This window comes from Salmo salar, chromosome 04, assembly GCF_965601325.2.
Source record: "Salmo salar chromosome 04, fSalSal1, whole genome shotgun sequence".
Lineage (NCBI taxonomy): Eukaryota > Metazoa > Chordata > Actinopteri > Salmoniformes > Salmonidae > Salmo > Salmo salar.
In genome coordinates, this window is record NC_138294.1 from 52656518 (window position 1) to 52800673 (window position 144156).

Genomic DNA, 144156 nt, shown 5'->3' on the forward strand with positions numbered 1-144156 from the left:
GGGAGACTAGTCAGGATCGAGGCAAAGATGAACGGAGCAATGTACAGAGAGATCCTTGATGAAAACCTGCTCCAGAGCACTCAGGACCTCAGACTGGGATGAAGTTTCACCTTCCAACAGGACAACAACACTAAGCACACAGCCAAGACAACTCAGAAGTGGCTTCAGGACAAATCTCTGAATTACCTTGTGTGGCCCAGCCAAAGCCCGGACTTGAACCTGATCAAACATCTCTGGAGAGACCTGAAAATAGCTATGCAGCGACGCTCCCCATCCAACATGACGGAGCTTGAGAGGATCTGCAGAGAAGAATGAGAGAAACTCCCCAAATACAGATGTGCCAAGCTTGTAGCGTTATACCCAAGAATACTTGAGGCTGTAATCGCTGCCAAAGGTGATTCAACAAAGTACTGAGTAAAGGGTCTGAATACTTAATGTATGTAAATGTGATATCAGTTTTTTATTTTTAATATATTTGCAGAAATATCTAAAAACCTGTTTTTGCTTTGTCATTTTGGTGAATTGTGTGTAGATTGAGGGTAAAAACATTTATCCATTTTAGAATAAGGCTGTAACGTAACAATGTGGACAAAGTGAAGGGGTCTGAATATTTTCCGAATGCACTGTAAATATGGATCTAACACCAAATCAAAGTTTAAAAAGCAAAGTATTCATCCTTATGAATGTTGCGAATAGGGAGACCGACAGGGCAGGCGAGCATAGAAACCAGCGGCAATATTTAGAATTGTAATGAGCTTGGTGCTTTTGGGAAGCTGTGAAAGTGTCAAACGATTTTTCTACAGCTTCTCACTGTCAGAGGCCCATGAGGGAGGGTTCTCTCTCACTCTCTCCAATCCCTAAGACAGAGCAAGCTGCTCTAGGAAACATCCTGGGCCCTCATCACAGAGGCACAGCACTTCCACTTTGGCAGGGACACAGAGCTTGGCAGGAGTGTTTTGGCCACCTGCATGCTAGTAGTTGAAGATGGAGAGAGAACTCCAGTGCTGAATTTGGTTGGAGACATAAAAGCTTTAGCTTTTTTTCCACTCCAAAATGTTTCAGTAATTCTGTTTCTGGCTCCCAGTCAGCTTGAATATGGCTGTGTGGTAAGAAAACATGAAATCAAATATTTCTCCTCCACGATATCATTGAATCACTTTCATGCTAAGTTCCACACACAGAGGGAAAACGGTTGTGTTGTTCCTCAGGCCCTGTAAAGACCTATGTAAAATGTAAATATTGTTTGAGCTTACCTCTGAGCCCCCTGACAAAGGCCCACTACTGTGCAGTGTTCATTAGAGTGGAAATGATATGTGCAAACAAAGAAAAGCGCCCAAAGCAGCACCCTCCGCTGACTCTTTTCCTCTCAGAGTTGCAAATGAATGCAGCTTCCTCACCTGGTCCCTGCAGGCGGTATCCCAGCGCCTCCAATCATCCTGTTATTGACAGAAGGCTGCCTGTGGAAAACTGTGTGCACTAATCACAGAGGATGAGGCCTGAGTTCAGACACATCCCCTCCTCCGCCTGCCTGGACCCTGACAGGCCGTATTGCCTGAGAGAGGGTGCTCCATCCAAGGGAAAAATGTGGAAATGTCCCCTGATCAAATGGAATGCAACACGTCAACACCTGCTAGGTGAGAAACTAATCCCCTATCATTCAGTGGCATCACACTTTAGAATGAGTGAACCCAATCTCCTGGGTGAACTTGGACAGAAGAGTCTAGACAGCAGAGTCAACAGCAGTGTCAAATGCAAGGTCACTGAATACTTCAAGTGTGGCCCATGTAACATGGTGTGGCAGCATATCGACTCATTGCAATAGAGAGCTACGGGGGGCCACGACAGCGAGTGAAACTCGAATAACAGTTGTTGTAGAACTAAGGATCTCTGGGGGGGGGGGGGCGGGGGGGGCATACTGCCCCCTTCTCAGGTAGCCTTGAGAATGTCGCCAATGGAGATGGCTGCCGTTTTACGATCCAGTAACCAATTGTGCTATTGTGTACGTTTTTTCGCGTTATTTGTAACTTATTTTGTACATAATGTTTATGCCACTGTTTCTTATGACCGAAAATAACTTCTAGATATCAGGACAGCGATTACTCAAACCATACTGGAGGAATAATTTTTCTTGAACGAGTTGGATGGGAAGGAATTACTTCAGACGACCGACAAGGCCCTCATCCCTGTCATTGGCAATAGAAAGAGATGGAGGTATGGAGGACGAAGGTCCGGGTGTCTTGTTAGGATGCGTCGCCGAGAGGGTAATCTACCTTTACCATCGGTCCTATTAGCCAACGTACAATCAATCAGTAATAAAATAGATGAACTACGATCAGGTATATCTTACCAACGGGACATTGAAAAGTGTATTAACTTATGTTTCACCGAGTTGTGGCTGAACGACGACATGAATAACATACAGCTGGCATGTTTAAAGCTTTTTCGGCAGGATAGAACAGCGGCCTCTGGTAAGACAAGGAGTGGCATTCTATATATTTTGTAAACAACAGCTGGTGCACGAAATCTAAGGAAATCTCGAGGTTTTGCTCGCCTGAGGTAGAGTATCTCAAGATAAGCTGTAGACCACACTATTTACCAAGAGAGTTTTCATCTGTATTTTTCGTAGCTGTCTATTTACCACCACAAACTGATACTGGCACTAAGACCGCAGTCAATGAGCTGTATAAGGCCATAAGCGAACAGGAAAACGCTCATCCAGAAGCGGCTCTCCTAGAGTCTGGGGACTTTAATGCAGGGAAATTTAAATCCATTTTACTTCATTTTTACCAGCATGTTAAATGTGCAACCAGAGGGAAAAAAAACTATAGACCACCTTTACTCCACACACATGTACAAAGCTCTCCCTCTCCCTCCATTTGGCAAATCTGACCATAACTCTATCCTCCTGATTCCTGCTTACAAGCAAAAACTAAAGCAGGAAGCACCAGTGACTCGGTCAATAAGAAAGTGGTCAGATGAAGCAGAAGCTAAGCTACAGGATTGTTTTGCTAGCACAGACTGGAATATGTTCTGGGATTCTTCCAATGGCATTGAGCAGTACACCACATCACTGGCTTCATCAATAAGTGCCTCGACGACGTCGTCCCCACAGTGACTGTACGTACATACCCCAACCAGAAGCCATGGATTACAGGCAACTATCTCACTGAGCTAAAGGGTAGAGCTTCTGCTTTCAAGGAGCGGGACTCACACCTGGAAGCTTATAAGAAATCACACTTTGCCCTCCGACGACCCATCAAACAGGCAAAGCATCAATACAGGACTAAGATTGAATTGTACTACACCGGCTCCGACGCTCATTGGATGTGGCAGGGCTTGCAAACTATTACAGACTACATAGGGAAGCACAGCTGCGAGCTGCCCAGTGACACGAGCCGACCAGACGAGCTAAATTACTTCTATGCTCGCTTCAAGGCAAGTAACACTGAAGCATGCATGAAAGCATCAGCTGTTCCGGACGACTGTGTGATTCCGCTCTCCATAGCCGATGTGAGTAAGACCTTTAAAGAAGTCGACATTCACAAGGCCGCAGGGCCAGACGGATTACCAGGATGTTTACTCCGAGCATGCGCTGACCATCTGGCAAGTGTCATCACTGACATTTCAACAACACATCCGCCACACTGATCCTCAACATGGAGGCCCCTAAGGAGTGCGTGCTCAGTCCCCTCCTGTACTCCCTCTTCACTCATGACTGCATGGCCAGGCACGACTCCAACACCATCATCAAGTTTACAGATGACACAACAGTGGTAGGCCTGATCCCCAACAACGATGAGACAGCCTATAGGGAGGAGGTCAGAGACCTGGCCGTGTGGTGCTAGGACAACAACCTCTCCCTCAACATGATCAAGACAAAGGAGATGATTATGGACTACAGCAAAAGGAGAACCGAGCACGCCCCCATTCTCATCGATGGGGCTGTAGGGGAGCAGGTTGAGAGCTTCAAGTTCCTTGTTGTCCACATCACCAACACTCTATCATGGTCCTAATACACTAAGACAGTCGAAGAGGGCATAACAAAGCTTATTTCCCCTCAGGAGACTGAAAAGATTTGACATGGGTCCTCAGATACTCAAAAGGTTCTACAGCTGCACCATCGAGAAGCATCCTGACTGGTTGCATCACTGCCTGGTATGGCAACTGCTCGGCCTCCGACCGTAAGGCACTACAGAGGGTAGTGCGTACGGCCCAGTACATCACTGGGGCCAAGCTTCCTGCCATCCAGGACCTCTATACCAGGCGGTGTCAGAGGAAGGCCCAAAAATTGTCAAAGACTCCAGCCACCCTACCCATGGACTGCTCTCTCTGCTACAGCACGGCAAGCGGTACCAGAGCGCCAAGTCTAGGTCCAAAAGGCTTCTTAACAGCTTCTACCCCCAAGCCATAAGACTCCTGAACAGCTAATCAAAGGGCTACCCAGACCCTTATTTTATGCTGCTGCTACTCTGTTTATTATCTATGCATAGTCAATTTAATTCTACCTACATGTACATATTGCACATTGACCCTGTACCCCCTGTATTTTGCCTCGCTGTTGTTATTTTAATGCTGCCGTTTAATTATTTACTTTTATTTTCTATTTTTTACTTAACACTTTTTTTCTTAACTTCTTAAAGCATTGTTGGTTAAGGGCTTGTAAGTAAGCATTTCACTGTAAGGTTGTATTGTATACCTGTTGTATTTGGCGCATGTGACAAACCCCCACTGGGTTGTGTATCAACTTTAATGCCGAGGAACTGAAACCAGGAGAATTTCATCTGCCACTCAGTGGAAAGGATTTAAGTAAAGACAGACACGCATCCACTCAGACTCACACTAGTCAGATTATGGGGAAAACTCCCCTTCATAGGGGGCAGCACAGAACGGTTAGAGGAATACAGATTGGGTGGATGGGGGATTCTAGATACTAAACAGGGGATTCGTCTGAACATCAAAGTTAGTCTGAATGTCACCAAATGTACTGAGCTATACTCATCAGTTACTTAGCATCTATGTAAGCCTCACTTCTCTAACACAATGCCTGATTTTCAAGTTTGTTTCTTATTGATTGCTTTTGTTGATGGAACTGTATCACGTTTAGGCCTAGATTCAATCAGATCAAGCGTTAACTGGCGATAGCCGACACCCACATAGCTGATGTTTTGGTGGTGTCGGAGATGTAACTGCTTTGGAGCTGTCAAATTGGTGAGCAGCAGCTCTTGATCATTGTCACAAAGCCACACCCGTCCCACTAACATTAGAAGTTCAGAACATGTGTAGGCTTTATAGAAATAATGACGCTCAAATTGAAAATCATTCAACAAAATAATGAGGGTTTCTATCAGCGTAATCAAGGTGTGGGCTAGATTAGCTTACATCTCACATTCCAGTGTTTGAATTTGTAAACAAGGCTGCATGGGATTTCCAATGGAAATGTCCGCTTTAGGTAAAATGCCAAAAGCCGCTTGTGGATTTGACAGCTCTAATGCAGTTCAACCTCTGACACCTCCGATAGCGCCAAAACAACCGCTATGCAGATGTCAGCTAATGCGGATCTGATTGAATAGAGCCCTTATAGCTTATACCGGTAAGCAAAATGTAAGATTATCTAGTTGCATAGTTAACAACAGTGTCACGACAGTGAGTGTGAGCAGTGTTCATACATTTGCTGCTGTTGTGTCTGGTTGTCATTATTCATTTCAATAGTGTTTGTTTACCCTCTCCTCTACAGGGGGATGATGGTATGGGGGATGATGGTATGATCAAGTGATGCACTTGAGGAGATGAGGAAAAAAAACTTCAGTCAAGCACATCAGTAAAATGTTCCTGCTGTTTTCAATAAATAACTCCTGCTCATTTCCAAACATTTCCGTATGATGATTAATTCAGCTCCAAACTATAACCATATTACCATTCCACCACGCAATAAGACACAATGTTACTGTAAACAAACCCCTGCATTTATTTACATAAAAATTAATGCCAAAAAAAAGCATTCCTATCACAAGTGGTCAATATAATGAAAATAAACAAACCTGTTTGAAAAGCTATGATGAATATACAATCATTTCAAATGTTTTATATATTAATATTGTGGAAAGCCAACAATGCCTATTCAGATGCAAAAACATACAAACATTTAACACTCATATTTTTATTTAACAAATCCCAACTCAGAAGCATTGACAAAGTGTCCAGTGTTCCATATTATAGTTGTATCTAATGCATAAAAAAAACTAGAAGTGTGAAAACAAGAAAATATATGCAAATAGTCTGTCCCACAGACTGGAGCAATGGAAACATGGACACACACACACGGATATACACTTGTGTACATACGCAAACACACACACAGACACACCTTTCCCCACACTATTCTACATAGAGATACAACATTTGCATATTTATTAATGAAAATGAATAAGGTCACGTTAATCTAAAGGATATCATTGTCACTCAGTAAGGCCAAATACAGATACAGTGTATCCTACATGAGACAATTCTTCCAGGGATCTCAGAGGATTTTATACCGAACAAAAATATAAAAACGCAACATGCAACAATTTCACTGAGTTACAGTTCATATAAGGAAATCAGTCAATTGAAATAAGTTGTCCCTCACATGACTGGGTAAGGGCACAACCACGGGTGGGCCTATGGGAGATTGGTCCACCCACTGGGGAGCAAGGCACAGCCAATTAGAATGATTTTTTCTACACAAAAGGGTTTTATTACAGACAGAAATACTCCTCAGCTGTCCGGGTGGCTGGTCTCAGACGATCCAGCAGGTGAAGAGGCCAGATGTGGAGGTCCTGGGCTGGCGCGGCTACACGTGGTCTGTTGGACATACTACCAAATTCTCTAAAACAACATTGGTGGCAGCTTATGGTAGAGAAATCAACATTCAATTATCTGGCAACAGCTCTGGTGGATATTCCTACAGTCAGCATGCCAATTGCACGCTCCCTCAAAACTTTGTGTTGTGCACATTTTAGAGCCTTTTATTATGCGCAGCACAAGGTGCACCTGTGTAATGATCATGCTGTTTAATCAGCTTCTTGATATGCCACATCTGTCAGGTGGATGGATTATCTTGGCCGAGGAGAAATGCTCACTAACAGGGATGTAAACAAATTTTGGGAGAAATCTCAAGATTTGAGAGAAATAAGCTTTCTGTGCATTTGGTCAAATTCTGGGATCTTTTATTTCAGCTCATGAAATCATGAGACTAACACTTCACATGTTGCGTTTATATTTTCGTTCAGTATACATTAGAACTTTTGTCGCATACATGTTTTTCCCCATAAGGGAGGGGGGCTTATAGCACTTAGGCCATTTGTCTCAAATAAAAACAGATTTAAAAAAAATAATGATATATATCCAGCACGTGTATCTTGAAAGATGAAGATCCCTAGAAAGCCCCCCCATCATAACAGATAGTAAATATATTCCCTTTGAAAACCAACAGACATGACACGAGGAGACAAAAGCACGGCTGAGCTTTAAACGATCCAGACCAAAAACATTCCAGCATGAACTACTGTACGCAAATGTAGCAGATCCAATCGTTTTCCCTCAAAGCAGCTCCCCTCCCGTTCAATAAGAACCATACTTTCCCACATTGATAGAAAAACAAAACAGTCTCAAAACAAGATAAGTCTTTCTTCTAGTTACTGATATTGGCTAAATATTGTTTGAAGCGCATGACCAGAGACAGTCCAAACACATGTAGAGGAGACAATGGCATATCTAAGTGCAAAGGAGGATATACTGGACTGTCAGGCATATAGGCCTGCAGTGAGAAGTCACATTGTAAGGGAGACTTAAACCGAGCCTGCTACAGTCATTTGAATAAACCACAAGCTCTCCAGTCCTCAAACAACAGATGACAGCGGGACCATAAGTTAGCCTATGAAAAGCAGTTCTCTTAAATAAGCCAGTGGTGATAAGCTCTACAGACATATCTTAAAATATGCCATTGGTGCTAAGCTCTATACTTATATTGCTTCAAAGCTGCAGAGCTGAGGTGGACACTATGCTGTAAGATTCTATGATGGAATTTCACTTTTCCAAATCACCCTGTAAAGAATTCTTCAAAGCTCTTAGTAGCAACGGGAAATGCCTATGCCACATTCCATTTAGATTGAACCATGGTGAGTTCTACAGTATGTGCACTTTGACCTTCCCCTGTTCTTGCATGTGGTTCTAGCTAGCATTGCTCACCGATGTTCAAATGAGGATGGTATGGGGGAGGTGTATTTTGATTAAATAAAGCATTATATCTGTCTCTGGTGTGTTCGTGTAGGATGGTGGGGGTAGTGAGAGATGTGACAGTCTCTGTTACGCTGTGGACTCTGCCAGCTTGCTATCACTGTCACTTTCCTTCAAGGAGTGTCTGCTCGAACCCCTCTCCTCTTTGTCCTCTTCACTGAGGTGTCTCCGGTACAGAGGAGGGCTGTGGGAGGAGAGAGGAGAAGAGAGATTTTTATATAGGAGAAACGCTGCTGAATTGAACCCTGCCTGAAAACTATGGGTGCTTGATATTTGCAGAGGTCACAGGTCACATATCAAGCCTACTGACTCCATCTTCCTCCACGGGTCAGGGCCATGGTCAGCAGTATAAGCTGCTTGAATAGAAATGCACCGCATTACCTCTTTCAAAGTAATAATCAATGCTGGAGCAAAGATCATGCATGGCTGCCAATAGCCAAACAAACCAAAACACTTCCAACATTACTAGATCCACACCACTAGTTTCATGCACAAAAAAACAGTAAAGGTTTTCAAAGTCAGAATGTGGACCTGTGTTTTTTCTAACTCAGTTTTTTCCAGTGTTATATTCATTTCTCTTGAAGCTTTCATAATAGCCATATGGTGAGATGGAAGGACAGACTGAAAATAGAAAAGGTTGAAGGTAGGAAAGTTTAGCGTTCTGGTTTACGCTTTCATTACCCTTCGGGGGCTAAAGCAGAGCTTCAAAGTTGATGAAACAAGGACAAAGCAGTCATACAGTGAATATACACTAGATGACCAAAAGTATGTGGACACCTGCTCATCAAACATCTCATTCCAAAATCATGGCCATTAATATGGAGTTGGTCCCCTCCACTCTTTTGGGAAGGCTTTCCACTAGATGTTGGAACATTGCTGCAGGGACTTGCTTGCATTCAGCCACAAGAGCATTAGGTGTTCAATGGGGTTCAGGTCAGAGCTCTGTGCAGGCCAGTCAAGTTCTTCCACAATGATCTCGGCAAACCATTTCTGTGTGGACCTTGCTTTGCGCACGGGGGCATCGTGATGCTGAAACAGGAAAGGGCCATGCCCAAACTGTCGGCACAAAGTTGGAAGCACAGAATCTTCTAGAATGTCATTGTATGCTGTAGCGTTAAGATTTCCCTTCACTCGAACTAAGGGGCCTAACCCGAACCATGAAAAACAGCCCCAATCCAAAAATCCTCCTCCACCAAACTTTACAGTTGGCACTATGCATTCGGGCAGGTAGCGTTCTCCTGGCATCCGCCAAGCCCAGATTAGGACAGTCAGAGGGTGAAGTGTGATTCATCACTTCAGAGAACGCGTTTACACTGCTCCAAAGTCCAATAGTGGCGAGCTTTACACCACTCCAGCCAACGCTTGGCATTGTGTATGGTAATCTTAGGCTTGTGTGCGGCTGCTCGGCCATGGAAACCCATTTCATGAAGCTCCTGACGAACAGTTATTGTACTGACGTTGCTTCCAGGGGCAGTTTGGAACTCGGTAGTGAGTGTTGCAACCGAGGACAGACAATTTTTACGCACCACACGCTTCAGTACTCGGCAGTCCTGTTCTGTGTGCTTGTGTGCCCTACCACTTCGCGGCTGAGCTGTTGTTGCTCCTAGACAATTTCACTTCACAATAACAGCACTTACAGTTGACCAGGGCAGCTCTAGCAGGGCAGACATTTCAGGAATTGACTTGTTGGAAAGGTGGCATCCTATGACGGTGCCATGTTGAAAGTCACTGAGCTCTTCTGTACGGGCCAATGTTTGTCAATATAGATTGGATGGCTGTGTGCTCGATTTTATACACCTGTCAGCAACGGGTGTTGCTGAAATAGCCAAATCCACTAATTTGAAGGGGTGTCCATCTACTTTTGGCCATGTAGTGTAGCATGCAGACTCTGCAGGGAAGCTGAGTAACACCACCTCTTCAGACCAAGTGACTCTGCCCACTTGTTTCTATTATTATTGTCATGCTGTTGAAGTAACTGACCTACCGTATGTAAATGGTTCCCCTCAATCCAGAATATTAAATACATGGTGGATATATGCTAATGCAGTAATCAGTGTTCATGTTCAATCAGGTCTACAGTTATGTCTTGTTGAGGCCCGGAGGGAGCACATTTAAAGTGGCCGTGCTTGACCGATGGTTGTCTATTAATATGTGCACCAACATGCAGTTAGCTTCCTCACCCTCACCAAGCACCATGTCCAGGGAAGAAATCTCTATTGACCCTTTGCACTCGTACCCGTATACGGGTTGAAAATTGAAGATTTAGGCACAGATAAACGCCTAAATTGGAACGCAGTGGCCGTACAGTAACATGCAATACTGTACATGACGTTAAAGCTCTGGCTCTTCGCATCACAGCGCTGTATGGGTTGTGACTGACAGCCGTTTGAAAGTTGAGCACCTCGCGCAAAAAGACGTTGCCCCCATCCCTGCTGCTAATTTGGCAACTTTTTGGGGGGCACATGTTTTGTTGTCAGAGTGCGGGAAATGCTATAAATTAACATGACTGTGTGTTTTGAAAGATTAGAAGTTGTGGATTATAATAAATACTGCTTTGATGTCATAAAAGGAAGCCTAACACCTGTGAATCCAAATGTGCACTTCACATTTCCAAATCCTAAAACTCATGTCATATACAGTGTCAACGTTTATGATCACCATGTTTAATGTACAGGTACCATATGACATGGTGTCATACCCTGGGTTGTTCTGAACAGAATGAGCCCGTTTGTCTATTGTGAAGAAAATATGCAGCAGCACACGCACTATCATCCGTTTCTCTGAATTGCACTGTGAAAGCCTAACACTGTAATATCGTATTTTATAACTTAGCTAGTCATGTTGGCAATAGAACAGGCTTTCAAATGATGCCCACCTGACCCAGATTGCGATTTTTGGTTTGCGTAAACAACAGTAATTGTGTAATTGCGGGATGCAGGGTTGTGTTCCAAACAAAACAACTACAAGTGTGCTTGCTCTAGTTCCTCAACGGCACAGCTAGGAGAGCTAAAAAAAACACCTCATAGTTGAAGACTCTTCTTTGAGTCATAAAAGTGCATTGAAATGACTTAGGAACTGTGCACACTTTGGAGAGGAGTGTAGTCACTTGGAGACACCAGTTAGTCCTCTCACGCAAACCCTTGTCATTGTTTCTGTCTTATGTCGCATCTACCTCACATTTTCCAGGAATATTCTTATCGTGTTAATAATTTGTCTAGACTATCTTCAGATTTCCTAACCAACAAATGCAGCAAAAAGTACAGTAAATGTAAAATGCACATGTAATCAACAGTGTAATGTTTGGATTCAGTCTTGTGTCAGATGAAGTGTGGTGTCCTCGCCTTTGGGCTAATCATTTTCCCATTCAACTGTTCCTTTCAAATGTTACCATTTTTATGCTTTTCATATTTTCTTCTGTAAGAAATATCTCCATTTAGCCTCATCTATATAGGCCAACTCCCACGAGTGTGAAGGGTTAACATGCAGAGACAATTATGTGTCCTGTTTTATTTGCACACTGTGTTCACATCCCAAAACATACACATTTCATTAAATAAGAACGAGATGGGTACATGTAATGGTTCCAGAACATAATACATATTTACAAAATGAAGTGGGTAACCTGGAAGGCAAGACAAATCAAAGTTAAGTGACATTCAGGTAAGAAATGGTCTGACATCAAACTCTTGATTCAGACCTCTAGGAGACATGGTACACAAACGGTGAATCCAATACAACTCTCTTCTCAATATTAGATTATCAGTATCTCCGCTCCTCCTAGGAGTCTTGACATGTTCGATGCCAATGTATCTCAAAGAGCTCATGTTGTGACAATATTTATTATGTTCTGGAACCATTACATGTACCCATCTCATTCTTATTTAATATTTAGAGATATGCAAATGTTTTTTGCACCCACCATGTGTCATGTCCGCAATGGTCATGTGAGGTGAAATGTGTATGTTTTTGGATGTGAACACTCAGTGTGTTTGACCTGACGAAGATCCATTTTGGATCGAAGCCTTGTCAATAAAGTGGTGAATTGGGAGCTTTAACAGTGTGCGGGCCTTCTTGTTCTATACTAGTAATGCTATAAAGTCAACATGTTTGGTTAGTCACACCATGCTTTCACTCCATTCCCAGGCATCACCTACTGCTGGCCAGGGGCTTTAGTCACTATCAGGCTTGTAGAGATATTTCATCACCATGCTGTCCATCTTCTTCTTCTTTTTCTTCTCATCCTTCTTACTTGGGGGTCTCTGTTCAGTGACCTCTTCCTCATCTGAGGCAGGGCGAGCTGGACCTCTCTTCACACTGTTGGAGCTGCGGTAGGAGCCAGTGGAGGCCGAGCTGGAGGAAGAGGAGGACTCTGAAGAGGAAGATTCAGACTCGCTCTCTTTCTTCCTGGAGCCCTTCCTGGACTTCTTTCCCTTCTTCTTGGAGCTCTTCCTGCTGTGGCGGTCGTCTGAGTCTGAGGAGCTGTCTGAGGAGATCTTCTTCTTGGCCTTGCCTCTGCGGGAGCTGGAGCTGCTGGTGCTGAAGCTGCTGGAGGACCTGGTGCTGTAGTCCACTGCCGAGCCAGACGCTGAGCGACGCACGCTGGATGCACTACGGCCCAGACCCTTGTCATCCCCCTTCACACTGTTCCGGTCATCCTCATTTTTCTTTTCCTCATTCTCTTCCTCGTCGTCAGACTCGTCCAGTTTGCTGCGTTTGAACTTGATGGGCTTGAAGCTGAGGACCTCGTTGATGGCCTTCTCCAGGTCAGGGTCAAGGTAGTTGCGGTGGGTGACAGCCTTAATGTCAGAGGTGTCTGGGGGTTTGTCGTCAGAGGAGCGAGGCTGGGCCGGGGTGGAGAAGCTGCGGCCTAGGGAGTGGGGGCTGTAGGCAGAGGTTCCCTGACTGAAGGCCATGCTCAGAGCATCATCATCGTCGTCCATGCGCAGGCCGAACTCACTGAGCCGGCTGCTGCGGGCCACAGATATACGTGAGTCAGCCTTGCTCACGCTGCCTGGGCTGCGACCCCCAGTGCGCCTGCTCATGTTGGGGCTGACCGAGGTCCCGTATGAATCGCTACGCCCATCATCCTTCCAGGAGGTGCTACGTCGCAGGCCACGAGGGCTGGTACGACTAACACTGGTGATGCTGCTAATGGTGGACATATTGTCATCATCCATGTTTGGCATGGCTCTACGGCTGGACCTGCTAGGGGCCAGGGAGGACACCATGGAGTCTTTGTCAAAGTCAGGGCTGTGTGGGGCCCAGCGGCGCTCCAGACCCTTCCTGGCCCTGCTGGTGGCCTCAGAGTAGGCCTGGGAGATAACCGAACCACGGTCATCATCATCATCTTGTGACTTCTTCCTGTCATCCTGGTCTGTGGACTTAGACTTGGCCTTGCGTAGGGAGGAGCGATCCGGGGTGTCGGACTGTTCCTTTAGCGTACTGAAGAGGGAGCTCTCGTCCCCCTGGCCTCCGATAGAGTCTTTCATGTTGGAACGCTTCCTGTAGCTAAGGGAACTCATCACAGACACCGATCTGCTGTCTACTTCTTTGCTCTCTTTGCCTTCCTTGCTACCTTCTTTAATCTCCTTAACCTCTTTGCCTTCCTTGGCATCTACATTCACTGCATATCTGAGATGCCATGAAGAGGAGGGTGTAGGAACAAGAACACCATGGAAACAATCAACAGAGACAGAGAAACATAGAGAGAGAAAATATGAGAATTTACAGACTTAATGAAATTATGAAATTAAAAGTTCAGAAGGATGAAATACATATGATTGAATCCCTGAAGTGTAGAATGCTTGTCAACATTCCCCAAATATTCCAGCAGCAGCTAACTGAAGTTCCTGATGACACTTTGTCCTCTGAAGTGAGTGTAATAAGGAAAGTTAGTCGATCTGCTAAAGTTCGTCAAAAAGAGCAGGTATATATTTGGGGCTATCCTGTGCTGTCTGCCAGGGGGGAGGAAATGCATTCATCTCAGGCAGAGCAGAGAGAGGGGCCATTTAGCAGGTATGCCAGCTGGCCTTGGGCCACTTCAATAAATCTGACAGACAGCACAGCGCCCGTATCCCTCTTCCCTGTGCTGTGCCGCCTGCTGTCATTAGAGGGATGACAGGGAGGCAGAGAGAGATGACACCTAATCTCATGAAATACTCACCCTTCCATTCCACCCTGCCTCAGCTAATCCTGGGCTCTTTAGCTCTCAGCAGGGTAAACTCATATAGGAATGGGATGGGATTGAGGAAGCCATCACTGCTTTATCAGGGCCCAGCCAGAAGGAAGGGGGATGATAACATAACGTAGAGGCTGTCGACTGAGGAGGCTGATAGACAGACAGACAGACAGACAAGTCGAGACTGACCTGGAGCTCTTCAGACTGCCCTCGTCTGACAGAGTCTTGGTGGAGCCCTTATTCTTGGACAGCCAGGACTTGACCCCGTCCACACGGTCCTCCACCTCTGAGTCTGTGTCCGACTCGTCACCACTGTGAGGAAGACAGAAGGAGAGCAAACAGTGTTGTTATGGTGCTGTCGTTGTTGGCAGGAGGCAGAGCTGTTTAAAAAGAGTCATCTGGGAGGGTTGGTGAGGATCCACCATAGAGGAAAACTGTTGCTTTGGACAGGAAGTACAACACAGACAAATCATGTTTTGAATGTCATAAGATAACAGCTTTCTGATTTAGTTAGTCAGACAGCAGCTGTATTCCATTCATTGTGACAGTAACCTGGGGTTGAGCAATGCAATGGCAGGCAGTCACAACAAGCTTTAGGGAGACAACAGTCGTCTGTTAACGTAGAGCGATGACAGACCTAGAATTTTGCACCCAGTCCCAAACTAGTTTACCAGTCAAAATCTCGTGTTGGACTCTGCTACTTCCTGAATATTGATACAAAAAAATATCAGCCACAAAGCTAAAGTTAGGCCAAAATAAGTTCGATGAAAAACCAAGAAGGCTCGTTTGAAAGAGAGAAAAATTGATATCAGATATTGGTGCATCCATAAATATGAATGTGTATAGTCCTGAGTGCTTTCTCTTCCCCTGTTAAATGTATAATCGCTTATGATGGGGGCGGTCGAGCGAAACGAGTCATGGTGCCTCCGAGCGGAGCGGAATGCAAATGAATGGAGCTCATGAAGGCGTAATTAACTCTGTGGCCATAGCGAGGCTTTTAGGATGTCTGCGGCGAGTGGCTGAGCGTGGCCTGTTGATGTAGATTGTTATTGGGGCTGAGCCGATGTGATGGCCCTCTAGCCCCGGCCTTGACAATAACAAGCAGTAAACAGATACTGGAGGGAACCCGAGGAGAAATGATATTAGATCACGCTTGGGAAAGGTCGGCGGGAGCATTTCCATCCTGATTCATCTGTTCCTCAATCCTGCAGAGGTGAAGCTTCTCTAACACGGTATTATGCATCTGTTGTTTGATGGATGGGGGGGGACGGACAGGGGAGTAGGAGAGGTGAGGGGAGAGGGGAAGGGGGCCACCCACAGGGGCTAAAGTCATAGGTAATGGACAAACGTGTCTGGGAAAAATTAAGCCTAGCAGTGTTGATTCGTTTCTAGTACCAGAATGAACTATACATGAACATTGACAGAAAAGAGCAACAAATTGGATCATAACCAACAACATTCAGTCTCTGCATCAATCCAAACAACAATTTCCAGTGTCTGTTGTGACGTGACATCAATCAAAATGACACTATTTTGAGACGAGTGATAAACACCAAAAGCAAAGGACAGGTTTCCTTTCTTCTTTGACCAGCTTATCTGGCAAGGCTGTGGGACAGGATGCAAAGTGCTTATCATGAGCCAACATAGTGCATCTTATTCAAAGTGGTCTCAGATGATGGCTTTCTTTAATGGTATAGACCGCTGGGCTGTACCGCCCTGCTCACATTTACATGCCTGCCATTAAAGCTTCCCACTGCAGAGAGCAATACGGCGGTATATCACCCATTCAATCAAGTCTCCATGAACAAAGTGTTTGTGTTGCCTCCTCTCTCTGCATGTGCAGAACCAGAGTTCCATTTGCCTGCATAGAGACAGAGACGTGCTCTCAGAATGGATGGAGGCATACAGTACACAGCGGCAGGAAGTAGGGGTGCTGAGGGTGCTGCAGCACACCCTGATAAATCACTACAAATTGTGGCCGTCTGTGGACATCGACATTTGCTACCTTATTAGACTCAGTCATTTAGGGTCTCTTTCATTTTCAATGTATGAAACACAGCTTTCTGGGAAAGATAGTTTAAGGACTGACTCCCACATGCAAGGCAAAACTATTCTCTTTTTCCCACAGACCGAAACACACAAACACCTGCACTGGAGCAGCTGTGGGACAGAGGCGCCTTGTAATCGAGTGCTTTGCAAATCGTGTCACACACAATTTATGTCCTTGGCCTCACACCGCTGGCTAAGCAGCGCTGAGGCTCCAGGGAGAAAACAAGCACAGAGAATTTAGAGCCCTACATTAATCGCTTATGACAATCGGCCTCCACTGGTTGTATATCTCTGTTCCACATACCTACAGTATATCCTCATGAAGCTCCATATGGATGGTTCCTGTCTACAGTATTCTACACTTGCATCCTCTTGGTCCCAGCAGTTCATATCATGGTCAAACTGTTCACTGATTATGGCAGAGACAGGTGCACTAAATCCATGTTATTTGAGCACTGTGCTGCAGTACACTGTGTACACACAGTCAGACTCACATACTCTACAGTCTTCAAAGACCTGTACTGTTCAGAATATGTTTTGTGTGATCTTCTTATGACCATGAAAGGGTACATTGGATAAAGAACTGCCTGAAAATGAAGAGTGCACTGGAAAAGGTCACACCCTTCCTTCCCTCTTAATGTTTCAAAGTACATCTCAGAAACCTGGAAAGAGATGTCCAAAGGTTTCATACCTATTCATTATGCTTTATCCCCTTCACACGCACACAAACACCATTGTCACCTTTTATTGGTGCAATTACTCAAATCCAGATCAAAAATAAGTACTAATCCTGCTGAACATTCCCGTCACAATTCGATGTCAAATCAACTCTTCCATTAATGTTTATCTCGCTGCTATTACGTACAGATCAAAGGGAGAACAAATTTGCTCCTAAGTAACCATGGTGATTCACTTTCTTTTCTCTTGAGCACAGCTAAGTGAGGAACCCACAAGCTTGATGCTGATGTACAGACAGACACCGTGCACTGTGCTGATTCACATGAGCTGCCTGTCTGATGGCAAATGAATGAATAACAATGAGAGAAATTGAATTACAGGGCAGCGAAGTGTTCTCTCTTGGAACAAGCAATTAGAGGGTTAATACTGACACAAATAAAACATGCAGTGAAAATGAACTGCCGACACTAACTACAAATCACATACAAAGCACCCCCTTTCTTTCAGAATTGTGACGCACGTTTGCATTCTTCCATCAAGACATGAGGAGCTACACTGGAATTGGAATGTTAACTTTAATTATGGGGCTTTAGAATAAATTATTTTATGTCTAAGTCCAAAGTGATTAAGACAGCACGGTGACTTGAGTAGAGCAAGCTTGGCGCTGCGAAACAAGCAGCTCAACCACACTCTACAGAGAGAAAACCTACCGTCCATCACAGAGAGATGGAAACAAGTAAACAAAGACAACCTTTTGTTATTAATAGGTTCTACTGTATAGAACTCTATCAATGCTCTTGAACACAATGAAATGAGTTAGTGGGTCCTCAAAAGCATAAATGTAGAATGGCATGTCACATAACAGAGAGTGAAGGTCCATGGTTGTTGCCTAAAATGGGACAATGGCTCATGATATTTAATGGGAGAGTGATGCAGTATCTACAGGTATTCCACGACCGTGTTTTATTTTAAAAAATGATATTGAATTTTTCCACAGCGGTGAGCATCCCTCAAACAGTAGGTTTGTAGAGATGCTAATCTTAAAGTAGTTTGAACTAAGTTCCTTCTGCTCAAAATGTCATCCTAAACAGCAAAAGTGCAATGTCTCCCTAATACAGCATCATTCTCTCGAGGGACGATGATTTTAAAACCTTGAAACCAAACAATAATGGGAAAAGAAAGGATGCATTGTCTGTTCTTACGTTTTGTTCTTTCGTTTCTGATACTTTGTCACCATGTCTTGTAAACTGGGCGACGAGTGGGAGAGGAAACAAAAGAGAAAGAGAAAAAGAGAGGAACAGAAAAGGAGAAACACAGTTAACAGTTTGAGACCTCCCCAACTGGGGATGTAGTGTGCCTCAGGATAGATAGAGCTTCATTGTGTGTGAAAAGAAGACAAGGCGGCTCCAAATAATTGCTGCAGAAAATCTGATGAACACCTCTCCATACTGCATGGTTTTGGGCAGTGATTCAGAATACCAGCTCACTCATCCTCTCTCTGACCTCACTGTTTAAAAGGGAGTCTAAACTCACTCTCAGAGGCCCTGTATGGCAACAGTGTTTACTACAGTGGGCCTCAGAGGTAATTGTAACCCTGAACATGCCAATAAAAGAGTCCTCAGCAGGCAGCTAAACAAGAGGACAAACCAACAAAGAATCAGGCACAGGGGATTAAAGCAGGACATACATTAAATAATGGGCAGTTGTTTTCTGACAACTTTATTACAAAGAGAATCTGTCCTCCGGCTGAAGAAGAGGGGGGGCACCTACTTATTTACGAGGTCATCGTCGCCGTCACTGTCGACCATCTCGTCCTCTATGGCGGCCTGCAAGTCTCCAATCCTCTTGAAGGCCAGCTTGAGGTCTGCCTGCAGACTCTGATTGGCTGCCTCCAGACTCTCTATGTCCATTTCCTGATGGATCATGATGCAGAGTAAGTGACTGTCACCCCAAACCCCTGTAAACCAAGACATCCCCACCCTAAATTTGGATATTACCCCTGTATGACCTAACAAGGAGAGTCCAGTCCATACTTTAGTACTCTGCTGACTGGGCCCTCTTCCTTACCAGCTCGTGCTTCTTGCGGCTGGCCTCGGCCTCCTTCTTGGACAGCTCAGCCATCTCCTCTTTGATGTCCCTCATCTGTCTCTGTATGCGTTTGTTCTGCTCCTTCTCCCTGTTCTCTCCATTAGCGCGGTGGTCTCTCTCCTCCGTCATCTTCTCCAGGTTCTCCTTCAGACGACCTGTCAGGCTCTGGAGACGAGGAGATGGAACTAAGTCAGAACCGCATAGAACACAGCTGAGACATCCAGCATAGGTGCCTGAGCAGTGAGCACATTTCACTTTGAGGTTTGTGGTGTGGTTAATGTAGTTGGAGAAGGGTCAAATTGAGGTCACAAAGAATTTCCAATTGAGCTCAGGTGTGCAGAAATCACAGCTGGCCAGAGAAAGATAGTATGGCTGTCGTAAAATATATTTCCCTCACAGCATTTGTTCAATGACCCAAAATGTGGCCTCACAGCTTGCCCTCTACCTCCCACATACAAGCCCCTCTCTCTTGCTCTCACACACTCATTCCCTCCCCCACCATCCCTCCCTCTCCCCCTCCATCTCTCCCTCCGTCCCACTTTCTCCCCCTCCCACTCACTCCCTCCTTCACTCCCTCCCTCCCTCTCCACCTCCCACCCTTCCCTCCCTCTTTCTTCCCCCACCCACCCTCCCTCTTCCCCTCCCTCCCTCCCTCCCTCTCCCCCTCCATCTCTCCCTCCCTCCCACTCTCTCCCTCTTTCTCCCCCTCACTCACTCCCTCCTTCACTCCCTCCCTCCCTACCTCCCTCCCTCCCTCTCCACCTCCCTCCCTCCCTCTTTCTTCCCCTCCCTCCCTCCCCCCCTCCCTCTCCCACCCTCTCCCTCTCCCGTCTCACCTCCAGGCGTTTGATCTGGGTCCTCTCGTACTCCAGCTTGGTCTCGAGCTCGCGGATCTTGGCCTCCTGCCTGCTGACCAGGGACTTCTCCACCATGGACTGCTCCTGGAACTCCAGCTGGCTCTGCAGGGACTGCAACTGGAGGGGGGAAACACACACACAGTGACATACTTAAGTACTGATTACACCACACTGAACACCTCCACTCTGCCCTATGCAACCCTCCCTCTACTTCTTCTATAAGCAGTACTAGGCCTGCATTCAACAGATATGTGTTTATGCCCAAAATAAATACATTCACCTCTTCCCTTCATCTGCATTGTGAATAGCATCCACCCTGGCTGAAATGTTGGGAATCTAGCCAGCATTTTTGTTGCCTCTAATGCTAGTATTATCTGATGTGAATAGCCAATAAGCCGAGGATAGGATAACCCCAGTAGCCTCTACAGACCTAAATAACGATCACAGATCCCACTGCACAGCTTTGTGGAGGGGAAGAAGATCAATGCTTTGCAAACTTGTTTCGTCTTAAGACTTTTCTCATATCTGATAAGAGGATGAAAAACATACACTAACTAAAAGTACCCAAAATGCACCAGGGCTCCTAATGAGGAGCTTTGCATCTGAGAGAAGGAGGATTTAGAGCTGGCCTTTCATGTCATTGAAGAACACAGTGTTCCTCTCATTGTGGATCTGTTAATCACTGCAGGGCTACAGGATTTAGATAGATACAATAGATAGATAGATAGCCATCTAACGCTGCCTTTGGTGGCAGCTCTTAAAACTACCTTACAGCAAGCAGAGTGAGCGGTAAGATCGGGCTCTAAGCAGACAGACAGAGCTCTGATCCTCTCCAGGTGAAGGTAACGGTGTAGGACAACCTCTATGATTGCGCTGAGGGCATGACATCCTCTGAGTGGCTGGTGAATGTGTGAGTAGATGGGGATGGTGGGGGCAGGCAAGGGGATTGGGCTCCCATGGCAGTGTCTAGTTACCTTGTCCTGGATCTCCTGCTTCTCCTTCATGGCTTCCTCCAGCTGGGCCTGCAGGTCACTGATCTGGGCCAGGTCTCTGGCAGACTGTCACATCACAAACACACAGAGATAGTTACAGTATTTGAAGAGTTTACTTCCAAAACACTATATCCACCAATTTTTTACATTTGTGTTTTTTCATCAGAAATGATTGGTTATGGGTACCTTCAGGTGTGTGTAAAATATTACTGTTGTCACATTTTTAATTCCTACATTTCAGATGTGTCTGAAATGTTTTGTTTATTTTTTGCAAAATGCTATATACACACACATCGTTTAGCTCAAATGGAATGTTCATATTTTTTACCATTTTATTTGTCATTTAGCAGACACTCTTATTCAGAGCGACTTACAGGAGCTTAATTGCTCAAGGGCACAAACAGATTTTTCACCTACTTGGCTCGGGGATTTGCCCAACGCTCTTAATCGCTAGCCTACTTGCTGCTCATATCCTGTATATTTTACTGTGATATGTGGTTGTTTCACCTAGCCATCTTAAGATGAATACCCTTACTGTAAGTCATTCTGAATAAGAGCAAAAATGTCAAATGTAAATGTTTTACATACAGATTTCATATTACTGTATTGAGTTATTTTTTTTTTAATGAAATATTGATGTCACGTATAATTTGTACATTTCTTTAAAAAAGTGTTATTTGTTACATTTGACTATGTAAAACCTAGCAGCACCACTTGTTTCTCTGACAGTGAGGCGGATATGTAGCATTTAGAAAAAAAACATGATTATTTGTCTCTCTGAAAAGATAACCATCAATTGATAGATTTTAAACATATACATGTCTGTCATTGAACAACCCAATGCCATGATTAGATAGTGAAAAAACACGCCAATCTCGTTCAGAATTTCATTAAACAATAAAAGCTATTACCAACATTTCTGAAAATGGATATAGTGTATAGCGTTTTGGAATGAAACTCTGGATATTCTTATGTGGGATGCTTCCATTTAACATAGGTATTTTAACTTAGGAGGTAGATTAATATCCAACAGTCAAGTATTCAGGACAATATATTATAATTCATGTAACCTCCTGTGTAACAGATTGCACATCTCTGAATGCAACATTTGGTTTGTTTATCTCTAGCTTCTCAAATGTTCCGCCTACACATAGGAAAATACATTAAGGGCTTTTTAAAGCATACGGATACTGGTGCCCAGTGCAGGTCTACAGACCAGAAACGGTGTAGCTGAGAGGGATGTACAGTATGTGTCATAGTTATAGTGCAGGTCTACAGACCAGAAACTGTGTAGCTGAGAGGGATGTACAGTATGTGTCATAGTTATAGTGCAGGTCTACAGACCAGAAACTGTGTAGCTGAGAGGGATGTACAGTATGTGTCATAGTTATAGTGCAGGTCTACAGACCAGAAGCTGTGTAGCTGAGAGGGATGTACAGTATGTGTCATAGTTATAGTGCAGGTCTACAGACCAGAAGCTGTGTAGCTGAGAGGGATGTAGAGTATGTGTCATAGTTATAGTGCAGGTCTATAGACCAGAAGCTGTGTAGCTGAGAGGGATGTACAGTATGTGTCATAGTTATAGTGCAGGTCTACAGACTAGAAGCTGTGTAGCTGAGAGGGATGTACAGTATGTGTCATAGTTATAGTGCAGGTCTACAGACCAGAAGCTGTGTAGCTGAGAGGGATGTACAGTATGTGTCATAGTTATAGTGCAGGTCTATAGACCAGAAGCTGTGTAGCTGAGAGGGATGTACAGTATGTGTCATAGTTATAGTGCAGGTCTATAGACCAGAAGCTGTGTAGCTGAGAGGGATGTACAGTATGTGTCATAGTTATAGTGCAGGTCTATAGACCAGAAGCTGTGTAGCTGAGAGGGATGTACAGTATGTGTCATAGTTATAGTGCAGGTCTATAGACCAGAAGCTGTGTAGCTGAGAGGGATGTACAGTATGTGTCATAGTTATAGTGCAGGTCTATAGACCAGAAGCTGTGTAGCTGAGAGGGATGTACAGTATGTGTCATAGTTATAGTGCAGGTCTACAGACCAGAAGCTGTGTAGCTGAGAGGGATGTACAGTATGTGTCATAGTTATAGTGCAGGTCTACAGACCAGAAGCTGTGTAGCTGAGAGGGATGTACAGTATGTGTCATAGTTATAGTGCAGGTCTACAGACCAGAAGCTGTGTAGCTGAGAGGGATGTACAGTATGTGTCATAGTTATAGTGCAGGTCTATAGACCAGAAGCTGTGTAGCTGAGAGGGATGTACAGTATGTGTCATAGTTATAGTGCAGGTCTATAGACCAGAAGCTGTTCAGGGGCAGGGTTTACCTGGGAGACGGCAGCCTTGTGTTTCTTCATCAGCTCGTTCATATCCTCCTGGTCCTCCTCCATACGAGACTGCAGGTCGTTCTTCTCCCTTTGCAGACGGGACACCTGCTCCTCAAGCTGAGAGAGAGGAAGAGGGGAAGAAAGAGAAAGACAAACGTTAACGGCTAAGCTGTTTTTCAACCAGAGCCAGTGAAAGTAATCAATGGTGAACAGCTGGCCAGTCATCTAATGGATATCTACCCGTGGCCTGACCCTGATGGTGGATTAGTGCGATTTACTATAATCACACCTGATTGGGTCATTTAGGCCTGCAGACAGACCTTTGTGGCCAATGCACCATGTATTAGCTTGGAACTAGTGTCCTAAGGCAGATCATCATATCTACTCTGGAGGGAAAGACACCCAGCCTCTTAGTATGCCATCCCAAACTGGAGACATTTAAAATACCTTTCATAGCCATAAACACACCAATTAGCAGCTCTACAGGGTCACTCTCTGTCCTCTCTCTGTCCCCAGAGGACCACAAGTGTCACTCTCTTCCCGCAATTTCCTCTAAAACACAGAAAGCACTCTCATGGGAAGCGATTATGGAACGCATTAATGAGGACAAAAAAAATATCAACAATGCTAATTAATCCATTAGCACATAATCGAGAAATGGGCCATTTCCAGAAAGAAAAAAATGTCGGGAGATGCATGATGGGGGATTTGTGTATATTCGTGGCAGTGTTTTAACACACACTAAAAGAGTCGACCCTGTGTGAAAGGGAGAGTAAAAGAAACGACAGGCTCTCCTACTGTTTTTAATGACACTGTTTGGTTTGTTGTGTAGTAAAAAATGTGGTAAATAAAGCTGTAATTACACAAATACGGAATTGTTTCCTTAACAAAAAGATGTCGATTGTGTATCACTACAATAAACAAGGTCATCAAGCAAGCAGTCTCATTACAATAGACCAATCTGCATTTCTGTTCAATTAAATGAAAATTGCACGGACAGAAATTGTTTATGTCACATCTACACGGAGTATAAAAAAACATTAAGAACACCTGCTCTTCCATGACATACACTGACCAGGAGAATCCAGGTGAAAGCTATGATCCCTTATTGACGTCACTTGTTAAATCCACTTCAATCAGTGTAGATAAGTTCCCAAACTGGGGTACGCGCAATGCTGTCGGGGGTACGCCAAATAAAAATGTGGCCCACATTTAATTTTTAAACAGTACATTTATATTTCCAGCTATACATTTGGGTGAGGTTTTTTTCCTCGCCTGAGTAGCCCAATTTCACTGCCAAAAATAAAATTGAACCAACTAGTGTTCAGCGAAATAAAAACACAATGTCAAATACAGGTAGCCTAGTCAAATAATTAACATCCAATCATATTAAACGTCACTCTCTTGTGGGAAATCTTCACTCTTGCGCAGAAATTTTGAAACGAAACATGACATTTAGAGAAATAAGCCACTTGAGTTTTTTGAGCGAGAATAAAGATGACTTCAAGTATTAAGACACGTATAAAAGCAACAGATACTATTAATAAGAAGGGGATAGAAGCATCTTATATGGTGAGCTACCGAGTGGCTAGGACAGGCAAGCCCCATACTATTGTGGAGGACTTAATTATTCCTGCTGCCGCGGACATGGCTGGGACAATGCTGGGGGAAAATGCCAAAAAAACTTTACAGACAATGCCTTCATCAAACAACACTGTTTCACGACACATCAGAGACATGGCAGGAGATGTTTTGAAACAATTACTGCTTCGCATACAAGCCAGTGAATTATTGGCGTTACAGCTGGATGTGTCAACAGACATGGAGGGCCTGGTACAGCTCCTGCTATATGTCCATGATGTTTATGCAAACCACTGGAAACCAGGACAACATGAGAGGATATTTTTAAAGTACTGGACAGCTTTGTGACATCAAATGGACTTTGGTGGTCAAGATGTGTTGGTATCTGTACTGATGGCACAAAAGCCATGACAGGGAGACATAGTGGAATGGTAAAGTGCATGCAAGCAGTTGCTCCTGACGCCACATGGGTACACTGCAGCATCCTCCGAGAGGCTCTTGCTGCCAAGGGAATGCCTGACAGCTTGAAAGACGTTTTGGACACCACAGTGAAAATTATTAACTTTGCTAAAGCAAGGCCCCTGAACTCTTGTGTATTTCCTGCACAAAGTAATGATATGGGCAGCGACTATGTAACGCTTTTACAACATACAGAGGTGCGCTGGTTATCAAGGGGCAAAGTATAGACACGTTTTTCTTAATTGAGCGACAAGCTTAAAGTTTTCTTTACTGACCATAATTTTCACTTGTCTGACCGCTTGCATGATGATGAATTTCTCACACGACTGGCCTATCTGGGTGACGTTTTTTCTCACCTGAATAATGTTAATCTCGTATTATAGGGACTCTCCATAACTATATTCAATGTGTGGGACAAAATTGAGGCCATGGTTAAGAAGTTGGAGCTCTTCTCTGTCTGCATTAACAAGGACAACACACAGGTCTTTCCATCATTGTATGATTTTTTTTTTGTGCAAATGAACTCAGACTTAAGGACAATATAGCGAAGCACCTGAGTGAGCTGGGTGCGCAATTACACAGAAACTTTCCCGAAAAACAGACGACACAAACAACTGGATTCGTTATCCCTTCATGCCCTGCCTCCAGTCCATTTATCGATATCTGAACAAGAGAGCCTCATCGAAATTGCAACAAGCGGTTCTGTGAAAATTGAAATTAATCAGAAGCCACTGACAGATTTCTGGATTGGGCTGCGCTCAGAGTTTCTTGCCTTGGCAAATCGCACTGTTAAGACACTGATGCCCTTTGCAACCACGTAGCTATGTGAGAGTGGATTCTCGGCCCTCACTAGCATGAAAACTAAATACAGGCACAGACTGTGTGGGAAATGATTTAAGACTCTCTCCATTACAACCCAACATTGCAGAGTTATGTGCATCCTTTCAAGCACACCCTTCTCATTAACCTGTGGTGAGTTATTCACCATTTTTTTATGAACAAATAAGGTATTATATGTAAGATGGCCAAATAAAGACCAAATTATCGATTATTATAATAATTTTTGTCCTGGTCCTGTAACAGCTCTTTGTCACTTCCCGGCCGGGTTGTGACAAAAACTCACACTCATTCTTATGTTTAATAAATGTATTGTATAGTGTGTGTGGCAGGCTTACAATGATGGCAAAAAACAACATTTGAGAGTGCGCTGACCCAGGTGCTAGAGGGGGTACGCAGCTGGAGGTTGAATGTTTGAAGTGGTACGGGACTATAAAAAGTTTGGGAACCACTGGTATAGATGAAGGGGAGGAGACAGGTTAAAGAAGGATGTTTAAGCTTCGAGACAACTGAGACACACACAAAAGTACAGACAGATGCATACGCACACATTGTGATATTGAACATTTTGTGTTGTGGATATGTGGTGGTGTAGGGATGTTATATGATGTACTGTTATCTTTAGCTCATTCAGTACAAACATAGTTCACTGTTTTATCTGTTGTTTTATATGCAATGTGGGTGCATTGGTGTGTTTGGACCCCAGGAAGAGTAGCTGCTGCCTTGGCAGGAACTAATGGGGATCCATAATAAATACAAATACGTGGAGTGTGAATATGTGTGCCATTCAGAGGGTGAATGGGCAAGATAAATGGTTTAAGTGCCTTTGAACGGGTTATAGTAGTAGGTGCCAGGCGCACCGGTTTGTGTCAAACTGCAACGCTGCTGGGTTTTTCATGCTCAACAGTTTTCCGTGTGTATCAAGTATGGTCCACCACCCAAAGGACATCCAGACAACTTGACACAACTGTGGGAAGAATTGGAGTCAACATTGGCCAGCATCCCTGTGGAACACTTTTGACACCTTGTAGAGTCCATGCCCCGACTAATTGAGGCTGTTCTGAGGGCAAAATGGGGGGTGCAACTCAATATTAGGAAGGTGTTCCTAATGTTTGGTATACTCAGCCATTTTATCTAGGTAAAATATACACTAGCTTGACTGATTTAACTAGGCTGTAAGCCCTTTTAAAAGGAAATTGAAATACAGCACACTGATGTGGACGTACTCCGTACTCTGTGTGCAGTTCACACTAGGCAGCTATAATGGTAGGGAATCCTCTCATATTGAGACAGGACAGCTGAGGGAGCTCTCACTCACCGACATCTTGACTTTGACCACGTCCTCCATCTGGATGTGCAGGTCCTCGATCTCTATCTCCATGCCCTTACGAGACTTCACCGCCGCCGCACATGTGAACTCTGACTCCTCCAGCTGTGAATGGATATATAACAGGAGGAGGAAGAGGAGGTGGAAGAAGAGAGGGGGAGAGAGGATTAGAAGGTCAAGGTCAGGGAAACTAAGAAATCTTCAGAAATCACAAAATGTAACACCCTGTCCTTGATTGGAAGAGCAAGTGCAATACATTTTGACAGGACTATGTGTAGTAAAAGAGCTGTCAGAATGTCACTGAAGCACCTGATTGACCTGATGTTAATAAGATGGACCATGTAGTGTCGTGTACCTGGTTTTTGAGCTGGGCGGTCTCTCTCTTGCTGGGGGCGTTGTTCTTCATGTGATCCAGCATGATCTGGGCGTCAGCCAGCAGCACTTTGGTGCGTTTCAGGTCCTTCCTCAGCCTCTTCTCTGTCTCCACGTCCCTGCAGCCCACCTAGAAGTGAACAGTCAAACAGTCTCTGGGTCATTCCACCAATTCGGTGCCTTTTGAGAAGTGTAACAGGGTCACATATTTTTTAAACATTCTGTCATAAAAAGTACATGTTCAACTTCATAAAAAAATCTCAATAAACAAATTACTATAGAAGTGCCAAATAAAGTGACATATTTGACTGACAGGGTTGACTGTAACAGAGTTGACGATTTCATCTTAAATGAGCCATAAATCCCCTCGTGACAGGGGGAATGGAAGCTTGTTTTGTGCAACAGGGAGAGGCAATTGAATGCAAGCGTCACAAACAAAATGAAATAGCTAAAACATGTTTACTTGTCTATCTATGGGTGACAGGGTTGACCTTTTATGTTCGACCCGCTCTGTTTTGCACCACAAAATACCAGAAAATGACCAAAAACAGTAGAACCAGCTCATCTGTATTTACACTTTGATTTGACTATTAGATGTTCAAATGTTTCTTTTGATTTTATTTTTGTTAAAAGGAATAATTTCACCATATTAAAATGAGAGTTCAATTCACATAACAGGGTTGACCTTAAAATTAGGGACAGACGTAAATGAATCACTAATCACATGAAATAAATTATAATCTTCAGAAATGAATGTCATAGCAACAAAATCACTAGGGCTTTACAATGACGGTGAAGCTTGGAGAAATGTTTAGATTAAGTGGGTTGATATCTTCCTAGAAGTGACACAGGGTTGACAGAGGGTCATGTCAAAATGCTGAATTTTGACACATTAAAAATCTGTTTTATTGAATTATCCATGTGGTCTATATTAAAGGGCACTTTAATATAACAGGCTTAAAATATCAAAGGGAAGAAAATGTCCCTCTTCTTAGAACGACTCCACTATTTGTGACACAGATCGCGCTGCAAGTCCTGCCTCTCCCATCTCTTCATTGGTTTATAGAAGCAGATACCCACGTGCCATCTCCTCATTGGTTACACCCACGTGGGTGACTGAAAGACGAACGAGGTCAGTGGCGGTAATGCACCTAATTTATAAAAGTGGCCAATTGCAATATAAAGTTAAGAGAAGAAAAAGCCTGGAAGGAGGAGAGATGACTAGAAACGATTCAGTTGACCGTTTTATGTGTGGATTAATTTGCGGAGTAGAGGACCTTGTGCATTTCAGGTAAAGTAACAACTCAATGTTTATATCCCAGGACAAATTAGCTAGCAACAGCAAGCTAGCTAAATAGGACAAATTAGCTAGCAAGTGCAAGCTAGCTAGCTAAATTGCCATAAATGTTTAATGCTTTTTGACCTGTCCCCAAATTAATATAATTGGTTCAGAGTTTGTTTTGATATTTTAACCTGCGTGTCGTGATCGCGTTTGGTGTGGGGGGACAAAATACATTTATGCACGATGACGCATGCGCGCATCCGGTTTGGGTTCCGTGTTAGCCCTTGGCAACGCAGACGCTCGTTGGCACGCGCGAGCAGTGTGGGTGCAATAATTGAATAATATACATTTCTAAATGTATTTTGCAACGCTCTGTAGTCAGCCTGTCAGAGTGATTTATTTCTTTTTTATTTAACTAGGAAAGTCAGTTAAGAACAAATTCTTATTTACAATGACGGGGTGATGAGCACCCAGTTGTGTTCACACGCATGCACACACACACATCAGTAACAGTGTGATGGAGTACCTGATCCTGGGCAGACAGCAGTTTGGTCTCCAGCTCTCTCCTCTCACGCAGGACTTTCTGCTTGTCATCATACTCCTCCTCCAGCTGTACCTCCATCTGCTTCAGCTGTAGAATGGACAGACAGACAGCGACAGACAGGATGAAGATCAGTAGACTAAGTAGACTTTGTCTCTGTGGATGGTTTGTCCTCTGACAAATCAACTGTAAATTTCAGTGTTCCTCAAGGCTCCATTTTAGGACCACTGTTGTTTTCACTACATATTTTACCTCTTGGTGATGTCATTCGGAAACATAATGTTAACTTTTACTGCTATGCGGACGACACACAACTGTACATTTCGATGAAACATGGTGAAGCCCCAAAATTGCCCTCCCTGGAAGCCTGTGTTTCAGACATAAGGAAGTGGATGGTGGCAAATGTTCTACTTTTAAACTCAGACAAAACAGAGATGCTAGTTCTAGGTCCCAAGAAACAAAGAGATCTTCTATTGAATCTGACAATTAATCTTGATGGTTGTACAGTCTTCTCAAATAAAACTGTGAAGGACCTCGGCGTTACTCTGGACCCTGATCTCTCTTTTGACGAACATATCAAGACTGTTTCAAGGACAGCTTTTTTCCCCATCTATGTAACATTGCAAAAATCAGAAACTTTCTGTCCAAAAATTATGCAGAACAATTAATCCATGCTTTTGTCACTTCTAGGTTAGAGTACTGCAATGCTCTACTTTCCGGCTACCCGGATAAAGCACTAAATAAACCTCAGTTAGTGCTAAACACAGCTGCTAGAATTTTGACTAGAACCCCAAAAATGTATCATATTACTCCAGTGCTAGCCTCTCTACACTGGCTTCCTGTTAAGGCAAGGGCCGATTTCAAGGTTTTACCACCAACCTACAAAGCATTACATGGGCTTGCTCCTACCCATCTTTCCGATTTGGTCCTGCTGTACATACCTACACGTACGTTACAGTCACAAGACGCATTCCTCCTTATTGTCCCTATAATTTCTAAGCAAACAGCTGGAGGCAGGACTTTCTCCTATAGAGCTCCATTTTTATGGAATGGTCTGCTTATCCATGTGAGAGACGCAGACTTGGTCTCAACCTTCAAGTCTTTATTGAAGACTCATCTCTTCAGTAGGTCCTATGATTGAGTGTAGTCTGGCCCAGGAGTGTGAAGGTGAACGGAAAGGCACTGAAGCAACGAACCGCTCTTGTTGTCTCTGCCTGGCCCGGTTCCCCTCTCTCCACTGGGATTCTCTGCCTCTAACCCTATTACAGGGGCTGAGTCACTGGCTTACTGGTGCTCTTCCATGCCATCCCTAGGAGGGGTGCGTCACTTGAGTGGGTTGAGTCACTGACGTGGTCTTCCTGTTTGGGTTGGCGCCCCTCCTTGGGTTGTGCCGTGGGGGAGATCTTCGTGGGCTATACTTGGCCTTGTCTCAGGATGGTAAGTTGGTGGTTGAAGATATCCCTCTAGTGGTGTGGGGGCTGTGCTTTGGCAAAGTGGGTGGGGTTATATCCTGCCTGTTTGGCCCTGTCCGGGGGTATAGTCGGACAGGGCCACAGTGTCTCCCGACCCCTCCTGTCTCAGCCACCATTATTTAAGATGAAATAGTTTGTGTTGGGGGGCTAGGGTCAGTCTGTTTTATCTGGAGTATGTCTCCAGTCTATCCGGTGTCCTGTGTGAATTTTAAGTATGCTCTCTCTAATTCTCTCTCCCTCTCAGAAGACCTGAGCCCTAGGACCATGCCTCAGGACTACCTGGCCTGATGACTCCTTGCTCTCCCCAGTCCACCTGGTCGTGCTGCTGCTCCAGTTTTAACTGTTCTGCCTGTGGCTATGGAACCCTGACCAGTTCACCGGACCTGTCCCAGACCTGCTGTTTTCAACTCTCTAGAGACAGCAGGAGCGGTAGAGATACTCTGAATGATCGGCTATGAAAAGCCAACTGACATTTACTCCTGAGGTGCTGACCTGTTGCACCCTCTACAACCACTGTGATTATTATTATTTGACCCTGCTGGTCATCTATGAACATCTTGGCCATGTTCTGTTATAATCTCCACCCGGCACACTCATAGCCTGGTTTCTCTCTAGGTTTCTTCCTAGGTTCTGGCCTTTCTAGGGAGTTTTTCCTAGCCACCGAGCTTCTACACCGGCATTGCTTGCTATTTGGGGTTTTAGGCTGGGTTTCTGTATAGCACTTTGTGACATCGGCTGATGTAAAAAGGGCTTTACAAATACATTTGATTGATTGATTGATTTATTGATTGATTGATAACATTAACTACACAGTCATTGGGACAGGCTGACAGATGACCATCACTGCAGTGTCAGTATCATCTATCACGCCACATGTCGTCCCCATAGGGCTAAAGGTTGAGGGCCAGATCAATGTCATACTCTATGCGGCACTATATGCCTGACTGTCAATGTGAAATTACTGTGGGTAAAAATGTATTAAAATTATACAAGTACGTAATCAAAACATTCCAAATGACAACAAATCACATCAACAGTCATTTCCAGATATGGTTGCCATGACTTGTTGCTATTGGGGAAATTAAGGCAGTCAAGATAGGAATTCAGAGTGCAGCGTAATTTGCCACGATTGCCTACACATTATTGTGTGTGTTAGTTAAAGTGCCTGTCAAAGCTGTTGTATACTTGACATGGGTCGGCATGTTGTTTTCTAAAGTAGGGAGGTTATGCATAGCTGATAAAAATCACAAATAGGACTGCTGTGGAAAATACAGTCGTGTGTTGAGTGTGAGCAGGCCTCCATACCTTCTTACTGCAGGACTGCCTGATCTCCTCCACCTCCTCATCCTTGCTCTCGATGTCTTTGGAGTGGGTCTGCCGCAGACTCACCATCTCCATCTCCAGACGCAGCTTGGCCTGAAGGACACACACAAATAGACTGTTATAGACCAGCAACTCCTATAAGGGCTCTGTATTGTTCCCCTCTTCACCTCCTCCCCTCCTCCTCTACCTGCTCCAGCATCTGGATGGTCCCGGCCTGCTCGTCCAACTCCTCTTCCTGGTCTTTGACCTTGGCCTCCAGGTCACGGAGGGTCTTCTTGGTCTTGGACAGTGACGCCTCGTCCTTGGACTCCTGGGAGGACAGGTCCTGTAGCTCTGCATCCAGCTGCTCCACCTTCAGCTGGACGGCACACAGCTCCATGTCTTTGTCCTGCAGGCAAGCAGGCAGGCAGGGGGCAGTAAAGAGACTGGGATACTCAGAGGACTCCTGGACCAGGCCAGAAGACATACAGAGGACATGGAGAACATGGTCTTCCCAGGGGCAACGATAACATTATGATCTATCATCCATGTCCAGCTGGTACCTGCAGCTGCTGGCGCAGACTGAACAGCTCCCCAGTCATCATGTCTCTCTCCCGGCCCAGCTTCTCTCTCAGGTTCTTCTCCCTCAGCACCTCGTCCTGGGCCTGGCTCTGCTCCAAGTCAAACCTGCAACACACAACACTCATGTTACACTACTGACAGGACGTCATACATCCTCAAGACCTCTCCTAAGATCAAATATTTAACCAGGGCCATTTGTTGAGTTAAATCATTTACAACTGAATTCATTGCAATAAAAAACTATTTCACTTCCTCTCATTCCACTGAGGACTATTGCTAGTAGTATAGCCTCCATTTTAACCTCATTATCAGCACTCACCTTTAAATGTTAATAGTGGGCTGTTAATTTACAATAACATTCTCATCATGAGGATAATGTTCTATTCAATTGTCTGGGCCAGCTATACCTAGGAGTGTTCAACTGAATTGTGAAGTGTTCTGAACTGTCAGGTCTCTTAATTCTCTTTTTCTTCTCTAAGAGGAGCCGTCCTCGGCTTTGCACAGCTGAAAATGATTACTCCCACAGAGCATCTTCAATTAGCCCCAGGGGAGAGATCACATTCTGTCACAGCACAAACCTCTCAAGTTCTAAAAGTCTGACTCATTCCCTTGGCTAATGCAATTCCACAGATTACAGCCAGTCTCTATTCTCTGTTCAAATGAAGAAATGTGTAGTAGTATCCTAGGTAGGTCAGCTAGTGAGAGTGAGGACACAAGATGGCTTACCTCTTTGGATGGTAAGCCATCTTGTGCAATATGTGACCAAACGAAGGTTACTTATATCTATAGTCAGTGTTAAATAACCAGAGCTGGTGAATGAAGGCTTTACCACTGTGTATTAGTGCGTGTGCCTGCGAGTGTGCCTGCGTGTACATACTTCCTCTGTTTCTTCTCCAGGTCGTGGTTGCGGCTCTGCTGGCCCTCCAGGTGCAGCTTGGTGTCCTGCAGCTCAGCCGTCAATCTGCTACACTTCTTCTTCAGCTGCTGCACAGAGCGCTGCACCTCATCACTGTCCGCCTGCAAGTCAGTCAGCTACACACACACCCACACAGTATGAGTACTCTACTATCATACAGTATGAGATATCACTACAGTACACCAGGGGACAATATGGAATTAAGCATTAGTGTAAGACCAGGGCTGTACCCTTCTCTCCAGGTGTCTTTTACTCTGCTGCTCAGTCTCCAGCTTGTCTTCAAACTCCTGCTGAAGTCTCTTCTTGGTGAACTCCGTCTCCCGGATGGCTCGGTCGTACTTCAGCCGCCACTCTCCTCCTGTGAGACAGACCAAGGACAGTACATATGGCCAGGGAGTGACGGAGACAGACTATGGGACATTTGGAGTGACCAATCTTTTAATGCTAGATTGGCTGACTGAACGAAGATGGAGGCTCAATGTGACTGAGCCAGTGGATGCTGCTGAGGATCATTAGGTTAGAGAAGATTTTCTGTGTCTCACATTCAAGCGTTGCCAACAACAGACATGGAAACTTCTACCAAACTTTTCATCATAACTTGATAATACAAAGAAAAACCTTCAAGAAACTCAAGGGAACAAAGCATCCCTCAAGATATCGTCTCTACTGAGGGAAGATGACATTGAAAGTTCATCAACTACAAGGAGATTTGTTTAAAAATGGACTTGACACCATTGAAAAAAGGGTTTATGGTGGAAGGGCAGAACCTAACAGCATAGCTACAGTTGTAAATGTCCATAAATTAGTATTATTATTATTATTAATATCATTCACTTCATTCACTCCTGTACTGTTGGGAGCTCGAAGAATACGAATTTTACTGTACCCTGCGATTACATCTGCGACCCTGTGCATGTGACTAATAAACTAATCTAAATCGATCTAATCTAGAGCTTTAACTTGGCCCAGAGCTGTGGCTGTCAGAGACTATCTACACCAAAGCAGCAGAGACTAGAGGCGGGTCCAGGTTCATTTCTCAGACTTATCGTTTGAGAGGCTGTCCATTCCCCCTTCACACAGGAACACTGGGGATTTTCATTACGAACAGACATTTGCATATATATAGTATAATGACAGCTTCCAGGGGCCACCGGCTCTGATCCACAAGATTATTTTCTCATTTATCTGAAACCTCCCCACTCTGGCTTTATGGAGGCCGGGTATTCGAGCTCCTTGACTCACGGGCACAGAGAGACTCAAGGACAATACACTCACAGCATGACACCTCACTCAATGCAGAAGATCAGAGGAGAGAGAGGACTAAGGCCTGACAATGGGCATCTTAATTCCATACCTGTAAATCCATAGAAGATAGGTTAATTCATGGGCCAGTTATATTATAATGCAACTTTTGACCCAATTTCCTACTGTATGGAGTCTCAAATATTGTACTAAGGATGAGTCACACAATACCCTCATATTACCAGTTTGGAACTATTAAAGATGCACTATGCAGAAATCGCCCCAGGTTGCAAAAATACTAATAGTTTGCCTAATTTCAGTTTATTTGACAAAACAAGCAAGTATAGCGTAGAGATTCATTGTACCATCTAAACCGCTGTGAAATATAGTTTCCATAACCACAAATATTGTACGAAACTTAAGGAAAAGCATAGAAATTATGCACATAGAACAGATCTACCGCTTCTTAGACTTGCTTTCAATGAGAATGATAGATCTATAACGCGCATTTCTAGTGAATTTGGTCGGGTCGCCCAAAAAGTTACATATTGCAGCTTTACATACCATTGGCCCCTTTCTAAGCTGTGTCTGTTAGCCTCTGAAAAACAAAGGTGATCATAATGCAACCCACTCTTTCCGATGTCATTTGTGAGTATCCTCTTATACCAGTAGTCTTATACCAGTAGACAGTGCTATGGAGCGGGTTGAGAGCTTCAAGTTCTTTGGCGTCCACGTCACTAAGGACTTAACATGGTCCACACACACCCACACAGTAGTGAAGAGGGCAAGACAGCGCCTCTTCCCCCTCAGGAGGCTGAAAAGATTTGGCATGGGTCCTCAAAAAGTTCTACAGCTGCACCATCGAGAGGATCTTGACTGGCTGCATCATCGCTTGGTATGATAATGCACTGCCCTCGACCGCAAAGTGCTACAGAGAGCGGTGCAGACAGCCCAGTACATCACTGGGGCCGAACTCCCTGCCATCCAGGACCTCTATATCAGGCGGTGTCTGAGTTCACTCTGTTATCGTCCTGCTAACGGTACCGGAGCATCGGCACGAAGACCAACAGGCTCGGAGACAGCTTCTACCCCCAAGCCATAAGACTGTTAAATAGCCATAAGACTGCTAAATAGTTAATTAAATGGTTACACCTCTTATCATTATCTATCCTGATGCCTAGTCACTTTACCCTGCCTTCATGTACATATATACCTTAAGTACCTCATACCGCTGCACATTGATCTGGCACTGGTATTCCCTGTATATACAGTAGCTCCATTCTCGTGTATTTTATTCCTCGTGTTATGCAAGCATTTCATGAGTATCAAGCCCCTTTTTTCCCAATTTTCACCTAAAATGACATACCCAAATCTAACTGCCTGTAGCTCAGTTCCTGAAGCATTCATGTGCATATTCTTGATACCATTTGAAAGGAAACACTTTAAAGTTTGTGGAAATGTGAAATTAATGTAGGATAATATAACACATTAGATCTGGTATAAGATAACACAAAGAAAAAAAACATGCATTTTTTTGTATTTGTTTTTGTACCATCATCTTTGAAATGCAAGAGAAAGGCCATAATGTATTATTCCAGCCCAGGTGCAATTTAGATTTTGGTCACTGGATGGCAACAGTGTATGTGCAAAGTGTTAGACTGATCCAATGAACCATTGAATTTCTGTAAAAAAAATTTAATCGAGACTGCCCAAATGTGCCTAATTGGTTTATTAATACATTTTCAAGTTCATAACTGTTCACTCTCCTCAAACAATAACATGACATTCTTTCACTGTAATAGCTACTGTAAATTGGACAGTGCAGTTAGATTAACAATAATGTAAGTTTTCTGCCAATATCACATATGTCTATGTCCTGGGAAATGTTCTTGTTACTTACAACCTCATGCTAATCACATTAGCCTACGTTAGCTCAACCGTCTCGCGGGGGACCCACCAATCCTGTAGAGGTTTTAAAGTCTACACCCGTTGTATTCTTCACGTGACAAATACAATTTCATTCGATTTTTTATATTTATAATGCCTTTCCTTCACTCAGCCATTATGACAACAGAATAGTGACCAGGCATTCAGTGGGTTTGTGTGGATAAGAGACTTTAGGCAGCAGAAGAACTCACCTGCATCATCATCGTCATCGTCCATGTCCCCGTTGAGCTCTGCCGTTCTGATGAGACGAGCCTCCATCACCTCCATCTCCATACACTCCATCTGCTTCTTCATCAAGTCAAACTTAGCCTGAGGTAGACAGAGGTAGACAGAAAATTCAATATTCCCCCTACTAAATGTTACGTTCGTGCTCCATCTTCCCTGTCCTATTACTTAGGCTCACAACAGTAGTGTAAGTACAGACACTCAGGAGTGAGTGAGTCTGTCTGTACCTGTAGGTCCTTCATGTCTTTCTCCAGTCTCAGTCTCTCAGACGTCTCGGTCTCCAGCAGCTGGGAGGCCGACTCTCCAGTGTTCCTCTCATCCGCAAGCTCCGCTGACAACTCTGTGATCTGGAGGAACACACACACAGTATTTAATGTGCATGCCCCATGGCATGGCCTATCTTCGGTCACAGTGCACTACAAACACACCATCAAAAGGCTATCTATGAAGTCCGAGAGTCATATCCTCAGCCTACTTTTCTTATCACAGACGGAGTCAAACATTGAACAAAGGCGGACTGTTTGAGTTGATAACCTGACACAGCTTCTGGTGAATGAAGACAGTATGACTGAGTTACTTTATAGTACTTCTGCAGCAAACGCTGTCTCCCAGAATGCAGTGCATAGAAGAAAGGCCCCAGGAGACTCACCCTGCTCTCCAGTCGATCACTGTTCAGTCTCAGTTCGTTCCTCTCTTTCTCAGTCTTCTCCAGCTTGCCCTTCAGATGCTGGATCTCCTCCTGGAAGAGAACATACAGTACAAGGACAATTATAAGAACGGGAAAGAGACAGTAGAAAATAGCTACAGCAGAGGTAGCCATGTTGGAATCCTGTGCAACACTATGGAGATATTCACCACTCCCACCTGACATCACATAGCAACTCTGGAGATTTGACTCATGGTCGTGGGTGTGCAATCACACATTTCCAAGTATGCAAACCCTTACTTTAGTCATGTGGAGCAGATTTGCAGTGGGTGAGGTTGGATGGCTAAACAGGCTAACAGTCAGAAAGAGAGACAGAGATACTCACATCTTTTCCTCGAATCTGTTCCTCTGTGAGCTGCACCTCGATAAGCGGCCGTACGGTGGTGAACAGCTTCCACCAGGGCCAGCCCTTCACTCCCTTGTTCTTCTTGATGTTCTTCTGGATGCAGCGGATGGCCAGGTCGTGGGTCTGCTCAGCACACAGAGAAACACAGCCCACAGAGAAAGAGAGTGGGTGCGACGGTACTGGACTGTACTGTATGGGGCTGAGAGTGTGTGAATGCAGAGGAGAGGGTGGAAGCATAGTGCAGTACAGTGCAGAGGAGGTACAGTGCAGCAGAGCTAGCTTTGCTACAGAAATAGAGTATGGAGAGCCACTCAACGCACTAACTACAGAGAATGAATATCTCATCAGATTAGTATTATCAGCCTAAACTTCACTGTGATTTACTCTTTACTATTGAATAACGTGCCGTTTTTGATCTTGAGAAACCCTAGCCCTAGTCTCCATGTTATTGACATACAGGATGGCTGGACATGTACACATCCAATAATCATGTGTTGCAGCATCGACTAACCAGCCAGGCCTCATCAGTCAGCCTTCTCTGGAGGGTTGCTGCAGACCGTTTTCCAAGGCTGAAAGCCCTTTTGATGAATTAAATCAAACATCAATACATCTTGGAAGCCTATTCCAAGTGTTACACGATTTCCATGCAGCTTGTGCATGAGCATCTGTAGTGGCGGCAGATTATGGCAAAACCCAATTAGACAACACAATATTGCCAGCGTCAAGTAGATTCCGCCCCGAAGTCAGCCTCTATGGCCAATTAGGATTTGTTACGCCATGAAAGCCGTAACACAGTGGCACATTCAGCAAATCTCAGACAGACATATTCAACAGGACTCATTTGTGATGTTTAGACCTTAATGAATGAGGCAAACAGAAGATAAATAAACAAAGGGCTATTCATATTGAGAGGGTGTCTGACTGTATGTCAGTCTGTTGAGAGGATGTGAATCGTGGGCCAAGATTCTGACAATCTACACTCTTAGAAAAAACTGTGTTATCCAGGGGACAGCCAAAGAACCCTTTTGGAACCCTTTTTTGTAAGAGTGTAGGGCTAGATGTCATTTCCTGGGTAATAGCTTTGGTTCGGTGTCTCTCTCCCCTACCTGTGCGTGAATGTGTGTTGTCTGCATGCATGTGTGCGTGTGCTGTGTTTGTGAAGACTGAGCTCTACTTGACGATGTAGGAGAAGCACCCGCCCACACCACCTGCTTCCACTCAGCACCGCACTCCCCGACTTAAAACAAGCGCTTAATTAGGAAGCCCATCGGCTGCTCTGTTCAATTCCCCCCGGCTCCCAGAGGTATACATGAGGAAAGAAAACACAGCGGAACACTGGGCTGTGTTTCAAAAGAAAACATCCTGTCTTCCATATGCCCCCTCCACTACTGTACGAGAGAGAGAGAGAGAGGAGAGAGACACAGGCACACTTTCAAAAGGGAAATTGTTGCTTCTCGAAAGGGAGATATATATTCCTGATGAAGTCATGCTGGGACGACTTCAAAAAGCTCTGGAAACCATGATGAATCAATCAAAAGTTACAGGACATTCTATGACACAGCCAGCCGCTTATCAAGCACCATGGGCTTTTAGTATGTTTGCCGCTGCCATAGAACTTATTCCTAACACTCTCAGGGTGTATTTCCATCTAGCCATGGCACATCTGTTGAAAACGGATACATCATACAGTGACATTATAGAAGCCTAATCAAATTTCATGAACGGGGAAGACCGAGTGAGAGCCCTAGTGGGTTTCATTATACAATCATTATTATAAGACAGGCCTCTGGATAGAGACACACTCCGTTAATCTTCCTGCTAGAGAGGGAGGGAGGAAAGAGGGAGGAGGGAACTCGATTCGCACAGTAATATACCACTTCACCGCACTCCTCCAATTACAATTTTCTATTTCTTGGGCTGGTGCATTTGGAATAACTACTTTTTTACCTCCTGCATATATTTGTGAAATTTTAGATATTTTCAGGGCAGACAGAGAAACGCACATGGCCTGGTCTATCATCATTATTATACTGACTAAACCAGACAGACTCAAGAGGTTTGCAATGAAAAACTCATTGTTTTATAGTTAATCTACGGCGGCTAAGGTTCTGTGGTTTTTATCTGGTTAGGAGTGGTTGTTTCATATCAGTGTATGGAAACGGTTATTTCTGTTCCAGTAGAAAAATAGAAGTCTAAAGAGTTATTTGAGTAAATCTTGGTTTGGTGGTTCATTGTTCGCTGGAAATAATATCCGGTTTTTGACCTGATTGAACATTATATTAACATCAGTCATCAAGTCATGACTTCATATGTGTATGACTTTATACGATGTTACAGACAAACATATTATCTAAAAAGTTAATATAATGTTAAATCAAGTCAAAGACCTGATATTATTTCCAGCGAACAATGAACCACCAAACCAAGAATTACACAAACAGACTTAGACTTCTATTTTTCTACTGGAACAGAAACAACCGTTTCCATACACTGATATGATACAACCACTCCTAACCAGATAAAAACCACAGAACCATAGCCGTCACCCATAATTGAGTACTACATCTTACCTCACAAAAAACTGAACTTTAGTTCAGAGGCAAAGATTTTACAATAAAAAAATCAATTGAATCTTATCTTTCTATTAAAGATAAATGTACGGGAAGAAACAGAGGAGAAAGCATTCCGAAAAAAAATAGGCGGCCCGAATAATGGATTTAGTAATGGTACAGTTAGCCTTCCCACAGTTCCTCAGTGGTGATTTCCTGCCCTTTCCAGTGGATTATAAAGCGCTCCTCACCCTCAGTCTCTGAACGATGCCCTTTGAACTTAATAAGAGAAAACCTTGGCCTTTCCCGGGTTCCTATTTCCACCACATGCCCATTACTCAAAAGCTGCTTATTTTGTCATGATGGCAAAAAGAGAAGCACAAATCTTTAATAGAAGCAGAGATAAAAAAAAATGTCTAAAAGCTAAAAACTTCAGATTTTGCTCAACTAGCTAAAAAACGAATCCCATAGGCCACCTTGGGAAGATACTGCAGCGTATGTCCGTTTCTCAGAAAGCTTAAAGCCACATGGATGCTTCCTGGAAACAAAGAGAGTGCAAAGACATGGCTGAAATGGAGATAGTGTACAGCATGTGTGGAGGTGAAGGAAAATTCCAGCCAGTGAGTGTAGTGATGTCCTGTGGGTGGTGGTGAACCAGCCAGTGAGTGTAGTGATGTCCTGTGGGTGGTGGTGAACCAGCCAGTGAGTGTAGTGATGTCCTGTGGGTGGTGGTGAACCAGCCAGTGAGTGTAGTGATGTCCTGTGGGTGGTGGTGAACCAGCCAGTGAGTGTAGTGATGTCCTGTGGGTGGTGGTGAACCAGCCAGTGAGTGTAGTGATGTCCTGTGGGTGGTGGTGAACCAGCCAGTGAGTGTAGTGATGTCCTGTGGGTGGTGGTGAACCAGCCAGTGAGTGTAGTGATGTCCTGTGGGTGGTGGTGTACCAGCCAGTGAGTGTAGTGATGTCCTGTGGGTGGTGGTGAACCAGCCAGTGAGTGTAGTGATGTCCTGTGGGTGGTGGTGAACCAGCCAGTGAGTGTAGTGATGTCCTGTGGGTGGTGGTGTACCAACCAGTGAGTGCAGTGATGTCCTGTGGGTGGTGGTGTACCAGGCAATGAGTGTAGTGATGTCCTGTGGGTGGTGGTGAACCAGCAAGTGAGTGTAGTGATGTCCTGTGGGTGGTGGTGAACCAGCCAGTGAGTGTAGTGATGTCCTGTGGGTGGTGGTGAACCAGCCAGTGAGTGTAGTGATGTCCTGTGGGTGGTTGTGTACCAGCCAGTGAGTGTAGTGATGTCCTGTGGGTGGTTGTGTACCAGCCAGTGAGTGTAGTGATGTCCTGTGGGTGGTGGTGAACCAGCCAGTGAGTGTAGTGATGTCCTGTGGGTGGTGGTGAACCAGCCAGTGAGTGTAGTGATGTCCTGTGGGTGGTGGTGAACCAGCCAGTGAGTGTAGTGATGTCCTGTGGGTGGTGGTGTACCAGCCAGTGAGTGTAGTGATGTCCTGTGGGTGGTGGTGAACCAGCCAGTGAGTTTAGTGATGTCCTGTGGGTGGTGGTGTACCAGCCAGTGAGTGTAGTGATGTCCTGTGGGTGGTGGTGAACCAGCCAGTGAGTGTAGTGATGTCCTGTGGGTGGTGGTGAACCAGCCAGTGAGTTTAGTGATGTCCTGTGGGTGGTGGTGAACCAGCCAGTGAGTTTAGTGATGTCCTGTGGGTGGTGGTGTACCAGCCAGTGAGTGTAGTGATGTCCTGTGGGTGGTGGTGAACCAGCCAGTGAGTGTAGTGATGTCCTGTGGGTGGTGGTGAACCAGCCAGTGAGTTTAGTGATGTCCTGTGGGTGGTGGTGAACCAGCCAGTGAGTGTAGTGATGTCCTGTGCGTGGTGTACCAGCCAGTGAGTGTAGTGATGTCCTGTGGGTGGTGGTGAACCAGCCAGTGAGTGTAGTGATGTCCTGTGGGTGGTGGTGAACCAGCCAGTGAGTGTAGTGATGTCCTGTGGGTGGTGGTGAACCAGCCAGTGAGTGTAGTGATGTCCTGTGGGTGGTGGTGAACCAGCCAGTGAGTGTAGTGATGTCCTGTGGGTGGTGGTGAACCAGCCAGTGAGTGTAGTGATGTCCTGTGGGTGGTGGTGTACCAGCCAGTGAGTGTAGTGATGTCCTGTGGGTGGTGGTGTACCAGGCAATGAGTGTAGTGATGTCCTGTGGGTGGTGGTGAACCAGGCAGTGAGTGTAGTGATGTCCTGTGGGTGGTGGTGAACCAGCAAGTGAGTGTAGTGATGTCCTGTGGGTGGTGGTGAACCAACCAGTGAGTGTAGTGATGTCCTGTGGGTGGTTGTGTACCAGCCAGTGAGTGTAGTGATGTCCTGTGGGTGGTGGTGAACCAGCCAGTGAGTGTAGTGATGTCCTGTGGGTGGTGGTGTACCAGCCAGTGAGTGTAGTGATGTCCTGTGGGTGGTGGTGAACCAGCCAGTGAGTGTAGTGATGTCCTGTGGGTGGTGTACCAGCCAGTGAGTGTAGTGATGTCCTGTGGGTGGTGGTGTACCAGCCAGTGAGTGTAGTGATGTCCTGTGGGTGGTGGTGAACCAGCCAGTGAGTGTAGTGATGTCCTGTGGGTGGTGGTGAACCAGCCAGTGAGTGTAGTGATGTCCTGTGGGTGGTGGTGAACCAGCCAGTGAGTGTAGTGATGTCCTGTGGGTGGTGGTGTACCAGGCAGTGAGTGTAGTGATGTCCTGTGGGTGGTGGTAAACCAGCCAGTGAGTGTAGTGATGTCCTGTGGGTGGTGGTGTACCAGCCAGTGAGTGTAGTGATGTCCTGTGGGTGGTGGTGAACCAGCCAGTGAGTGTAGTGATGTCCTGTGGGTGGTGGTGAACCAGCCAGTGAGTGTAGTGATGTCCTGTGGGTGGTGGTGAACCAGCCAGTGAGTGTAGTGATGTCCTGTGGGTGGTGGTGAACCAGCCAGTGGGTGTAGTGATGTCCTGTGGGTGGTGAACCAGCCAGTGAACTCAGTTGAAGGCAGCCTGCTCACTCAGAGCGTAATCACACAGTGAAGGAGAGGAGTGCTGGTTTCCATACATCAACTGCAAAAATGCTATCAGCGCCAGAGAGACGGCCCCATATCATGTGGAGAGAGATTAATGGAGGGACAAGGAGAGATAGAACTGAGGAGAAGGAGATGCTGGCACGTATAATAGGGCTGCTTTTAAAAAGAGCTGATCAATAAGAGTGTGTTTAAGGGGGACATGCCACCCCCCTGTCCCTGGTGCAGATAGTGACAGGGTGAATCAGGTGGGATGGGGAGGGGTTAGGCCAATAGATTTACTAAGTCCTGTTGTGATTAGTTTGAGATTTACAGCAGAGCTAGCTGTAGTCCTATGGCAGAGCAATCAACCTTTAAAATGTGACCTGGAACAGCCTCCTTCACTCCAGACTCCGAGGCAACCACATCTCTCTATTATAGATCACATGAAAGTTTTATTCTCTGTCTCTAAATCAATAGTAAAATATTGTTCTGTAGAGTTTACTGTAGAGCTTGCCGTAGTCTAAAAAAAGACTTCAGGAACAGGGGGAATATACAGTAGGAAGACTGAACTGTTCTCTACAAAAAAATGATCAATGTAAATCCTGGAAAATAAATCCTGGATTTCAAACTATAAAACAGATTCTGATCATATTGGACAGTCCCAGTCATAGCCTTGACATACACAGTACATCTTTGTCTCCTTCCCTGCTGCTATCTTTAAATCCTGCCTTTCTTCTCTGACAGCTAGCTGGATGACGTGAAGCCGTGGTGGAGTCATGCCTACCTTCCTCTTCTTGAAGGCCTGTCTGGCCAGGTATCCACTGCAGGCTGCTTGGAACAGGGTGATGTTGTGTCTGGTCTGCTCATCCCGCTGCTCCTCCAGTTTAGCCAAGGTCCCTGCTCTGAAGAACAACTGGGGACGAAAGTACACACCTTTTAGTTCAGCATCAAACAAAATAGATATAGTCACGTTTGTTCAAGTCTGGAGCTGATTTAAATCAAACAAAATGGTCACATAATTGACTTGAAATTGACTTCAAGAAAGTATAGCTTTTTAGCACCTATTACACAAATAAATTACATTAACAAGAAAACGGTAGATCCATCCACTGTAGTCTAAAGACAACGGCCCTTTAATCCGAGAAGATTGGGTAGTAAAGTAATTGAGCGTGTTTGAGTGGTAAGGTGAAAGCAACCGACTGTAGACGAAAGTCGAGGAGGGAAGTTGGGGAGGTATATCTGTGACAGCCGAAAGTCGGAAACTAAAGTTGTTTATGAAAGTTTGTATTGATAATGTTGAAATATACATGTCTCCAACCCCCATACCACACACACTCACAAACTGAAATCAAGTGTGTGTAGGCTACATTGTACAATCAATCAGTGAGAGAGCCTCAAATATCACATTCATTTGTATCACTCCACTGTATACATGAATCGCGCAAAAGCTCCTGCTTCAGTCATTCTTCCCCATAATGCAACAGACTTTGAAAGGCGGTGAAAAACGATGGTCACCGACTTGACAAAAGTGATCCGCTTTAACTCGCCCACTATCTCTGCCAGAGAGTGTCAGCATTGTGTCCTTATTGGCCGGGTCAAAGATGAAACAGAGTTAAAGGGCCAGTAGAAGTGCCGTCACATGACATTCTCCTATCATTCACATACACTCAGAGACATCATCAGGCCAGGGTCAGGCACAGTGTGAAGACTGGTGGCAGTCAGTCAGCTTAAGGCGAAGGATGGATGGTGATGGGAGAGTTGACAGGCTCCAGTGCTTTATAAAAGATCAAACCTCCCTGGCATACATGAAAGAACCAGTAGGTGGAAGAGACAAACACTTAAGCAGGATATACTGTATTACCAATACAAAGAGGGGTTCCGAAAACACACTGTACTTCAATGTTAGAGGGAGAATGTCATGAATTTGGCTTCAAAATAAAACAGTAAAGTCATGTTTGTCATATGCATTTTGTCCATAATGTAACTACATCAGAAAACCACAAGTAAGGAGATCTCTGGGTGTCAGCATCATATTATGATCAGAATGGGTAAATCAAAGCGGACATGAGGCGTGACTTCCTGTTGTGGCAGTGTTTACCACAGTGAGAGTTGTGTGGTGGACCCAGTGTCATGAGAAGATTTGGTGCTGCTGTTAATTGGCATTCTACTGAGGCCACTGCTGTTGCTAGGACACCGTTGGACTGCTTTGTGAACCACCATCTTGGTGCTAATCTACTCCAAAGGCCATTTCAATCTCCAAACCCCGAAGGCAACAACATCTGTCTCCCAAGAAATTACCATTTTTAATTACAATAGTTTCTTGTTGGCTATGGGCCACTTCTCAGCTGATGGGATTAAACAGAAGTGTGCCAAGCAGTGTTTACTGTGATTAGTCTACAAGTGCCAGGGCGAAAGACAACACCGAAGACCATCACCTGCCAGAAATTACTCTATAACGACATGAATACAAAGGAGACATGATTGTGCGTCTCACGGTGAGGCTGGAAGGCAGGCATGCCTCTCAGACCCATCCTCCCCAGCCAAGAGATTTTCAGGGCAGGCAACACTTGCCAGACAGTTCACCCAGAGTCACAAACACATCCCAGCTAACAACAAACGTTCCTACAATTTGGAGAATATTCCCTTACGGGTCTCATTAGGTCATTAACCTCTCTTGGGTAGGGGGCAGCATTTTGACAGCCGGATGAAAAGCGTGCCCAAAGTAAACGGCCTACTACTCGGGCCCAGGAACTAGAACATGCATATTATTAGTAGATTTGGATAGAAAACACTCTGAAGTTTCTAAAACTGCTTGAATGGTAGGCAAAAACCTGAGAAAAATCTAACCAGGAAGTGGGAAGTCTGGTGCTTGTAGTCCTTTCAAGTCATTGCCTATCGAACACACAGTGACTTAGGGTTCATTTTGCAATTCCTAAGGCTTCCACTAGATGTCAACAGTCTTTAGAAAGTTGTTTGAACAGAGAACGAACAGAGGAAGTTGGAAGTTGTTGACTCAGGAAAGCAAATGAGTTCATTGGCGCGCTTTCACATGAGAGTTAGCTGTGTTCCAAAACGTTTTTCAAGACACTGGAATCGTCCGGTTGGAATATTATTGAAGTTCTAAGTTAAAAAGGCCCTAAAGATTGATGCTATACAACGTTTGACATGTTTGAAAGAACGTAAATATAACTTTTTTTGACTTGTCGTCGTGACATTTTGGCCGCGCTTCCTACACTTGGAGTAGCTTACTGAACGCGGAAACAACAAGGAGTTATTTGGACATAAATTCTGGACTTTATCGAACAAAACAACATTTATTGTGGACCTGGGATGCCTGGAAGTGCCTTCTGATGAAGATCATCAAAGGTAAGTGAATATTTGTAATGCTATTTATGATTTTAGATGACTCCAAAATGGCGGGTATCTGTATTGCCTAGTGTATTTTTCTGAGCGCAGTATTATTGCAAAGTGTGCTTTCCCCGTGAATCTTTTTTGAAATCTGTCACAGCGGTTGCATAAAGGAGATGTTCATCTATAATTCTTTGAATAACAGTTTAATATTTGATCAACGTTTATGATGAGTATTTTTGTAAATTGTTGTGCTGATTCACCGGCAGTATTGGAGGCAAAATATTTTCTGAACATCACGCACCAATGTAAAATGCTGTTTTTGGATATAAATATCAACTTGATCGAACAAAAAATGCATGTATTGTGTAACATGATGTCCTAGGAGTGTCATCTGATGAAGATCGTCAAAGGTTAGTGCATAATGTTAGCTGAATTTCTAGTATTTGTGACGCCTGTCCTTGCTAGGAAAATGGCTGTGTGGTTTTTCTTGTGTTGGAACTGTCCTAACATAATCTAACTTTATGCTTTCACCGTAAAGCCTTTTTGAAATCGGACAATGTGGTTACATTAAGGAGACGTGTATCTTTAAAATGGTTTAAAATAGTCATATGTTTGAGAACTTTGAATTATGACATTTTGTGGTTTTGAATTTGGCGCTCTGATTTTTCACTGGCTGTTGAATAGTGTGAACCGTGGGTGGGACGCTGCCCAAGAGAGGTTAACTAACGTTTACATAGGAATGTTCATGTGATGTTCAAGGAATGTTTCCAAGCGACCATTCCCTTAATGTCAAATAGAACTTACCCAGAACTTAAGATAATGTTCTAGACACGTTTCATGGGAATGTTGCAAGAACATTTATGTGTCCAGTTTTCTGAGAGTTAGGAAAAAATTCCATAAACCTTCTACCAAACATACACAGAACATGGTTGCCATGTTCTCAGAACATAAGACATTAATATTCTAGACACGTTTCATGAGAATGTTGCAAGAACATTCCTGTGTCCAGTTTTCTGAGGGTTAGGAGAATATTGCATCAACATTCTACCAAACAAACACAGAACATGGTTGCCATGTTCTCAGAACATAAGATATCAATATTCTAAACATGTTGCAAGAACATTTATTTTTTGCCACATTAAAAGGGTAGGCTAATACATTTTAAGTTAATAGTGAAGATTTCTTTTAGGTCCATAGAGATCCTATTAAATCAATATTGATACTGTATGTAATTACTGTGTATGATCAAATAGAAAAGTGCATGCACACATGGGAGGTCTCATATACAGAAAGTCCTTCATTTGCTGAAATAAGTAAATCAAATCAATGATGAGAGACTAGTCAGATTAACTGATACCTGACACTGACATGTTTGGAGTACAACGTCCCACTCAATGCACCACGAACCAAGAGGTTTTGAGTTCAAATCCCAGGAGATGACATGTTGAATAATAATTGCTGTATAAATGAACATGCAAAAATGTAATTGTGTGTCAAATACGTAAGTTGAAAACACTATGTTAAAAGCACTATGTGCGTGAGTATCCCTTACCTTGCCAAACAAAGAGATATGAAATGATCAGTGGTTAACAAAAGTGGCAAAAGTAACAAGACGTGATGTGAAATTATGATAATTAATCTTTTTTTTTTTTCATCTTTTTTTTTACATGAAAAATTCTTATTTCAGCAAATGAAAGGCTTTCTGTATATGAGACCTCCCATGTGTGCATGCACTTTTCTATTTGATCATACACAGTAATTACATACAATATCCATATTGATTTAATAGGATCTCTATTGACCTAATAGTGAAGATTTCTTTTAACTTAAAATGTATTAGCCTAATGTGGCATAAACAGAACTAGTCATGATGTTAACTGATTGTCAAACTATTACTTAATGTCGGCTACCTGAGCACGTTACTCATGGATGGCATAATGACAGGAGGTGAGTAAAAAATACATGTTTTAAGCTTCATTAAAATATATTTTTCGCCTTATAATTTCCAACAATTTTGGTAGGCTATTTGTTAGTCAACTTGTCTATAATTAGATACATGCAGCTTCTCTTCTGTCATTATTTGATGCTCGTCTAGAATATTAAATAAAGCCACGCTCACCAGAATGTCATAACTCGATAGAATGATCAACGCATCATCAACAATCTAGTTGACATCGGTAAAGTTCTCTTTCATTTCTGCTTCTGTCACGGAGCGAGGACGTTAAGGATCCAGGGATATTTCCAAATGACATCATTTTGACCGGTTTTAAGGAAATTAAAAACTGTGAAAACAATCCCGCATGTCTCTGATATTTTAGTTAGTCTTGGGACGCATATTTTATGCGGTTGAAAATAAAATACTGTCAGCTTTTATGTTGCTGAAAGAAATTGCACGTAGGCCAGGAACACTTAATTCTGCAGAAGTTATTGTAATAGGCTCAATGTGAGGCCTATAGTCAGTGTCCAGACTTCTATTCCAACTATTAGGCTACTGGACTAAAATAATTCTGGCATGACTTCTAAATTAATGATATTCAGTGATTGTCATTCATTAAGCCTCCTACACAAGTCTTGTAACTCCAATTGATGCATACACTGCTGTCCATGTGCGTCTTGGTCTCGGCTACTTATCTTTGCCTTGGCAAAAATGTGTTATTGTTGAAACACACCGCATTTTGAGCGTATTCCACAAGTTTTCAAGACTATTCACAAATTGTTCATGCGACTGACATGAGGTAATGATAAATACTGTGATAGCATACAATTTTCATGGAATCTGTTTTCATTATTGTGATAGGCTCATGTTTTACCAGTACGGCGTACCACCACTATTTATTTTGCCAGTAGTTCATACCGGACCATTCCGGCTTGCTTTCACCCCTGGAATAGTCAAAAATAACTGAATGTACACAGACATGGTGACGTAGCAGAAATATATGAATGTCGTGAACCAGAAGGTTGTGAGTTCAAATCCCAGGTGAAGACATATAATAATTACTGTATAAATTAACATGCACAATGTAATAATTTATGTGGTGTCAAATATGGAAGTTGAAGCACTGTGTGTGTATCCCTAACTCAGTGGTTCACCAATCAGGCCTTGATGGGCTTGGCAACAGTTACAAGGTGTAACGTGTAATAAAAACTGTGAATGTTTGGTAGAACGTTGATGGAATATTCTCCTAACCCTCAGAAAACTGGACACGAATGTTCTTGCAACGTCCCATAAAACACATCTAGAACATTAACATTGTAACCATGTTCTTCCTTAGATAAGTTCTGTTTGACATTAAGGGAATGTTCTCCTAACACAAACACATGCTAAAGAGGTTCTCAGAACTTTTTTTGCTAACAGAGATAGAATGTTCCCCTAACTAACAGAAAACTAGACCCCCAAACATTACGGGAAAATTACGGGTAACATTATGAAAACGTTCTCTCTCCTTAGAATTGATACTGGGATTCCTCAAGGAAAAACACGTGGAATGAGGATTCTTTAGCTACAAGTTGAAGAAACCTACTGTATGCATGGGACAACATCTGTTCTCTGGGTTTCTATAACCCCTTTTCATTCAATATAATATGAACAGAGGTAGTTTAACCAGTGACTAATTCAAAGCGTGAAGTGTTTTTATGTTGTGGTAGTAGTGGTACTCACCCTACTCAGTCCCATGTGATAGCTGCTCTTCTCCGGGTCCAGGGACTCCAGCAACTCCTCTACCGCCTGGAAACACACACAGACACACAGATCATTCCCTGCCCCTCTACCCCCGGATTATCCCTCTACAGCAGTCCCGTCGAGCTGCCAACTGACACAATCCCAGCATCCCAACAACCACTCCTCTAATCAGACAGATTGACAGAATCCTGATATGTAGTCCTGTAAACATTCTACCTCACACATCCGGCCCGATCCCCACCCTCTCCTCTCCTATTCTCAAGGACACAGAGCATGTGCAGGGAGAGAGGCAAAAACTGACCAGACAGCTCGTCCTCCAGAATCCACCTTCTCCAAGCTTGTTCCTCCTGGCCCCGTGGTGGTCTCGGCCCCATAGCAGCCTTGAACACATACAGCCTCTGCAGAGGGGCACCGCCTGCAGCTCTCCCTCTCTGTGTTACTGTCTGTCTCTGTGCGTCTCTCTGCCTTCCCTTTCCCTGGGTGGTGTGGACAGGTCCACTTGAGCCCCCAGCCTGAAAGGCCCCATCTAGATTACACTGTGAGAGGAGCGGCAGCCCCGAGGACTGAGGGCCTTTTGTCTGATGCCGTTTCCACAGAAACCTCGCTACGAGACGCTGACGCAGGGGAAAACTGCTTTTCTCTCTCTGTACCACCTTCGCTCAGTCTCTCACACTCTTCTGTAAAGAGTAGCTTTTGTGTTCTTTTCCCCACCATTTCATTTCAGCCTGGCTCCTCTTTCAGGGGACCAATACACAATTGACCCTCATTGATAGTTAACCTCAGAGTGGAACCCTCATTAGCAATCCTCCCTTCACAGGTTGGGTCACACTAAAATACTTTTAGGCCCTCTCACCATTTACATTGCACATAAACCATTGCAGTGGAGAGTTCCTATCCTAAGAAAATCATTAGGGTAAAACTACCAGGCAGACGGCCTCCAGGGTAGACAATATATTTCACAAAGTTGATAAGTTCAGCCCTAAACCCCAGTGCAATTAGAAGGCCTTTCCTTCCTGTCTCTGCTTCTGCAATGTTGATTAGGTCATCACAATGGCTCTGATTAATGGAGGTTTATTCCTCTGTCAGTGGGTTACTGACAGCCAGGAAGGAGATGGCCTGTTCAGTTTATTAATGTAACACTACAGACCTCAGCTATGCTCCACACACGCACACACAGAGAAAAATAGACTCACCCTCTTCTCATCCTTCACTATGTAGTTGCGGCCAAGTTTCTTGGTCAGGTGTGGTGCCAGCACATCGAAGCGGCGGCGGAATTCTGAGAAGACCATGTGATCAGGGTATCCTGTAAAGACAACGATATGGGGGCAAGGTTATGGAGCTATAATTTTTTACAGAAATATTTATTCTAAACACATAGTCTACGTGACAAACAGTAGAGCAGTGTTGGTCATTTGGTTCGTTTGTGAAGGAAACCAGACTCCAGTCTAGGCAGGTCAGACCCTTCAGGACCTTCCTCGTCTAACAACCACAGCCTCTAGTTCTGTCAGCCTTCTCACCTTGTCTGTAGATTCTGAGGGCGTCCAGCAGCTTGGAGCCGCGGAGCTGGGACCGGAGCAGGGCCACATCCAGCTGCATCAGGCCAGAGTCTCCACTTTCCCCCTGGGCCTCCAATTCCCCTCTGCCCGCCCGCAGGGCATCAGCATTGGGCAGCAAGCAGTGGACAAAGTGAACCCTGGACCTCCTTACCGTGTCCAGCAGAGCGTCCTGAAGGAGAGAAGGGTTAGCTGGGACTCAAATGATAACAGTGATAGAGGGCTAGAGGAGAGGGCAAGGCCTCACCGTGCACTGAGAGAGTAGCCCAATTTAATCACAGACCAAACCTCTAATCATATGCAAAAGCGCCACACAATGGCTCTCACACATTTCAAACATTAAGCAATCTTATAAAATAATCAACTTGAGTTGTAATAAATAGTATAGTTAAGGAATGTACTCTGGACCAGGAAATGTAATGCCTAGACCCTGCACTGGGACGGCTCCTAGCTCCTACCCCTTAAAGCTGTTATAACACAGCAAAAACATAGGAAGATAGATTATAGATTTAGCAGACGCTCTTATCTAGAGTAACTTACAGGAGCAATTAGGACTAAGTGCCTTACTCAAGGGTACATAGGCAGATGTTTCACCTATTCACTTTGGGGATTCGAACCAGCAACCTTTAGGTTACTGGCCCAATGTTATTAACCGCAAGGCTACCTGCCACCCCAAACGCTGTGTGAACAGCTCTCTCAGAGGGAGGGCATACATTGGGCAATGCTAATTAAAAGACTCCATTTACTGAATCAGCTTGTGTATAGGATTTAAATGAGGGGCTTGTGGCCCAACACAACGTGGATATACCCATAATGAAACATGAACATAAGTGGAAGTATAATAAGCTATTGGGGGCCATCTCGATCTCTCTCACAGTCCCTCGACCAGACCTGGCCCCTGCAGATGGCCCCTAGACTCTCACCACTTGTAGTTTGATCTGGATGCAGAGGGACTTCTTCTTGACAGCTGCCACCCCGGTGGTGAAGGTCTTCCTCATGCTGGTGGCACGCCGCAAGGTCAGCTGGGAAACGCCCTCCAGGCCAGCAATGGAGCCTGACAGGATGGTGGCCCCACCCCCTCGACTCATAAACAGACCACTGATGTTCTTCCTAGAGAGGAGAGCGACAAATCCGACATGGTCAGAATGTCTGTTGCAAGTGTTGCCAATCAAGCTAAAACATTATGTGGGACGAGTGTTACTTTTGGGAGTCCTGTAGGAGACTCCCTGCGTTGGTCGAGACAGGGTTCTGTTTAGCATGGCTCAGCCAACCACGGGCGTCATACTCCACCCAGTCTGTACCATGGCTGTGGCCCAGCAGGAAGTGATGTAGTCTCTCACTCTTCAACAGCAAGGTGTGACCTGACCAGTAGAGAGGCAAAAGGAGTTGATAACAATTATGTATGTCAATGTTTGCGTGTATGGATGTCTACAGTATGTGTGGCAATGAACATAAAGTGAAAAAGAAGAAAAACAACAAATCATTGTCACCTTTGAGCAGACAATATATTTTCTATAAACCTGTATTTTTTGTGTTTTAGGAGTAAAATTATTTTAGAATATGGTAGTTTAGAAAACAGAGAGTTCTTTGAAAATAGACACTATTTGCTGCTATAGTTTGTCCCCCATCATTTTACAGTGAAGAATAATAGAAACAGAGTGGCAAATTGCATACCACAACATATCTGGGTGATTGATGCAGTCCTGTTAAAGTCATCTTTCAACTCTGCCACTGTATTGGTAGCCTGACTGCCACTCTGTTTATCTCTTCCCAACTCCTTATGGAATTGCCATGCAATTGTTTGGCTTGACAATCAGGACAGAGTAGGCAAATGCACAAACTGATCTGGGACCAGGCTAGAGTATTGCTGGGTTCAATGTGAAACTGACTTCACCTGATGATGCACATCCATTCACTCCTTTGCATTGTCATGACAATTCTGAATCCTAAAAATCATCCAAAGGAAAGTTGGTAGAATGTTTGAACGTAGAATGTCTGGTCGATAAGAGCGACAGTGTTGATTTGAAAGCCATTTTATTTCTTTGCCATGGTGATTCTATTCATTAGAATGCAATTACATTTGAAAATTATGATATCAAAATGTTTGCAGAATTAAGAATGTTAGAAATGTTAGAAATGTATGCACGCATGACTGTATGTCGCTTTGGATAAAAGCATTTGCTAAATGGCATATCATTTTACAAAATGAGCTTCTACACCCAGAAATGTAACCAGTCTGTACCATGGATGGCACAGGAGCATCAATATCTTCTTTACTGAGTTACAGTTCATATAAGGAAATCAGTCAATTGAAATTAATAAATTAGGCCCTAATCTATGGATTTCACATGACTAAGCAGAGGCGCAGCCATGGGTGGGCCTGGGAGGACATATGCTCACCCACTGGGGAGCCAGGCCCAGCCAACCAAAATGAGTTTTTTGCCACAAAAGGGCTTTATTACAGACAGAAATACTGGTCTCAGAAGATCCTGCAGGTGAAGAAGACAGATGTGGAGATCCTGGGCTGGCGGGGTTACACGTGGTCTGCGATTGTGAGGCCAGTTTAACGTACTGCCAAATTCTCTAAAACGACGTTGGAGGCGGCTTATGGTAGAGAAATGAACATTTAATTAACTGGCAACTGCTCTGGTGGACATTCCTGCAGTCAGCATGCCAATTGCGCGGTCCATCAAAACTTGAGATCTGTGGCATTGTGTTGTGTGACAAAACTGCACATTTTAGAGTGGCCTTTTATTGTCCCCAACACAAGGTGCACCTGTGTAATGATCATGCTGTTTAATCAGCTCCTTGATATGCCACACCTATCAGGTGGATGGATTATCTTGGCAAAGGAGAAATGCTCACTAACAGGGATGTAAACACATTTGTGCAAACAAATGTAGAGAGCTCTTTGTGAAACAAATGTAGAGAGCTCTTTGTGAATATGGAACATTTCTGGGATCTTTTATTTCAGCTCATGAAACATGGGACTAACACTTTACATGCTGCATTTACATTTTTGTTCAATGTATGTTTAGAATGCATTTAGGTACATATAGAACTGGTTTCGTGTGTGAATTTCTCAGATATCTGGCATTGTGAGTGCTACTGGAAGTCCCAGTCCCTAAACATGACCAGCTTCCGCTTCCACAACCAGCACCGGCCTGAACAGGAGAAACGCAGGCTGTTCCAGAAGCACATGGCGGTGAGGTGCAAGGTTGGGTTTTACAGAAAAGTGAGGAGGGAGTTCTATGATCAGCGTGTGACCTCAGGCAACAAGTTGCTATTTTCTGATGAAGAGAGAAACTGGAAGCCATTCCAGGGGTGCTAGAGTTGGCTGCAGAGATGGGCTTCCTGTGAATCGCTGCCCCTCTGTTGAATTACTATTGATTTATTTTGGAGAAGTAGTATTAAGATAAGATTGGATAATATAAAACGAGATTGGTAAGTATAGTAGGTGTGATAAGTGTAGGTTAGTGTCTATTTTAATCAAAATAAATAATATTTGAAGTATAACAATAGTGATGGATTTTTTTGTGAGGCGTGTGTGTCTCTGTACCTTTGCTCTCGCCCTCGGCAGGGCCATAGTAGCTGAAGAGACGTCCCAGTAGAGTGTCCTCAGAACCCCCAGGCTGCAGAGCCTCCTCCTCCATCAGCCACAACAGGCCCCGCGCCTCATCAGTCCTCAGCGTCCGCACCTGGCACACACACAGGTCAGACTCGCTTCCAACCCCTCACCTCACTGGATAGATAACATCTACTGTACCCTGACACATTTTCAGTCCTTCGGATGGTTGTAGAATCAACAGTCTCACCAAAATACACACAAACAGACTAACTGGGCATCAGTTTGCTTTTCAGCCTACACATACTGACTCACTTTAGCAAACACACTCAGCCAGCCAGCCCACTCATACTCAAACTCCAAGGCCTGAAGCGAAGCCAGCTCTGATCATCTAACTATCTACTTTGTGGGAATCATTCCGTAAGCCTGAGGAAATGTCATTTGTTGTAAGGCTTTCACCTGGAATACCACAACACCTCCCAACTCTCCTGACTATTTCCACAACAAACACTGACACAAAATATTGTGAAGGAGTCAGCTGATCATATTTAGCACCAAAATATCCCGCTGACAACACAGTGAAACACTGCTTTCAGATTCATGCTTTTATAAAGCAATTGCAGTCTGTTTTTTTTTTAAGGTCCAGACGGCAGAGAGGGACAGGCCATTAGCCATGACTCTCATTAGGCCTAATATCAGAGTAATAGCTCGGAGAGCACTGGAGCATTCAGGAAGCCTGCTCTAAACAGCCCTCTTCAGAAATTACCACTGGAATGCTGGCCGCAATTGAGCTTTTTGGTATAATTGAACTCTAACCCCTTTTTCTCTTCAAATGGCTCTTTCTGAATTCAAGAATATACAGTGTATACCCACCTACTGGTAGAATCTGAAGAAAATGCTTTTTATCAGTGTTAGCACATTGTTATTATCAATAGAGAATGATAACTACTGTAGTAGTGTTGAGTGCAATGACCTTTTAGACCTAGAAAAAGCTCAGCAAAGCCATATAAAGGCTCTCTGTTAGACACACAAGTACACAGTAAAGCCTGTTTCTGGGCCTCGCTAAAAGCCTTCATGGCAAGCCAACAGACCCCAGTGAACCCATGGGTACTGAGTTTTTTATGTCAGGGGACAACATTTGAAGTGTCAGTGTAAATCCAACTGTCAGCTTTCATCCTAGTGTCTCGACATCAACAGAGAGTGATCTCTAAGAGCGTGGGCTGTGCTGTCCCATTCTTTTGTTTTTGTCAGCCTTCAAAGGCTTTGGCCTTCTGCAGCCATCTGCTATACCCTGGTTCAGTGCTTTTGATGACAGCTCCAGCAGGGCCAGGACCCCTTAAAAGGCAGAGCACTCAAACCAACTTATTACACCGCCGACCATGACACTCTCAACACCTTGTCATTTTTTTTTTCCATGGCACACACACTGGAGGAGAAGGAAAACAAAGATTTTTTTTTCTTCCACCTGAGTGGGTTTTCTAGTCTTTGTTTACTGGATGAAATGTCTGCCTTTTCCTTCAACCCTCTCCCTGTTGATTCCTCTACAGAAGCTCACTGAAAACGTTTACAATAAACTGAAAATTCTCAAATCTGCAAAAATGCATACAACTGACTCATTGTGAGTTACAAAGGACTCATGAATGTAATTATATGTGCATAACAGTGCACGGTAAAAACGGTGTGGCCAGTGAGAGAGGCAGGGTGTCAGGACTACAGAACAAAGTGGCAAGAGCTTCAGAAGGGAGTTTAGATAATGATCCTCTGGAGAGTGCCATTACTAAAGAGAAATCGCACAGAAAGGTGGAGAGACAGAGTACTGCTGTACAGCGTGACGCTGCCATGGCCATAAACTCTGTAACCAGGTAAACTCGTGTGAATACAGGTATTAAAAGGAGTGTCCTTACCAGTGCTTGACTTGACGCTTGGTCTACTGCAGCTACAGACAGAGAGGTGTTAGGTTCCATGTCATCTAATGGAAGCTCTATGTTCTCCTAGAGGGGTGACAGGGGGGGGATTAGTAACCAATGACAACATAGGTCCGAAGACAGGGCGCCAAGTTTTAGTTTTTCTACTATAGGAATTAGTTCATTATCACCTACAGTATATACATAATAATATAATAAATAGTAATACAATGTTGTAAACTCCTCATAAACTGCTATTAAAAACAGCTACAGGCTATGAAAGTGAAAGCATTGTGTTTTTTACAATGGGAGTGATTAGACATACATCGGTTAGGACAGAGTGTTGGCAGGGATAATTCAGCCCTATTATGATGGGTGTATAGTCTAGTATTCTGCGATGAGAAGAGAGGGAGTTAGAGAGCGGAGAGTTATTCATCCTCGTCGAGCGAGCAGCTCCACTGCTGTGCAGCTCAGCCCAGTTCACACAGCCAGTGATGAGTGACCTGGCTTTGGGCTCGGCAGGGGAGGAGAAATGGCAATCATATGGACATTATATAGGCTCACTGTGTGACACTATTGATGAGAGGGAGGAAACCATGAGCTCTATGTAGCTCTAACTTGCCATGGCTTACAGGCAGGAATAGTGCAGTCCTGATGTATGGATTGTATGGGAGTATGTATATTTGGATCCTTAAAGCAGGGTTCCACAACTGGCGGCCCGCGTGATTTTATTTTTAATCAAACACTATATCTGTTTGGGCTACTTGTAGTCAATTTGCAGTATACACATGTTTAGTCATTTTGCTCCGCCCCCTGACCATCCACTCAAGAACAAATTGCCCCGCATCTTAATCTAGTTGATGATCCCTGCCTTAAAGTTTGAATCAACGGTTGCTACATCAGTGTTTCCCAAACTCGGTCCTGGGGACCCCAAGGGGAACGCGTTTTGTTTTTTCACCTAGCACTACACAGCTGATTCCTATAAATCAAACTAATCGTCAAGCTTTCAATATTTGAATCAGTTGTGGCAGGCTAATAACCAAAACGTGCACCCCTTAAGGTCTCCAGGACCGAGTTCAATTTTCTTATGTATTTATGATATGCACCCAATGATTTATGTAGCACATAACTTATAAATGCCTCATGAGCTTAGTTCAACTGTTGTACCCCATCAGAACCCAAAATATAAGCTTGTTATACTCCAAGGTTTGTAAACAAAGTAAATGTAAACAAACACTATATAGCCTCAAAACATGGTTAAAACATCATGAATGGTCTGTCCTTGCATCCATAGCTCTGTCTATGAATTTGAGAGTGGTTACATTTCTCCAGTCCCATCCCTCAGCTTTTTACCGAAACAGGGGCGGGGAAAACGCTTTGATATTGTTTTAACTGCTGATTGACGCTTTAAAGCGTGTGTGTGTTAGTGTATGTGTTTTAGTATGTGTGTGTTAGTGTATGTGTTTTAGTGTGTATGTGTATGTGTTTTAGTATGTGTGTGTTAGTGTATGTGTTTTAGTATGTGTGTGCTAGTGTATGTGTTTTAGTATGTGTGTGCTAGTGTATGTGTTTTAGTATGTGTGTGCTAGTGTATGTGTTTTAGTATGTGTGTGTTAGTGTATGTGTTTTAGTATGTGTGTGTTAGTGTATGTGTTTTAGTGTGTGTGTATGTGTTTTAGTATGTGTGTGTTAGTGTATGTGTTTTAGTGTGTGTGTATGTGTTTTAGTATGTGTGTGTTAGTGTATGTGTTTTAGTGTGTGTGTATGTGTTTTAGTATGTGTGTGTTAGTGTATGTGTTTTAGTGTGTATGTGTATGTGTTTTAGTATGTGTGTGTTAGTGTATGTGTTTTAGTGTGTGTGTATGTGTTTTAGTATGTGTGTGTTAGTGTATGTGTTTTAGTGTGTGTGTATGTGTTTTAGTATGTGTGTGTTAGTGTATGTGTTTTAGTGCGCGTGTATGTTAGTGTGTGTGTATGTGTTTTAGTGTGTGTGTGTGTATATATGTTAGTGTGTGTTAGTGTATGTGTTTTAGTGTGTGTGTGTGTGTGTGTGTGTGTGTGTGTGTGTGTGTGTGTGTGTGTGTGTGTGTGTGTGTGTGTGTGTGTGTGTGTTAGTGTGTGTGTGTAGTGTGTGTGTGTGTGTGTTAGTGTGTGTATGTGTGTGTTAGTGTGTGTATGTGTGTGTATGTGTGTGTGTGTGTGTGTGTGTGTGTGTGTGTGTGTGTGTGTGTGTGAGTGTGTGTGTGTGTGTGTGTGTGTGTGTTAGTGTGTGTGTGTGTGTGTGTGTGTGCACGTGTTAGTGGATGTGTGATTGTGTGTGTGTGTTAGTGTATGTGCACTGTGCATATTAATATACCTCTTTGTATCTCTCTAGCTCCTGTACAAAGGTGCGCTGATAGAACAGTGTCTGCAGGCGCTCCTGGGTGTAGTTATGGCAGAGCTCTTCAAAGGTGGCGCCGCGCTCCCGCTTGGCCAGGCGAGGGTTCTGAAAGCCCGGGGTGTCCACGATGAGCAGGGAGCACAGAGAGTGCTGGCTGGACTTCAGAGCCCTGACACACACACACACAGGAAGACAACCAACAACAACAAAAACTCAGCAAGACAACAAGTACAAGGCAGCAGACCCTAAACAGAGAGGCCAGCTGTAGTGGTGTCCATGCGTCATCTCCCTCCATCTCTGGTAAAGTAGTGACTAACCTGTTGATGAGGGAGACGAGGAGGGTGAAGAGCTCTGAGTACAGCCCAGATGCCATGGCTTCTAAACACTCCATGGCTGTGGCCTTGGAACCTGGTGGGAGAACAGGCGAGAAGAGACAAACAAATTTACAACAATATGCCTGTCATCAGATCAGACAGCATACATCACAGCAGAGGCACGGAATACTCTGCTCACTCCAGTGAGTGTTTGATTTGAAATGGGAGAACTGCAGGGAACCAGCGAAGCCTAGTGCTATTGCCCTTGAATAGAGATGGTGTGAGAGGAAGACAGGTGAATCACAACCATGTCTTATGTGTGACAACGTGGGAGGGAGGGCAAGGTGGGAAGGAGGGCAAGATAAAATAAAGGCTAACTGTCCATTTTTACTGTGATACGGTTCTGCCTATATGTCCTTCGAACTGGGCGCGTCAACCTCTGATAAAACTCTCAGAGGTACTGTACATGTGGGAAAAAAATCAATGGAAGGCAATTATAATTTCAAGGGCAATGCATGGAGGACTTCTGAAATTGTCCTGATATATTTTCGTCATACCTACCTATCAATAACCACTCTGTTTCTGTGGTAGTCATTACTAAGATAAGCTTTAACGTTCAGAGACGTGTGTCATCTCCCCTAGGTGATGAGCTGGTGTGCGTGCATAGTCCCAGGTGTACCTGAGGCTTCTCCTGCTGCATCGTCTGTCCCCTGGCGTATAGTGCTGGCTCTGGGCAGGGTGCCCTTGGCCTGGTGCTTGAAGATGGAGGAGGAGAGCTCTTCCAGGGTGCAGCCCAGCAGGTAGGCAGCCTTCTGCGCCCACTCATGACGTGCAAATTGTTTCCTACCGGCTGAGACGCACAGAAATACCACCATTATCTCCTCTGCCAACAACCATGGGTCATACAGCGTCTATCCCCGACAGGAGACTACAGTTACTGGAGTAGGAGGTGTATTTATGGGTTTGATCGACCGTGCCCCAGGCTAACACTGCTGCGATGGTATAAAAGCTAATAATAATCCCCTCATCAGGACAGCGAAATGTAGCCTACAAAGGACATGCACGGAACTGGGCATCCAAATGGTACAAACCCAACATTTTCTCATTTGTCCACAGGCCCATTAGCTAAAAGCCTTTTTGCTGCTACTTTTTCAAATGTTATTTTTCTCACAGCTACAAGTCCTTCATCCACAGTAAATGATTACAGGGACTATCATTCCAAAGTACAATGACTTGGCATAAACACCAGCCTCGGTCTGCAAACCAAGTTTGACTTTAATCTGGTGGATGGGTGATGTGATGTGATGTGATGTGATGTGGAGTGAGTGAGTGAGTGAGTGAGTGAGTGAGTGAGTGAGTGAGTGAGTGAGTGAGTGAGTGAGTGAGTGAGTGAGTGAGTGAGTGAGTGAGTGAGTGAGTGAGTGAGTGAGTGAGTGAGTGAGTGAGTGAGTGAGTGGATAGGAGTGGGTTTTCATTTCAGTGCGTTATTGGAGATGAACCCTCCTCAGACACTTAAGAGGGTGACTGACTAGGGAACATAGAACAGTTGGGCTTCTGACTGAGGCAGGCTGTAATCTCCCTGTTTCATCGGCCTATGAGAGCGTCACATGCCGCTGTGTTGTGACAAACAAGAGAGTTGTGAAGACGATCAAAGTGAAACACTGAGAACTTCATTAAAATGCTAATGACACCATGTCTGCTCACAGTGATAAAAGCACAGAGGCAGAACATAACAATATGGAGAGGATGTTTTTACCTTTCTCTTCGTCTGCGATGCAAGGGGAACGGCATGCAACATGCAAGTAAGAACAGGTAGTTAAAACAGTTAGTACAGAAGTCCTGTATACAGTGGATGAGCAGACAAACTTTGATCTGATAAGCCGTCTCTCACACAAACACAACATACACGCACAGCGCTAACCCTCAAACAGCAGCAAGACCTCATCGAGATGCAGGGGGAGAACGAGCATGCAGGTTCTGACTAACACACTGCATTCAGGAGCTTTATTGAAAAACCTCTTCTGAGAGTTGAGGAATGAAACAGCCCACACTTATCAGCACACCCAATCAACCTCCCATTCATTGTCAGATCTACTGGAAGGAGGTGGATAAAGTCATGCAATTCTTTAGTGCATCGACACTGCAACTCATGATGAATAAAGGTCTATAGTGCCCTCTGGTGTTACCTAGTCAAACTGCACTGCTTATCATTGGGACGTGTTTCTTCAAACCTGCAATGAACTCACCCATTTCTAAACTCTCTATAATGCTACTAAGATGTTGTAATATTACAAGAGGGCAACAAGTGGCAACTGATTTCCACCAAGTGGCAAACACATTTTTGTGTCAATCATCTGACAGATTGTAACCCAACAAAATGTGTATATTTAGATTGTAGTTGATCAATTAACCCTTCAGAGGAAGAGAGGAAAAGGAGATCAACACAGTAGAAGGGTGTTTGTTCGGGTTCATTACCAATTTCCTCGATGACTGACACTGCAGAGAAGGCAACGTTAGACAATGTGAATAAACATTCCAACTGCACTCACACCCGTTTTCATTACTACAGTGTAAACAATCTGTCTTGTTCTGGGCTGTCAGGCAAATAGCAAACAAACATACTGGGTTGTTCCCTGCTGAGGTACAGCAGCAAGCAGACACTGGGAACAAGGCAAGGCATTTAGACAGCTTAAGGCTGATGTTGGGCTGGGACTTTGTCGCCTCGTAAGCTGGAATACTTAAAACTCTGCAGTTGTTGCCCGACTGTCTCAAACTGACATCAACCAGTTTGGTTCTGTGTTGCGCATGGCTGAACGGTAAAGGAATGCAATTAACATCTCCCCTGCAGACAGTAAAACTTGGCATTATTGACAGGGCCTCTAGACTTCACAACTGTCTTCGTCACAAATGTTCTCTGCCCGAGAAGCTCCTTGAAACAAACAAATAAAGGCCCTGGATAGATGGCAGCTGCAGCATCATGAATTCTGTTATTTTGGAATAGACCCAATATCTCTTTGCTTGACTTTACTTTTGCAACTACACTATGTCAATTCATAATATTTAGTTGAATCTGTCATTGTTAGTAGTAAATGATGTGTAATTTAAATACAGAATGCAGCTGCATTAACACTGTAAGCCTCTGAATTAACAACTGACATAGAGACTGAATGGGCTCCTGGTGTGTACTGTACTGTAATTCTTACCCTTGGTGGCCCCTGCAGCTCCTAGATGGTAGATGGCCCCCAGGACCAGCCAGAAGGCCCTCTGCTCCTCCCCACTGATCCCCAGGACCTTCATAGCTGCCTGCAGCTTGGTGAACTGCTGGGAGGCCCGCTGCTTGTCTTCAGACTGGGAAAGCAAGGGGGGGGGAGAAACAACAGGAATCTATATGGACTGGCTTTATTATAAAAACCATAGTGTGAATCTATTCACTCAAAACCAAATAAAACGTTCCTGACAAGGTCTTTGGGGCCCTGGCAAGAGTTACCTTGGGTTGAGGCATGATTCCGAAGGCGCTGTTTTCAGCAAAGTGGTTAAAGTGCAGCTCAGTCCTGGAATGGCAATCAAACAAGCTGTCAGTCAGTCACCAGACTATACCTGACAGAGCTACTCAGAGTTTCTGACCAACAGACACTCACAAGTAAATAAAGGACAGAGAGAGAGGAGAAAGATAGAGAGGAGAGAGACAGAGAGAGAGAATAGGTAAAGGTTCACTCTACACAGAGGACTGAGGAAGATGACAGCTTACTTTAGAGAACTGTCAGCTCCAGCCATCATGTAGTAGAAGACATTGAAGGTGGACTCTCCCTCTGGCCGCCTGGTCACCCTTAGCTTCTCCAGCAGCATGGTCTGAATGGAGGCCGAGGCCACCTGGCCAGCCTGGTCAAAGTCCAGGGACACGATGTGGGAAAAGCGACTGGCGTTCCCGTTCATGGATGTGGAGCTGTTCCCAAAAGCCTCCAGGATGGTATAGACCGCCTGCCACTTCTCCGCTGGGAGACACACAGAAACAAACCAAATAGTACATACATATATACATGTAAGTAAATATCAGACATACAGTGGACTGTGAAATGAAGAACAAAAACAAGTTGTTCCCTAAACTGTGTTCTAACTTACTGCATGTTCTTTCCCCTCGAAACCTACCAGAGAAGGTCTTGCCAGTGCTGCCAGCGATGGTGACCAGGTACTGGACCAGGTGTTGACAGTTGATAGTCTTGCCGCTGCCGCTCTTGCCCAGCAGCACAATAGACTGGTCCTGACGCGTGGTCAACAGGTTCCTATAGGCTGACTGGGCAACACCATAGATGTGAGGTGCCGTGTCCTCCCTCCTGCACCCCTTAAACATGTGCATCACCTGGGGGGGGGGGGGGGGATGTCATTCTCACCATATAAAGCCCCACAAATTAAACAAATCCAGTCCTACTTGCCCTTCCTGGTTTACTTGCTACTCTAATAGAAGATATCCCCTCCCTTATCTTGCTAACCCCAGGCTCCACCCAGGACTGTACCTTCTCAGAGTACATGGAGGGGGCGCTGATGGGGTTGATGACCACCATGTTGGGCCCAGCGTGGGTGTGGATGAGGTTACCCCCGTAGCGCTGGCGCAGAGAGTGCATCACACTGGACTCATTGAGGTACTGCAGCGAGGACAGGTCCTCCACGCGGTCAAACAATGGAGGGTTGGCCTACACACAGGGGTCAGAGGTCAAAGAGATCATACATCCCAGACTTCAGATAATGAGACAAAAATTCAAAAAGGTGAAAATGTTTGGTGCCCTGCTGGGGCTAAACAGCATGTACATTTTGGTGAGTTTAGGCTAACCTTCTCCACATCATCTTCATCCACATCCAGCAACGAGCCGTCGCTCTCCAGTCTTATCTTGACTTTCCCCTCTGGCAGACTGCTTGGCTCCGTCTTCAACAGGGTCGCTGTGGTGACAGAACAGGGTCAATAGGATCTACAGCCACTCATTAGCCACATATTTAGTCATCTAAACATGTTGTTTGTCTAGATTGCATGTGTTATATTCAAGACAAGTGTGAAATAGTGCACAATCAATACAAATTTGGTTGACTATTTCTGTCAGATAAATCAACAAATGGAATCTGTGATGCACATTTAATGTTTTAATTTGGCCCCTATTGTGGTGAATGGCCTAGTGAGTCAGGCCTACTAACCCAAGGAGAATCCATCCTTGTGAACCAGCCATACTTTCTCTGTGCCGTACCAGGCCTTCTCAGCAGCTATTTGCTCCTCGGTCTTCACCTAGGAGAGAGGAGAGACAGACAGGGCTAGTACACTGCTATGAAGCTCAAAAGGCAGAAGCAGAGGTGAATACCCAGAGAGAATAATTAGCTAGATGAATGAATAACACCAGCGGAGGGGGTATTGTCACAGGAGGATAGGAACAGGTGTGGATTGAGGTCTGGTTTCTTCATCTCCTTAAGGGAGGAGTTTTTGGTTTCAGGTCTCCCCCACACAACATTTGACCAAGCGCCCAGTAGTCCACCCTCCCCAAACCCCCAACTCCACACCTAGCATCCACTCATGGCCCACTAGGCAGGCCCCTGGTCCCCACTCTGTGTGTTTACCATCAGATCCCTCTCTGTAACCAAACTACTGAGAACCCACTCTCACTGACGATAACAGGACAGATGGTACATAACCCAACACAACAACACATGACTTGACTGGCTGCACATCAATACCACATACTTCACCACAAAGTTTATGAAGACTGTGGTAGATCTGCAGTATAATATGAGCAAACTAAAGACATATCCTATGACAATTTATATGTGGACACATCATGCAATTTGAGTAACTCGGTTTTCCTCAAACACGACCTGAAAATCATAGTCAAAAGCAAGACACATCACTGGTAAAGCATAGACACTCAGTGCAAACCTACTACAAAGGGTAGAATACTGAGGAACTCACTTCACCGGCAGTTAAAAAAGGTGTAATAAGTCATGCATTTCATGAGTTTCTCACTATTCTACTGGTTTATCATCACAGATACAAAATCCCAGATAAGGATGTTGGTTCTGTGATTTACACACAACAGCACACTCCAGGGAAGGGACTGAGGGAGATGCATGGGGTATTGCAATCAGGCATAGCAGTGGCCAGACCTTGGGTTGAGAGGCGGCCGCGTGGGCCGCCTGCAGGAGGGCCACGGGGTCCTGATGCAACTGTGTCTGGAAGAGGGCAGGAAGAGTTGGGTTTAATCAAGGTCAGAGTTCCACTTCGAAGTTCATACTGCATGCTCAAACATGCCAACACCCATTTAACAAGTATCTTCCGTGAATTTGGCTAGGGGGTAGCATAACACATGCAGATGAAGAAAACAACTGACACCCACACGTTTGCTGTGAGAAAAAGAATGGGTGGAAAAAAATTCTAATCCTTCTAGCTTTACCAGTCTAAGTTACTAAGTCCAGCAGAGCCGTCTGTGTGGGAGTGCTTAGGTCATATTACTGGGACTTCCAGCACTGCTGCACGGTCATAGGGAAAGAATTCAGTCCGTAACAACATGGTGGGGGAATGAGTAAGGGGTGCAGGCAGAACCCCAGGTGGGTGAGACAGGGGTAGGGGATGGCGGGGTCAGTTAAGGAGGGCAGGCTTACACCCCAACACGAGACACAAGCACAAAGTCCAGTCAGGCCTTGTGTGAGGGCGGTGGGTGAGTGGCCAGCCTGGGGAGCGGTGTGACAGGGGACAGACCACCGGATAGCCACGGCCACGAGGACAGCAGCAAACAGCGGAGCAACACACAGAGGGGAGGGGAGAAGCGATGAGACAGCAGAAGATGGGAAGGAGGAGTCAGGAGATAAGAGGAAAGGGCGATATTAAAAACAGATCACAGAGGGGTTTTTAGAGTGGATGTGACAGCTGTGATCTGGGATCAACTGTTCAGTCTCAATCCAACATCAAAGAACACAATATCCTCACCAAGTGCATAAAAACAGACTTGACTTCAAGGGAAATGAACACCCCTTTGTCAGAAAGTGAATGTCAAAAGGACAGAATACAACTGTAAGGACATAGATGTGTGAATCCGGCAAATGAGGACATGACTGAGTAATGATATTGCCTGTTGAGAAAACCGGAGGGACAAAGAAAGGGAGAGAGAGGAATAGTCTCTGTACATATGTGAAGCAGGGTTCAAAAGTCAGCCACTGGAAAGCCGTGTGTGCCATGTCATATCAAAAGAATTAACATTTTCTCACTTGACTAAAATCTATATTGTGACTGTACAAACATGTTGTAATTAGTTAGTTATAGCACTACATTATATTAAGTTAGAAAACCCAGCTGTGAAGTCACACCAAAGCCTCCTCCCAGACAGAGAGATAGTACTACACAGTGCCCACCATGAACCCACACAACCAACACGGGACCTCCATCATATGAACCCTTATCCATATGACTTAGTCATATGGTCTCCTATCATCATGGCTAAGACTGACTGACAGACTCTGATCTCTAAGCTGATGAGACATAAAATGGATGCTGCTAGTCAGGGTTCACATTACAGCGCCACAGGGCACCGCATAATTCAGACCCTGCTGTCGTCAACACCAGATTGGGGCCACATGCGACAGTGCACCTGTCCCCATGCGGGAGCACAGGAGGGTGGCACAGACCCATGGCAGGGTAAGATTTGGTAATGGTACAGGAGGGTGGCATGGACCCATGGCAGGGTAAGATTTGGTAATAGTACAGAAGGGTGGCACAGACCCATGGCAGGGTAAGATTTGGTAATAGTACAGCAGGGTGGCACAGACCCATGGCAGGGTAAGATTTGGTAATAGTACAGCAGGGTGGCCAGGCCCATGGCAGGGTAAGATTTGGTAATAGTACAGCAGGGTGGCACAGGTCCATGGCAGGGTAAGATTTGGTAATAGTACAGCAGGGTGGCACAGACCCATGGCAGGGTAAGATTTGGTAATAGTACAGCAGGGTGGCCAGGCCCATGGCAGGGTAAGATTTGGTAATAGCACAGCAGGGTGGCCAGGCCCATGGCAGGGTAAGATTTGGTAATAGTACAGCAGGGTGGCACAGACCCATGGCAGGGTAAGATTTGGTAATAGTACAGCAGGGTGGCCAGGCCCATGGCAGGGTAAGATTTGGTAATAGCACAGCAGGGTGGCACAGACCCATGGCAGGGTAAGATTTGGTAATAGTACAGAAGGGTGGCACAGACCCATGGCAGGGTAAGATTTGGTAATAGCACAGCAGGGTGGCACAGGCCCATGGCAGGGTAAGATTTGGTAATAGTATAGAAGGGTGGCACAGACCCATGGCAGGGTAAGATTTGGTAATAGTACAGCAGGGTGGCACAGACCCATCACAGGGTAAGACTGGGTAATAGCACAGCAGAGCAGGCAGACACACAGGCTGAAAGAGAAAGGTGAAGTTACAGTAGACCCAGCTCCGGTGAGGATATTTCTCAGACGCCTGTGGTTCTCGTCTGTAGGGACCAGCTCTGGAACCTACAGGAGGTCACACCACCAACACCAGTGAGTCCTCACCCAGCCACTCCAGAGTCTATTGATGCCATTGTACTAAAGGTTTGTTATGCATGTTGGGGCCCCTTTGTATATGTCATTTCCTTTGGCCAAACCCAGGTCATTTACTGTACTGTGATCCATCTAATGTCTATTTTGAATGATAATGTAGGCTAAGTCAACCTAGCCTACATTATACCTTTTTTTTTAAATACTGTAATTTACCATTGCACAGCATATTCTAAAATCTACAACACCCAGAAGCATACCAGCTGCAGGACACACACCTGTTCTTTGGAGCCAGGGGTGCCCTGAGGCTGGGACTGAGCACTCCCAGAGGAGGGCTTCCCAGCAGGGGCGGCAGAGGGACCAGAAGCTGCCTTCACCTTGATATATCCACACACACACACACACACACCACACACACACACACACACACACACACACACACACACACACACACACACACACACACACACACACACACACACACACACACACACACACACACACACACACACACACACACACACACACACACACACACACACACACACACACGAGAGTCAGTGACCTCTAACATAAGGTCTTCCACACACCATGCTCCTGATAAGGACAACACACTCAATCCCTTCATGCTCAAATCCTATAAACACACAGAGTTCCTCAAGCCCATTCCAGTTTAAACAAAATCCTCATATTTTGGACAAGGATCTTCCCAACATTTTGGTACATTATTCTCTACAATGTTCAATGGTTATTCTTCATTAATAAGGCTGCCATTAGTAGTTGTCCTCCGTGGTCTAGTGTTAGGCCAGTCTGGATAGTGTTCCCAGAGAGTTCCCCAGAGCCTGGTGTAAATGAGTGATGGCTCAGTGCCTCAGACCAGCCTGGCTCTCTAGCCTGGCTCTCTAGCCTGGCTCTCTAGCCTGGCTCTCTAGCCTGGCTCTCTAGCCTGGCTCTCTAGCCTGGCTCTCTAGCCTGGCTCTCTAGCCTGGCTCTCTAGCCTGGCTCTCTAGCCTGGCTCTCTAGCCTGGCTCTCTGTGGACCAGCCATGACCAGACCCTTACACCTACTGATGTGGCTGAGCTAGGAAATACTACCTTTTATTTCATTTTTTACCCTTTTCTCACTGCAGGAAGACTACGGTTTGAAGTAAATGAGCCAGTAAGCACTTCGCTGATGCAAATGAATGAAGCAGCAGTTTCTACCATTGCAGCAAGACAAGAGAGATCCTGTGGAGAGACATACGCTACATGACCAAAAGTTTGTGGACAGCTGCTCGTCGAACATCTCATTCCAAAATCATGGGCATTAATATGGAGTTAGTCCCGCCTTTGCTGCTATAACAGCTTCCGCTGTTCTGGGAAGGCTTTCCACTAGATGTTGGAACATTGCTGCGGGGGCTTTCTTCCATTCAGGCACAAGAGCATTAGTGAGGTCAGGCACTGACGTTGGGCGATTAGGCCTGGCTCGCTGTCGGTGCTCCAATTCATCCCATAGGTGTTCGATGGGGTTGAGGTCAGGGCTCTGTGCAGGCCAGTGAAGTTCTTCCACACCGATCTCAGCACACCATTTCTGTATGGACCTCGCTTTGTGCACAGGGGCATTGTCATGCTGAAACAGGAAAGGGTCTTCACCAAACCGTTGCCACAAAGTTGGAAGCACAGAATTGTCTCGAATGTCGTTGTATGCTGTAGCATTAAGATGTCCATTCACTGGAACTATGGGGCCGAACCTGAAGCATGCAAAACAGCCCCGGACTATTAATCCTCCTCCACCAAACTTTACAGTTGGCACTATGCATTGGGGCAGGTAGTGTTCTCCTGGCATCCGCCAAACCCAGATTGGTCCATCTGACTGCCAAATGGTAAAGTGTGATTCATCATTACAGAGAACGCGTTTCCACTGCTCCAGAGTCTAATGGCGGTGGACTTTACACCACTCCAGCCGACGCTTGGCACTGCCCATGGTGATCTTAGGCTTGTGTGTGGCTGCTCGGCCATGGAAACCCATTTCATGAAGCTCCAGACAAACAATTGTTGTACTGAAGTTACTTCCAGAGACAGTTTGCAACTCAGTAGTGAGTATTGCAATAATTGAGGACAGGCGTTTTTTACGCGCTACACACTTCAGCACTCGGCGGTCCCGTTCTGTGAGCTTGTGTGGCCTACCACTTCGCGGCTGAGCCGTTTCCACTTCACAGTTGACAGGGGCAGCCAATGTTTGTCTATGGAGATCGCATGGCGGTGTGCTCGATTTTATACTCCTGTCAACAAACAGGTGTGGCTGAAATAGCTGAATCCACTCATTTGAAGGGGTGTCCACATACTTTTCTATATATAGTGTATGATCCTTATCCACTCAGCATATTGTGAAAAGTCAAATCCATACACATAATTATTAATTGTGTTAATTTCACACACAGAACGGGTTAATAGGTGTTCAGTGCACACATCAGAACCGCATGCGCCATTGAATTATGTAATACTCTCTTTAGGCAGGCATTTTGAGGGCACGCACTCTGTACCTCTGGTTTCTTTACAGCCCATGAGCGAGGGGCAGGGACGAACCCTGGAGGGGGGGCAAGAGGGTCGGATTTCGGGGCAGGGATAAAACCTGGGGGCCGGGCAAGGGGATTTTGTCTTGGGGCAGGAATGAAGCCTGGAGGAGGGGCAAAAAGGTTGTTTTTTGGCACAGGGGCAGGGATGAAACCTGGAGGGGGGGCAAGGGGGTTGGCTTTGGTTTTGGGTGCAGGGATGAAGCCTGGAGGAGGGGCGAGGGGGTTGGCTTTCGGTGCGGGTGTGGGTATGAACCCTGTAGGAGGGATGGTGGGGTTTGATTTGGGGGGAGCTGGGGTGGGGGGAGCAGGAGTGGACACGGAGGTGGACGGGGCCTCATCTTCTTTTACTGCTGGAGGCTCCTGGCTCTCTACCTCCTTCTCTTCCTCCTCCTCTTTATCCTCCTTGCGGTCTTGAGTACGGGTGCGAGGCCGGTGATCCTTGGTCCTCCCTCGGCCCATCAGGCTGGCCAGACCCATGGAGATGTCATCCTTCTCATCCTTTGTGCCGGAGAGGGGAGCAGTCTTGGGTACAGATGTGGCTATAGGGGCAGCTTTAGGAGGCTCTGTGCTGGGGGCCTGAGGCTGCTCCTCCACCCCAGGCACTACCCTCCTCACCACCCTCCTAATAACCACCCCCTTCTTCCGAGTGGGACCTTGGTCCTCTGTGCTCTCCTGCCTGGAGGAGGCGGCTGGTGGGTCAGGGCCTCCCATGACACTGTCACTCCTGGTTGATGATGTCAATGGCTGTGGGTCACCACTTGTTTCTGTTTCAGCTTCCTCACCATCAGACTAGACACACACACACACACAGGTATAGGTAAGGAGGAGCCAATATCAGAGATACTGTATAGAAGACCCAAAGCTGTAGAGTTGTGTTTCATAAACTAAACACCATAATTCTTCACTGGCTAAAGCCCATGCCATAGTTATGTTATTTAGAGTGGCTGTTTGCCATCCCGTAGTCTTCTTTACCAAGCATCTGTCTAGTCTACAGGAAGGACAGCTGTGTCAAACATCCACCAGCACACAAATTACATGTCCACCTTGTTGGATGTGAGTAATTTATACACATCAATGATTCTACTTTTCATATTTCCTTTCACTACACAGAGCTATAATACCTCAGATCATAAACCATGACTGGAAGAATTTCTTTCTCACAGATTGTCAACATCAGATTAAATGTGGTTTACGTTGGCTTATACAGGTCCCCCATTGCAAAGACCTCTTTCAGATGGAATCTGTGGAGGACTGTCTCACTGATTGTCCAAGATTAGTCTTCCTGTACTGTTCATTACTCTGTGACTACATCAAAGCCTACAGGTGACACCTCTACTGCATGGAAATATTGTGCTATATTGTATAACCAAGTAACAGCTGAAGATATGACAGTCTTGTGAAAAACCCATCTAACACCCTGAAAACCCTGAGAGTCAATGACACGGGTGAAGAGAGAGTGCCACTTGGCTGAGAGAAGAAATCTTCAAGGGACCTACTTCTAGATTGTTAGATGCTACTATTAAAAAGCACACAGCGACGTAACACTTACATCTGAGGCTGGTTTGGTTTCAACTTCAACCTACAAGAGAGGAGGGTCAAGAGAGGCCGATCAAACCCGGAACTAAAGCTCACTCATGCAAGAACAACATGCACATCTCTACCACGAACATCCTTCCTCTGTCCACAGAGAAGACAATCTTCCTCTTCAGCCTAAAGTTCAGCTGACAACAGTAAATGTGCAGGAATCTACTAAAGGTGCAAACACATAAAAGGTAAAACAAGACTTCCCTTTTGCCGCCAGAATGAAAAGCGTGAACTGTAAGCCATGGTAGCAGCCCAGAAGTCATGGGCTGAACCGGGAGAGTGGAGGTGAGGGGAAGGAGGGAGGGAGAGGAAGAGTGTAAGGTAGAGATAGACAGACAGAGAGTAGAAAGAGAGGATATGAGGATGGACTGATGAGAGTGAGTGCGTTTCGGGGTGGATGGTAGGTAGGGGGACGAGGACTGGCGTCTTTCTTCACACTAGCTACTACCAACAGGGCAGTAGGACCATGCAGGCTGAGGTAGCACTGAGGACAGAAGACATGAAGAAAGAACAGGATGAAATGGATACATACAGTACAGGCAGACAGGAGAGACAATTTACCTCAGGGAGACAGGACATCAGTTCACAATCACACTATGAAAATAGATCAACCTTTTGCAAATGTTCTTATTTCTTCTAAAAAGTATTTCAATATCAATAGAATGACAACTACATTCATCATTATATATTCAAATATTCTCCTCCGATTTGATTTGACTACAGTATGTCATATATTTCACATACGGCAGTAGTGCAATGTTGTGAATGCTGCATTAGGTCTGCCTGTTATTAGAGTGTAAATGTGGGACATACCGGTGGTTTAATCTGCAAGCTAAGAGTGTCACTGACTTTATCACTGCCATATCAGACTCAGTTTATCCTGTGGTTGATCTATGTTGTTAGGAGAGTTAAGAGTTAACATGTCACTGAAAGGATCACAGGAGAATCAATTGTCACTAGACCTCAGATTTCTGCGTCAGTAGTAACTGCCCCAAATGTAAAGAATTGAGGATTTGCACGCATTAAAAAGCTTGGTTCCATATTGGAGAAAAAAGGGTACAGGCCAAAATAGAACCAAGCAAAACAGTCACACACACAAACAACGGTTGTGGCTAGAATTTATATAGCTACGGATGGAAGTGAGGCATAAATCGCAGGTTCGTAAGTTCTCCTAACCTGCTGGAAAAAGTCAACTCTGTCCGTCGCTGTATACCATCTAATCAAAACCACAAACATATGGATTTGTCTCATGCTGATGACATCACAAGAAGCAAACAAATGACAACATAGAAGTGTAACTGACATGGACACCGCACCTAGGAGACAGATCTGTGGTCCTGGCTATCCTTCGTAAACAAGCTACCAGGTCAACCTCTAAAGGCTAAATACATTAAGAGTATTACACAGTCTCCATCTCCCAATATCGTTCCATTCAGATTTACCTTTCAGTTATAGCCAAGAACACTGCCAACTGTCATCTCAACCCAAAACATGCTGAGAACTGTGGTACATGACAGCCACAGACTGTACAGTACAGAAAGTAGGCACGCTGGGCATTCTTCAGCAGGGCTGAAATGAGTGGCGCAGCAACGTGTTTCACCATCCTGCCCTAGCTTTCATCATACAGCTTCCACTCCTATTAATAGTTACCAGCAGCAGAGGAGGCCATTCTGAGACGCAACTAGAGCCCTATTGCTCATGGTACAGCAGACAGACACACTCCGAAAGGAACCCACTACCAGGCCCATACAGAGTCTGGACCACTCTTCTGTTACCTTGTGTCGTCTGGAGGCCCGATCAGTTTTGTCTCCCTCACCGGATCCTGGAAGAATTGGACATGGGTTTGAGGAGAACGCGGTTGCTAGCCCTGGTAGAGGAGGAGGTTGAGTAGAACCACAGGAGCTGAAATCGTCACAGTTAGCACTGCAGGCAGGGCTGGGTTAGGGATCTGTCGTAACGCGATAGGACCCTGGGTGGAACGCTGGGAGGGGGGGGGGAGGGGGACAGACGGAAGGAGGACAGCTGCTGGGATACAGAGGAGGCTATAAATAGCAGCACACAACAAGCACCATGACACTACCATGCCAATTACCCCCAACCCCCTCTCTCATCTCCTGAAGTGTGTGCCCCACCCAGCAGAATGACAGGGAGAGAGAGAGTTAAGGTCTTCTCTGTCCCTCTCAGGCCCAAATCACTGGCCCTCCCTACCTCTCCTTGTCCAGTCTTAGCTAGGCCTATAAAGGCATGCCAGAGTAAACCTGGAGGGGCATGGGAAAGTCTAATCCCTCCGTCCTTTAGAGACACACAAAGAAGTAGGTTAAAGACTTTGAACTACATTCAAGATGTGTCAAACAAACACAGGACCTTCATGCGTTAAGGCCATAAACACAGGTACAAGCACAAATCATTAATGCCAATGACTGAAAAAATGTAAAGCGCATCTAGATTTAGAATCACAGGGTTTTTTCTCAAATGACATATACAGCATATAAAGGCATAAGAAAAGTAGGCCTCGGATCAGTATCATTTAGGCTCAGAGAGCGCACAGACTACCACTAGAGGGACATGTTACTTTTCTCTTTGTTCACCGAGTTTCACTTTGCTTCCTACACCACTAGAGGGAGCTATAAGCCTTACAACATTTAGTTCTGCTTTTCAATTCTGGGAAGGTATCAGTTAATCATTCTACTGCCCTGTATTCAACATTCATATGAATTGTCCTTTTACCAGAATTGGAGTTGAAAAAATACAACAAGACACATTGATTACAGTACGTATTTAGCCTGTAGCTGAGAAAAGAATATTACTCCAGAAAAAAATCCATTGTGGGAAAACCGGTGTGACATAACATGTGGTCTGGGCCTGGCCTGGAGGGAGAGCAGAGCATTCTGAGCTGCTGATTGGGTGTGGTGGGCAGGGGGAGTGGCTGCAGGAGGACAACATGGAACCGCAGGCAGTGCAGCCGGGCTGTGCTAGACCAGGCTAGTGGAATCCAATGTATCTGCTCCATCTAACACAGCCCAGCCGGTTAATCCTTCCTTCCCCACAGTGTGTGTGTGTGTGTGTGTGTGTGTGTGTGTGTGTGTGTGTGTGTGTGTGTGTGTGTGTGTGTGTGTGTGTGTGGGGCTGAGTGTCTGTCTATACATGTTAAACACTGATCAAAGATTACTGGCCTCCAACTCCACACACAGCTCTGATTCTGACCCAGTTCAAACTGAGACTGGACCTATAGGATTTATGCGATTCTGTCATGAACATGACCTAGATTATCCAGAGTCACAGTAAATACAGACCTGATTACAGCACACTTATAGAAAGTAGGCCAAGAGTTAGCATCAGAAAAACGTACAGATGGAGAGTAGCTTATAAACAACCTGCTACAGCTCTGTTAGAAAGAGGTGTGATCACACACAAGGCTGACAAATTATTTTAGAGGAAGTGATTATCAAGCTCAAGTAGCGAGGTGAAAATGAGCTTTTAGAGGAAGGTAAGACAATAACATGGCAAACTGCTATTGTATTCAGCTGGTGAAAATCGAGTCATTTAACAGGAGGTGAATTACACTTCAACACGTGGAAACGGCCTCATCGTCATTTGGGAGAGCAAAGTGTGTGTGGAAGCTGAAGGGAAATGGCAGCAGACAGACAGCAGGTCTATGGAGGATGACACAGACTGTGAGGAGAGTGAAGAACACTGCCAACAGGCTATCAGGCTATGGTCTGAAACATGTGAGGATACAAGAGGCACACCACCACACTGCCCTCACTGTCACCAATGACCCCATTGTGTCCCCTTCAGCCTGCCTCTCAGGGCACTGCACAACACCCATCACAAACACACACACACTCCGCCGTCCACACGCATACTAACACAAACACACACACACTCCGCAGTCCACACACATACTAACACAAACACACACACTAACACACTCACACACACACACACACTCTCCGCAGTCCACACGCATACTAACACAAACACACACACTAACACACTCACACACACACACACTCTCCGCAGTCCACACGCATACTAACACAAACACACACACTAACACACTCACACACACACACTCCGCAGTCCACACGCATACTAACACAAACACACACACACACACTAACACACTCATACACACACACACACACACTCCGCAGTCCACACGCATACTAACACAAACACACACACTAACACACTCACACACACACACACACTCCGCAGTCCACACGCATACTAACACAAACACACACACTAACACACTCACACACACACACTCCGCAGTCCACACGCATACTAACACAAACACACACACACACACTAACACACTCATACACACACACACACTCCGCAGTCCACACGCATACTAACACAAACACACACACTCACACACACACACACACTCCGCAGTCCACACACATACTAACGAACACACACACACACACTTCGCAGTCCACACGCATACTAACAAACACACACACACACACACACACAAACACACACACACACACACACAAACACACTCCGCTGTCCACACGCATACTAACACAAACACACACCAACTCTGAAAACTCACAGGCAGGCAGAGGGGCAAGGCCAGGCTTATTATTTCCGCCACACTGTGGGCACCATTCAACCCCCAGACACAGAGAGACTGACGGCATGGGCACAAATAACAGCATGGAGCCATTCACTGGGTTGAATAGAGGGGTGAGCATGGAGTGGAGAGGGAGAGGGGGGCAGAGAGACCCACACACAGGGAGTCAGGAAACAGAACAGATTCATTCCAATGTGAACTCAACTAGGGGTGTGACTGGGTGATAAAGTCAATCAAAACACCACATATCACTCTACACCAATAAAAAGGTTTCGGGGCAATAGGTTAAGACCATTCCAGACATAAAACACACAGTGATGATTAAGCACAATGGAAGCTGCTATTAGAAACCTGAAAATCTGAGGGTGTGTCTGTTTAAGTGCTGATGTCCAAACACAGCAGGAGGAGGAAGACTATGTCAATGAAATTCCTCAACACACCCACTTTGCAGACGCAACCACATTCAGAATGTTCATTCAGAATGATTTCCTATCAGAGATATTAAACTGCAAAAAAAAGCATTCCCTTCCTGGTCTAATCTGGCTAGCCTATGTGAGAGCTTAACTGGCTACAGTGGTAGGAGTCATGATTATATTTTTGTAACTTTTATTCATTCCGGGAGCCCAATTGAGACCATGGTCTAATTCTCAATGGTGCCCTGAGAACAAACAATTCGCCCCCCCTGTAAACCTGACAGCTTTATTAGTAGCCACAGTAGCCCAGCCCATCTAATCCCAGTGTCTATAGTGGACTAATGCTGAGTGTCTACTGTGAGAGCATTGCCTCACTGCCTCACTGGGACTGGGGATGATGTCATTGAACTGGGCTGCTGCTTGGGCGGGAGATTAAGACGATTTACTCATTTCCTAATGACAAAAGCTTGTCTGCAGCTAGGCAGGACATATGCCTGAGATAAAGTTATTAAGTCCACTCATTTTCCGCTACTTATAAGTGGGGCTGGGGTAACTGTACTAACTGGGGCTAAAAAGCTTTTGGGAGTCATTCCACCTCAAAAAAAGCACAAGAGGATTTTGACACTAACCAATCTCCGATTGATGTAGGAACAGTTCCAAATAGCATTACTGAAGCATTATTTTGTTGAAATAGTATTTGATCTCTGAGAATTTAAGCTAATTGATTGCACCCAAATTGGCCATTTTAATTTATTTGATTAATATAATATTCAGTAAATATAGTACTTAACATCCCATTTGGACCTTTATTCTTCCTAACAATGAGTAAGACATGAGGAATACAATAAAACGATCAAAAGCCAGTCCCGGACCCCACACACAATGTATTTTCATCATAAGCAAAACTAAAGGTTTTCTACCCAAAGTTGCAAAGAAAATGTTGTGATTCACTTAATAAACCAGCAAAATTGACAAAAGGGTGTGGTGAAAGTAGAAGGAACCGCGGCATCTAGTGGGCAAATCCTGGTACTTTCACACTAATTTATGGTAAATAATGCAAGCAACTTCAAATGGCTTTTTTCTCTAAACGGGGGGGAGGGGGGACATCACCAGATTCACAGGGAACACATTACAAAATGGTGAACAAGTAATACTCGAAGCTGCAGCTCTATACTACTTGTAAAACAGAGAACTGATACTTTATACTGGTTGTGGAGGTGGGATTGGCATGTGATGTGGGGGGTCCATGGTTGGCTTTTGACTATATTATTGGATTCCTCATGTCTTACTCAGTGGTAGGAAGAAGTTTGGTCCAAATCAGGATGTTGGGTACTATAATTTGTGGAATATAATGTGAATGCTGTAAATGAAAAGGGCCAATTTGAAGCAAATCAATTAGCTTTAATTCTCAGAGATCAAATAACATTTAAACAAAATAATGTTACAGGAATCATAATCTTATCTGTCTTTAACTACAGAAATTATTTCAGAACAAATCTGAGATGGTGGGTGTCATGGCTTCTTGAAATGATATGGAATGACCCTGGGAGCTGGTCTGAGATGGTGGGTGTCATGGCTTGTTGAAATGATATGGAATGACCCTGGGAGCTGGTCTGAGATGGTGGGTGTCATGGCTTGTTGAAATCATATGGAATGACCCTGGGAGCTGGTCTGAGATGGTGGGTGTCATGGCTTGTTGAAATCATATGGAATGACCCTGGGAGCTGGTCTGAGATGGTGGGTGTCATGGCTTGTTGAAATGATATGGAATGACCCTGGGAGCTGGTCTGAGATGAGAGAAGTGGGGAAGCCAGGCGGTGATGTCAGAGCTGCTGCATTTGTCCATGGTGGACCAGTGTAATGGATCACTGGCTAAACTAATCAACCCCTGATGAAACAACTGACTCTCTGTAGTGAGAACATCATGGGATAATTTAAGGACCTGGCACTTGAAAAGAACCAGACTGTTTCTGTGTGCTGCTCATAGCCACATACAGCTGCCACAGCAGCCTTTCAAATATAATTTTTAATCTACAGTACATTTTGTTGGCAGGTAAGACGGGGGGCTCCACTACTACACTGTGCATCTCAAATCAAATCACAGTTTGTCACATGCGCCGAATACAACAGGTGTAGACCTTACAGTGAAATGCATACTTACAGGCTCTAACCAATAGCACAAAAAAAGGTATTAGGTGAACAATAGGTAAGTAAAGAAATAAAACAACAGTAAAAAGACAGGCTATATACAGTAGCGAGGCTATAAAAGTAGCGAGGCTACATACAGACACCGGTTAGTCAGGCTGATTGAGGTAGTATGTACATGTAGATATGGTTAAAGTGACTATGCATATATGATGAACAGAGTAGCAGTAGCGTAAAAGAGGGGTTGGCGGGTGGTGGGTGGGACACAATGCTGATAGCCCAGTTAGCCAATGTGTGGGAGCACTGGTTGGTCGGCACAATTGAGGTAGTATGTACATGAATGTGTAGTTAAAGTGACTATGCATATATATCTCAGGAGCCAAGTTGAAGTACAGGAAGTTAAGACCGGTTCCCTTTTCAGTCAATTACCTCACAAGAAAACTCTTGAGCAAACTGGAATTTGACCTGTGCACACAGAAATAGGGGTTGACAGTAAAACAGGATCATTTCATGTCTCTATGTGGCTGAGTCAGTAAACAGCCAATCGGTGAGTCAGAATGAGTGAGTTGTCTGGAGTTACAAAACGCACGTACACAAACAAGCTGAGTCAGCATAATGGACAGAGCACACCGTGGTGTGTGTAGGGGGCTATGGAATACCACTGGGCAGTTAGGTATGACTTCTTCGGGTTTCCATAAAAAAAACCTGGGAAAAACACTTCTCATCTCTGTAGTGGGTCAAGTAAATAATGTGATACGCCTCTACCTGTAATATTTGATTTATAAGGGCCGGGTTAAATTTACCAGTCGGGCCCTGGTGAGGACAATGTGTTGGAGGCCTAACTGTCTCACTTCTGCAGGAGTGTCTGCCCTATGATGGGGTGTGTGAGGATTTCATACCGACATTGACTGACACTGAATGAATTATGACCGAGCTCTCTCCGGAGCCTGAAGAAGAGAGGGTGTTCTCTGACCCTTTCCCCAGGCTTGGAGAGAAAATGACTGCACCGCAAAATGTTCCTGGGTGTGGCACAGAAGTTGTGTCACTTCTGGGGGGGTATAGAGACAACCCCAGTGTCCACTGTGCATCGTTCGGGAGAGAATGCTCCATTACCTGCATCAGCTAAGGCCCATGCAGGGAATTTTGTGCCCCCGCATCGCCAAAAGGTTAGTGGATAGTGTTTAGGGCCTGGGCAAAGTGTTCATTACCTTGAGGCAACTGTTATGATCCTTTATTTGCTCCACCAATCTACATGGACATACAATGTTTGTCAATATGTACCATGTACTCGTTTGGAATGTGCCGTTCTGTCTTGCGGTCACATGCCCATTCGTTTGGGTAGTGTGTGCGTTTAAGGGGGGTGGTCAAAAATACTGAACCGTAACGACTTCAGTTGAAGGGAAAATGACCTCTGCTACATCCTGACAATGTTTATGAGGTTATTCCTTATGTGTGAGATACGTGCCTCAGGCATCATTTAAAATGTCGAGGCCAGAATAAAAGGAGGGATGTGTGGCAAACTGGAATTTGACCTGTGCACACAGAAATAGGTGTTGACAGCAAAAGAGTGTCATTTAATGTCTCCGTTTGGCTGAGTCAGTAATCAGCGAATCAGTGAGTCAGAATGAGTGAGTTGTCCGGAATTAAACATGTACACAAACGCACACACACAAAATAACCAGGTGTGTCTTGTTGTGCCACAGAATGAGATAGGAATGTCAGTCTGAGGAGCATGTTGGTCCTAGTGGTATAGACAGGCATACCAGTCTCCACGAGGTGGCTAAAGGGGCTTAGCCTCTCAGTTCAAACTTGTGCCGCCTCAGTTTTAGTTTTATGTCACTATATAAAAATAGCAAAAAAGTTTAAATGATTGGATGACAGATTGGCGGGAGAAAAGTCTATCTCCGCTGCCCTGTGTCAGCATAATGGACAGAGCACACCGTGGTGTGTGTAGGGGGGCTATGGAAAGCCACTGGGCAGTTAGGTATGACTTCTTCGGGTTTCCATTAAAAAAAATTATGGGGAAAAACACTTCTCATATCTGTAATAGGTAAAGTAAATAATGTGATACGCCTTTCTTTAAAAATGAAGAAGAAAGAGAGATAGATAAAGAGAGAGCTAGCTATACTTCGTTGTATTTTTTTCACTTTCACTTAGCTACCGAATGCAGCTAGCTATTTTAGCCTACACAAACACCCAGCTCAAACAGAAAGGGATGCTATGTTAGCTAGCTGGCTACGGCTATCCAACACTGGAACTCTTCCAAGTCAAGGTAAGCTTTTGGTTTTATTAATTGATTGCAACCAGGGCCCATAGGTGTAACTGCTAAACTGCTTGCTGACTGTACACTGTACTGCTTGATTGTAGCGGGTTTACTAACACGTTAGTTCTAGCAGCTATGTTGACTATGACGTTAGATAATATGGTGGTAACGATGTAGGCCGTGTCTAGGCCGGTTAGCGGATATAATACGAAGGTTTGGCTTGGAAAGGTTTTTTCGCCAGGTCACAGACAGTTTGATGTGTTGTGCACTGAAGTCCACCAGCCAAGGGAAAAATGATCATGCTGTTTGTATGTGGCTGCAATGAAAGTGAACTGTATTTGCGTGTGATCAGGGGTGGATTCATTCAGCCAATTCTGTTGAAACAAAATTATCTTCAACGGAAGCAAAGGCAACGAAACAGAGACAAACATACCAGAATTTGTCCAATAGAAACTCTTGTTTGCAACTGTTGGACAAATGATTACGCTCTAGATCAGCTAGATGCAGGCAAGAGTGTGGAAGACGGTATTGAATGTGTCAGTCTGTCACCTTGATTACTCAAATTTCTCGACCTGCGCACCTAGCATGCATTGTAAACGTTCACTCACAGGCTAGTTTGTAGCAACCTCATTATTGGGAAATTTTGAGTATCATGTAGTAGCCTAAACCTATGGATGTTACATTGAGCTGGGTGTATGGAATATGAATGACAGTCATCCAATATGCTGTAATAGAAATAAGGCCATGCGCGTAAAAAAAAAAAAAAAAAGCGTCCTCCCTCCTCCTAAATGTCACCGACCGCCACTGCTACTGAGTAACTATCTGAAGGATCAGGGGCCTCATTTATAAGCGGTGCATAAATGTAACAGTAAATATCTGCGTGCGCCATTTCTGAAAAGACTGTGAACGCACAACAAAATTGACATTTATGAACTTGGCGCACGCCATACATACACATTTCCCGGTATAAATCAGACCTGTCGTAAAACTGTGCACGTGTGAACGATCATTTACTCTGTCTGAAAAGGCCCATCATTCACCTTTTATGGTGACAATAACACACTTCCAAACTATACAGCAAATAAGGATTGGAATTAGACCAAGACAGTATCTAAAGGAAATAGCAATGGTGAACTTAATCAAATGTCTTTGGAGGTGTTGGCAGAATGTTGTTTTCTTTTGCAGTGACGTTTTTTGGTATCTGACCGTTTCTGAAAAAATAAAACAATTGCAAATTGTTGTGGACCTGTAAACAGATCATTTGAATGCAATAATGTTTTGCATTTACTTTTTCCCGAACCTGAATATGCTGCCCTGCCTGCGAATTCTGAAACATTGTCTACTCTGAAAAAAACTTTACAATTAAATGAGAGATGTGCATGGCCATTTTTTTATGGCTAGTACGGGCATCTAAACTCACGACCAGAAAAGGTGAGGAATTTATTCTGCAATGGTTATGATATATGTATTATGTTTATAAATGAAATACTGTCTACACCGTTAGACTACGCTTCGGATCGCATAGAGCAAAATGGACTACTTGAAATAGCTATCTATTTACTATTGTGAAGGGGGTGCAATTAAATGAGAGATCGGATGAATGGTAGTCTCTCCTAAATTCTTGTATGCCTATAGGCTATTTCGCAAGTAGCCTATGAAACCATAACAGTCAGAAAGGGTAAGGAATTTATTCTGCAAATGATCATGGAAATATATGCCTATTTCTATTTTAGAATGCAAGCTGAAATAGTGAGAAAAACGTAAATCTAACGCCAAATTATTGCATCTTGTTATTATATTTAGCTAGGCTACCAGTGTTTTTGATATGAATAAGTGTCATCATATATTCCCCAAGTAGCACAAGGCTACTTTTGCTTTCTTGCAATGGAATACTTCAACCACTAGAAAGTGTGCGTACGCATGGTCTAAAGTTTGCAGGGGGATAAGCACATTCTCACATCAAATTCAGTTTTATAAATGCCAACTCTTGCATGAAAATACTAAAGCTGATCTACCCCCTAAAATATATATTTTTTTACATTTGTGTGAAAGTCGTTTACAAAACGAGGCCACATGTAGCCAACCATCACAACTAATCAGAGATTAACTGACACTATCATCGGACATCTGCCAACTTGGTCAAATCTAGCTAATTTATGCTAACCAACGTATAATAAGGAAAACAGAAGCCATTTACTACTGTGAGGTGTGGGTAAAATGCTGCATGATTATTTGCATCAAAGAGTGGCCATTTGTTTTGCACTACATTAACACAGCTGGCCAAACTGCCTGGCTGGTGCACACCTGAATTAAAATGGTTCCCAGACCTAAACAAAATGGTCCTCTAATGTGGATTAAGCATGGTTGTGGAGATGGAACATCTAATGTTGTTGTTTTTCTATTTTTTTTTTTATATTGAGGCTGTTCTGAGGGCAAAAGATGATGAAACTCAATATTACGAAGGTGTTCATAATGTTTTGTACACGCACTATATTACAATATGATTGATATAGGCCTATTATAGCCTACTTTATTTATACTTTAATGCAGTCATCTCAGTTTCCATTTGAAGAATCTTTTTATACAGTGCGTTCGGAAAGTATTCAGAACCCTTGACTTTTTCCACATTTTGTTATGTTACAGCCTTATTCTACAATGGATTCAATTGTTTTTTTCCCCCCTCATCATTCTACACACAATTCCCCATAATGACGAAGCAAAAACAGGTTATGAAATGTTTGCAAATATCACATTTACATAAGTATTCAGACCCTTTAATCAGTGCTTTGTTGAAGCACCTTTGGCAGCGATTACACCCTCGAGTCTTCTTGGGTGTGATGCTACAAGCTTGGCACACCTGTATTTGGGGAGTTTCTCCCATTCTTCTCTGCAGATCCTCTCAAATTCTGTCAGGTTGGATGGCGAGTGTTGCTGCACAGCTATTTTCAGGTCTCTCCAGAGATGTTCGATCTAGTTCAAGTCCGGGCTCTGGCTGGGCCACTCAATGACATTGAAACTTGTCCCGAAGCCACTCCTGCGTTGTTTTGGCTGTGTGCTTAGGGTCGTTGTCCTGTTGATAGGTGAACCTTTACCACAGTCTGAGGTTCTGAGCACTCTGGAGCAGGTTTTCATCAAGGATCTCTGTACTTTGCTCTGTTCATTTTCCCCTCGATCCTGACTAGTCTCCCAGTTCCTGCCACTGAAAAACATCCCACAGCATTTATATATATGAATGTTCCTGCTCAGTGTTTGAGATCAATTGACACCCTTTACCAAGGAGCATTGAGATTTATTTTAAACTGCAAAACCCTTATGCACCACTGCACTTTACATACCAGGGTTGGCTGGCCTTCTCTAGTCACTCGTAGGCTCAGTCACTGGTTTACTTTTATTTACAAAGCCATTTTGGGTTTACTACCATTTTATTCAGCCATTTTTATTGTTCAGAAATGTGGGGGAGGCTGATTCCCTGACCTGTCAATGTTTTTAATTTGCTGTTTTGTGATTGTTATACTCTTGTGAATTATATGTTTTTTTTACTAAATTACCTGTAGTTTTTCATGTTGTCTGTCTGTAATTGTGTAATGACTTGGTGCTGCCTATCTTGGCCAGGACGCTCTTGAAAAAGAGATTTCAAATCTCAATAAGCCCTTTCAAGTTAAATAAAGGTTAAATCAATTTTAAAAAATGCTGCCACCACTATGTTTCACCATAGGGATGATGCCAGGTTTCCTCTAAATGTGACACTTGGCATTCAGGCTAAAGAGTTCAATCTGGGTTTCATCAGACCAGAGAATCTTGTTTCTCATGGTCTGAGAGTCCTTTAGGTGTCTTTTGGCAAACTCTTAGCGGGCAGTCATGTGCCTTTTACTAAGGAGTGGCTTCTGTCTGGCCACTCTACCATAAAGGCCTGATTGGTGGAGTGCTGCAGAGATGGTTGTCCTTCTAGAAGGTTCTCCCATGTCCACAGAGGAACTCTAGAACTCTGTCAGAGTGACCATCGGGTTCTTGGTCACCTCCCTGACCTTGACCTAGGCCATTCTCCACCGATTGCTCAGTTTGGCCGGGGGGCAGCTCTAGGAAGAGTCTTGGTGGTTCTAAACTTCTTCTATTTAAGAATGATGGAGGCCACTATATTCTTGGGGACCTTCAATTCTGCAGAAATGTTTTGTTAACCTTCCCCAGACCTGAGTTCAATTTTGAGTCTCATAGCAAATGGTCTGAATACTTATGTAAATAAGTCATCTGTTTTATATTTTTTATAAAACTGCAAACATTTCTCAAAACCTGTTTTCACTTTGTCATTATGTGTGTAGATTTATGAGGAACATTTTTTATTTAATCAATTTTAGAATAAGGCTGTAACGTAACAAAATGTGGAAAAAGTCAAGGGGTCTGAATACTTTCTGAATGCACTGTATGTCGCTTGTTTGTATCAACTACAAAGACATTGGCAACTTTGTATTTGTCGTCAACTTTGTTTTGAAGTTATCGGCGGAGATCTATGTTTAGTGGAGATCTTCTGTGTATAAAGTAACGCAGGAGTGCAAAAAAAAGCATCTAACAACTCACTTAGCTGTTCTACAAGTGGTCTGAGGCAGGTGTATGATTACGAGTGTTTTCAAGTGTAACGTTAATAATGATGGTTTTGGGAAACCGCTCAGAAATGTAACAATGCTCCTATGAAGGTTCTAACGATGAACTTAGCCTTAAGATGCTTTTGGGGAAACTGGGCCCAGGTCATTATCAATTATACATTTAAGTGATAATGCCCAAGAAGCCAGTGTTTGGAGGATATATTTGCACGGGTGGTGTTAGGCCCGAGAAGAAGTTGAGGGCCGGCAAACCGTGCCAATATATCCTACAAACACCGGCTTCAAGGGCATTATCACTTTTATTCAACTGGTTACCAACATACAAATAATGATTGATATATTCTCATTAAAAACGTTATTTTGTTGAATTTATTCATACTATTTGATCCTTCCACAAGATATAGTCCCGACACAAATCTAGGGTTGCTACCCAAGCCGGCTGGTCGTTCTATCGGTTCGGTTGCCAGAGACGCGACCCAGTCCTTCAGTCTTTCTGTTCTGTATCTATTAGTGGTGTAACGGACCGTAGTTGAGCCGTGATCCATACGGATCACCCCCCACGGTTTGGCACGCATGTGAACTGCGGATCAATTGCAAAGTTTAACCATCATAGTGTGAAATACAGTTTTACTCCCGCTGTTACTTTTTAAAGTAATAATTCCCTACATCTCGATGCAGAGTTGCAGTGAAAAGATAAAGACAAGACAGATGCGTGCTGTGTTTTAATCTGAAGCCTGAAGGTTGATTTGATCATCTAAAAAAAGCAGTTGTGTGTACTGTTCACGTGAACGGGGCATGTTGAATCCCAACGAATCAATCCTGGATGCTCGAGTTGCAAAAAGCAAAGAAGAAAAAAGAGCAGTGACAGCCATGGCTAGCGGAGGAGCTGAAGAACTGGAAAAGCCTCCCGCTTCATTTAAGTCTCATGTATGGGAGCATTTAGGCTTCCCTGTCAAATATAATGACGGAAGAAGGGTGGTGGGCAACACCATTACGGTGTGTAGGCATTGTGCCGTAAGAAAGCCGTATGATCATGGAAATACATGGGGCATGGCCACACATTTAAAGTGTCTTCACCCTGGTGTGTCAGTGATGGGAGCCAACTCAGCCAAGAGACAACTTCTCACCGCGACATTTAAGCAGCCCTTTTCTGCAGAATCAGACCGGGCTAAAGCCATCACCAAATCTATTGGGATGTTTATCGCTGCAGACATGAGGCCATACTCTGTTGTGGAAAACAAAGGGTTTAAACATATGGTGAAAGTGCTTGAGCCACGCTAGGAAATCCCCTGGCGCACCCACTTCAGTATGAAGATTGTGCCAGATCTTTATGAACAGGAAAATATCAAAATTGTCCAGAAATGATCCAAGGCATCCTCTGTTGCCCTCACCACAGACGGGTGGACTTCCAGGGTAACGGAAAGCTACGTGACTGACTGCTCACTACACCACAGAGGAGTGGACCTCCAGGGTAACAGAAAGCTATGTGACTGTGACTGTTCACTACACCACAGAGGAGTGGACCTCCAGGGTAACAGAAAGCTATGTGACTGTGACTGCTCACTACACCACAGAGGAGTGGACCTCCAGGGTAACAGAAAGCTACGTGACTGTGACTGCTCACTACACCACAGAGGAGTGGGAGATGCGAAGTCCGGTGCTACAGACACGCCCCCTCTATGAGAGTCACACAGGCACAAATCTGGCGCAGGTACTGCTAGGAGCAGTAGCAGAGTGGAAGCTAGAGAGGTCTAATAGAAATATCCCAATTACCACAGATAATGCCAAGAACCAAGTAAATGTAGTGATAGAAGCTGGACTGGGGCCACAGATATCTTGCTTTGCACATGTGATCAATTTAGCATCCCAAAGGGGAATCTCAGTGAACCAAATGGACCGCCTCCTTGGGAGGATCCAGAAGGTGGTTTTCCTTTTTCCACAGAAGCACAACAGCCACTCATGTGCTTAAGACCAAGCTATAAATGTTACAGCTACCGACCCACAAGCTCATACACCATGTCACAACAAGATGGAACTCCACTTATGGCACGTTGGAGCACTATCTTGAGCAGCAGGCAGCTGTTTACTCTGCACTGACATACAAGACCCTGAAAAAAAATAAAGACATCGTCACCTTGTCTAATGATGACGTGAAAGTGGCAGAGGAGGTCCTCCAGGTGCTCAAACCCCTCAAAACGTTTACAACCCTATTGAGCACTGAAACTGCACCGTCTGTATCCATGATCCTACCTCTGAAAACAAGGATTCTACAATCCATGGCTCCAAGTGAGGAAGACAGCACCATCACTAGAGATGTCAAGGCTGCCATTAGATGGGAGAACCTTCTAGAAGGACAACCATGAGAGGACCTGAACCCCAGATACCCCCCTAATGTACAGGACTACCTTCATAGATCACCTGCACTGGATCCAAGGTTAAAGTCCCTGTCTGCTCAAGTCCCCGTCTCACCTAGACCCTGCCCTACACCGGAGGACATACAGTGATGTCACCACAGATTGCGGCCACTGAAGAGGTAACAAAAAAAGTGAATTACTTAAATAATAAATATATATACACTGCAGTCTAATCTTAGTCTATGCTATTGCTATTAGAATCATCCATTTTTTATTTGGAATAATAATGGCTGTTATTAAATGTTATTGCCAGAATTATAGTTCTATGAAATATGAAAATATATATTTAGTTGAATAGATCAAGTCATTTTTTCTGCAGGGTCAAGCCACAGAGCCAACAGAAGCAGACTCAGAGGCATCTCCTCCACTAAATCATTTGGACATGAAGGAGCTTTTTGGGGAGACCTTTGCGAGCAAGGACACATGCAACACCATCAAAGAGGAGGTGGCATCCTACAAGGCAGCAAGTGGCATTCCGGTGGATCGTGATCCACTGTCATGGTGGAAAAGCAATGAGTGTAAATACCCTCACATTGCCATGATGGCAAGAAGCTACCTGGCACTTCAGTTCCTAGCGAGAGGGTGTTCTCCACGGCAGGGGACATAGTGACTGCAAAGCGCTCTACCCTCTCCCCAGACAATGTAGACACCCTCATCTTTTTGAAAAAGAATTTGAAGTTATAAGCTCAGGTCTGCTTTGCTTTTTTAACTTTTTTTTTGATGTGGACACAGGCTATTTTTTCATTCACTATGGTTCAAAGGAAGAAGGTATCATGCCTCATATTGCACTTTAATTTAACAATTGAGTATTGAATATTTCCCTTTAAGATTTCATTTCAACATTGAAAAGTTCCTTGCTTCAAGTGTTCTTTAAGTAATAAATGGAAAGCAAAGTTATATTTGTCTCCCTTTTTTTTTGTTGCTGATCCGAAAAATGATCCGATCCGTGACTCAAAACCGCGATCCGATCCGTGAGTTTTGTGATCCGTTGCACCACTAGTATCTATATACGCGACCCATTCATTCGTTCTAAAAATGTTCCATTGCCATACTGGCAATGTTCTTATCCCTTGCTTGCTAGCTAGCCAACTACGGCAAACTTACAGTCACGTCAAACAGTGCAGCCAGAATAACTACAGTAGCTGCATTTGTTTCCTAGTGACATTTATTTGGAAACATCCATAACAATGAGCTAATGAGGCGCAATTTCACCTGGAATAGAAAATGTGCTCTCCCTTCAGGACACTGTTGTTCACAGGAGCTAGCCAACAACACAGCTAACACAATCACTTCAAACTGAAGCTGGAAAGACTGCAAACTAGCTGCATTTTAACTTTTTTCAATTGACATTTCTTTATATATATCCATAAAAATGATGCCAACTGATTCATGATTTAGACTGGCTGAGAAACGTTGCCTGCCTGTCTGTCTCGTCCTGACTCCCGACACGTTCATTACTATGGGACAGCTGGAAATGGAATTTGAATATTGAATCAATGCTGCATATGTCGGAGAGACAGACTGCAATGTTTATACAAATCTCCGCTGCTGAAAACTAAATGTAAGTCTAAAAGAAATGTGAGATGTTTTTATAGTGGAGATCAAGTTGAAATTGCCTGGCTGGGTTGATGAGGCAGAGGATTGCGCAGTCAGATGGAACAGAGTAAATAGGCATTTTAACGTCAGATTTAGCTGGTGGTAACTTGTGTACTAGACACCGGCTGAAATACGGTTTTAAACAAACAACATTCAGGAATCGACCAACCCGTTGTATAATTTTGTATAAACCAATTATTGCGACCAAATCATGTGCTGGTGCCACCAACTGAAAAAGTTTGTAGCACCATTGCCACCAGTGGGAAAAGTTAGTGTAGAACCCTGGCCCAGTTAAGCCCATGATATACTGTTGTTTAGTACTCATATTAACATGAACATGCATACATTCCTTATTTTCATACAGTCAATGATACGTTTACATTCTCTTTTTTGACTGTTCAATTAACGTTTCAACACCACAATTGAAAGCAGTTACTGTTGTGCAGCTCATTCTACAGCTGACTGACTCTGGAATGATGAGGACCTTTTCCTATGATTAATAGGAAAATGGATGTGAGTATCCTAGTAGATAGGGAGTAAACCATACTGTCAGAACACCAGCAGAATGTACACTGTGAAGGAGGTACACCTAGCAGCAGCCCATTGCAAAGCCATGCCCAGAATATACACAAATCTGTCTTAACGCAAACTAGGTCTATCTGCCATAAAGAAACAAAATGTCTATCATCTTTTTTTAATCCTTCCACACCGAACACACTCATGAGCTCTGATTCTTACATAAGACCTTTAAGAGCATTGTTCGAGCTCTTCGACCAACATCTCCTTCAATTTAAATCAAACTATAAGGTTGCACAGGATAAGAGCTAGCACTCAACTGTAATTTGATGCTTCAGTAGAGTCTCGGGTGGGTAGCGTTACAGTAGCCTGATGTGAACAACTGATCCATCTTGCTCAAGCCGCTGAAGAAGAGGCTGTACGCTAATTTGAATTGCCTTCACTCTTACATAAATACAAATGCTTAACTAGGCGCAAAGTACATGGGGAGTTAGGCCATGACAGACATTCAGTACATTTTTTATTCAGTGACAGCCCCAAGTGAACAATGTACAATAGTCTCTATTTTAGCACATCATCGACTTCCAGAGTCTGTCGGGAGCACATCTTGACCCATCATCTTTACACAAAGAATTTAATGGAGGACTCCTGGCAGTGGCCAGAGTGCAGCATAGCAGGCCGGTAGCCCGGGTCAGAGTGTCTTCCTGAACACCATGGAGAGAGGAGAGGCCAGCACTCAACAGCCACAGCTAGAGACACAGCTATGGATACACAGCTCCAAAACAGGCCAGGAAGCACACTGACAGCTCTGAGGAAGATATGAAAACAGAAAGGCCTGTGCAGAAGAATACATCTTTAGCGGCCTGTAGTGTAGACAGTGGCTGAGGTCCAACAGACAGACACTTGTTTCCATTGATTCAGCAGTTGGTCCCGGGCCCTGATTATCCATTACATAATCTCATTTGATCCAAACATTCATTGTTGAGTCCATTCAGAAACAGTTTGTGCTACACAACACGCTGTGAGCACTGGACATCAGTGGGCATTAAACATCTCAATATCTTAAGCCCAGCAGTGACAACTGTGTTGGAGAAATTATGTAGCATTTGCTAACAGCTTCCAGCCTGTGAAGAAGGTTTTGGTATGCAAGCTAAATGCAAACCATCAGAGAGTGTTAAGGCGTGAATGCGCGCGCACACACACACACAAAGAGGTGAACTTCTGAAACCTGCCTGGCTGGTTTTCACAAAACAGGCTCACTTGTTGAGTCCTCAATCACTGACTGTACAGTATATGGCGCTGCATATTGACTTCCTTGTCCCAAGCAGACGTCACATAAAATGTCATCTGTTGATAGTGAGCGAGAGGCATAAGCAGGTTTACTGTCCAAAGATCAATGCAGGTGTATAATGGGGTAGCTACCCACTGGGCACAAACTGATTTACAAATTATGTTTAAACAACATTAATTCAATGTATTGTGACTTGGAATCTAAGTGGAAAATACTTTTGATTTGAAAAAAAGTCACTGTTGTTTTGAGGGTGGAATTTCAACCAGAGGATTATGTTATCATTGTAACCAATTTTTAACATAGACACATACCTTGTATAAAATAAATTGAATTTGTACCTTTGAAACAACTTCAGATCTTAAAAGTTATAACCACTAACAGAAAAAAGCAATAGGCTCAGCAGCACCTCCTACTGGAGAGTCAATTTACAGCTATTAATTTGCTCTCCCAATCAGGGTTTTAAGTTTGCAGAAGACACAACAGTGGTAGGCCTGATCACCGACAACGACAAGACAGCCTATAGGGAGGAAGTCAGAGACCTGGCCGGGTGGCGCCAGAATAACAACCTATCCCTCAACGTAACCAAGACTAAAGGAGATGATTGTGGACTACAGGAAAAGGAGGACCGAGCACGCCCCCATTCACATCGACGGGGCTGTAGTGGAGCAGGTTGAGAGCTTCAAGTTCCTTGGTGTCCACATCAACAACAAACTAGAATGGTCCAAACACACCAAAACAGTCGTGAAGAGGGCATGACAAAGTCTATTCCCCCAAAGGAAACTAAAAAGATTTGGCATGGGTCCTGAGATCCTCAAAAGGTTCTACAGCTGCAACATCGAGAGCATCCTGACTGGATGCATCACTGCCTGGTACGGCAATTGCTCGGCCTCTGACCGCAAGGCACTACAGAAGGTAGTGCGTACGGCCCAGTACATCACTGGGGCTAAGCTGCCTGCCATCCAGGACCTCTACACCAGGCGGTGTCAGAGGAAGGCCCTAAAAATTGTCAAAGAACCCAGCCACCCCAGTCATAGACTGTTCTCTCTACTACCGCATGGCAAGCGGTACCGGAGTACCAAGTCTAGGACAAAAAGGCTTCTCAACACTTTTTACCCCCAAGCCATAAGACTCCTGAACAGGTAATCAAATGGCTACCCGGACTATTTGCATTGTGTGCCCCCCCAACCCATCTTTTTAAACTGCTACTACTCTCTGTTTATCATATATGCATAGTCACTTTAACTATACATTCATGTACATACTACCTCAATTGGGCCGACCAACCAGTGCTCCCGCACATTCGCTAACCAGGCCATCTGCATTGTGTCCCGCCACCCGCCACCCGCCAACCCCTCTTTTATGTTACTGCTACTCTCTGTTCATCATATATGCATAGTCACTTTAACCATATCTACATGTACATACTACCTCAATCAGCCTGACTAACCGGTGTCTGTATGTAGCCTTGCTAGTTTTCTAGCCTCGCTACTGTATATAGGCTGTCTTTTTACTGTTGTTTTATTTCTTTACTTACCTATTGTTTACCTAATACCTTTTTTGCACTAAGTAAGCATTTCACTGTAAGGTCTACCTTCACCTGTTATATTCGGCACACGTAACAATTAAACTTTGATTTGAGACTAAGTCAGTGACACAAAAGATACATCTCCTTCAAATGTTGATATTGGCTGCGTTGTCAACTAAACACAATATTACTTTTGTAATATAGTAAATAGCCTAAAGTTAAGGCTATCTTACAAACAAATGTAACAGCATTTATTCAACTTTAAAATGAGTAACACATCCATGGTCACATTGAGGTTAGCTTACTGTAACTATAAATGTAAACTTATGTACTCATAGAAAACGTGCCTGTTCAAGATAGCATGCAAATGTTGCAGGTCTGTAGATATCTTCACAATTGCTATAATAATCTGTGCAGAATCTCAAACGGCATTGATCACTTGCACCATGTACTTTAAATGTAATCTCAACTGCAATCCAGGTCATTTGGTTGTGTACAGTGATAACATATTAAGTTGTTATATAAATAAACAATATATATGACATCGTTTTCCCATTTGAATTTTGATGTGTTTTTAAAATGGTTGAAAGCGCAGTTATAACACATTTAGGTGACAACTAAACCAAAAATCAGACATTGTTTTTCCATTGGAATTTGGTTGTGCTTTTTGCATTGTGATAACACATCGGAAATTCACCAAACTTCTGGCTGTCTTTTTGAGTGGGTGAATAAATGTTGAAATTTCATTGATCGATGTCTCAACCAAATGTTACCTACATTTCCACGTTGAAAGGACGTGGTGTGCCCAGTGGGTACTAGATAGTGTACTGGATCTAATTTCCTCTTCAAACAAATCCTATCCATTGTATCCATGCCAATTGATACATTTTTTTAAAGCGGCAATTAAAGCCTGATCATCCTTGCACAAATGGAAGTTGCCAGCCCATATTCAACAAAATCGAGTTCTACTTCCACAGCACTGACTTGATCTAGATCTTATTATAACATCCTATTAATAGAGCTGCTGGTTGGTTCTAGGTCACACTCTCATGCTATCATTTCTTACTGTTTCAAATGACCCGTCTCTGACGATCATGGTCATGATCAGTGGTATCTGGGACATAGTACCAGGGACGGGGGTCCCTCAGCTGGTTATAACCAACACACTCCATAGACCAATTAGACCCCGGCATCAATAGGCTCCTAAAGTCCTCTGGTTGCTAAGTTGTGTGGTGAGATGGGCAGTTTGAACACTCAGAACAAACAGACTGCACCATGTTGAGTATACACACATGTTTCACTGTGCATTCCACACAACTATTCCTGACAGTCTTGTTCCTGTGACAAAGGGAGGTCCACACTCCAGGAGTCAAACGCTTTTACACTTTATCCCTATGGGTTGAAATCGCAAAGAGCCAATGTGATGCAGAGTTACAGATCCTGAAGGAGGAGCTCTGATGTGATGTGTTGGTTCAGACCAAAGTCTTCTACGGGGGAGATAAGAGGTTTAGAATGGAGACACATGGTTTGTATGGTCAAAGTAGAGCTCTCTTCCCCCTCTTGGAGTTGACTGGAAGTGGTGAGACCTGAAAGGCAGCCAGTAGAACTCAATCAAGTTAACAACTCCATTGTCGGTCAGGTTAAAACAGATATAAATATCTTCACAGATCTGAGTGGTCTGCCTGTCTCTTGCAGGTCAGGGATGGCTCATTACAGTAGCTTTGTTATTGCTTTGGAGCCATTTTCACAAGTATGTGATGACTTTTCAAAATTCTTAGTATAAAACTCTTAACCGGTAACACTTGTAAAAGTTTTACATCGATTCCCACTGGGGTCACATACCAAAATGTGTGGACTGTTGTCTCTTTGGATGAAACGGTCTGCTACACAAATTGCAAAATGTTTATGGTTTTGTGTAGTTACCTTTTAATTTAACTGTACAGGCACATTTAATTGGGAAGGTTTTTGGGAAAGCCTTTCCACCTTCCAGAATACCGTTTAGGCCTATTGTTAGCGTCGCAACATTTTTTTCCTGTTCCTTCATTGTTTGAAACTTGGACCTTTTACTTCACATTATGAGGCATGTTTTACCTTGCTTCAAAGTAGCCTACACCCAAAATACCACCATAAAAACGTGGAGGCAATTATCATATGCCCTCTCCTGTTCTATTGGTTTTCAAAAATATACTTTCTGTCATTGTCTAGCAACCAAAGGCATTATCCTAGTCAAATTAGCAACCCATAATAGTTGTTGCATCCTTAGATCTCCCCTATTTTCATCTCTGTCCATGAAACCGCTCGCATGTGCAGTGCGCATTTCAGAACAGTGTTTTCCCGCAAATTGCATTTTGGAACATTTGCGAGCAATGGGACCTGCCGCGCAGAAATATCAACCCACATAGAGAAGCACGGGATTGAACTTCATTCAACTTTCTAGAGCAGTGGACACCAACTGGTCGATCACCTGATTCAGCTGCCCTGACCACCAGGTAGGAGAACTGTTGGCATTTTGAACCATTTAATGGATCTGGAGGTACAAACTCTGCCTTCCCGGCGGGCCCAGAGAGCAAATCAAGTGCACTATAGGCCTACGCTGGCCAATCGGATGGCTCAGATGACCGTGTCTGCAGTAGTGTAGCAGACATAAAAGAAAGCTACAGGAAAGTTGATACTGTGAGATTTCAAAACATTTAAAACCATGACTAGAGAGCCTCCTGAGAGGCGCAGCAGTCTAAGGCACTGCATCGCAGTGCTAGAGGTGTCACTACAGACCCCGGTTTGATCCCGGCCACGTCCAGGAGACCCATGAGGCGGTGCACAATTGGCCCAGCGTCATCTGGGTTAGGGGAGGGTTGGCCGGTTGGGATGTCCTTGTCCCATCGCGCTCTAGTGACTCCTTGTGCATGCACGCTGACTTCGGTCGCCAGGTGTACGGTATTTCCTCCGACACATTGGTGCGGCTGACTTCCGGGTTAAGCGAGCAGTGTGTCAAGAAGCAGCGTGGTTTGGTTCTCGACCTTCGCCTCTCCCGAGTCCGTTGCAGCAATGGGAGTTGCAGCAATGGAACAAGACTAACTACCAATTGGATATCACGAAATTGGGGAGAAGGGGTAAAAAGTACAACAAAACATTTAGAAAAACACGACTAGAGAGAGACTGTCAACAAACACAGCAAAGAGATGCTGTTTTTAGGAGTGAGTTCATGTTTAATTTCTTACTTAGCACTGTCAGCACTTTGTATTCAACACTTTTATGGCAACTGCTCAGCCTCTGACCGCAAGGCCCTACAGAGGGTAGTGCGTACGTCCCAGTACATCACTGGGGCCAAGCTTCCTGCCATCCAGGACCTCTATACCGGGGGTGTCAGAGGAAGGCCCTAAAAACTTGCCAAAGTCTCCAGCCACCCTAGTCATAGACTGTTCTCTCTGCTACCACATGGCAAGCGGTACCAGACCGCCAAGTCTAGGTCCAAAAGGCTTCTTAACAGCTTCTACCCCTAAGCCATAAGACTCCTGAACAGCTAATCAAATGGCTACCCGAACTATTTGCATTCCAACCCCACCCCCACACCCATTTTTACGCTGCTGCTACTCTCTTGTTTATTATCCATGCATAGTCGCTTTATCTCTGCCTACCTGGGATAGGATAAAGTAATCCTTCTAACCCCCCCCCAACCCACCCCCACCCCCCAAAAAAAAAATATATATATAAAAAAGATATAGATGTACTATTGTAAAGTGGTTGTTCCACTGGATATCATAAGGTGAATGCACCAATTTGTAAGTCGCTCTGGATAAGAGCGTCTGCTAAATGACGTAAATGTAATGTAAATATTACCTCGACTAACCGCTGCCCCCACACATTGACTCTGTACTGGTACCCCCTGTATATAGCCTTGCTATTGTTATTTTATTGTTGCTCCTTAATTATTTGTCATTTAAACTTTTTTTCCCCTTTGATTTATTTTTTACTTCAGTTTATTTTAGTAAATACTTTAACTTTCTTAAAACTGCATTGTTGGTTAAGGGCTTGTAAGTAAGCATTTCACTGTAAGGTCTACACCTGTAGTATTTGGCGCATGTGACAATTAAAATTCGATTTTATAAGCCAGAAAATGTGCCTTCTTACCATTTCCATTCAGCGCTACAACAAGCACTGCAGAGGTAATGAATGAGTAGGAAAGTGTATCTATAGGCTTGCGTTGTTTTATTTGTGGCTTGGGTCTTTAACGTCGAGGAATATTTCACTTTCTCTGTTCATAGGAGTAACAACATGAATTTGTGCATGAGACAGAAATAATACGGTGTGACTCGAGTTCCGCAATCATCTGGAAGACAGTGTCCCTTTTTGATCAGTGGAGAAAAGGGAGAGCTGACCATCAGATGCAGGTACCATCAGCCCAGTAAAATAAAAACAATTAGCAAATTGTATCAAATGTATGCTCACTCAGCTGTGCTTCACAAGTAATACAACAACGGATCTATTACCGGTATGATCATATAGCCTACCTCAAAAAATGTTTAAATGGCCCGAACAACAATACATTGGCAGGGCACTTCAAGCAAAGCCAATATGTGGTGATAATGTATTGGCCCTATAGCTTACTGCACAAACCTCGTTGCTACAGTACTGTTTTAATTGGTTAATGTTGCATAGGCTTACGTTTTCTTAAGTCATGTTAAAAAAAAAAATCCGAGCGGTAGATCTCGGCTTGCATTTTGACTCAAAGTGATCTTGACTCAGAAAAGGTTGGTGACCACTGTTCTAGATTCTTCCCTGTTGACAATTTCAACCTTTCCCTTTACTGTGGCAATTGTGATCGAATCAATGTAAAATTAGCAACTTTCAATGCAACATACCGAAACAAACTATGCAAGAGATTTTGTTGAAGGCAGAAAGCATCGGAGTAGGATTCTATTGCATTGACACTCACTACTCAGCCCGTACTCTACATAGACTGGTACAGCATAAACAATCAGAGCTGCAGTAGGCTTATATGCAAATAGACCATTTCCATATATGGATCTGTGCCATTTACTTTGAACTGGACTGTGTTTACAGCATGAGCCCCTTATTTTTTCAATCTTTACTAACGACATGCTACTGGCTTTGAGAAAAGCCAATGTGTCTATGTATGCGGATGACTCAACACTATACACATCAGCTTCTACAGTAACTGAAATGACTGCAACACTTAAAGGACAGCAGTTAGTTTCAGAATGGGTGGCAAAGAATAAGTTAGTCCTAAATATTTCAAAACGAAAAGCATTGTATTTGGTACAAATCATTCACTAAACCATAAACTTCAACTAAATCTTGTAATGAATAATGTGGAAATTGAGCAAGTTGAGGTGACTAAACTGTTTGGAGTAAGCCTGAATTGTAAACTACCATGGTCAAAACATGTCGATACGACAGTAGCCAAGATGGGGAGAAGATTGTCCATAATAAAGCGCTGCTATGCCTTCTTGAAAACACCCAACAAGGCAGGTCCTACAGGCCCAGGTTTTGTCGCACCTGGACTACGGTTCAATCATGTGGTCAGGTGCCACAAAGAGGGACTTAGGAAAATTGCAATTGGCTCAGAACAGGGCAGCACAGCTGGCCCTTAAATGTACATGGAGAGCTAACAATGATATGCATGTCAATCTCTCCTGGCTCAAAGTGGAGAGATTGACTTCATCACCACTTGTTTTTGTAAGAGGTGTTGACAAGCTAAATGTACCGAGCTGTCTGTTTACACTACTACACTAGCACACAGCTCGGACACCCATGCATACTCACAAGACATGCCACCAGAGGTCTCTTCACAATCCATAAATCCAGAACAGACTATGGGAAGCGCACAGTTCTCAATAGGGCCATGACTACATGGAACTCTATTCCACATCAGGTAACTATTTTTTAAAAACAGCAGCTAATCCCTAATAAAATACAAATGAGCTTTCGTGAGTAGATGTGGTTGTTTTGAGATCAAAGCGAGAGCTACATGTTGTTCATATCCTTTGCTAGTTAGTGAGGTATTAGCACAGTTATAGATCATTTATAGTCAGCAATAGGGGAGTGATAGCTTCCTACAATAGAACAAAAACGTATACATTGAGACATCTTTGAAAACCAAGTCAGGTAAGGAGCATTTTTTTTGGTCTTAAAAAGGGGCAGTGTTGTATTTTGAGACAGGCTTGAATAAGCTAAGTAGCCAATAGGCAGAGTGTAGCATAATGTCTGATTCTCATAATACTGGTATGTGACTAATAATGCATTTTAATTTGTAAAGTGGTTTCTTGCATCAAACACCACAACATTTTCAGTCACCTCCTTGTCTGAAGGACAAGTGGATAAACAGGTTAATGTCAAGCCCTGTATGCCTCATGGAATGTAGTCCTACATTGAACACCACACATTGGCTGCTACTTTAGGCTGAATGATAGAACAGCTATTTCCAAGTGAAAATGTTATGGGATGAATTTTCTCCATTATCTTTTAATGGTAGGCAACCGGTAGGCTTTCTCCTTGACTAAACTAGGCTCGTAAAATAACATTTTATTCATATTTCCAGATCACATTCCAGTTTGTTATTAAAGCAAATGAAACTTCACACGTTCATGAAGGGATTTCTGCAACAAAAAATAAATAAATACTGAGAAGTAGGTACCAGCTTCAAATGCCCACCTTCCTGAAACTGGTTACATTTCTCCTTTTCTGAAATATCCTCTTTGATATAGTGGGAGAAATGTCTGCGATTTCAATCTGCCGTTTATTCTATCCCACTCTCTTTTTTTGTGGGGAGGAAATCTCAAGTATTTCCTGAAGTTGGTGTGTGCGGTTGTCAAGGAGAGGTACCATGAGTTCTCCTGATTTTCTGCCATTATTCTGAGTAATTTCTTCTTTACAGTTTTTTTTAATTGCTTTTGTTCAATTTTCACAAGTACACTATATAAACTCAGCAAAAAAAGAAACGTTCTCTCACTGTCAACTGCGTTTATTTTCAGCTAACTTAACACGTGTAAATATTTGTATGAACATAAGATTCAACAACTGAGACATAAACTGAACAAGTTCCACAGCCATGTGACTAACATAAATGGAACAATGTGTCCCTGAACAAAGGGGGCGGGGGGGGGGTCAAAATCAAAAGTAACAGTCAGTATCTGGTTTGGCCACCACATGCATTAAGTACTGCGGTGCATCTCCTCCTTATGGACTGCACCAGGATTTGCCCGTTCTTGCTGTGAGATGTTACCCCACTCTTCCACCAAGGAATCTGCAAATTCCCAGACATTTCTGGGGGGAATGGCCCTAGCCCTCACCCTCCGATCGAACAGGTCCCAGATGTGCTCAATGGGATTGAGATCCGGGCTCGTCGCTGGCCATGGCAGAATACTGACATTCCTGTCTTGCAGGAAATCACGCACAGAATGAGCAGTATGGCTGGTGGCATTGTCATGTTGGAGGGTCATGTCAGGATGAGCCTGCAGGAAGGGTAACACATGAGGGAGGAGGATGTCTTTCCTGTAACGCACAGTGTTGAGATTGCCTGCAATGACAACAAGCTCAGTCCGATGATGCTGTGACACACCGTCCCAGACCATGATGGACCCTCCACCTCAATCCCGCTCCAGAGTACAGGCCTCGGTGTAACACTCATTCCTTCGACGATAAACGCGAATCCGACCATCACCACTGGTGAGACAAAACCGCGACTCGTCAGTGAAGAGCACTTTTTGCCAGTCCTGTCTGGTCCAGCGATGGTGGGTTTGTGCCCATAGGCGACATTGTTGCCGGTGATGTCTGGTGAGGACCTGCCTTACAACAGGCCTACAAGCCCTCAGTCCAGCCTCTCTCAGCCTATTGTGGACAGTCTGAGCACTGATGGAGGGATTGTGCATTCCTGGTGTAACTCGGGCAGTTGTTGCCATCCTGTACCTGTCCCACAGGTGTGATGTTCAAATGTAACGATCCTGTGCAGGTGTTGTTACACATGGTCTGCCACTGCGAGGACGATCAGCTGTCCGTCTTGTCTCCCTGTAGCGCTGTCTTAGACGTCTCACAGTACAGACATTGCAATTTATTGCCCTGGCCACATCTGCAGTCCTCATGCCTCCTTGTAGCATGCCTAAGGCACGTTCACACAGATGAGCAGGGACCCTGGGCATCTTTCTTTTGGTGTTTTTCAGAGTCAGTAGAAAGGCCTCTTTAGTGTCCTAACGTTACATAACTGTGACCTTAATCGTCTACCGTCTGTAAGCTGTTAGTGTCTTAACGACCGTTCCACAGGTGCATGTTTATTAATTGTTTATGGTTCATTGAACAAGCATGGGAAACAGTGTTTAACCTGTTGGGGATAGGGGGCAGTATTTGCACGGCCGGATAAAAAACGTACCCGATTTAATCTGGTTACTACTCCTGCCCAGTAACGAGAATATGCATATAATTATTGGCTTTGGATAGAAAACACCCTAAAGTTTCTAAAACTGTTTGAATGGTGTCTGTGAGTATAACAGAACTCATATGGCAGGCAAAAACCTGAGAAGATTCCTTACAGGAAGTGGCCTGTCTGACCATTTCTTGCCCTCCTTGATCATCTCTATCCAAAACAGGGGATCTCTGCTGTTACGTGACACTTCCTACGGCTCCCATAGGCTCTCAGAAGGCGGGAAAAAGCTGAATGATGCAATTCCAGCCCCAGGCTGAAACACATTAGCGCTTTTGGCAAGTGGCCGATCAGAGGACAATGGGCTTAGGCGCGTGCACGAGTCGACCCCATGCTTTATTTTCTTTCGTCTTTTTACCTAAACACAGATTCCCGGTCGGAATATTATCGCTTTTTTACGAGAAAAATGGCATAAAAAATTTATTTTAAACAGCGGTTGACATGCTTCGAAGTACGGTAATGGAATATTTAGAAATTTTTTGTCACGAAATGCGTCGTGCTCGTCACCCTTCTTTACTTTTCGGATAGTGTCTTGAACGCACGAACAAAACAGAGGATATTTGGATATAACTATGGATTATTTGGGACCAAACCAACATTTGTTATTGAAGTAGAAGTCCTGGGAGTGCATTCTGACGAAGAACACCAAAGGTAATAACATTTTTCTTATAGTAAATCTGACTTTGGTGAGTGCTAAACTTGCTGGGTGTCTAAATAGCTAGCCCTGTGATGCCGGGCTATCTACACAGAATATTGCAAAATGTGCTTTCACCGAAATGCTATTTTAAAATCGGACATATCGTGTGCATAGAGGAGTTCTGTATCTATAATTCTTAAAATAATTGTTATGCTTTTTGTGAACGTTTATCGTGAGTAATTTAGTACATTTTTTGTAAATTCACCGGAAGTTTGCGGGGGGCATGCTAGTTCTGAACGTCACATGCTAATGTAAAAAGCTGGTTTTTGATATAAATATGAACTTGATTGAACAAAACATGCATGCATTGTATAACATAATGTCCTAGGTGTGTCATCTGAGGAAGATCATCAAAGGTTAGTGCTGCATTTAGCTGTGGTTTGGGTTTTTGTGACATTATATGCTAGCTTGAAAAATGGGTGTCTGATTATTTCTGGCTTGGTACTCTGCTGACATAATCTAATGTTTTGCTTTCGTTGTAAAGCCTTTTTGAAATCGGACAGTGTAGTTAGATTAACGAGAGTCTTGTCTTTAAAATGGTGTAAAATAGTCATATGTTTGAGAAATTGAAGTAATAGCATTTCTAAGATATTTGAATAACGCGCCACAGGATTCCACTGGCTGTTACGTAGGTGGGACGATTTCTTCCCGCCGACCCTAGAGAGGTAATACCTTTTACAGTGAAGATCTGTTTAGTTATTTGGATTTTTACAAATTATCTTTGAAAGACAGGGTCCTGAAAAAAGGAAGTTTCTTTTCTTGCTGAGTTTATACACAAAAGTGGTTATTTCAGCAACACCTGTTGCTGAGTTGTATGAAATCGAGCACACAGCCATGCAATCTCCATAGACAAACATTGGCAGTAGAATGGCCTTACTGAAAAGCTTAGTGACTTTCAACGTGGCACCGTCATAGGATGCCCTATTACAGGGGCTGAGTCACTGCTTACTGGTGCTCTTCCATGCCGTTCCTGGGAGGGATGCGTCACTTGAGTGGGTTGTGCCGTGGGTTGTGCCTTGGGTTGTGCCGTGGCGAAGATCTTTGTGGGCTATACTCGGCCTTGTCTCAGGATGGTAAGTTGGTGGTTGAAGATATCCCTCTAGTGGTGTGGGGGCTTTGCTTTGGCAAAGTGGGTGAGGTTATATACTGCCTGTTTGGCCCTGTCCGGGGGTATCGTCAGATGGGGCCACAGTCTCTCCCAACCACTCCTGTCTCAGCCTCCAGTATTTATGCTGCAGTAGTTTATGTGTTGGGGGGCTAGGGCCAGTCTGTTATATCTGGAGTATTTCTCCTGTCTTATCCGGTGTCCTGTGTGAATTTAAGTATGCTCTCTCTAACTCTCTCTCTCTTTCTTTCTCTCTTTCGGAGGACCTGAGCCCTAGGACCATGCCTCAGGACTACCTGGCCTGATGACTCCTTGCTGTCCCCAGTCCACCTAGCCGTGCTGCTGGTCCAATTTCAACTGTTCTACCTGCGGCTATGGAATCCTGACCTGTTCACCGGACGTGCTACCTGTCCCAGACCTGCTGTTTTCAACTCTCTAGAGACAGCAGGAGCGGTAGAGATACTCTGAATGATCGGCTATGAAAAGCCAACTAACATGTACTCCTGAGGTGCTGACCTGTTGCACCCTCGACATCCACTGTGATTATTATTATTTGACCCTGTTGGTCACCTATGAACATCTTGGCCTTGTTCTGTTATAATCTCCACCCGGCACAGCCAGAAGAGGACTGGCCACCCCTCATAGCCTGGTTCCTCTCTAGGTTTCTTCCTAGGTTCTGGCCTTTCCAGGGAGTTTTTCCTAGCCACCGTGCTTCTACACCTACATTGCTTGCTGTTTGGGGTTTTAGGCTGGGTTTCTGTACAGAGATATCAGCTGATGTAAGAAGGGCTTTATAAATAAATTTGATTCTGATTTGATGCCACCTTTCCAACAAGTCAGTTAGTCAAATTTCTGCCCTGCTAGAGCTGCCCGAGTCATCTCCAAGTGCTGTTATTGTGAAGTGGAAACGTCTAGAAGCAACAACGGCTCAGCCGCGAAGTGGTAGGCCATAAAAGCTTACAGAATGGAACCGCCTAGTGCTGAAGTGCGTAAAAATGGTCTGTACTCTGTTGCAACACTCACTACCGAGTGCCTCTGGAAGCAACGTCAGCACAAGAACTGTTCGTCCGGAGCTTCATGAAATGGGTTTCCATGCACAATGCCAAGCGTCGGCTGGAGTGGTGTAAAGCTCACCACCATTGGACTCTGGAGCAGTGGAAACGTATTCTCTAGACTGATGAATCAAGCTTCACCATCTGGCAGTCCGACAGATGAATCTGGGTTAGGGGGATGTCAGGAGAACTCTACCTGCCCAAATGCATAGTGCCAACTGTAAAGTTTGGAGGAGGAGGAATAACGGTCTGGGGCTGTTTTTCATAGTTCAGGCTAGGCCCCTTAGTTCCAGTGAATGGAACTCTTAATGCTACAGCATACAATGACATTCTAGAAGATTCTGTGCTTGACTGGCCTGAACGAAGCCCTGACCTCAACCCCATCGAACACCTTTGGGATGAATTGGAATGCCGACTGCGAGCCAGGCCTAATCGCCAAACATCAGTGCCAGACCTCACTAATGCTCGTGGCTGAAGGGAAACAAGTCCCCACAGCAATGTTCCAACATCTAGTGGCAGTCCTTCCCAGAAGAGTGGAGGCTGTTATAGCAGCAAAAGGAGGACCCACTTCATATTAATGCCCATGATTCTGGAATGAGATGTTCGACAAATGGGTGTCCACTTTCCTTTGGTCATGTAGTGTAGGTACATTTTCACTACAAAACTAATCATCAAAAAGGCAGTTTCAAAACCCTAAGCACATTTTCAATTGACTAAGTACAACACAAAAATCCTTGTCACTTTTTTACCAAACTTATATCATTGTTCCATCTACAAATACATGTTTCTCATTGCAATATATGTATAAAGTCATTGTATTTCACAATGCAGTGCTCACAATCCTTTCGATAAGATTCTCTTTTCTTTTGTTAACATACATCTGACTGCCTCCTGAGTGGCACTGCGGTATAAGGCACTGCATCAGTGTTGCAGCATCACTACAGCCTGGGGTTCGATCCTGTATCACAACCGGCCGTGACCGGGAGTCCAATAGGGCGGCGCACAATTGGCCCAGCGTCGTCCGGGTTAGGGGAGGGTTTGGCCGCGCTCATCGTGCTCTAGCAACTCCTTGTGGCAGACCGGGCGCCTGCAGGCTGACTTCGGTCATCAGTTGAACGGTGTTTCCTCCGACACAGTGGTGCAGCTGGTTTCCGGGTTAAGCGAGCATGTGTTAAGAAGCACGGTTTGGCGGGTCATGTTTCAGAGGACGCATAACTCGACCTTCGCCTCTCCCAAGCCCGTTGGGGACTTGCAGCGATGAGACGAGATCGTAAATCCCGAAATTGGGGAGAAAAAGGGGGTAAAAAAAATACAAAATAAGAAATAACACTATTTTTTATAAAACATTTAAAAAGAATGTGGCCTTCCCTGGTCAGTATTGATAATATTTGCTGCCATAGATTTTTATAGACACAGCTATGGACAACTGCTAAAGTGATGCTACAGCGTTAAACAACATTGCTGCCCTGAATTTAGCTGGAGCTAAACAAAGGAGACCCATTCACAAAAAGAAATGTGAAATCTTAAAGAGATGGGCAGGGCTAAGGCTTAAGAGGGTGTGAACAATGCTGAATGGGCGTACACAAAGAAGAGCTCTCTAGCTAGTGTGAAATTCTCTACAAAATCTAAGGTGCTTTTTCTCAAAAGTTGGGTTACAAGTTTATCAACTTTTAAAGTAGCATATCTTCACCCAACTACAGTGTATGATATACCAGTTTGAAACTCTGAGTCTGTACTTTTTTAAATGTTTTTAAAAAGTTTGGGAAGAAAAGCCCAGATAGACTGTTGTTAGTTCAGTGAGCTTTGGCATGAAACAACTCTAGTTACGTTCACACTCAGTAAAAAAAATATATATATATAATGTTTACATATAACAATAGAAAAGAGGCTAAGAATAAAAACAAATATGATGCTAAGTATATTACAATGTTCACAGTGCATTTATGTGTAAGCCTCTGAGCACCTGGTTGCCAGGTGTGTGGATCCTGCCTGTCAAGCCTGCGTACTGGTGGTGGCTATGAGAGAGTAACGAGAAACACAACACCTTCACACTGCTTGTTTATGTGCAGTCCAGAGCCACACAAAGTACATTTCCACCCAACCCCATCCATTTAACTAGCGGTGGTGACGTGGTCACACTGGCAATATGGACACATGTATGAACACATACTTTTGAGGAATTGTGAAATCAAATGGACAGTGCCGTATTCTGTGCAGTTCTATTTTAAATGTAGACTCTAGGTAGACAGCAGTACAGAGCAATGTCCACATTCCTGGGCAATGCATGAAGAAATCCAACATTCCACACACCTTGCCAAAAGAGAAGGAAATGGACTTTGATACTATAAATATTCTCAAAATGACATCTAGTGGTACAGGAACCAGAGAAAAGATCCTCTCTTTAGCACTCAGCTAGAGATCCATCTACCCAATCCATTCTAAACTCTCTGATTAACACAACGGGATTGTAAATTTCCCCCTCCAGCTCCTTTAACCATCTGCAGAAAGTCACACATTCCCAGCACAACTCGATACCAACCCACAGCTTGCTGTACAGGACCAAGAGGACAATGGCCACAATACAAGGGTATGAAAAGAGGATATGATCAAGCACAGCACATTATGTAAATCAGAAGACCAGTCCAGACCTGTCTGATGCTGCTCTGCTAAGTCTACTAAACCTGACAACAATACCCCAGTCAGTGGTCTATCTGGAGCTTGAGTCAGTGGGGCATCTGTCTGTAGAGGGCATGGGCCTGCTGGGTGGGTGGTTGGTACTAAGCTTCTTAGCTGACATGCCACTGCCCTGACCAAGCAGGGGGTGTGAAAGATAGGGCACACATCTGGGTAGAACCTCAGAATTGCCTTAGTAGTGAACCAGGATACAGACTAATACATACTCTGTCCAGGGAGTGGCAAAGGCTCGGACTGGACGCCCTTCTCACATATAGTCTGTAGATTTGAGTGATTTTTCCCAGGCTTTTATTCAGACTCTTGCTGAAGCCCTGTGTGCAGCAGGCATTGGGCACCAGAATAACAAACCCTCTGGTGACTGACATGGATATGTACCACCAGTCTAATAAATAAAAAAGGAGCTGTGATCTTCACTTCCTCTTCACACGAGGAAGCAAAAAAAAACTCCCATTCAATTTCAGTTCCATTTTAGACCATGTATTATGAGTCAGCAGGATCCCTGAATTTGTGATGTCCCTGTATCTCTACACATGTATCTAATCATGAGTAATAAAAAGTGGATAGTAAAATGTTGGGGAATCTTGTCATATACAGTAACTGTTGGAGAGGAGGAAAAGAGTAGGAATGACAGGAGTCCTACTCTGGTAGCCTACCAGAGAGATAACAGTAGAAAGACCTGCTACACAGGAACATGGGACAAGTGTGTGTGGTTTAAAAGGTTAGAAGTGGGAGGGGCAGGACAGAGCTTTTAGCCACACTTTCAACTGCCACACTGACTCCCTATATGAACAGAGCATAGAGTATTGACCAAAGGTCCATCAAATCCTTATAAAAAAACATAACAATATGCTTCTCATGTAACTATTGCAGTGCAACTTGAACCAAAAACGTGTGTCATGAGATTGTAGACAACTGCATACCGGGCCTTCACTTGTTATTGCAACAACATATGGCCATGGGGCTGCTGTAATCTTTGCGCTATTGTCCTACAACCCCCCCCCCCCCCCCCAGCTCGCCTTTGTTTGGAGTCAAAGGGGGAGGTAGGAGGGGGAGTATGGGATTACATACACCAGACACACACAGGACAGCGTCATCAAGCCCAAAGGCAGCTCCTCACACTTTTATTTCACCTTTATTTAACCAGGTAGGCCAGTTGAGAACAAGTTCTCATTTACAACTGCGACCTGGCCAGGATAAAGCAAAGCAGTGCGACAAAAAACAACACAGAGTTACACATGGGATAAACAAACGTACAGTCAATAACACAATAGAAAAATCTGTATACAGTGTGTGCAAATGAAGTAAGGCAATAAATAGGCCATAGTGGCAAAGTAATTACAATTTAGCATTTAACACTGGAGTGATAGATGTGCAGATGAGGATGTGCAAGTAGAAACACTGGTGTGCAAAAGAGCAGAAAAACAAAAACGGGATGAGGTAGGTAGTTGGTTGGATGGGCTATTTACAGATGGGCTGTGTACAGGTGCAGTGATTGGTAAGTTGCTCTGACAGCTGATGCTTGAAGTTAGTGAGGGAGATATAAATCTCCAACTTCAGTGATTTTTGCAATTAGTTCCAGTCATTGGCAGGAGAGAACTGGGAGGAAAGGCAGCCAAAGCAGGTGTTGGCTTTTGGGATGACCAGTGAAATATACCTGCTGGAGCGCGTGCTACGGGTGGGTGTTGCTATGGTGACCAGTGAGCTGAGATAAGGCGTAGCTTTACCTAGCAAAGACCTATTATAGATGACCTGGAGGCAGTGGGTTTGGCGACGAATATGTAGCGAGGACCTGCCAACGAGAGCATACAGGTCGCAGTGGTGGGTAGTATATGGGGCTTTGGTGACAAAACGGATGGCACTGTGATAGACACCCGGCATACAGAGAGAAACGTGTCACCCTCTCTGTGAGGTGACTGTGGAACAATGTACAGTGACTTCAGAAATGATTCACACCACTTTACTTTTTCCACATTTTGTTGTGTTACTGCCCGAATTTAAAATGTATCACATTGACACTGATCTACACACAATACCTCATAATGTCAGTGGATTTTTGCTTGTTGAATTTTTTATTTATTTAGAAAAAATGTCCAGCTGAAATGTCTTGAGTCAGTAAGTATTTAACCCCTTTGTTATGGCAAGCCTAAATAAGTTCAGGAGTAAAAATGTGCTTAAAAAAAAATCGCATAATTCAACCACAAAAACCAGGGAGGTTTTTCAATGCCTTGCAAAGAAGGGCACCGATTAGTGGATGTGTGAACAGACGCAGAATATCCCTTTCAGCATGGCGAAATTATTCATTACACTTTGGATGGTGTATCAAAACACCCAGTTACTACAAAGATACAGCCGTCCTTCATAACTCAGTTGCCGGAGAGGAAGGAAACTGCTCAGAGATTAAAACAGTTACAGAGTTTAATGGTTGTGATATGAGAAAACTGAGGATGGATCAACAACATTGTAATTACTTGACAATACTAACCCAAATGACAGAGTGAATAGAAGGAAGCCTGTACAGAATAAAAATATTCCAAAACATGCATCCTGTTTGCAACAAGGCACTTAAGTAATACTGCAAATATTGTACAATCCAGATGTGCAAAGCTCATAGAGACTTACCCAAAAAGACTGTAATCACCACCAAAGGTGCTTCTACAAAGTAGAAGGACTCAGGGGTGTGAATACTTATGTAAATGACACATGTGCATTTCATTTCAATACATTTGCAAAATTTCTAAAAACGTGTTTTCACTTTGTCATTATGGGGTAGTGTGTGTAAATGGATGAGAACAAAAATCTATTGAATCGATTTTGAATTCAGGCAGTAACCCAACAAAAATGTGGAATAAGTCAAGGGGTATGAATACTTTCTGAAGGCACTGTAGTACTGTGGTTACTGGTTTCCTAACTGAGAGGCAGGCATCCCTGCTGACGAATGCCAAACATGAGAAAACCCACTCAGTATGGGGTTGTACAGCCATGCTTCACATTCCCAGGTGAGACAAGTGTGGAAGGTAAACACTACTTCTCTTAATGATGACTAAATACTTAAACAGTATTTAGTCATCAACTGGAAATACAGGTCCAGAAACAGAGTCAACTCTTCCTGACACACACAGTTCAGTTCGATGGAAGGGTAGTGATAGAGTTTGATAGATTGCTGCAAAATTGTGTTTAGAAACTTAAGATGATAAAAGCAGCACAAAGCATGTGCAGTGCAGGTTTCAACCTGTAAGAAAATAAGATACCCATACTTCCTCATTAGGAACTGGCCTTTTCCAACAGGCCCTTCACAAATTCTTTCAGGTACAGACTCACAGTCATCAGCATTCAGCAGAGTCCACTGATATGTGGAATCTATTACTGACAGCACCTCGGTTGAAAAGGTTAAAAAGGCTAAATAAATTAAGTACTTACATCGTAGGCCTCCCTGCGCAGCCCCTCACTGCTCCTCAGCCAGCAGCGGCTCAGCTCACTCAACTCCACGATGGGCTGAACCTTTAACCTCACGGAGTCCCCAGACTGACGGATCTTCTCCACGATCTCGTCCCGGCTCTTATTCTCCACGTTGTGCCCGTTGATCTCCACTAACCTGTCTCCAGGCACCAGACCCAGCGCCAGGTCCTTGGTCCCGGCTCCAGGCTCAGCAAAGTGGACCACCCTCCGGTAGACCCCACCGTCAGACCTCCGGTCCAACATGGTGGTGCGGCGCAAGGAGAAACCAAAGTCTCCTGTGTTGCGGCGCTGCAGCTCCAGTTCCCTGGGCTCAGGCATAGGTGGAGCCATGACGCCAGGCAGCCGCAGGTCTGCAGGGAAGGTCTTCTCCACCACCTCTGGGATGTGAACCCTCTTCCCAGCCCTGCTGTGGACCTGGGGATGCTGCTGGGAGCCCTGTCTGTGGTAGGTGTCAAACACTTTGTTCTCTAACTGGGGAGACGGTTGAGTTGAGCTTGGTGTGGAGGCCTCAGAGGCACTCTCTTCTTTGCTCCTCTGGGAGAAGGAAAAGGGCTTCATGATCTGGCCCACCTGGGAGTTCTGCTTGGCCAGACCACTGAACTTGGCCGCTCGCTCCTTCACAGAGATGCGATGGGGGTCCTGTCCCCCCTCCCCCTTGATGTCATCACTGGAGCTGGCTGCACTCACCTGGCCCAGGTCCAGGACCATGCTACCACGGTTACTGAAGCGATCAGCATCTAGATCAGTAAGGCTGAGCTCTGTGTTGCTAGCCACCTTGATAGGGATGGGGCTGGAGATCTCCAGCTTGACCTTGGAGTCCCTCTTAGAGCCTCCTCGGTGGAGGTTGAAGAAGCCCCGCCTCTGGCTCATCTCTTCCAGGCTCGTCAGCTCTGCCTGGGACATCCTCTCCTTTTTGTCCTTCCTGTCTTTTTTCTCCTTCTTCCTCTCATCCTTGTCTTTCTTAATCAGATGGAACATATTTGGCTCCAAATAGCAACCCCCTCAAGGTTGGTTTGTGTCAGTTTACACCAGGGGAGGTTCCATACACAAGTGAAGTATCAGGTCACGCTTTTGACCCAGGTCATGGAAACATCTGGGTGACACTTTGAAATGTAATCAGAGGGGACATGAGGAGAGAAGAGACAGTCAAGTAAGTATTTGGCCAGGCCATAATCCAACAATCATCCAATACAATGGCAATGAGATATCCTTACAGATCATGCCCATGGCTAGAGACGATGACTCATGACAGAGAGAGTGTTTGCTACCCGGGAATGTCTAGGCTCATTTAAAGTAGCTGTCCAGTGTTCCCATATTTCTATGAAATATTACCTATAATTACAATATGAGTGAAATAGTTATTTCCAATTTCTTTATGAATGTTAAAGGCCTAGTGCAGACAAAATCACAATTGTCCTGTGTTCTATACACAGTATATCCACACTATGAGGTTGGAATGATACAGTGAACATGTGAAAATGATGATCATGCCCTTTTAGTGTAAGAGCTTTTTGAAATGACCACATGAAATTTCTGCCAGTTTTTGTGGGATGCAATTTTGGTCTACCAGGTGACATCATGTAATCTAAATTGTAATCTACGTATTCACCATAAGTAATTTTTTTGCATAACAGGGTCATAAACAATAACTAGTAATGCTGCATACACCAAGGTAAAAATCATTCTTGTAAAAATGTGTATAAATTGCTGAGGTGTAGTCACTTTTGAGGACATAAGCGCAAGTACACAGTACAAATATGATAAGAACATTTTATATGTATTTTCTATTCAACAAAACTGTATGAATAAGGCTTGAAATGACTTAAGCTTTCTAAATATATCAAATTATAAAATGGCTAATTATAAGATTTCACCTTCCTTATAACTGTAAAATACATATTTGCATATTTCCTAAAGGTCTCTCTTGATCATAACATCTGCTCCCACAGTTGTGAACATCACACCGAGCTCTGGCTTGGCTTCCTGAACTTGTTAGGAACACTCCTTTTATCTCATTTTCATTTTGTCTGTCTATGACAAAACAGAAAGTGTTGTTGGTTTAAAATCTATGAATTATTTTAGATTACTTTGATCAAGTTGGCTATAAAAATCGACCTGCTAGTGATGAAACCTGCTGCGCTACCATGTAAGGATCGCAGACATGTGCTTTGTCAGTCGCTGTGAAGTAGGGTTCAGCCAGGAGTTAACCTCTTCAATGTAATGGCAAAATGTAGATTTCCACCTAAACAGACATACCTAAAAATAACTGCTATTCATGTGTAATTACATGATTCTGACATGCAAAAACTTGGAAAGACATCTGGGAGATGAGGAAATGATCAGAAGATAGGAGTTACATAGTTCAGAATACACAAGATCAAGTATACATTCAAAAATATATATATAAAAATGTCTTAAACAAACAAACTTGGTTACACACGTGTCCTTTATTAAAGAAGGTGCAAAAATAGAAATAAGATGAACTATTTACAAAATGGCATTTGTTTTACATCACAGGTGTAAATTATTAGATTTCACTTTCACCATTCTTGCGCATGTCGTGATAGTCTTTGAAGCAGTCCCTCTCTGCCTGGAAACAAAAAGCAAACTGGCATTTCGAACACAGAAGATCTGGCATTTCCCCCTTTCCCACCCCCTGTGTTTTGTTCAATGCTTGCAGTTCTTCCTTTTGTCATGTGTGTTGGATAGTGGCGCTCACCTTGAGTGGGGGGGGGGGGGGGGGGGTCTTGTGATGGTTGTGAGGTTGCTTTGGGCCTCCAATTCAGCCATTTCCAACACTAGCTGCTCTCGGAAGGCCAACTGGGTGAGAGGGGTTTGACCTTTTGCTTTGACCGTCTGCTTGTAGAGAATGAAAACATTTACTGTAACAATGTCCACAAAGTGGTCAAAAAAAGTCTTACCACTTCCTGGTCTTGTGGAGGACCTGGTAGTAGTCTATCAGATAGGTCAACACCCCCCATGCTGCCATTGTAGTCCTTCACAGAAATGGGGACATTCTTCCTCAACCATGCCCCATTGGCATTTTTCACCCTCCTTGAGACATGGTTGTTATTGAATGACTTATGCTGTGTGGTGAGCATGGTTACTCTTCTAGTGTCCTTCCATTTCACAAAAAGCAGCTTGTTAGTCCTGATCCGACGTATGGTCCCCCTTTCCGCTGTCTTTGTCATGTCGTTTACCTTGGTCTCGGGGGAAACGATTCAGTTCGGACGAATGGTGCCACAAACTCTTATTTTCTTGTTCAGGAGGTCTATAAAAAGCATGGGACTAGTATAGAAATGATTCACAAAGAGCTTGCACCCACTGCCAAGTAAGGGGAAGTCCATCAGCTGAATGACAGAGTCATAACTAAGGCCTTCCCAGTGGGTGTTATCGCCTTGCCTTCGTAGGTGAAAAAGTTCCACGTGTAGGCAGAGGCTGAATCGGCTAACACAAGACCTAAACTTTATTTGTACAGTGACTCACAAAGAAGGTCTGAAGAACACACACAATGCAAACAGTAACACTTTGGAGACAAATGCAGAGGTGAGAACCACAAATAAACAATAGTCATGAGAGTTTAATGGCCTCTCCAAAGTTACAAGGATGAAACTTAGAACAGCAAACAGTGAACTAATATGAAACATAGACAATAACTACTTTGGAATTATATAAGATTGAAAAAAACTTGTTACATAGGCCTATGTAAACTAAATCCAAAGCACAAAAAGTAGACAACTTAGAAAAAACTAAATACATATAGTAAATTAGCTATATAAAGTCATGAAAATAATTTACTTACAGATCTAAAAAGTGGATCCTTCTAGAAAGCAATCTTCGTCGGCCAAGTCCAAATCCTCATTGTCCAAATCGCTCCCCTGATCCGAGTCCGACTCCAGTATTTTATTCAAAGCTTCTATGTCTGTGTACTATTTGATAGCTTGCTTCTTGATAGCTTCCTGATCTATATTCTTAGTTTTTACCTTTTTATTCCCCCTTGAGAAGCCATCTTTTATGCTAAAGGGATGAAATCTGTTTACAATGTAATGTAGTGTGCTCGGTGTGTCTCATCTCTGAGCCAGGTAGCAATAGTTTGCATTATGCATAAAAGGTTCTAGGCCTTGCTTTGTCCCACCCAGGTCAACTGCATATCCCTGGAAAGCTTATCTCATTGGCTACAAGACTGTCAAGGTGCCATAGTAGCCAATCCCCTGTGTAATGGATGCCTATTAATGTTGCCATTAAGTCATACATCATCAGATAACATTGGTAGAAACAAATGTAGCCTATTGCCAACCTAAGGATTAATTTCATACCCCCATGTAGCTATAGCTCAAACACAGACCAAATCGAAGCTTACCTTGTAAGATGTTTACTGTTTGGTGAAAACGTTGTGTAAAATACACATTTTGACTCTCGGGGCTGGTGATCAATAACGATAGGTCACAGGCAGACAAATAAGATATCTTCATGATCTGCGGAGTCCCGGCTTTTGGTGTGTATGACTGTATTCGGTGTTTATTTTGTCTATGCTTCACAACACTAACCGGAATGTAGGTCGCAGCCAACTTGAAATTAGGTCATCAGCTCGGCCTCCCCTTATAAATTAGTACGCCCATATATGGTAGTAAGTCACAAATATTTGAAGGCACCGATCAATAGCCAGATACTTAGCTTTCCACAGACACCCTGCTTTTGCAGATATGAGAACAGTAGCCCCTACCAGACTGAATTGAATAGGGTCCCCAAATATGGGGACTTTACATTTAAGAGGTTATTGGACAGTCGGAAGAGAGAATGAAATTGTAGGAGGGACACCCAGCTTCAAGTGGTGTCAGAGTTCACGTCATACTTCACAGTCAGAAAAAAATATACCACAGACCTAATAAGCAGAGAGGAAGAGGCTAAGCGAAAGAAAGGACCAAAAGATTCATGGCTAGAATAGATCCAGCTTTTGTGAATTTATTGTCCGATTTGACTTTTCATAGCAGGTTAGGATAATTAACAAAGCAGGTTAGAATAATTAGGTTAATGTTAGGAAAAGGGTCAGGGTTTGCTAAAATACAAACAATAAAATTAACTTTTGACATTTTGATACAAGCTGGATCCCTTCTAGCCATGAGAGGCCCAACTCTGCCCAAAATCGGTCTTCTATAGCAGGTGGCGTTGTTTGGTTTCTTTCGGTACCCAAGTGAGGAGTTTTTGTATGGAGGTCAATGAGAGAGTCAAATTTGGTCAAAAAAAATAATCTAAATGTCTTATTTGCTACGTGAGGTTAATTTGATTGAATAGAAGTTTCATAAGGCTTAGGTTGTTACGAGTGTACTGATATAAGTAGCACACGTGACATCCCGGCAACTTTGTGAAAAAAACACTTCATATGAGTTGTCTCGAGAGGGCTATGCATATTCATGACACGAGCCTAGTAGTATAGCATCTCCCTCTCCATTGAATATAGAGAGTTGACGTCAACAGCCCTCATTGAATTTAAAATGTTAAAATAATTAGATGAATCCACCAATCCAAATAGAGTAACAGGCAGGAGCTTGACAGCCCGCAGTGCTGCTAACAACTCACATTGTTAGGGAGGAGAGACAAGTATCTTGTCAGTATATCCATAATCGTTGCAATGAGCCAGATGTTTCAGCGGATGTATAAGTCTGAAGCATCCGGTTCGCATGGCGTTTCCAGTGGCCGGCAGCGGGAGAATATGACGCAAGATTGATTTTGGACGACATTCTGCTCATTTTGTCATCGATTAAACATTTGATCTCAATACAGTTCTGTTCCCAAAACTACTATCTGTTACGGACAGGTTGGACAAAGTTTTGTACACTTTACCCTTTCCCAAAGTAAAAAAATTAAACGGTGCTGTTTAGAAGTGCAAGGGCTAATTGAGTTATTGCACACGCACACTTCACAGACTAGGTGTTCCCTAATGGAAATAGATGCTCCAACACGCTAATAGGCTCTCGTTAGCTCGTGCTTGGCTCTGCCCACCTCCTTGATTGTTCTGCCCGATATGATTAATTTGCTCCCATTGGAAATGACAGGTTGTGGTCTATCTTGGGTTAGTTGTAAAAATCTTTGGATATACATGTGTGTCCGTGAGAACCATAACTACCGCTCAATGCAAGCAATTATGATCTAAGGTGACCACAGATCAATTTATAAGAGAAAATGTCAGTCAGAACGGTACCAGAACCACCCAGGTCCCCTAAACAAGGGACTTAATATTTAAGTGGTTTAATAGGCCAATAACAAAGAGAGTTCCAAACCTCTTTTCCAATAACAGCTCATTTTTGCAGTTACTTTCAATGTAAAGATACAGTACATTATACTGTAATATAGAAAAGTACTCTCATGAACATACAAGAATATTTTTACAAGACCCAATGCAGCTGTTTTAATATTAATATCAAATCATTTCTCAGTAACAATTTAGTGCCTTACTAATATTTTTCCATTAAAATTGCCAAAAATTGCTTTTTAGCAAAAAACTCTTTCTCAAGTGAAAATGTTGCTAGGACTGTCTGGGAGTGGTCTGCGTGGGGAGGAGAAACCTGAAAACGAGCTGTTAATTGGCAGAGGGGGTTGGAACTCTTTCTTTTTGGTCTACTAACCAATTTACAGCATGGGGATGTCACCATGGAAACCCAAAACTCCCACCCATGCAAACCTGCAGTTTAGAAGGTCCTGTGTAGATTATGTAGATTCTATTTTCAACCAGCAACTATCAGGAAATAACACTTATCAAATGTTTTCATCAGCTGTTGTAGAATATGATACAAAACATAGGTAAACAGAATTTTGACTGCACTTGGCCTTTAAACTGTCAGGGCCTTTGAGTGGGTCAGCTTTAGACAGCAATGCATTTCAATGTGTCAATTAACTTAGTCACCAAGGGCTAGGTAGAAGCAACCAGACACCATTGTTGTAGTGAAGGTATCAAATGTGTTGGAGGCTGCCTTTCATTAAATAACAATGTTGCTTCTTTTCTGTTAGTAAACGGTTTAAAACCACTACACTTACAAGTGATGTTCCACAATTTCAGGCATATTGCTGTGGGGTTTCCAAAAGAAGTTGGTATGCTGATAGGACTTTTGTAAGTTTCCATTGACGTGACACAAATAATTTTCTTTCCAAGTTGTAAGTGGGAGGGATAGGGCAAAAGAGAGTGTCCCTGTTGACCCTTCATTGAAACCTAATGTGCCCGAAGAAAAAGGGACCAGGGTTTCTGAAGTAGACTCCCTTTACACCGATACAGTCCCAGTCCTGAGGGGCCAAAGAGTGTGCTGGCTTTTATCTAATCTTAATCAATTATAATTGCAAAACAACTGGGAACTCGGATATCTCCGACTTCCGACTGGGAAAATAATTTTGAACGGTCATCCAACTCGGGCACCTTTCTAGAGCTGACTTTCCGACCTGAAGATCACAGACATCATGATTTGACCTTCCTTTATACCGAGTTCCCATTTGTGTCGAAAGAATCATATATTGGATCATGTATGGATCTTCATCTTCCAATCAGGTTGCTAAATCAGAAGCCATTCACTTCCTGACCACCTCACTCCACCCCAACCACGCCCTGCAGTTGAAAGCTGTCAGTGAATTACAGTGGTGGTAGCGTTCTCTCTACTATTGCAACACATTGATAAACCACACTTGCCAAAAATAAGACACTGCCATTCTCCAATTTACATGGGGATATCAATAAAGTTACACAAACTAGGCTACTGACCCTCCCCATGCGTCTCCTGCCGCACAGCACTGCTATGAGAAGCAGTCATGCATGGACAAATTTGACCACTATCTAAAAACAAAAGGATAACCTATAAACTGAATATGAACAGTAGCATATAATATCTGCGATATAATTTCCTATAGCCTATGCGAGCCATATATCTAGTGGGAATTACAAACTAATTAACATAAATGTAACCACCCAGGGTAAAAACTGGTTGAATCAATGTTATTTCCACGTAATTTCAACCCCGCAAAAATCTGTGATGACGTTGAATCAACGCGAAAAACTGATTCGATTTGCAAAAAGTAAACGAAAGGGCATTTCGTTTTTTTTACCTAACTTTTAACCTAAATCCAATGACATGGTGACACGTTTTGTTGAATTCATGTTAAATTGACAACTCAACCAATTGTAAATCAAAACTAGACGAACGGAAGTTTGTGCCATTGGACTGTTCGGTTACACCTGCAACAACATATTCCTGACAGAATGTATACATTGTTGCTGAATTATTGTCTACTCGTATCCAACACCGTGGAGAGGTTATTGTTGCTGTAGTCACAGCTTGGGTCATAATGCGCTCCCTTTAAGCTGCTTTGCCCTCATTCTTTATCACACTGGTGGCTTCACATGACCAACAGTTTAATCGAGAGCAGAAAGATGTAGCATACAAACCCTGGTCTAATTAAAAAATAAAAACGAATATTAGGTTACTCACCGCTCAGTGATATGCTGGTTTAGTGTTGGTGAGTAGTCCGATGAAGGATTGAGTAAGATTGTAAGTAGCTTCAGCAGTTTTAATGCAGTGTCTGCTGTTGCAGGGCAGTCCAGTCTATTAAGGCATGACTTACTGTCAGCTGGTTTGCAGTGACCCCTACTGGCTTGTTTGGGGACATTAGACTATAGGGACAGAGGGATCATATGGAGGACCAAACCTGCCATAATTAGAATTAAATGAATAAATAAATGCACACATAAATATATGAATAAATAAATAAATGCACATATAAATAGATAAATATATGAATGAATGAATGAATGCATACGTAAATAGATAAATAATTATTTAAATAATTCATCCCATTTTCTTTCATTTGATTCATTTATATTATTTCATTTATTTATGCATTTCTTCCTCCAATATGACAACGAAGGGGTGTCAAGCAAACATATGTGGTTGGTATCTGAAACAACTTTGGATGATCAATGCCAAGGCACATTGATCAATTGCATTTGCCTGGGCTGCATTCAATATGACAGAACATGTTTAAAGTTTAAAGGCCATGTTTCACAATAGTACTCCCCAAACAATAATATGTAGCGCATATAGCAATGTATCAATATGATACGTAACTTTTGTGGGGAAAATTGGAGGTAAAATCTATTATATGCTGCTGTGCTGCACGTGCACCATAAAAACACACAAAGAAACATGCTTGACATAGAAACAGATTAACAGTTTTTGAACACTGAGCCATTGACTCCCTGCCTGCACTGAGGTGGCTGTGTTACGAGTGGGTTGCTTTTGACAATAAGGCACCGGACTACAGCCATATAGTTTTGAACCTAGAAGAAGACCAAGAGACAAGAAGGAGTTGACCGGGATGGGCGAGAGGAATGTCCAGTTGGCCAGAAAAGCATGGTAAGGTCACATTACTAATTATCAAGCTAGCTAGCTTGGCTACAACTGATAAAGTCGAGTTGGCTAGCTAGCTGCTTTTTACAGCCAGACTCTCAGTTTTACACTTAGGTAGCTAGCTAGATAATTAACTAAATTGCAATTATCATAAACCATTATTATCTAGCTAGCTACAGTACCTATCTGTCAGATGTAAAGCAAGCAGGATTGTGGCATGTCAGAAGCAATACATGTTGAGTAGCTCACGTTAACTAGATCAATAAATCAATCAAATGTATTTGTAAAGCCCTTTTTACATCAGCCGATGTCACAAAGTGCTATACAGAAACCCAGCCTAAAACCCCAAACAGCAAGCAATGCATATGTAGAAGCACGTGGCTAGGAAAAACTCCCTAGAAAGGCAGGAACCTAGGAAGAAACCTAAAGAGGAACCAGGCTCTGAGGGGTGCCCAGTCCTCTTCTGGCTGTGCTGGGTGGAGATTATAAGAGTACATGGCCATTAAGGCCAGATTGTTCTTCAAGATGTTCATTTTACATTTACATTTTAGCCATTTAGCAGACGCTCTTATCCAGAGCGACTTACAAATTGGTGCATTCACCTATAATATCCAGTGGAACAACCACTTTACAATAGTGCATCTAAATCTTTTAAGGGGGGGGGTTAGAAGGATTACCTTATCCTAACCCAGGTATTCCTTGAAGAGGTGGGGTTTCAGGTGTCTCCGGAAGGTGGTGATTGACTCCGCTGTCCTGGCGTCGTGAGGGAGCTTGTTCCACCATTGGGGTGCCAGAGCAGCGAACAGTTTTGACTGGGCTGAGCGGGAACTGTGCTTCCTCAGAGGTAGGGAGGCGAGCAGGCCAGAGGTGGATGAACGGAGTGCCCTTGTTTGGGTGTAGGGCCTGATCAGAGCCTGAAGGTACGGAGGTGCCGTTCCCCTAACAGCTCCGTAGGCAAGCACCATGGTCTTGTAGCGGATGCGAGCTTTGACTGGAAGCCAGTGGAGAGAGCGGAGGAGCGGGGTGGCGTGAGAGAACTTGGGAAGGTTGAACACCAGACGGGCTGCGGCGTTCTGGATGAGTTGTAGGGGTTTAATGGCACAGGCAGGGAGCCCAGCCAACAGCGAGTTGCAGTAATCCAGACGGGAGATGACAAGTGCCTGGATTAGGACCTGCGCCGCTTCCTGTGTGAGGCAGGGTCGTACTCTGCGAATGTTGTAGAGCATGAACCTACAGGATCGGGTCACCGCCTTGATGTTGGTGGAGAACGACAGGGTGTTGTCCAGGGTCACGCCAAGGCTCTTAGCACTCTGGGAGGAGGACACAATGGAGTTGTCAACCGTGATGGCGAGATCATGGAACGGGCAGTCCTTCCCCGGGAGGAAGAGCAGCTCCGTCTTGCCGAGGTTCAGCTTGAGGTGGTGATCCGTCATCCACACTGATATGTCTGCCAGACATGCAGAGATGCGATTCGCCACCTGGTTGTCAGAAGGGGGAAAGGAGAAGATTAATTGTGTGTCATCTGCATAGCAATGATATGAGAGACCATGTGAGGATATGACAGAGCCAAGTGACTTGGTGTATAGCGAGAATAGGAGTGGGCCAAGAACAGAGCCCTGGGGGACACCAGTGGTGAGAGCACGTGGTGCGGAGACAGATTCTCACCACGCCACCTGGTAGGAGCGACCTGTCAGGTAGGACGCAATCCAAGCGTGCGCGGTGCCAGAGATGCCCAGCTCGGAGAGGGTGGAGAGGAGGATCTGATGGTTCACGGTATCAAAGGCAGCAGATAGGTCTAGAAGGATGAGAGCAGAGGAGAGAGAGTTAGCTTTAGCAGTGCGGAGAGCCTCCGTGACACAGAGAAGAGCAGTCTCAGTTGAATGCCCAGTCTTGAAACCTGACTGATTAGGATCAAGAAGGTCATTCTGAGAGAGATAGCAAGAGAGCTGGCCAAGCACGGCGCGTTCAAGAGTTTTGGAGAGAAAGGAAAGAAGGGATACTGGCCTGTAGTTGTTGACATCGGAGGGGTCGAGTGTAGGTTTTTTCAGAAGGGGTGCAACTCTCGCTCTCTTGAAGACGGAAGGGACGTAGCCAGCGGTCAAGGATGCGTTGATGAGCGAGGTGAGGTAGGGGAGAAGGTCTCCGGAAATGGTCTGGAGAAGAGAGGAGGGGATAGGGTCAAGTGGGCAGGTTGTTGGGCGGCCGGCCGTCACAAGACGCGAGATTTCATCTGGAGAGAGAGGGGAGAAAGAGGTCAAAGCACAGGGTAGGGCAGTGTGAGCAGGACCAGCAGTGTCGTTTGACTTAGCAAACGAGGATCGGATGTCGTCAACCTTCTTTTCAAAATGGTTGACGAAGTCATCCGCAGAGAGGGAGGAGGGGGGGGGAGGGGGAGGAGGATTCAGGAGGGAGGAGAAGGTAGCAAAGAGCTTCCTAGGGTTAGAGGCAGATGCTTGGAGTTTAGAGTGGTAGAAAGTGGCTTTAGCAGCAGAGACAGAAGAGGAAAATGTAGAGAGGAGGGAGTGAAAGGATGCCAGGTCCGCAGGGAGGCGAGTTTTCCTCCATTTCCGCTCGGCTGCCCGGAGCCCTGTTCTGTGAGCTCGCAGTGAGTCGTCGAGCCACGGAGCAGGAGGGCAGGACCGAGCCGGCCTGGAGGATAGGGGACAGAGGAGATCAAAGGATGCAGAGAGGGAGGAGAGGAGGGTTGAGGAGGCAGAATCAGGAGATAGGTTGGAGAAGGTTTGAGCAGAGGGAAGAGATGATAGGATGGAAGAGGAGAGAGTAGCGGGAGAGAGAGAGCGAAGGTTGGGACGGCGCAATACCATCCGAGTAGGGGGAGAGTGAGAAGTGTTGGATGAGAGCGAGAGGGAAAAGGATACAAGGTAGTGGTCGGAGACTTGGAGGGGAGTTGCAATGAGATTAGTGGAAGAACAGCATCTAGTAAAGATGAGGTCAAGCGTATTGCCTGCCTTGTGAGTAGGGGGGGAAGGTGAGAGGGTGAGGTCGAAAGAGGAGAGGAGTGGAAAGAAGGAGGCAGAGAGGAATGAGTCGAAGGTAGACGTGGGGAGGTTAAAGTCACCCAGAACTGTGAGAGGTGAGCCATCCTCAGGAAAGGAACTTATCAAGGCGTCAAGCTCATTGATGAACTCTCCAAGGGAACCTGGAGGGCGATAAATGATAAGGATGTTAAGCTTGAAAGGGCTGGTAACTGTGACAGCATGGAATTCAAATGAGGAGATAGACAGATGGGTCAGGGGAGAAAGAGAGAATGTCCACTTGGGAGAGATGAGGATTCCAGTGCCACCACCCCGCTGGCTCGATGCTCTAGGGGTATGCGAGAACACGTAGTCAGACGAGGAGAGAGCAGTAGGAGTAGCAGTGTTATCTGTGGTGATCCATGTTTCCGTCAGCGCCAGGAAGTCTAGGGACTGGAGGGTAGCATAGGCTGAGATGAACTCAGCCTTGTTGGCCGCAGACCGGCAGTTCCAGAGGCTGCCGGAGACCTGGAACTCCACGTGGGTCGTGCGCGCTGGGACCACCAGGTTAGAGTGGCAGCGGCCACGCGGTGTGGAGCGTTTGTATGGCCTGTGCAGAGGAGAGAGAACAGGGATAGGCAGACACATAGTAGACAAGCTACAGAAGAGGCTACGCTAATGCAAATGAGATTGGAGTGACAAGTGGACTACACGTCTCGAATGTTCAGGAAGTTAAGCTTACGTTGCAAAAATGTTATTGACTAAGATGATACAGTACTGCTGGCTGGTGGAGTAGGCTAGCTAGCAGTGGCTGCGTTGTTGACTTGTTCAAACGTTCATAGATGACCAGAAGGGTCAAATAATAATAATCACAGTGGTTGTAGAGGGTGCAACAAGTCAGCACCTCAGGAGTAAATGTCAGTTGGCTTTTCATAGCCGAGCATTCAGAGTTCAAGACAGCAGGTGTGGTAGAGCGAGAGAGTCGAAAACAGCAGATCCGGGACAAGGTAGCACGTCCGGTGAACAGGTCAGGGTTCCATAGCCGGTGGCAGGACAGTTGAAACTGGAGCAGCAGAACGACCAGACTGGGGACAGATCACTTATTAAACAATAGTGGATACTTAATTAATAAGCTAGCAGCTAGCTAACTATAGTCAAATAAAGAGGAGCATGTTTTCATGATGGAATAAATAACCAATGTTCGCCTTAGCAATTGTGACTGAGATGAGACGTGGTGCCATAATATAAATAATATCTTAGCTAGTTGTAAATTCACATGTATGCAATGTAATTTGCTGATAACTACTTTTTTGAGCCAAAGTGTACTTACTATGCCTGTGATACATGGTTGTGTACACTAACTGTAAGTCACTCTGGATGAGAGTAAATTTGTCATAGCCATTATCACAAAATGGCTTGGATACTTTTAATCAGATCTATTGCTGTCATTTAAAGACATAAATGTGAAATAGGCTAACTGATAGTTGAATCCTAAATACAGGTACCATTTTCTTTTGTTAATCTCTGCAGGTTTGTCATCTGATTCCTTGGAGCCTGGTGGAGATGGATGCAACCATAATACAAGGCAGGACATTTCTCTGCATCCAGGTTGAGCCGTGCTACCAGCAGGAACATGGTGCACACTGTCAGTAAGTCATGTTTGTCACTAACTTCTAACTTGGTATCTTAAACACAAAGACAACACTTAGAGCTTATGATTCAAAAGGTGTAAAGTAAATGCAAGTCTCATGTCCAGGATGAATACATTTTTATTCATGTATATCAGACATCACACAAGTGTGTCAACTAAATATATATACCAGACTATCACGTTTCAGGTAAGAATGCAGACAGTGTCGAAGTAACAAAAGTGTATTACTAGTACAGGGGCAGGCAAAACAACAGGTCAAGGGCGGGCAGAGGTCAGTAATCCAGACAGGGTGCAAAAGGTCCAGAACGGCAGGCAGTCTCAGGGTCAGAGCAGGCAGGGATCAACAATCCAGTGTGTTGTGGCAAGGTACCGAACGGCAGGCAGGCAGGCAGAATACCCCCCCCCCCCCCCCTCCGCCCTGGCATCCTACCTAGTCGCATACCTGGTTGACCGGGGTGCTGGTGTTGGACATCTGTGACGCCTGGATCCAGGATGTCCCTAGGGGGAAGGGCCGACCGGGCTCTCTTCCAGGTATGACGACAGCGGTGGACAAACATCTGGGCCGAAGGTATGCCAACCTCTTCCTCCTGCTCAGGGAAGAGCGGGGACTGATACCCCAGGAAACACTCAAAGGGCGATAGACCCATGGCAGAGCAAGGAAGGGTGTTACGGGCGTATTCGACCCACACTAGTTGCTGGCTCCAGGTGGTGGGGTTGGCGGAGACCAGGCAGCGCAGAGTTGTCTGCAGGTTATGGTTGGCTCCGACTGGCCGTTGGACTGGGGTGGAACCCGGAGGCTGGCCGACGACCCAATGAGTGTGCAGAATGTTTTCCAGAACCGGGACGAGAACTCAGGAACCCGCTCGGAGGCCATGTACACTGGCAGTCCATGGATCCAGAAGACGTGCTGCACCATGAGCTGGGCCATCAGGGATATGTGACCCCAGGGATGGTGAGGGACAGGCAGAGGTTGAAGGAGACCAGCCGGAGCTTGCAGAGGAGTCTTGTTCTGTGCACAGATCGTGCATCCGGTGACAAACGAGGAGATGTCAGGAACCATGGTAGGCCACCAAAAGCATTGTCGCACAAAAGCCAGGGTCCGCTGGGCCCACTCCAGGACCGAGGAGCGGACCGCGTCAGGAATGAACATCCAGTTATCTGCCCCCCCCCCCTTACTGAACACCTCCCGGAGGTCCTGGTACTCCGCGGGAATGGTGGAGAGGTCTGGGGCAACTTCCGAGCCAACAGGAAGACGTCCCGGGGCAGTCTGCGCTGACTTCAGGCAATGGGCGTGGCAGAACTGGCTCCAGCCCATGATGGCACCAGCAGACCAGTCAATGAGGGGATTGTGTCGCTGGAGCCAGGAGAATCCCAATACCATGGGGACCTGAGGAGACTTAATGAGCATTATACTAAAGTGATAATGTAATGTGTTAATATAGGCCTAGGCTACTTTATTGTCATACTAAAGTAATAATGTCAAAAATGTTAATATAGGCCTAGGCTACTTTAGCCCTCCTTCCAAACTTTGTCAATTTGTTTTTCAATTCAATATTGATTTAAATGGATGAAATAGTTTTTTTCCCTCATTTAATTTTTTTTATGTCGATTCATATTAACAATTAACACACGTTTGGCAAGCTATATATCTCACATGATGACCATTAGGAAAACAAAACAGCTTTTTTAACACAATAGCATCCTCATCTGGACTGAAGTTGAATGGCATTTCGTTCCTCATATCCAAATGACCATTATTAAGTTCATATGTAGGTGTAGCCTATATCCTTCTTTGTTCTTTGCCTGTTTTGCTTATATTTGTATTTTCATACATGGAACAAAACACAATGGTATCCACTGTTTATCCTAGAATTATTTTATTCAGCAATCTACTCCATCATGATAACATTGCATTGTTTCAGCTCAGCAGTAGGGCTGAATCTGTTGTGAAAGTCAGTTAGATAAGCAGAAAACACAGCTCTAATCAGCTCAGTAGCGATTTTATACAGCATTGATTAATGGCAGGGATGAAAGATGCCTGGTACACAGTATTTAAAAGTCAATGACATCAATTAACACCAAACAAAACATCTTCATGACACCCCAAAAATAAATGTATGACAAGAAATATCCTGGAGACCGAATTTACCAAACCAACGTGTTTGATTATGAAATGAGCTCCCAGTTCTACAAGGCATAGTTGTTTTTTTGTGACCAACTTTTTATTTTGTTTTTTCAGAAGGGGTGTTACAGGTAGAAAGTACAAGTATAACAAGTCATATACAATACCGGTCAAAAAATGTAGAACACCTACTCATTCAAGGGTTTTTCTTTATTTTTACTATTTTATACATTGTAGAATAATAATGAAGACATCAAAACTATGAAATAACACATATGGAATCATGTAGTAACCAAAGAAGTGTTAAACAAATCTAAATATATTTTATATTTGAGATTCTTCAAATAGCCAACCTTTGCCTTGATGACAGCTTTGCACACTCTTGGCATTCTCTCAACCAGCTTCACCTGGAATGCTTTTTCAACAGTCTTGAAGGACTTCCCACATATGCTGAGCACTTGTTGGCTGCTTTTCCTTCAATCTGCGGTCCGACTCATCCCAAACCATCTCAATTTAGTTGAGGTCGGGGGATTGTGGAGTCCAGGTCATCTGATGCAGCACTCCATCACTCTCCTTCTTGGTAAAATATCCCTTACACAGCCTGGAGGTGTGTAGGATCATTGTCCTGTTGAAAAACAAATGATAGTCCAACTAAGCGCAAACCAGATGGGATGGCGTATCGCTGCTGAATGCTATGGTAGCCATGCTGGTTAAGTGTGCCTTGAATTCTAAATAAATCACAGTGTCACCAGCAAAGCAGCCCACACCATAACACCTCCTCCTCCATGCTTTATGGTGGGAAATACACATGCAGAGATCATCCGTTCACCCACACCGCATCTCACAAAGACACGGCGGTTGGAACCAAAAATCTCCAATTTGGACTCCAGAACAGACTCCAGACCAAAGGACAAATTTCCACCGGTCTAATGTCCATTGCTCATGTTTCTTGGCCCCAACAAGTCTCTTCTTATTATTGGTGTCCTTTAGTAGTGGTTTCTTCGCAGCAATTCGACCGTAAAGGCCTGATTCATGCAGTCTCCTCTGAACAGTTGATGTTGAGATGTGCCAGCTACTTGAACTCTGTGAAACATTTATTTGGGCTGCAATCTGAGGTGCATTTAACTCTAATGAACTTATCCTCTGCAGCAGAGGTAACTCTGGGTCTTCCATTCTTGTGGCGGTCCTCGTGAGAGCCAGTTTCATCATAGAGCTTGATGGTTTTTGCAACTGAATTCGAAGAAACTTTCAAAGTTATTGAAATGGTCCATCTTGACTGACCTTCATGTCTTAAAGTAATGATGAACTGTTTTTTTATTTTCTTATTTGAGCTGTTCTTGCCATAATATGGACTTGGTCTTTTACCAAATAGGGCAATATTCTGTATACCCCCCTACCTTGTCACAACAAAACTGATTGGCTTGAATGCATTAAGAAGGATAGAAATTCCACAAATGAACTTTTAAGAAGGCACATCTGTTAATTGAAATGCATTCCAGGTGACTACCTCATGAAGCTGGTTGATAGAATGCCAAGAGTGTGCAAAGCTGTCATCAAGGCAAAGGGTGACTATTTGAAGAATCTCAAATATAAAATATATTCAGATTTGTTTAACACTTTTTTGGTTACTACATGATTCCATATATGTTATTTCATAGTTTTGATGTCTTCAGTAAAAATAAAGAAAAAATCTTGAATGAGTAGGTGTTCTAAAACTTTTGACCGGTAGTGTCTGTGTGATAACTGAATATATATATATATATTCAGTTATCATATTTGCATTTTATATTTTCTTGTACCTGTAGGCTGCCACTCAAAGAAAAACAACAACAAAAACAATCAGAGAAATGCAGACAAAAATAAACAGTATCAACAGTTTTGTATTATTCTGTATGCAAAGAAAATAAACAAAAAAGGCTCCCCTCCCCTCCCCAACCCATCCCCCCCAGTTCCCATCCCCCTGCCCACCCACATCCTTTCTCCCCACCCAGAACCCCCCAGTTCCCATCCACCTGCCCACCCACATCCTTTCTCCCCACCCATCCCCCCCAGTTCCCATCCACCTGCCCACCCACATCCTTTCTCCCCACCCAGAACCCCCCAGTTCCCATCCACCTGCCCACCCACATCCTTTCTCCCCACCATCCCCCCCAGTTCCCATCCACCTGCCCACCCACATCCTTTCTCCCCACCCATCCCCCCAGTTCCCATCCACCTGCCCACCCACATCTTTTCTCCCCACCCAGTTCCCATCCCCCTGCCCACCCACATCCTTTCTCCCCACCCAGAACCCCCCAGTTCCCATCCCCCTGCCCACCCACATCCTTTCTCCCCACCCAGAACCCCCCAGTTCCCATCCCCCTGCCCACCCACATCCTTTCTCCCCACCCAGAACCCCCCAGTTGGAGCAGTCCTCCATAAGAATGAATGGAATTTTACAGTATTTCAATTAAATGTTTCAAGGACAAAATTACATGTATTTAAGAATGTTGTTGTTGTCGAGGGGACAGTAACATCACTACTCTAAAAAAGATACTTTAAGAAAAATGTTTTTATATACAGTACCAGTCAAAAGTTTGGACACACCTACTCATTCAAGGGTTTTTCTTTATTTTTTACTATTTTCTACAGTGTAGAATAATAGTGAAGACATCAAAACGATGAAATAACACATTCTTCAAAGTAGCCACCCTTTGCCTTGATGACAGCTTTGCACACTCCTGGTATTCTCTCACTCACCTGCTCTCAAGATACCTTGTTAAAGTTACTAAAGTAATCTTCTGATCAAGAGAAAAGGGCCGTTTTCTCTTAGAGCTTCTAGATATTAGCATGAAGTAAAACTGGTATTGTACTAAGAAGATAATTTTATGACAAAAACTGCCAACAAACCACTTTTGTAATAATAACTTAATAAATTGTAAAAAATTATTTGTATATTATATATTCTGAAATTGTGGCAAGTATTATTTCCTTTTGAAACCATTTCATTGGTTATATTACAGATGTGATATGAATAGTTGGTCGTTTGACAATATTAGTGCTTTCTGCATCACTTTGACATTCTAAGTAAAAGTTTTGCACAAATAAAAGCCTGTTATATTTAATGAAGTGCCCTGTAATATAGACCACATGGAAAATTCATTCAATCAGATTTTTTATATGAATAAAAGACTTGCTAAAGTGCCTCTGTGAATTTTAGGAAGATTTTTAACCCACTTAACGACAACATTTCTCCAAGTTTTCACCATCCTTTTAAAGCCCTAGGTATGTTGTAAAGTCATTTCTGAAGACTATTATTTATTTAATGTCATTAGTGATTCATTTTAAGATTATTTTTTTTAGATCAACCCTGTTATGTCAACTGAACTCTTTGAGTATGGTTAAACTTTTCAAAAGAGACATTGAACATGATCTCATAGTCAAATCATTGTGTAAATGCCAGTTCTACTCTTTATGACCATTTTCTGGTGTTGTGTGGTGGAAAGCCAAGCAGGTCCAGCATAACACATCAATCCCATTACCCATAGGTAAGCCAGAAATGATTTAACAATGAAACATTTTTGGTGAAGCTTGCATTCAATTGCCCCTCCCTGTTGCACACAACAAGCTTCCATTCTCCCTGTCGCAAGGGGAATTATTGCTGATTTAAGATTAAATCATCAACCCTGTTACGGTCAACCCTGTTACTTTATTTGGCACTTAATAGGCACATACTATAGTCGTTTGTTTTATGTAACCTATTGAAATGGGCAAATGTGTTTTCCACTAAGTTGAACATGTGCTCTTTATGATAGAATGTTAAAATTAGGTGAAATAAAACGTGTTTTTTTTTTTCAATTCTCAAAAGACACCTAATTGGTGGAACGACCAAGTTACCAAAGTGGTTGCACATTAAAGTTTATAATTTCTACCCATGTACACACAGAAATGTGAGCACATACAGTTTTCAATGCTTTTGCGGGCTATGGGTACTCCTTCTATGGAATTTCTAAAGATTCACTGCAAAAGACTCAAAGGACTGTTACTTTTGCAGTATTACTGTAAACAACTGTAATCCATCTTCAGTTGATTGGAGGAAGCAAAAGAAGGATATTCAGCGGAAAGAAAAAATACACAGTTTGACAGTTCACAGCCAGGATTTCTTGCCTCTGCCTATTTTAGTTATGTTGGCCAGTTTGGCCTTAGTGCGTTCTTTCTCATCTGGGCTTCTCTTAGAGGTGCACTCTACTGTGGAGTCCGTCTCAAAGGAGATGGCTGGGGTGTGGGTGGGCAACACACCACTGCTCTTCTCCTGGGACATGGGAGGGGAGGTCTGCAGGACCACCCTGCCTCGTAGGGAGTGTTTGAGCTGCAGTAGCAGAGGGTTGTGGTTGTGATACAGGTCCACAAGTTCCACAGGGTCCCTCTCTGGCTCGCAGCATGTAGAGCAGGCAGAGCACAGCACACGGAAAATATAGACCCAGCCCAGGTAGTGCAGCTCCACAATGTTCAGGATGAAGCATCCCAGGCTGATGCTGAACATGAAGTTGAGGAAGATGGTCTTCTCCGTGGCACGAGACACGAAGCAGTCAGTCCGGTTAGGACAGGGGTAGGTCTCACAGCGGAACAGTTGAGGCACTTCAAAGCCAAACAGGTAGTACTGGCCCACTAGGAAGGCTATCTCCATGATGGAGCGCAGCACCACGTGGATGATGTAGGTCAGCAGCACTTGGCTGGACAGCTCGGTGGGATCCTTCCCCACCTCCCTCAAGTCCTCCTCCAGCAGGCTCTGCTCCACACACTCCCCCTCCCGGGCGCCCCACTCCTTCTCATAGCAGGGGTTGAAGGAGCGGTTGCTGTCCTCTAGGGCTTCCCCATCCTCCACCCCTACATGTTTAAGACTTTCACGTGCAGGAGGAGGCTTGGGGACCTCCTGGATCTTCTCAGTCTCTAACTTCTCATCCTTGGCTATCTTATGCAACACATAGACAATGTAGAAGATAGACGGTGTGGAGACGAGCACTATCTGGAAGACCCAGAAGCGCAGGTGTGAGACGGGGGCGAAGGTGTCGTAGCAGACGTTGTTGCAACCAGGCTGCAGGGTGTTGCAGGTGAACTTGGATTGCTCATCGCTGTACACTGCGTCCCCCACCAGGGTCACCAGCAGGATGCGGAAGATGAGGAGCATGGTCAGCCATATCTTGCCGATCACCGTGGAGTGGTTCTGAACCTCCGTTAAGAAGCGACCAAGAATGGACCAGTCTCCCATTTCTTAACCTGGGGAAACACAGATGAAAAACAAACAGTAGCAGGCCTATGGTGTGTTGAACCCACCACACTACAACATTATGCCCCACAGACAAATCAATATTAGTGCTACAGTCTTTGAAGGAGTGAAACATGGATGGAACCTGCGCATCTGCAGCACTGATGTATTTCCTTGTAATTTATTTATAAGGTCTTTAATGAGTGAGCCATCAGTACAGTTTAGTCTCACTACTGAAAATGAAGTGTCTATTGCAGGAGGGGCACATGCTAAGTCAGCAGAACCATGAAGCCATAAAACAGGTCAACACATAATGTCATCCAACATCCATAAGAGGGGCCTCAAAATACTTTCACAATGTCACACAACATACTTAAGACACAGTATACTGTAGGCTATGTTTGAACATGTCTCTATGTGTTATGTAGATGTACTTTGTTTAATATACAGTATGTGTTGTTTAAATTAGGGATCTGGGATATTCTAAATAACATGAGAAAATGCCTAATTTGATACATGAAATTATGTAGAAAGAGAAAATGAAATATAGGTTACTCTCCATAATACAGACAGACACAGCTCTACATGATCCCTGACAGACACAGCTCTTCATTATCCCCTGACAGACACAGCTCTACATTATCCCTGACAGACACAGCTCTACATTATCCCTGACAGACACCGCTCTACATTATCCCTGACAGACACCGCTCTACATTATCCCTGACAGACACAGCTCTACATGATCCCTGACAGACACAGCTCTACATTATCCCTGACAGACACCGCTCTACATTATCCCTGACAGACACAGCTCTTCATTATCCCTGACAGACACAGCTCTACATTATCCCTGACAGAAACACAAACTACAGTACATCATGAACTAATAATAACAATACCGCAATAATTGTATAAATGTACACTTTGTAAATGTAGCCTACCCCTCCACTCAACCTATTCAACAACAGTCCATAGTGAAAAGGAAAACACTGACTGCAGACTGTCATTGTCCAAAAAGAAAATCCTAATGATTGATTTCTGGAGGAACTTACCTTGGGAAAATGTCTTTCTTTCCGATCCAAATCTGGAAAAATGCCAAAGCAAGCAATCTGCATAACTATCTTTGAAGTGGGAGCTGGTCGTTGGACGTTATGGAGTCTATTGAGCTGGATGAGGAGAGAATGGGCTGACCACACATATTCCCTAACTCCATCTGAAACACTCATTGTACTGTATGTGAACAAAGGCTTTCAATGTACAGTGGGACAAAGATTTAAATGCACAATGGGGGGCACCTTTTCTAAACAGCCATTCAGTCAAGCACAGAGTTCAAAGAACGTGCTGGAAAAATTGTCAACAATACTAATTCGTAAATGGATATTTGTTTGCCTTTAAAAGGTAGAGCTGAGGAATTGGAATAAAAATAAATCATGTGAGACTGCTTATACACCCACACCTACTTTTACTCTTATTTACTTTAAAAGGTTATGTAATATTGTAACAGTATAATATTTACCTCATCATAAATGCAATAATCAGAAATTAACCAATGAAACGAAGAATTTGCTGGATAATTGCAGTAGAATAAAGTAATTGTCATCCTGTGGAAAAATAACATTTTAAAGCATCTTCATATCAACCTCTTTATTTCAATATAACCAGCTAAATTTGCAATGACAACTCCAGGTGGCAGTACTAGTGGGCCTACTACTGGATGTATCGTTATTCCACAGATACACTTGTCAGTGCCGCTCATAACTGTTGCTTTTACTAATTCATCCTAATGTCCTGAAACCTAGATACCAGCTGAATTATTAGTAATCCTTTAACTAAAAATAAATAATGTTCTCATTATTAATGAGGCTGGGTTAGGGCCAATTTGGTGTACAGTGCATTAGGAATGTATACAGACCCCTTGATTTGACCCGTTTTGCTACGTTATAGCCTTATTCTAAAATGGATGAAATTGTTTTTTTCCCCTCATCAATCTACACACAATACCACGTAATAACAAAGCAAAAACTGTTTTTCATAAAAAGTTAATTATCACATTTACATAAGTATTCAGACCCTTTACTTAGTACTTTGTTGAAGCACCTTTGGCAGCGACTAGAGCCTCGATTCTTCTTGGTTATGACGCTAACAGCTTGACACACCTGTATTTGGGGAGTTTCTCCCATTCTTCTCTGCAGCTCCAATAAAGCTCTGTCAGGTTGGATGGGGAGCGTCGCTGCCTAGCTCTTTTCGGGTCTCTCCAGAGATGTTCTTTCGGGTTCAAGTCCGGGCTCTGGTTGTGCCACTCAATGACATTCAGAGAGTTGTCCCGAAGTCACTGTGTGCTTGGGGTCATTGTCCTGTTGGATGGTGAACCTTCACCCCAGTCTGAGGTCCTGAGTGCTCTGGAGCAGGTTTTCATCAAGGATCTCTCTGTACTTTGCTCTGTTCATCTTTCCCTCACGCCTGACTAGTCTCCAAGTCCATGCCGATGAAAAACATCCCCACAGCATGATGCTGCCACCACCATGATACACCGTAGGGATGGTGCCAGGTTTCCTCCAGACGTGACGCATGGCATTTAGGCCAGTTCCATCTTGGTTTCATCAGGCCAGAGAATCTTGTTTCTCATGGTCTGAGTCCTTTTAAGTGCCTTGGCAAACTTCAAGTGAGCTGTCATATGCCTTTCACTGAGGAGTGGCCACTTTTACTATAACATTCTGATTGGTGGAGTGCTGCAGAGATGGTTGTCCTTCTGGAAGGTTCTCCCATCTCCACAGAGGACCTCTGGAGCTCTGTCAGAGTGACCATCAGGTTTTTGGTCAAATCCCTGACCAAGGCCCTTCTTCCACGATTACTTAGTTTGGCCGGGTGACCAGCTCTAGGAAGAGTCTTGGTGGTTCCAAACTTCTACCATTTAAGGATGATCAATGGAAACATTATGCACCTGAGCTCAATTTCAAGTCTTATAGCAAAGGGTCTGAATACTTATTGAAATAAGGTATTTCTATTTCTGTTTGTATACATTTGCAAAAATGTCTAAACATCTGTTTTTGCATGTTCTTGAAGAGAGGTGCATTCCATATGGCTTAGTCTGACGGTAAGAAACACGCTCTCTCCTCTCACCTGTGATAACACTTCCTGGTCACCTGTAGACATGTGACCAATGACCTATAACCAACATAGAGATGGATAGAGGTCTCAACGTTGTATCTGTGCCATTATGGCGACTGTGACAGCATGGGAAGCGCCATTGGAGCTATCTCCAGGGTCTTCACTAGTTACCACAGCCACAAATGCATAATTATGTCTAAACCCCACCTCTTTCTAAAATGCATCTTTTTAAAATCTGATTTTAAACCAAACCCTAACCTTAACTGTAACCACACTGCTAACCTTCTGCCTAACCCCAACCTTAAATTAAGACCAAAAAGCACATTTTAGTCTTTATTCATTTTTATTTTGTGGCATTGGTAACGAGTGACAACCATTTTAAAGTAGTCCAATTCTTCTTCTTTCGTGTTTGAAAGAAGTTTAAAGCTAATATTGGTGATGTACCGCCACCTGCAGTGCTGGAGTCCTGAACCAGATCATACGTGTCATTAATTTATTGTGGCCACTAGATGGCGGTGATATAGCTTAAAGCCATTTACAAATCATAGCAAGACATTGCTCTGATCATTGTCTGATTGATCCCAACTAATTACTGTATATATGAATGGACAAAGCCATTGATCACGTGACACCATTCATTCCTATATGAAGACTCAATAGCGCATTGAAGCCAAATTAAGTCGGTTATGATGGCGTCTCATGGAGACAACATGCACAGTTTGAACAACTCCAGAAAGTGACGTTGCAGGCTAGCTCAGTGCTGCCCCCTCTCGTTGAAAAAGTCGAGTTGAAGGCCGACCGGGGTACTGCAGGCTGCCAGTACCAATTAATTTATCCTAAACTTCTTCTTTATGAGATTTTTAAATAATCAGTTCAAAGACATACATCTGGAGTATTAGAAACTATTATTAGTACCATGATTGTCTTCAAAAATGGCTTTATCTCTTGAGAGGGGGCAATCGTTCTCCCCTGCTCCCAACCCAACCCTTGTAACCCTTGTAATCCCCACCCAGTTGACTACTGTGCTGCATGGCTATGTCCATGCAAAAGTGGGTCATATCCAAGTGCTCGTTACATTTTGAATGCTTAGCAGGACAGAAAATGGTCCAATTCACACACTTATCAAGAGAACATCCCCGGTCATCCCTACTGCCTCTGATCTGGCAGACTCACTAAACACAAAGTGTTGGAGTGAGTGTTGGAGTGTGACCCTGGCTATCTGTAAATTTAAAAAACAAGAGAATTGTACCATCTGGTTTGCTTAATATAAGGAATTTTAAATTATTCATACTTTTACTTTTGATACTTAAGTATATTTTAGCAACTACATTTACTTTTGATACTTAAGTATATTTAAAACCAAACACTTTAAAACATTTACTCAAGTAGTATTTTACTGGGTGTCTTTCACTTTTACTTGAGTCATTTTCTATTAAGGTATCTTTACTTTAACTCAAGTACGAGACTTGAGTACTTTTTCCTCCACTGTCATTTTATACATATAAATTGGATTACACATTCAGCAAATTACCAGCAGAGGGAGTTCCCTTTGAATCCATTTGCCCATTCACTGTGTTGGTGGTGCTCAAAACATGAATCATTTAGAGACATTATTTCACTTATAATTCACTGTATCACAATTCCAGTGGGTCAGAAGTTTACATAAACAAAGTTGACTGTGCCTTTAAACAGCTTGGAAAATTCCAGAAAATGATGTTATGGTTTTAGAAGCTTCTGATAGGCTAATTGACATCATTTGAGTCAATTGGAGGTGTACCTGTGGATGTATTTCAAGGCTTACCTTCAAACTCAGTGCCTCTTTGCTTGACATCATGGGAAAATCAAAATAAATCAGCCAAGACCTCAGAAAAAGAATTGTAGACCTCCACAAGTCTGGTTCATCCTTGGGAGCAATTTCCAAATGCCTGAAGGTACCACGTTCATCTGTACAAACAATAGTACATAAGTATAAACACCATGGGACCACGCAGCCGTCATACCACTCAGGAAGGAGACGTGTTCTGTCTCCTAGAGATGAATGTACTTTGGTGCGAAAAGTGCAACTCAATCTCAGAACAACAGCAAAGGACCTTGTGAAGATGCTGGAGGAAACCGGTACAAAAGTATCTATATCCACCGTAAAACAGTCCTATATCGACATAACCTGAAAGGCCGCTCAGCATGGAAGAAGCCACTGCTCCAAAACCGCCATAAAAAAGCCAGACTACGGTTTGCAACTGCACATGGGGACAAATATCGTACTTTTTGGAGAAATGTCCTCTGGTCTGATGAAACAAAAATAGAAGTGTTTGGCCATAATGTCCATCGTTATGTTTGGGGGGGGAAAGGGGGAGGCTGCAAGCTGAAGAACACCAACCCAACTGTGAAGCACGGGGGTGGCAGCATCATGTTGGGGGGGGGGGGGGGGGGGGGGTTTGCTGCAAGGGGACTGGTGCACTTCACAAAATGGATGGCATTGTGAGGAAGGAAAATTATGTGGATATATTGAAGCAACATCTCAAGACATCAGTCAGGAAGTTAAAGCTTGGTCACAAATGGTTCTTCCAAATGGACAATGACCCCAAGCATACTCCAAAGTTGTGGCAAAATTGCTTAAGGACAACAAAGTCAAGGTATTGGCGTGGCCATCACAAAACCCTGACCTCAATCCTATAGAAAATATGTGGCCAGAACTGAAAAAGCGTGTGCGAGCAAGCAGGCCTACAAACCTGACTCAGTTACACCAGCTCTGTCAGGAGAAATGGGCCAAAATTCACCCAACTTATTGTGGGAAGCTTGTGGAAGGCTACCCAAAACGTTTGACCCAAGTTAAACAATTTAAAGGCAATGCTACCAAATACTAATTGAGTGTATGTAAACTTCTGACCCACTGGGAATGTGATGAAAGAAATTAAAGCTGAAATAAATCATTCTCTCTACTATTATTCTGACATTTCACATTCTTAAAATAAAGTGGTGATCCTAACTGACCTAAGACAGGGAATGTTTACAAGGATTAAATATCATGAATTGTGAAAACCGAGTTTAAATGTATTTGGCTAAGGTGTATGTAAACTTCTGACTGCAACTGTAGGCCAAACGTCATTCCCCAAAGAACCTTTCTATGGATTTAATTTCAGGAAGCTTCAAAACATTATAACACAAAGTGCACAAACTGGTTGAATCAACCAAGTCTTTACGTAATTTGCCAATGTATTCTGAATTCGAATATACATTGAAAATACATTTGATTTGAAAAAAGTCATCAAAAAGTAAAACTGTTGTTTTGAGCATGACATTTCAACCACAGCATTATGTCATCATGGTAACTACATTTCAACATAGACAAACCCTGTATAAAATATGCATTTGTACCTTTAAAACAACAGATTTTCAAAGTTACTGTATAACCCCTATCAGAAAAAAACAATAGGCTGGGCATCATCTCCTACTGGAGAATGTATCTATGTAAAGCTACCTTTTGGTCTTTCATCCAGGTACTATAGCTGCTCTTAGCAACGTGGGTGTATTTACATACTCTAGTGTTGCTTTCAATTGTTTGGGTTGCACAAAAATAGTCCGCGGGAAGGCAGAAGTTAAATACAATTCCATTTCTACCTACTGTGCTGTTGGGCAGGACATTTGGTTGTTATTGTAGGGGGACTTTGAGACCAAATCTTTTAAGAACCGTATTATTAAACAGACTTGTGGGGGAAGTTTATTTTGACATGAGGTAAGCAGAGAGGAAGTGGGTTAATTTAAATGAATTAAAAATGAAAAGCTGAAATGTCTTGAATCAATAAGTATTCAACCCCTTTTATGGCAAGTCTAAATAAGTTCAGGAGTAAAACTTTGTTTATCAAGTAACATAATAAGTTGCATGGGCTCACACTGTTTAACATGATTTTTGAATGACTACCTCATCTCTGTACCCCACGCATACAATTATCTGTAAGGTCCTTCAATCGAGCAGTGAATTTCAAACACAGATTCAACCACGAAGACCAAAGAAGTTTTCCAATGCTTTGCAAAGAAGGGCACCTATTGATAAAAAATCTGACATTGAATATCCCTTTGAGCATGGTGTAGTTATTAATTACACGTTGGATCAATACACTCAGTCACTACAAAGATACAGTCATCCTTCCTTGCAGACAAGCTAAATTACTTCTATGCGCGCTTTGAGGCAAGCAACAGTGAAGCATACATGAGAGCACCAGCTGTTCCAGACAACTGTATGATCACGCTCTCCGTAGCCGATGTGAGTAAGACCTTTAAACAGGTCAACATTCACAAGGCCGTAGGACCAGACGGATTACCAGAACGTGTACTCAGAGCATGCGCTGACCAGCTGGCAAGAGTCTTCACTGACATTTTTAACCGGTCCCTGACCGAGTCTGTAATACCTACATGTTTCAAGCAGACCACCATAGTCCCTGTGACCAAGAACACTAAGGTAACCTGCCTAAATGACTCCTGACCCATAGAACTCACATCTGTAGCCATTAAGTGCTTTGAAAAGCTGGTCATGGCTCACATCAACACCATCATCCCAGAAACCCTAGACCCACTCCAATTTGCATAACAACAGATCCACAGATGACGCAATCTCTATTGCATCATCCCACCTGGACAAAAGGAACACCTACGTGAGAATGCTATTCATTGACTACAGCTCAGCGTTCAACAACATAGTGCCCTCAAAGCTCATCACTAAGCTAAGGACCCTGAGACTAAACACCTCCCTCTGCAACTGGATCCTGGACTTCCTGATGGGCCGCCCCCAGGTGGTAAGGGTAGGCAAAAACACATCTGCCACGCTGATCCTCAACAAAGGGGCCCCTCAGGGGTGTGTGCTCAGTCCCCTCCTGTATTCCCTGTTCACCCACTACTACGTAGCCAACCACGACTCCAACAGCATCATTAAGTTTGCTGACAGCACAATGGTGGTAGGACAGATCACCGACAATGATGAGACAGCCTATAGAGAGGAGGTCAGAGACCTGGCAGTGTGGTGCCAGGACAACAACATCTCTCTCAATGTGAGTAAGACAAGTGATCTGATCGTGGACTACAGGAAAAGGAGGGCCGAGCACGCCCCCATTCACATCGACAGGGCTGTAGTGGAGCAGGTCGAGAGCTTCAAGCTCATTGGTGTCCACATCACCAACAAACTATCATGGTCCAAACACACCAACATAGTCATGAAGAGGGCAAGAGGGCCTATTTCCCCTCAGGAGACTGAAAAGATTTGGCATGGGTCCTCAGATCCTCAAAAAGTTCTACAGCTGCACCATCGAGAGCATCCTGGCTGGTTGCATCATTGCCTGGTATGGCAACTGCTCAGCATCCAACCGCAAGGCGCTACAGAGTGTAGTGCGTACGGCCCAGTACATCACTGGGGCCAAGCTTCCTGCCATCCAGGACCTCTATACCAGGCGGTGTCAAAGACTCCAGTCACCCTAGTCGTAGACTTATCTCTGCTACCGCATGGCCAGCGGTACCAGAGCGCCAAGTCAAGGTCCAAAAGGCTCCTTTAACAACTTATACCCCCAAGCCAATAGACTGCTGAACATTTAATCAAATGGCTACCTGGACTATTTTCCACTGACCCCACCTATTTTTTACGCTGCTGCTACTCAGTGTATTATCTATGCATAGTCACTTTACCCCTACCTGCATGTACATATTACCTCAATTTCCTTGACTAACCTGTACCCCCGTACATTGACTCGAAACCGGTACCCCCCCGTATATAGTCTCGTTATTGTTATTTCTGTGTTACTTTATTTTTTTACTTTAGTTTATTTAGATCATATTTTCTTATCTCTTATTTTTCTTAAAACGACATGATTGGTTAAGGGCTTGTAAGTAAGCATTCCACGGTAAGTCTACACTTGTTGTATTCGACGCAAAATAAAATTTGATTTAATTTGAATAACCATTGAGCACAAATGTATTGCTCTGACAATGTTCAATATCAGATTAGTTAACAAGTCTGTACTGAAAACAGAAATTAACAATTATTTCTGGAACATAACCTCCAGGCAGGGATGAATTCTAGTAGGCCATCTAAATGTGAGAGTCACTGCTCGGGCAGCTCCAAAATTATGCTATGGGCAATAACTGGAGATATTACGCAGCTGGGACTTACAGGGCATAAGTGGAGAGAAAGAAAAAAAATCCTGAGGCTAACCTATATGAAATGAATACTTGGGGTAGCCTTTTAAAATACTCTAGGGGAGATTGGGCCATATAGGAGAAGGTCATTGTGGCCATTCTCTAGCTCATTGCCATGCTACCCTGCTGCCAACATCCTTGGGATCAATGAGTGAATGAGGACTCCAGAGGGGAGAGGTGTTTAGCGTGAGTTATATGGATGCAGAAGCCAGTGTCACAAAGCCTTTCTGTCAGGAACAAGGCAGCCAGTGACACATGCATCTCTTACATTTTATTTCATTTTAACTCAGTTGCTGGAGAGGAAGGAAACCGCTCAGGGATTTCACCATGAGGCCCACGGTGACTTTAAAACAGTTACAGAGTTTAATGGCTGCGATAGGAGAAAACTGAGGCTGGATCAACAACATAGTTATTCCATAATACTAACCTAATTGACAGAGTGAAAAGAAGGAAGCCTGTACAAAACATGCATCCTGTTTACAACAAGGCACTAAAGTAATGCTACAACAAATGTGTCAAAGCAATTAACGTTTTGTCCTGAATACAAAGTGTTATGTTTTGGGCAAATCCAATACAACACATTACTGAGGACAACTCTCCATATTTTCAAGCATAGTGGTGGCTGCATCATGTTATGGGTATGCTTGTAATCGTTCAGGATTTGGGAGATTTTCAGGATAAAAAAATTAACAAAATGGAGCTAAGCACAGGCAAAATCCTAGAAAAAAAAACAGTTTCAGTCTGCTCTCCACCAGACACTGGGAGATGAATTCACCTTTCAGCAGGACAATAACCTAAAACACAAGGCAAAATCTACACTGGAGTTGCTTGCCAAGAAGACAGTGAATGTTCCTGAATGGCCGAGTTACAGTTTTGACTTAAATCTGCTTGAAAATCTAAGGCAGACCTGAAAATGATTGTCTGGCAATTATCAACAAACAATTTGATAGAGCTTGAAGAATTCTTTAAAGAATAATGGGCAAATGTTGCACAATCCAGGTGTGGAAAGCTCTTCAGACATGCCCAGAAAGACTCACAGCTGTAATCACAGCCAAATGGTGATTCTAACATGTCTCAACTCAGAGGGTTGAATACTTATGTAATCAAGATATATTAATGTTTTATTTTTCATAAATGTTGT

General features: G+C 44.0%; 1 protein-coding gene, 1 long non-coding RNA gene and 1 pseudogene across 9 annotated transcripts; 1 reads left to right on the forward strand and 2 right to left on the reverse strand.

The window, feature by feature from the left end:
- Positions 1-5941: 5941 nt before the first annotated feature.
- LOC106603279 (unconventional myosin-XVIIIa) lies at positions 5942-120957 on the reverse strand. Of its 8 annotated transcripts, none has more exons than XM_082974540.1 (46): positions 75331-75498; positions 73759-74039; positions 73521-73549; positions 71939-72760; positions 69696-69794; positions 69322-69393; positions 67030-67095; positions 66073-66160; positions 65717-65823; positions 65403-65579; positions 65038-65248; positions 64640-64883; positions 64379-64442; positions 64095-64239; positions 61571-61741; positions 60895-60985; positions 60554-60746; positions 58198-58284; positions 56288-56426; positions 53930-54089; positions 53652-53838; positions 52693-52900; positions 52369-52478; positions 51155-51220; positions 44930-45058; positions 38564-38707; positions 38182-38271; positions 37760-37879; positions 37499-37616; positions 34349-34476; positions 34080-34234; positions 33184-33307; positions 32829-33029; positions 32624-32734; positions 29832-29936; positions 28007-28153; positions 27643-27756; positions 23448-23564; positions 21099-21182; positions 20104-20241; positions 19247-19432; positions 18950-19092; positions 18382-18426; positions 14642-14764; positions 12429-13905; positions 5942-8458 (listed from the first exon to the last, which is right to left on the reverse strand). In XM_082974540.1, the coding sequence occupies exons 2-45, from the start codon at positions 73796-73798 to the stop codon at positions 12444-12446; spliced, it is 7560 nt and encodes a 2519-aa protein (XP_082830666.1). In that variant the 5' UTR covers positions 73799-74039; positions 75331-75498; the 3' UTR covers positions 5942-8458; positions 12429-12443. The 8 variants fall into 8 exon arrangements, with proteins under 8 accessions (XP_082830666.1, XP_082830667.1, XP_082830670.1 ...); XM_082974541.1 differs by lacking the exon at positions 75331-75498 and adding an exon at positions 74998-75125; XM_082974542.1 differs by having other exon boundaries at positions 8384-8458; positions 12425-13905.
- Positions 81327-107037, forward strand: LOC145878649 (uncharacterized). Its single transcript, XR_014392155.1, has 2 exons — positions 81327-81873; positions 105407-107037. It is a non-coding gene; the product is annotated as an uncharacterized LOC145878649 (long non-coding RNA).
- Positions 120958-131442: 10485 nt separating the features above from the next.
- On the reverse strand, positions 131443-133867 carry LOC106603283 (gap junction delta-2 protein pseudogene; annotated as a pseudogene).
- Positions 133868-144156: the final 10289 nt, after the last annotated feature.

Bases quoted from the DNA above. Each gene is read 5' to 3' on its own strand.
- LOC106603279 (XM_082974540.1), bottom strand. From the start codon at position 73,798: ATGGCTTACAGTTCACGCTTTTCATTCTGGCGGCAAAAGG. The intron at 60,986-61,570 runs GTACACCTGGGA...TTCTCCCACCAG, and splicing joins TGCAGCAGGAGAAGCCTCAG to GTTCCAAGGCCACAGCCATG. The intron at 20,242-21,098 runs GTAACTAGACAC...TCCCCCCTCCAG, and splicing joins AGCAGGAGATCCAGGACAAG to TTGCAGTCCCTGCAGAGCCA.